We start from the raw sequence: 136,324 nt of genomic DNA, 5'->3' as shown, positions 1-136,324 counted from the left end.
TTTCTTTTAAGTATATTTTCACTTACCTAAAGTCTTTAATAGTTTTTTAATTAATGTAGAAGTGTAAAAAAATATAGAAAAATATATATAAACGCTCATAATGACAAGCTTTACAACTTTCATGAAGAGCTTAATTTCGAAATTCGCCACTATAATCATATAAATCATAAATCAAAATTTAACCGTTGATTGTTGTTTACATTTACGCTTCATTGTTCTCATCAAAATTTTGTTTTTTCAGATTTTTTTTTTTTGAAAACTTGATCTATTAGAGGATGCAGGAAGATGACGGTTTGGATCGTTGATATTATATTCAGAGTTTTACGGTTAGTGAAAATATTGCTTGATGTTTATAAAGTTTCTACAAACTATATGACATCGACTCATATTTTAGTTAACAGTAAATATTGAAACATGATATCAAAGATCTGAACCGTTCATCTTCTTATATCCACCAGATGATCATGTTTTAAAAAAAAAGAAAATTTTAAAAATGAAATTCAATAAGAAGAATAAAGCGTAAATAGCAATCGACGGTTAAATATAAATTTAAGGTTTATGAATTATAGTGTTGGATTTCGAAGCTGACCCTTTCGTGAAAGTTGTAAAGTTTGTCACTATGAGTGATTGTATATTTTTTTTACATTTTTTACACTTCTACGATAATTATTAAGGAAAATTAATGAAAATGGCTTGAAAACTTTGAGTTTTAATTATAAGGACAAAATAAAGGGTAAAATGAATAGTACCAGTTTGAGTTTTTAGTGTCAAAATGTGGTTTTTCGTTAAAGTAAACATTACCGTGGGCTTTTCGTTAAAACTCCCTTATTATTATTAATTTTGCCATCAAATAAAAAACATTATTCATGAAGGTTTGGAGGATTTTAAAAATCTAAACAATAATGTAAGTGTAACCATTTTGTACTCGTGGAGGAATAATGATAAATCACGAGTGTTTATATATTCTTTCACATTTTTCATACTTGTATGTATGTCTTCTTAGTTTTTGCCTATACAAATACTATATTAGTTTATTTTAATTTTGGACAACTACATTAAGTAAAATTGATCCTACTAATGATAATAAGGAACTCTCATAATAAAAATAAATAATGACTAAAACTTTTTTTTAAAACTTATATAGAATAATAATACAAAACTATATATTTAATATAGAATATATTGTATATATTAATATGGCTATTGTATTTTATAATAAATTTTTTAGTAATTAAACTTTAAAATTATCAAAATAATTTTTTCTTAACGGGTCAAAACGGATTACTCACGTGTTACACGTAGATTCTTAACGGGTCACTCGATAATGACCCGATAAGTTATCATGTTGACTCGAAACTCGTTATTTTCGTGTCGTGTCATAAACTGTCAGGTCTACTTTAGACACATCCTAGTATTATATTAGGAGTGGGATATTGATTTGAGAGCTTCATTAGATCTTAAACAATGAGGAAACAAATCATTAGCCTGAAAAGATTTCATTTTATTTTAGGGCCACAAAAGTCTTTTACGTGGGTCTAGTGCAATGCTTGGTGGTGGAAGCTCCCAAATCACCTTGTGGGCAGGTTTTGTCTGCTTCAAATCAGTCCAATTAGCAGCCAAATAAACCCCGATTAGTTTTGGTTTTGGATGGAGGATCCTTACCGGATTCTTTTTTTTGTGGATTTCCGAAATCCTCCAATCACATCTGTTTATCGTATATCGTGTGGTCAGTTTTTGTCAGATACTATTTATATTCAATTTTAAATAAAAAAATTTATAATGATTTTTTACCGCAAGATATACGATGAATAGATGTAATTGGAGAATCCTACAAAAAAGATCCGATGAGGATCCTCCTAACTGGTTTTGGCCTTTGGAGCATAATTATTTCTGTCTTAATTAAGTTTAATCAACTGTTTGACAAAATGTCTGCTGAAATCAGGAAAACCATGAATAAATCTATCAGCCCCCTTCTTAAAAAGATGTTTCCTGTAAAAATCTCTGTTTCTATCAGAAGCCAGAGCTTGTCCACGATTGCTATATTTTGATGGCTTTGTCTGATTCTTTCATAAAAAAAAGTTTAAATAAAATAAAATAAAAAGCAATTGGACATCTTGCAGGGACTTTTACTGAGGGAGTAAAACTCGAGTGCAAGAGACCAGTAAACGACGTTCTGGTCAACGGATCTAAGCTACATATGCGGTATTTTAGTTAGTTATTGTTTTCATCTAAGTCTTTTGTTGTTTGCTTTTTTGTTTATTTGTGATTTCTCATTCCATCTGGCTAATTAGACAGAGTATTGTTTTTGGCAGCACTACTGGCAGTTATGGCTGAATGCTAAAATGCAGACCAAGCTTATCTGTTGCTTTGAGTTTGAAATTATATAAAAAAAAATTGTATCATATAGTTTGTTCTGCAGGAAAAGAAGGTAAAATTGAAGGTAGTTTTGAGTTGGCTTTTTAGCTAAAATGATCTCTCATATTGGTATAATTCATCACTTTGATCTTTGACATTAAAAATCAAAATATAAGCCATCTCTGAATTTGTCTACCGTCAATCATTTGGGTCATTCTGTGAAAAATTCTCGTTAAATTGAGAGTATTTTTGTCCAATCATCATCTCTATTTGCTTTTCCATTTAACGGAGATTTTTCAAAGAATGACCAAAATGATTAACGGCGAACAAACTTATAGACCATTTCTATCATTTTTTAATGTCAATGACTAAAATAAGAAGCTATGAAAATTTTAAAGATTGTTTTAGCTAAAAAGCCTTTGAATTTGACCCATCATTTTTTAAAATATTATTCACAGCTTACCAGACAAGGGCACGTGCGTAGGACCTCCATAGCCTCCTCAACTTCCCTCACATTACCTTCTTTTTATTTATCTTTTATTGTTTTGAATAACATCATTTCCCAAAATCCCCTCCAGAATCTGGTATTTAATCATTTCCCTCCACCCTTTCTTCTCAGCTGCTACACAGAAACCACGTTGAGAAGCCTTCAATTGCAAGACAAATGGCTCATACAAATATGTTGCACTTTCTCTTCCTTTGCTCGTTAAGCATTTTCACTCCTCTTGCACTTTCTTTCTCCTGCAAGGCACCTTTCCATATTACAAAATTCAGTTAAAAAAGGAAGAGGAAATCTGCTTTTTCTAAAAGTTTCAAGTCCTACTTGATCAAATCAGACCGAAACTCCGATTACTTTTTCGATTCATTGCTTCTGACACAGTAAATTACATGTCGTAGAGCGAGCTTTGAACCGAAATTTGCTTTTTAGTTTTCCCTCCTAATGTTGGCAAGGATGATTCCCAGCTTTAATCCAAATGACAGTGAGTATGGTTTGAAGCTTCTGGAGGACCTGACAACAAATGCGTATGAAGTACAGCAGCAGGTGTTGGAAGAGATACTATCGAAAAATGCGCAGACCGAATATCTGAAGGGGTTTCTCAATGGCCACCATGACAAGATAGATTTCAAGAAGAAAGTTCCTGTTGTGAACTACGAAGATGTCAAGCCTTACATCGAGCGAATTGCCAATGGAGAGCCGTCTGAGATCATCTCGGCTCAAAAAATCACTGAGCTCCTCACCAGGTATGAATATTTGGATACAAGGATAATTTTTTAATTTTATTTTTCATGAATATTTTTTGTTCTAATAGTTATGTCTTTCACAGCTCAGGAACTTCAGGAGGACAGCCGAAGATGATGCCTTCGACTGTTGAAGACTTGGACAGGAAGACATTCTTTTATAATCTCCTTGTGCCGGTGATGAACAAGTGAGAAGCTACCTTTTTTACTCCTTTTGTGTTTTATATTAAATTTTTCCATCGTTCTAAATCGATGTAACAGTGAAAAAACAAGGCAATTGAGAAATTCTCATTGTTCCAAATTCAGGTATGTGGATGGCTTGGACCAAGGGAAAGGAATGTACCTCTTGTTTATCAAACCGGAAATTAGTACTCCTTCAGGAATGGTGGCAAGGCCTGTCCTGACCAGCTACTACAAGAGCAGTAACTTTCGCAACCGCCCTTTCAATCGGTTTAACATCTACACAAGCCCGGATGCGACCATCTTGTGCTCAGACAGCAAGCAGAGTATGTACTGCCAGTTACTATGTGGTTTAGTACAAAGGGATGAGGTCCTCAGGGTTGGTGCAGTTTTTGCGTCCGCTTTTCTCCGGGCCATCAAATTCTTAGAGGACCACTGGGAGGAGTTGTGCTCAAACATAGGCTCAGGTCTTGTCAGTGACTGGATCACTGACTCCAGTTGCCGAACTGCTGTGTCTTTAGTCCTTAGCAAACCGAATCCAGAGTTGGCCGATTTGATCAGGCACGAATTTAGTAACAAGTCATTGGAAGGGATAGTTAAGAGGCTTTGGCCAAGAACAAAGTACATCGAGGTTATAGTCACGGGTTCCATGGCTCAGTATATCCCAACTCTTGAATTCTATTCTGGTGGACTGCCTTTGATTTCAACAATGTATGCTTCTTCTGAATGCTATTTCGGAATCAATTTCAACCCGCTAAGCAAGCCGCATGATGTTGCTTACACCCTCCTTCCGAACATGGCCTACTTCGAGTTCCTACCCGTGGAGAAACGCCACGAAGAGGTAGCCTCGCGCGAAGGTGTTTCTGGTCAAGAATGCCCAAAGGCCGATGAGGAGGAAACTTTGGAAACGGTTGATCTAATGGATGTTAAGCTTGGTCACTATTATGAACTTGTTGTCACAACTTTTACAGGTACTCTTACTTCATATTTTTAGATCTGACCCACATGCTTCATGTATTTTATTTTTCATCTCTTAAACATGCACAGGAAATTTATTTACCTCGCAACTATAAAATGCTGCATTCATTTTAGAGCATCTTGCTCACTAATTCGAGAGATTCTTGTACGTCACCAATTGTATACAACTATATGTCTATCTCTCTCATCACATGATTAATCATGAGATGAGAGAGACAAACACATGATTGTACATAACCGGTGATAGAGCATATTTTCTTCTCTAACTCATGACCCAACTGTGAATTTTCGATCTAATTGACCTCATCATAGTAAATTATTTATCATTTATTTTTTGTTTGTACATAGGGCTATACAGGTACAGAGTTGGTGACATTCTAATGGTGACTGGCTTCCACAACAAAGCTCCTCAGTTCAGATTCATGCACAGGCGAAATGTGGTTCTGAGCATCGACACGGACAAAACCAATGAAGAAGACCTTCTAAACGCTGTCACGCAAGCGAAGCTCCTCCTCGAGCCCCTCGGCTTCCTCCTCATTGAGTACACCAGCTACGCCGACACCTCCTCAATCCCAGGCCACTATGTGCTCTTCTGGGAGCTCAAGACCAAAGAAAACAATGACATGATAGAACTGGAGACCAGCATTATGGAGCAATGCTGCTCCACAGTGGAACAGTCCCTGGACTCGGTGTACCGAAGGTGCAGGAGGAAGGACAATTCCATAGGACCACTGGAGATCCGAATTGTGAAGCAAGGGACTTTTGATGCACTCATGGATTTCTCCGTCTCCCAGGGATCCTCTGTGAACCAGTACAAAACTCCCAGGTGCATCCAGTCAGAGGAGGCCATTAGGATTTTGGATTCTAGGGTGGTGGGAAGATTCTTCAGTAAATCAACTCCACTCTGGGAGCCTTTTAGGATGGAGACTAAATAATAGACTGACATAAACAAAAACATGGGGAAAGTTGGCATGTGGGGCCACTTCAGGATTTGATTAATTTCCCTGGAAATGTTTACTGAGAACCCAATTTTATGATTTGATTTGCAAAAGTTATTGTCTTATATTCTGTGCTTTCCCTCCATTGTGTATGTTGGACTTGGATTAAAATTTAGAGTACCTATTAGAAAGGTTGTTCTTCTCTCTTCTTCAAACCACAAATTTGTCCCTCTTGTTTACTATGGTTTATGTTTCTTGATTCAGCTTTAAATTATTCAAATCTAAGGTTAGAAATAATGAGAGGAGCGCAGAAGGAGAAAATAAGAATGAAAATTGCACCCTCCCAAGAATGAAATTCAAAAAATCCAGTGGACTTACCTAAGCCTACTTTACTACCAATTACCAAAAGAATGAGAGGTTTTGGGATGTCTTAGTCGTATACTATTATGTATTTCTCTTATCATGTTGTGTTATGAAAGATTTGATGAAACATTAAGAGGAGTACCAAAGGAGATAAAAAAGAGTGAAATAACTTCCCTTCATCCAACTCAATTTCATGGTGAAAAGGCAAAAAGACATCCATAGAGAAGAACCCAATATACATATATCCCATGGACTTGCACAAGCCTACTTCAAGATACACATTCTACTAGGTGCTAAAAGAATGAGAGATTCTAGGGTATCATCAATCAGATACAATCATTGTATCTCTCTCATTAAGTTATGTGATGAAATACATGATAAGAGAAGGACGTATGATTGTATACAACCGTTGGTAAAATAAGTTTTCTCCACAACAAAAGGGCACCAATGTATACGACAATTCAATGAGACTGACATCCACGTCCTGCTAAGTTAGAAAAATGAAATGGAAGCCCTATTTTCCAGTGGTGAGGGGAGGCAAAATAAGGCCAAGATGTAGCCACGCCTGTGGGAAATTAGGCAAAACGACCATGGAGATAGGTAAGGGGGACAGTGAGAGCAACTCAAGGAGACACAGAAACTGTACAAGCAAAAGGGGGCCGGGCATAAATAATATTAGTCTGTACTGTGTATATATAAGTCTAGCACTTTGGCATTTTGTTCATGCATTTATGGGAACATGTGGTCTTGACCACCACCAGCTCTACCCCATATAGCTGCATAGAGGAGGAGGTGGAAGAGGAGGCTGACCTCGGCTCTATCTCATTTCATCTCACACATACCACCTCTCCTTTTGGTTCTCATGATGAATCAAACTCATACATTTTTATTCAAATCAATCATTCTTCCTTGTTTCCTTTCTCTTTCGAAATTTTTTGCTATGTACTCTAGGATTTTGAAATTATCGGTTTTTGCAAAAATATCAATAGCATAGTTTACGATGAATATTCCAATATAAATATTGATATCGCTCACTATCGACAAAAATATGATGAAAATTACCTTGGAATATAGTATGATGACCTTCTTATTATTCCATGAAATTTCAATTAGAATTTGAGTCACATGATTTTTGAAATGGACGGATGTACATACTTCGTATAATTAAACTTTCCGGCAATCGAGGGTCATTTTCGTCCATGTCAGAGATATGCTAGTGGAAAACTAACAGATACTGTGACATATTTGATGAAGTGACATGTTTTAAAAGATTAGCGAGTTCAAAACCCTAAACCACTTAATGCTACGTAGCCTTTCTTGTTCCTCTTATTATTTTTTATTTTTTTGTTAAATATTGTTCCTCTTATTCTCGAGGACAACGGAGAAGACACATAAATGAATTATAATGCAATCTGTCTGTACTATTTTTTAGGCATAAATGGAAATTTAACTTACTTGGCCAGTACTAATTTTTTTTGTTTTTTCCTTATTGGTCTGGACCATTGCTATTTTCTAAACTGGCATTTTAGGCGTCGGTCTTTATGCATGCATGGAGAACAATGGAGAACAAGCTGACCTGAAGGACAACCTATATATGTGTAAGCCAATATCCTGCCTACTCAAATTTAGCTTAAACTATATGCTAATATGGCGATTTGTTGAATACGCATGTCTCTATTTTTATTTATTTTTTGGTCGACGTTGAATAGACGTGTCTAAAATTATGTTTGAGAGTTTGGAATTAATAGAAACAAGAACAACAATACGTTTGTTTAGTTTGTTTGAGTCGATGTTTGAAATAGAAAGGAATAATGCTTACAGTACGTAATTGCTTTTGCATGCCGCCTCTAAAGGGGATTATTAAACTCATGGTAGAACTTATCTTTGTAATATTGATATGCAAACAAAAGGCTATTACTAGGGTCTTTTAGGTAAAATTTTACAAAATTATTTTTGAAAACCTGTTTTGTAAAACGAAAACGACGAATTGGATTTTGCATTTTTTTTTATTTGAGACTGCGTCTGATATTTTAGTCCAAGAATAATTTTAGAGAATGAAAATATTAAAAAGGCATGTGGTACCAAATGTCAAAAAAATTTATGTTGGTAGTAATTGTGGTGGTGATAGGATTGATGGTGTGGTTGAGACGAGAGTCGTGTTGTAGCAATGGTGGTTGGAGTAGTGGTAGTAGTGGTGAGAATGAAGATGTTAATAGTGGTGGTATTCAGGTGGTGGCAATAGCGGGGTAGAGGGCAATGGTGGAGGGAGTGATGTGGCGGCGGCGACGACTGTGGCAATGGTGGTAGAAGATGATTGTGTTAACAATGGTTATGAGGGATGGTTGTGAAAATGGTGGTTGAGAGGTTGGGATGATAGTGGTAGAGATGGTAGAGGTGGTGGTGTTGTTAATGGTGGCGGTGGAGGTACAGGTGGTGGTGGCCATGGTGAGACAATGAAGGTAATGTCAGTTGTGGCGATGATGAGATGGTGGAGGTGGTGGTGGTCGCTATGGTGGCAAAGGTGATGGCGGTGGAGGATATGGTAGTGGAGACAATGGGTGGTGGGAGGTGGTAATGTCAAAGATGTGGTCGTGGTCATGGTGATGGTGAGACAATGGAAAATGTGGTGGCGGCGGCATTGGTGATGGTAGTGGTGGCATACATGATTTATTTATTTATTTTATTAAAACTCTAACTTTGTTTTATAATTTCTTTTATTTTGAAAAATATTTTTTATTAAAAAAACAAAAAAAAAAAAAGAAGAGAAAACATATCAATTTGATGTCCTATAGAACTTATGCTAAATATTGTTTTGCATTTTTTTCATTTCTTGAGTTATTTTTACAAAACGGTCTGCTAAACGCATTTTTCACCTATTTTCGTATCTAAAAAGAGAAAAACTATTTTGCAAACCGTTAACAAACAAATCCGTACTTACTTTAAATCATAGAAGCAGTCATGAATGTAATCACATGTAATTATTCAGATATGAAATAAACATACTCTTGTTGGGTGATCTAATACAAGGTATCTCATATATGAAATAACTTATTTTTTCAACTCACTTTTTGATTCCCTTATATGTTAGTAAACGCATGATATATTAGCAATCAAAATAATTTTTAATATACTATACATACTCATTCATGATAAGTATACCTGTCATACATATTATAATATTAAACTACCTTGACACTCCTCCTTAGTATCAGGACTGAAGTCACTCTCAGCATTCCCATTTCGCGGAGGGTTAGAAATTTAGAAGTGCTGGTCTAACTCATTTATGAGTTACGTCTCTAATACCACGTTAAACCCATGAGTAGAACTTCTTCTTCTTCCAAAACCCTAAACTTAACCGTAAGTATGTAAAAGTTAACATCTTTCACTCTCAATACTATACACTTTAAAAGGGAGGACCAACAAACAGTAGAATATGATGCATTATTATCGGTTAATGTCTAGAGCTGAATAAGATGGATGTCACATATACGTACACATCTGTGAAATGCGGTTGGCATTTGGCAATATATTAGTAAAGAAAAAGAAAGAGGTAGCTCTCACTCTTGGAATAGGATTCTCTCCCTCTTTTTTCTCCTTCATTTCCCTTCCTTCCTATTTGAACGATCATGATTAAATTATGTCAACATCTTATATTAATTTTAGGGACACTTTGGATGCGGTCCCTAACTATCAATATTCTTTGATTGAAACCTTGTTAGTTTTTAGTTTTTTATTGAGGTCCCTGATATTAATGTAATAATGTAAGTTACTATATTTTTTAAATTAAAAATAAAAAATTGAAATTTGTAATTGTTTATATTAATGAGATTTTAAATAAAACCCATAATTTATGGGATTAAAAATAATAAAATATAAATTATACTCTCTATTATATTGTGTGTGTGTGTGTACATATATGTATGGGTACATTAACCAAAATTAACAAAAAAAAGTTATTGTACCAAAACATGGATACATTCTCAAATCAACGAAAAGGAATGTATCCATATAAGTTTAAACATGGATTAAAAAATTTGAAAGGATTTTATATTAAAAAAAAGGGTACATTTTAAATATAACAAATTGATATATTTGAGAATGGGTACATTTAAGATTAAAAAAATTGAAAAATTATATGAATGGGTACATTTAAGATTAAAAAATTGAGAATCTTTTTATATATATTTAAAAAAAAACTAATAGGTACAAACTTAATTTAATTTAATTTAGTATTATTTTGGAAATGTTTGAATTGAAAATTAATTAGAAGTTTAATAGAGGTGTGAGTATTAAACCCTAAATTAATTACTAATTTTTATATTAAAAAATTATATAATAAACATGTAAATTCATTATCACATTAATGCTAGGGACTTGAATCAAAATTTGAGAACTAATAAGGTCTTAGTCAATGAACAGTAAGAATTAGGGACCGGATACTAATTTTTCCTTAATTTTATATAGAAAAAAAAAACAAAATAAAAAATGTAAAAAGAAGAAAGGAAAAGAGATGAAAAGAGGAGGGGGAGAGAATCCTAATCCCTCACTCTCAACCTCTCACTGTCTCAGCTGTGTATCAAGAACATACAGAAAGGAAGATCAGATAGGCACACGTGTGCTGTGCTGAGGGGGGTCGACATGCATGCATGCATGTTGGAATGGAAATATGGAGAGAGAGAGAAAGAAGACAAGCTTCTGTGGCTGTCTCTTTTGACTCTAATCCCTGGAAGGACGTTGTACGTCCTTTTTATAGCCCCACTTTATAATTTGCAAGCCATGGAAATAGAACTGGGACTGGGACTTTTCCTGGTTCCTCTCTCTCTTTGGGATAAGGTCATGTCGTTCTGCCATGCTCAGAAAACGAAACAACATTCGGCATGGGTCCTTCGTGCTTTCTCCATATATATTGCCTGTGGTTTTTGGATGACTTATATGTGATATATAATAAGGATGGGGTTTCGCCACTTCGATCCATTCCGATGTCGATATTTATAGGCCACATAAATTATAGTGGGAGTAACATATTAAGCACAGTGTTTAGTTTTGACTAGATGGAATGGGGAGACTCATAATTTGTTGTCATTGCTTATGGAGATTGTTAGGTCACAATAATTTTACATCCTGTATTTGGCGTAGAAGTTTCATTGAGGTGAACCCCAAGTATCTGCAGGGTCGTTTATGAGACTTCGGAGGTCTGTGCAGAAATTAAAATTGGTCATTTTGCTCTTGTACCTTATTACATAAGCTCACCAAAATTGTAATAAAACATTAAAAAATTATCATGTATTAGTATCATAATTAAAAGATTATATAACTAAAATTATGTGATCAATCAACAAAATCAGTAATAAACATATTAAAGAAGCCATGAAAGAAAATAAAACGATGAATAATATAGTAAAACACTAAACTCAAAGGCAGATCTTCAGCAACAAATGATATTAAAATGTGAAAATCCACATATTATTTCCTTAATCTCTTTATCTCCCACTCCATTCCCTCAATCCAAACAAGAAACAAAGTAATCAAATCGCAAAGTTGTATATCAGCCAAAAGTTGGCGGCCCTTTAGAGGTTTGTTTTTTGGGAGGGGGGGGGGGTTCACTAGCAGTAGGGGAAAAAGAAGGTGTTATAAGTACTTGGTGCAGTAGTATAAGTATTGGTTATTGTTCGGGCAAACATTTCTTTGAAGAAGGCTCCTTGGACCTCAGCACAGCTTTCCAAGGGATTGGCACTTTGGATGTGTAGTCGGCCTCTTACTTGTTGAAGTGCTACAAGAAGAGAACAAAGTTAGTTTTGAAATGTGCCTTTGTGGGGCCTTAGGTGTAGGCCTTGATGCTTGCAATCAAAACTAAGTGCTAGGCGTGCCATTGCTATCTCATCATAGCAGATGTAGAACAAATGTGTTTTAAGTTGATTACTTGCGCCCTAAGTTACTCAAACTTCTTGTTATCAAAGAATTTTCGTGGATGAGTTAAGTCCACATTAAGTTATTTTTTCTTGCCGTGTAAACAAGGACTTTTAGTTCATAGTCTTATATGTTCAAATGAAGGGAGTCCAATGCCCCTCAAGTTATTTGTTTGATCCTAAAATGATCTTAATGAAAACATATCCATTAAGCTAACCATATCCAGATGCAAATGAGACTCTTACAATAGAAAAACAGGTGGAAATAACTTGAATACATGTTGGATAATGCATTAAGCAATAGATCTACTAATTTAGAAAGCAAACAAAGAGCTTCGGGCAAGATTTCACCTTGTCTGGCAAGGTTGAACTTCTTGCAGTCACTTATCTTTGAATTTACAGGGTTTATATGCTAAAAAGGGATGGGTGGTAAATAAGTTTACACGAGGGAATCGATACTACAACTCTAAGGGAGGTAGCAGAGCTTTTATACTAGACGAGAGATAGCTTTCTCAAAGAATTATTGCTAAAAAATACTGAATATGGGTTGATTTCAGCTTTTGGATGCACATATGGCTTGAGAGTAGAGTTTGTATGTTTGTTTGTTTAATTGGTTGAGTGTTCTTGTCTCTGGGACCTGTCTTTCCTTTTATAGACAATCTGGCCCAACTATTGTAGCTTTTGCTCTTGCCCAAAAGCACTTGGAGGGTAGTGAATCATCAACTTTTTACTAACAATGCCACTGGAAAGTGTTCTTTGGCTGGTAGTAGGTTAGTCTCCCTCACAGATAGGTGGCTTGTATCTTGGCTGACAAAGGCTTCAATTTGCTTATGAGCTCGATGCTGGGCTTTGGGAAAGTCTCCTTTTTTAATTGACATCTTTGAATTTTCCTTCATTAAAGTTTAATATTCAAATATTATCCCAAACAGTTATAAGTAAGCCTCACCTTGATCACGAATTCAATGTCGATTTCACTATCACAATGGACTAAGTATTGGCGCGTTATTTGGGTCCAAAGTAAGCCCGCGGAAACAAGCGGTGGGAGTGAAATTGGCCCAAATAAAATAAAGTCAAAACCGAGAAGGACCGAGTCCTAACTACCACCCAACTAACTCATGGCGCGCTCCCAAAGCCCACTTAACATCCTGGCGACTCAGCCACGGAGGGACTCACCAATCGTAGCCTGCACTCTCAGGCACAGAGGCCGCCTGATCCTCATCCAACGGTCACGATCCCCAGATACATGTCACGACTTCCATTTCCAAAAACTCCTTAAACCTAACCAAAAAGAAAGAAACGAATCGAAGAAGAAAGGAACCGAGACTCGGAAACCGCCGGATTTGTCTCTCACACACTTTCAGAACTGTACAAGCAGAGCAGCTCAGTAAAGATCGGACAATAGTCCAGTCCTGAGCGGGACAACAATCCGGAATAGACAGGTAGGATTAGATAGAGAGAGAGAGAGAGAGTGAAGGAAGCTGAAAAGGCCGGGACACGATGATGCCGCCGGAGCTTCAACCGCGGTTCTTCCGTCCGTACATCACCGCTTCGGCGAGCACTTCCTCCTTCGGCAACGGCTCCACAAACCCTAGCTCCAGCCCCAACGACTCAATCTTCAATAATGGTGGCGGTGCTTCTAGATCTCTCAAGAACTCACGATTCTCCCCCTCCTCCTTCGCCCACAACGCCCGAATCGCCGTCGCACTCGTCCCCTGCGCCGCATTCCTCCTCGACCTCGGCGGCACTCCGGTGATCGCAACCCTAACCTTAGGCCTCATGGTCTCCTACATCGTCGACGCCCTCAACTTGAAGTCCGGTGCCTTCGTCGGCGTCTGGCTCACCCTCGTCTTTTCCCAGATCGCCTTCTTCTTCAGCTCCTCCCTCCTCTCCACCTTCACCTCCTTCCCCCTCGCCGCCCTCGCCGCCTTCCTCTGCGCCGAGACCAATTTCCTCATCGGCGTCTGGGTTTCTCTCCAATTCAAGTGGATTCAAATCGAGAACCCCTCAATCGTTCTCGCGCTCGAGCGCCTCCTCTTCGCCTGTCTCCCGTTCGCCGGCTCCTCCCTCTTCACCTGGGCCACCATCTCCGCCGTAGGTATGACCAACGCTTCGTACTACCTCATGTCCTTCTCCTGCCTCTTCTATTACCTCTACTGCATTCCTCGCATTTCCTCTTTCAAAACCAAGCAGGACTCCAAGTACCACGGCGGGGAGGTCCCCGATGACAACCTCATCCTCACGCCATTGGAGGGATGCATCCACACTCTCTATCTCCTCTTCTTCCCTCTCCTCTTCCACATTGCCTCTCACTACAACGTCATTTTCGCTTCCCCAGCCGCAGTTTCCGATCTATTTCTCCTCTTCTTCATTCCATTTCTCTTCCAGCTCTATGCCTCAACCCGGGGCGCGCTTTGGTGGGTCACGAAGAATCCAAACCAATTGCGCGGCATCCAGGTGATGAATGGCGCTGTTGCATTGGTTGTTGTGGTGATATGTTTGGAGATTAGAGTCGTTTTCCATTCGTTTGGGCGGTACATTCAGGTGCCTCCGCCGTTGAATTACCTTTTGGTGACCACTGCAATGCTCGGAGGTGCATCTGGAGCGAGTGCTTATGCGTTGAGTATGATATCTGATGCCTTCAGCTCCGTGGCTTTCACTGCTTTGGCTGTTGTGGTTAGTGCTGCGGGAGCTATCGTTGTCGGGTTTCCTGTATTGGTATGCAATTCTACTTCCTAACATTTTTTTTATCCATGTCTTTTATCTACACACGGATTTTTTTAGCAAAATCTAAATGGTGTCTACCCTATTGAAAATTAGTCTGCAGCATCTATGGCTAGATAAGACTGTTGCTATTGATTAACACTTCCACTCTACTTTAAAATTTGTCGATCATACTTCTTTCTGCTTTTAGATTTTATGAGCTTACGTTGTGCTTGTGCTTCATGGTTGGTTAGAGCTGAAACCACCAGTAGTGCATCAATATAATCTCTTCTTATTCAATCTTTGAACATTACTGAAAATGAAGTGCTGGCTAGAGTGTTTCATTACTATGTCAAAATGCCGGTTACCTTTTCTGGTGGTATAATCTTACCAATTCAAGGATGGTAATGTGTTGAAGGCAAAATTCTCCAATTTGAACGTGTATTAGGCTTGTAATTGGAATGTTGAATAAATGAGTGTATTGCATTATGATGTGCCTCTGAACTCTAATTTGAATGTTGAACTAGCAATGATCATTGGTTATCCTTTGTGTTGCAGTTCATTCCGCTGCCTTCAGTTGCTGGTTTCTATTTGGCTCGATTTTTCACAAAGAAGAGTGTTTCATCATACTTTGCTTTTGTTGTTCTTGGAAGCTTGATGATGACATGGTTTGTGATACAGAATTTCTGGGATCTAAATATTTGGATGGCAGGAATGTCCCTGAAATCCTTCTGCAAACTCGTAATTGTGAATGTTGTCTTGGCTATGTCTATTCCTGGTCTAGTTCTACTTCCTTCAAAGCTTCACTTTTTGATAGAGATTGGATTAATCGGCCATGCAATTCTCGTTTGCCACATTGAGAATCGATTTTTTAATTACTCTGGCATATACTATTATGGGTTTGAGGAAGATGTAATGTACCCAAGCTACATGGTTATTGTGACAACATTTGTGGGTTTAGCTGTGGTGAAAAGACTGTCTGTTGATCGTCGTATTGGTGGAAAGGCTGTTTGGATTTTGACGTGCTTGTATTCAGCTAAGCTGGCTATGTTGCTTATGTCATCAAAGTCTGTCGTATGGGTGTCAGCTATTCTATTATTGGCTGTAACACCACCATTGCTACTTTACAAGTACTAACTCTATTTTGCTTGATGTTTTGTTTTTCATAAGTCTTTATATGTAAAGCATCTACCTTACTAATTCTTTGCTTGCTGTGATTTCTAGGGATAAGTCAAGAACAGCCTCAAAGATGAAAGCTTGGCAAGGATATGCACATGCAGGTGTGGTTTCCTTATCAGTCTGGTTTTGCCGTGAAACAATCTTTGAAGCCCTCCAGTGGTGGAATGGAAGACCCCCATCTGATGGCTTACTCTTGGGTTTCTGTATTGTTTTGATGGGCTTGGCTTGTGTACCCATTGTGGCTCTCCACTTCTCTCATGTCTTGGTATACCATACTTTATTTCTTGACTTTTCTCCCAGTATCTTTTGCACATAACCTGTTCGCATAGATATGGAAATCAAAGAAAAAGCACATAAATTGATATTCTACCTAAAGTTTTGGGCAGCTATGTAGTTTTCATTCCCCGTTCAGAATTTATGTATAAGCCTTTAATGTGTGATTTATCACATTAATCATTCGTATTGATTCTGCATATCTTCTCATGGTACTACTGACTGTAGAAATCCAGAATTTTAAACTGAACTGAGTAGTACAGTTTTCTTAATCAGTTGCGATGTTAATTAGGTGAACTGATACCATTATCTGAGACTGATACTAAGCTGTTCAAGAACTATAAAGCACTTTATGAAGAGAACTCAATCATTTTTTCAAACTTGCCTAAGTTCATGAATTTTTCTATGTAGCATTATCTAATCAATTGTGTTCGTCATGCTAACTGATCATTTTTTACATTTTTGTGCAGTCTGCCAAGAGATGCCTAGTGCTGGTGGTGGCAACTGGATTGTTGTTTATCCTTATGCAACCACCTATTCCAGTATCATGGACATACCGGTCTGACCTAATTAAAGCTGCTCGGCAGACTGCTGATGACATCACCATATATGGCTTTGTGGCGCAAAAACCTTTGTGGCCATCATGGCTTCTTCTTATGGCAATCCTACTGACTCTAGCAGCTGTTACATCTGTCATACCTATTAAATACATGGTTGAGTTGAGAGTATTTTACTCCATAGCTATGGGTATTGCTCTAGGTGTCTACATATCTACCGAATACTTCCTTCAGACAGCTTTCTTACATATCCTTATTGTTGTAACCATGGTCTCTGCCTCGGTGTTTGTGGTTTTCACCCATTTTCCATCTGCCTCGAGTACGAAGCTGCTTCCTTGGGTATTTGCTTTACTCGTAGCTCTCTTTCCTGTGACATATCTTTTGGAGGGCCAGGTGAGGGTTAAAAACATCCTTGGAGATAGCGAATTTGGAGATTTGGGTGAAGAAGAGAAGAAGCTCACAACTCTATTTGCTGTTGAGGGGGCAAGGACATCTCTTCTCGGTCTTTATGCAGCAATATTTATGCTAATAGCTCTGGAGATAAAGTTTGAAATTGCGTCATTGATGAGGGAAAAGGCTACTGAAAGGCCTGGAATCAGGCATAGTCAATCTGGTCAAAGCACCTCTACTAGCTTTGCTTCGAGAATGAGATTTATGCAACAGCGCCGAGCTGCAAGTGTCTCATCATTCACAATTACGAAAATGGCTGCTGAGGGAGCCTGGATGCCAGCAGTCGGTAACGTTGCCACTGTGATGTGCTTTGCTATATGCCTCATCTTGAATGTCAATCTCACAGGCGGCTCAAATGGTGCGATATTCTTCCTGGCACCAATTTTGCTACTGCTCAACCAGGACTCTGATTTTATTGCCGGATTTGGTGACAAGCAAAGGTATTTCCCTGTCACAGTAGTGATATCGGCCTACCTAGTCCTGACTGGCCTCTACAGCATATGGGAAGATGTCTGGCATGGGAATGCAGGTTGGGGTTTGGAAATTGGCGGTCCAGATTGGTTCTTTGTGGTGAAGAATTTGGCTCTCCTTGTTCTTACATTCCCGAGCCATATCCTTTTCAACAGGTTTATGTGGAGTTTCACAAAACAGGCGGACTCAATGCCATTGATAACTATGCCCCTTAATCTGCCATCGATCATAATAACAGACGTGCTGAAGATTAGGATATTAGGGCTCTTAGGAATCATTTATTCCCTGGCCCAGTACCTATTATCTAGACAACAGTACATCTCAGGGTTGAGGTATATTTAGACGAACACATACTTGTGTACAATATGTTTCAGCAATTTTCAGGTCAGGAGTGAAATTCAGGTTTGTTTCTCATTTCTCTCACTTGTTTGTACTTTTCCTTTGAGCTTTTGCATGCCCTGAAATGCTTGAAATGTCGACCGCCTTTTGAATCATCACGACAAGTCATTACAGCAAAGACCTTTTGAGTATGCAAGATAACCTTCTGAGCAAGTTGATGGCATTTAGAATGATAAAATGACTGGGGGGATATTTGCCCCAAATTGCCTGCTTGAGTAAACTGTGATATTGTGCACTGCTGTCGTCTCCAGTAGTAAGAACTTGTTATATGATACCGTGCAATTTTTTACATTTGAGTAGTTAGAGATCTGTCAATGCTGGTGAACTGTTTCACATTTTTGTAGGCTTAAGATTAATATTATGTTGTAAAATCTATGACCTCTTTTGGCTTTCCGTATGAGACGAGAATGGGTAACCCGCTAAATTCAAGCTTATATGTTTTCTAAGTTTTTCGAACCCAAGGGGCGCCTTGAATGAGAAAATGTTTAGTACCATACAAGTCTTCAAATTTCTATGGAATTTCAGACACAAATCTGTTTTCAGATTGAACCATGATTTTTTCAAAAGGGTTTTAGAATCTCAAACCGAACTGGCCTCTCTACCCTTGATTAGGGATGGGCAACGGTTATGGTTGGCGGATAATTGCGATTATTTACTCATAATCGTTTATGCTCATACTCGCATAACCGTTTACTTGTTAAGTAATTGCTTAAACGGTTATACCCATATCCATAACCGTTTATAAACGTTTAACCATATCTATAACCGCATACCCATTTAACTGTAATCATTTAATCCCCGTTTATCCATTTATCTTTTTTAACTCGTGTATCTTTTTTTCTTTTTTTTACCATTACTCCTTTTTCACCTGTCTACATGTTTTTTAACAACTTGAAAATTAAAAAAAAAATTGTCATAATTTTCTTTTCTTTTTTTTACAATTAAATACTGTTGTAGATACATTCATCATACATTTTCATATTTTAATTTTTTAAGTCATATACCATTCCAATAATTGAAATAATAGTTCACGGACAATATTTTTAACTGTTACCAATGAAGGTAAATATAATATTTGCTAAGTATTATTGGGTTACAAAAATTGTTTAGAAGACATTTTTGTCAAGCATTTCTGTCAATTTCACGGTTACCAGCAAGAAATTTAAATTAATTTGGTCAGTTCCTTGATGATGAGAATCATCATTTCTGTAGCAGTGTTATTGAGAGAATGACCAATGAATTCCTTGCTAATTTATTGGGTGCTAAGTATTATTGGATCGAGAACATGGTTTGTGTTAGTTTTACATATATAAAATAAATGGGTAAACGGTTACCCATAACCAATGGGTATTTGCCCATCCCTACCCTTGATCCCCGATAACCCACTGCCCTGTCTTTGCCGGAACAGAGCTTAGACCTTGCCAACTGAATCCGCCCTCTGTTGCGTCGTTTGGGATGCTTCCCAAGTTGTTACTTGATGCAGGACGCAAGAGATAGAAATGAAATAAAATAATAGATATGATAGACAGGTAGGGTCCATTATCTCCTAGTGCGAGGAAAGGCCTGAAAACCCTATAAACTTTTGTTTTAGTACCAGCATACAACGTAAACACTAGAAAGAACAAAACAACAAACTCTTAAACAAGAGAAAGATGTATAAAAACGAGTTTACAACTCAAATATCAATATGATAATTCAAACAACTTCTTCCCTTCTTCTTTGCAAATACAAGTATTTATAGGCCTACAACTTAAAGTGAAAAATATGAAAAGACAAAAAAAATAAAGGCTTACAATATAACTCCTAAAAAACTAAATGATTTCATAAAATGTCATTAACATAGGAATTTCATAAGCCACAAATTTAAAGCTAGATACATGCATTATAACTCTAAAAAAATACATGTATTATATTATAAAACTTAAATTCCAGCAGCCAGTAATTTTATGTAATAACAACGCCTTTAGTCCTTGGCCTGCATCGTTACTCCATCCACCGTCGAAGACCGAACCAAGGGGTTAGCCCAGGGTATCTCAGAAATTGGTGGAAATGACATGGTTTCTGTTCTTGACATGGCGGATGTGTTGGACTGAGAACCCCTGCCTTCGCTTGCCTCCGCCATTTCGAGCAGAAAGTGAGCAAACTGAATAGAAGTGTGTCTGGTTGTTAAAGAAAAGAGTGCTCGGAAAAAAAAATAGAAAGCAAAATATAGGCAATAAAAATTCCTAAATTTCATTAATCAAAGACTGAGATAACATCAAGAACTCTTAACCTGTTTTACAAGTTACGTGTGCCCTTGAGTCCAAACGCTGTTATTGGCACTGTAAAATGTCGATTTGCACTCTTCTTTAGTGGCGGAAAAAAAATACCAAAGAAAATAGATTTCCTTTCCAAATTTGGTTTATCACTAGACTAATACACATTCAAACCGAGAGTCGAATTTATAATTTGAGTTTTATATTCCATACTCCAATATATATGCATCAATAATATTCCAATTAACAAGTTGGTACACCCGTCCCTTGAGCTACTCTCGAACCTGAAAAAGGAATTTTTTTTTAAAAACACGGCATAGAGTCCAAAGGAAACGAAAAACAAAAAACCTTTTAACTCGAGACACAACCTTTTTGGTCTATTTACCTCCGTAAATAGTATCTAAGTTGGTTAAAAGCATTTCCTTTTTGTATTCTAAGGTTCTGAGTTTTGTTCTCTTCTGACATTGCTTGTTCGGAAAGATATGAGTATAAAACTATTTAAACACATAAAACTAACACACTTTTAAAATAAGTAGGATCAATATAGCCTGCATTAATAATTGAGTTTAATATCATCACACACTGATACACATATAATCAAAGGGCAGCGCTATTAACACACTTCTTTTTATCTCTCATATAATTAAAAGGCAATGCTATAGACACACCTCTTTTTATCTCTCAAACGCCCTTGTTAATTTTTGTCCATCCATTGAACTTTTTTAATTCATTAGATCCGACGGTTAAAAATTTAAAGATGTGTGTGAGATATAAAAATCAGAATATATGAATAGCACCACCTTAATTAAAATCAATCTATGTGTCTCTAGTGTCATCTAAAGTAATATTCCATGTCTTCCAAAAAAAAAAAAGTAATATTCCATTGGGGGTAAATATGATCTAATTTAAGGGGTAATTGCCGAAGAGAGGAGCTGCTGAATTGTTTGACAACTTTGCTTACAAAACTTTTGCAAGTATGTAGTGTCGTTTTCTTCCTTGAAGAGAATCATTTCGAATTATTTGGATTTGAGAACACCTACACATACTAGTCCTTGTTTTTTTGACATGAAACTAAAAGTGTGAAACGATCAATCATGCATTCAAAGAATTTCTACGAAATATGAATGATTACGTATATTTACGAAACTATTATTGATTCTTCAAAATGATCATTTTGTACTTTATTAATATAAAAAAAATCAAAGAAAATTACACACGAAGGTGTACAATACGACTTTTTAGAGTATTGTCGATAACAACTCCTTAGATATACATATAATATTTGACTAATTTCTTTATAATCTCATGATGTTTGATCATGCATGGTAATTCTCTTGAAGATTTTCATTATACAAAAGGGTTTTTGAGGGCTCCTTTGACTTCTAGGACCAAACCAAGAATGTTTTTCTAAGTGGCAAAATCTTTGATTAACTACTCAAAGTGTTCTATCACACAAGGTTTTAGATGAACATTTTAAAGATGTTCTCTAGATGATAATAAAGTGAACAATTCAATTAATAATACTTGTACGTTAAAATAACTTCATATCGTCATGTAAAAAGATTAGATAAAAATAATAAATGATTTAACTTGTAACGTCTGTACAATTAAATAACAACACATAGTTATGTAAAGATGATTGAAAGAATAGCTCCTTACATACAGGGAGCTAAGTATTATCCCATTTTAATCGCTAAGTTTGCACACCCGCACAACCGTTTACTCATAAAAAAAAAAATGTGCGGGAGAGAATTTACGTAATTGCTTATGCACCAGTTGTGAGACTGAAACTTCTCAGGCCCAATGGGCTTTAGAGTGCATGCTCACTTTGGCCATCACTGGTGTAAGTAATAGCCACGTGGCCTCGCCTTACCACCACCAGCACGCGTCCACTTTTTAAGCTCTCACCGCAAAAATCCAGCTACCAACGACAATGGCTTCACTGCCCAAACCCATCACCGCCGTCCCCATCCTCATCCTCCTCGCCGCCTCTCTCTGCCGCGCACTGCCGTCATCAGAGGACCCAGTTCCCGCCCCATGGCCCCACCAATTCCACTCCATCCTGGTAATGAACTACACCGGAACCCTCCAGCTCATCGACCTCTGGTACGACTGGCCCAACGGCCGGAACTTCAACATTATACGGCACCAGCTGGGCTCGGTCGCCTACGACCTGGAGTGGAACAACGGCACCTCCTTCTTCTACACATTGGACTCCGCCCGAGAGTGCAGAACCGTCCAAGTCGAAGTGGGTATTCTCCGACCCGATTGGCTCGACGGAGCCAAGTATCTGGGTCGGCGACACGTGGACGGTGGTTTCTTGTGCAATGTTTGGGAGAAGGCCGACTTCATTACGTATTATGAGGACGTCGATACGAAGCGGCCTGTCCATTGGATTTTCTACACAGGTACTCACTAACTGATTTATTAATTAATTATTTATTTTCTTATTCAACTACTTTTATCATGTTCTGCAATTATTTAATAATTTTATCTCATAATTTTTTTTTTAAATTTATTTAATTTAATGACTACAAAAGAATAATGCAAGAGAAAAGAGTACAAAAATCACTTGGGTTTCAATATTTGGGTATCAATTTGTTTGGCTTTGTGCTCTTAGAAGTGCCTCAGAACAGATTTTGATTGGGAATTGTGATTACAACCATTAAGCCTTATCTATTAAGTGGGATATATGAATCGTAGAATCCTACTACGTTCGGTTTTGCGCCAAGTATTCCGTTATCTTCATTCCGCTAAAATAGTCATCGAACACTTAACCCTTTTATCATTTTCTTCGGTACGATGCATGCTGACTATTTTGAATTCTCGATAACATCTCGAATTTTAATTGTGTGGATTATGAGAAATGAATAATGTGGTGCAGGGAGGGAGGCACATGTGATGACGTTTGAGGTTGGGGCAGCGCTTGAGGATGCAAAATGGCAAGCCCCTGTGTACTGCTTTGATAAGAAGAAAACTGATACTCTAGTCCCAGAAGCAGAAGCAGAAGCAGAAGCTGAGTTTTCCATCACTGGTGCTTCTATAGATTGGAGATCTATGAGAAATTCAAATCTTTTAGGATTCAATTTGTCGTGATGTTCTCTACTTTTTTTCTTTCCCTTTCTTGTACTCAAATTTTATAAAAAAGAATAAATGATCTTTGAGTTATTTAATTAATCCAAGTAAAGAATTAACGTCCCTATAATCTCTTAGGTTTATATCTTTCCGATGTATTCAATAATAGCAGCTACCCAAGTTCGAATCAGGGCGTTAGTGGAGTTTGGTTCGTAGAATAACGGCTGTGGAATAAAGTTTAAACTTAACCATCAACTCGTCGACTCCATGGGTGCTATGTGAGTCTTGATTTAACCGTTGCATGAGTAGTGATGACGCGGTTTGTGTAACCGAATTTCCCTTTTTTCCTCTCTAATACACAATTTTATAAAAAAGAATAAATGATCTTAGAGTTAGTTAATTAATCCAATCCAAGTAAAGAATTAACGTCCCTATAATCTCTTAAGTTTATATCTTTCCGGTGTATTCAATAATAGCAGCTACCCAAGTTCGAATCAGGGAGTTAGTGGAGTTTGGTTCGTAGAATAACGGCTTTGGAATAAAGTTTAAACTTAACCATCAACTCGTCGACTCCATGGGGGCTATGCGAGTCTTGATTTAACCGTTGCACGAGTAGTGATGACGCGGTTTGGGTAACCGAATTTCCCCTCTTTCCTCTCTAATACACAATTGGGTCTGCTCGAGGTTGCGGACTAGGAAGGGAGAATTTAACATCGACAGATAAAAAAGGGTATGCAACAAGAAGCTCTTGATCAACCTCGTAGGAGGTCTTCTTCTCCAACGCCCATATTGCGTTGGTCCCCTCCAGGGATAGGTGGATTCAAACTCAATGTGGATGGTGCTCTTGATATGCGCAGTGGTTGTCGTGGTGTGGGTACGGTGGTGAGGGATGGTTATGGGAATATGGTGTGTTTTTTTGTACGCAATGAATGTGGGCTTGGAGTGTGCAGTGGGTGCTGGTTGGTTGCCGTTAACATTAAAGTCGGGCTCTTCCAATGATGCTCAGATGGTGACGGGGGAGATGTTTGTTTTGCAACGGAAGGAGATTTTGTGAATGTTGTTAGTTGTTTTCTTCGTTCTCACCAGGTGGTTGTTAAGCGCGATGGCGCATCGAGCGGCTTTCTATAGTTTTTGTAAAGATATAGATAAGGAAGATCAATCCAATGGTCAAGAAGATAATGGCCAAGAAGATGCCATCTGTCAAGAGATTAAGTGATATGGTTGTTAGGTTGTTAAGGATTTGTTACTTGCTGTATAAGTAGTGAAAAGTGTATAAATAGGAACCTTTTGTATTCATTCTGTAAGAAAGTAAAAGCAATATAACAAACAATGTATTTCTCTCTAATTCTCTTTGATCTCTCTCTTTCTACATTCTGTGTCTATAATCTTTCCCTCTTTAAACAACATTGATAATCTTCAAACTCAAGATAGTTAATTCAACATGGTATCATCGCCGGTGGTGGCGTCTCTCCGATCCTGATCTTCTTTCTGCTTCCGCATTCATCTCTGAGATTTCCGAATTTGCATTCATTTGTGTGAATTTCTGGTATGCAATTCTTCTTCTGGAGTGCTATAGTATATGTGCCTTCTCCTCTTGATTTCGAAGCTTGATTATTGCACATCAGGTGTTTGATGAAATGTGTCTGTGAAATTTTCTCTGTGATACTCTTCTTTGTATAATTGAAGTTGATTTTCGTCTCAAGATTGTTCAAGAACGGTTTTCAAACTTTCAGTTCTTGCAAGAAATTCTGTTTGCTTATACGATCTGTGAAAATATGGTGACTGCTGCACAGCTACAAATTGTGCAATCTCCAATTACGAATTTAATTCCTACTGTGTCCACCTCTGTGACTGTGAAGTTGGATGATACAAATTACCTAGTCTGGCATTATCAGATGCAATTGCTGCTTGAAAGTCATGGGATTCTTGGCTTTGTGGATGGTTCTCGTCAGTGTCCTACTTGGTTCGTTGATAATCCTAATCTTGAAGGTGTTGAAACTGAAGCATATCAGATATGGAAGATGCATGATTGTGCTTTAATGCTGTTGATCATTGCAACTTTATCTGTTACTGGCATGTCTTGTATAATTGGTTGTACCAATGCACGTGAAATGTGGATGAGTCTTCGTGATAGGTTTTCCACGGTCACCAAATCTAGTATATTTCAATTGAAAACTGAGCTTCAAAATATTAAGAAGGGAACTGGGTTAGTTTCTCAGTATCTACAAAGGGTAAAGGATGCCCGTGATCATTTGGCTGCTGCTGGAGTATCATTTGATGATGACGATATTGTTATCATTGCTTTCAAAGGGTTACCTTCTGAGTACAATACCTTTAGAACTGTGATTCGAGGGAGAGACAATGTTATTTCTCTAAAAGACTTTCGAGCTCAGTTACTTGCTGAGGAATCTGTTCTTGAAAACTCTTCACTGTCTAGCTCTTTTGTTCCTGCGATGCTAGCTCAAGGCCATGACTCTAAAGGGAAAGGATTACTACTTGCCGGTGATTCTTCTCCTTCAAATGGCACTCAGTCGTCATAATATCAAACTTGAAGTTCTTCTTATTCACATAATGGTGGTCCCAACTATAATTCTGGAGGCTATACTAATGGTGGCAATACTTACAATTCTGGAGGATTTCGAGGCTCTAACTTCAGAGGCTGATCTAGGGGTCGAAATCATTTTGGGAATCCACGATTTTCTGGTAGCAATTACAATACTGGTCCTGGGATTCTTGGCCCTGCAAGACCTTATGTTTCTACTTGTCCTGAGCATGGCAATGATGTGCCTACTTGTCAGATTTGTACCAAAAGAGGTCACATCGCCTCTGATTGTTTTCAAAGGCACTCTTCTACACCAGTTTTGTCTTCTCCTATCCAGTGCCAAATTTGCTGGAAATTTGGACACTCTGTACTCCAATGCTACCACAGGGCTAACTTTTCTTATCAAGGGAGGTCACCATCACCAAATCTCACTGCCATGAATGTCATTTATCCACCGTCTGCCCCACAAGAACAGTTTTGGGTGGCTGACACTGGAGCTACATCTCATATGACCTCTGAATTGGCAAACCTTAATCTTGCCACTCCTTTCACAGGGACTGATACTATCACCACAGCTAATGGCTCAGGTTTGGAAATATCTCATACTGGTTCTTCAACTTTAAGAGCTCCTAAATATGCTTTTCAGTTGAAAGAAATTTTACATGTTCCAAAACTGTCACAACATCTATTGTCCGTATATCAGCTCTGTAAAGATAATCACTGTCGGTTTATATGTGATGAGTTTTGTTTCTGGATACAGGACAATATCACAGGGAGAATCCTTCTTTAGAGGCTGTGTAGAGCTGGATTGTACCCGATTCCTTTTCATATACCTCCATTCATACTCAAGCAAGCATATCAAGCATCTCACTTCCCTAAACAACAACACCGTCTCATTGGTCGTCAAGTCAACACATCTCTTTGGCACAATAGATTAGGTCACCCTTCCAATCTTGTTACTGCAAAAATGTTGGACCAATCTCAGGTTCCTTTTGCATTAGACCAATCTAGGCATGTGTGTATCTCTTGTTTAGAGGGCAAAATAACTAAATTGCTTTTCCCTTTTCCTGCAAATAAAACTGTACAACCTTTAGAAGTCATCCATAGTGATGTTTGGGGGTCATCTCCTACATTGTCAATAGAAGGCTTCCGATTTTATGTTACTTTTGTTGATGAATGTACCAGGTTTACCTAGATATTTCCATTAATGAATAAAAGTGTGGTGTTTCAAACGTTTGTGCAGTTTCATGCTTTTCTGTCTACTCAGTTTTCTAGTGCACTTAAAATCTTTCAAAGTGATGGTGGTGGTGAATTTTCCAGTAACAAGTTTAAACAGTTTTTACTTGACAAAGGCATAATACATCAAAAATCCTGCCCATATACACCTGAACAAAATGGCCTTGCTAAGAGAAAGCATAGGCACATTGTTGAAACTGCCCTCACTCTTATGTATACCTCTAAATTACCTTCCCAGTTTTGGTTCCATGCTTGTGCTACGGCAGTTTATTTGATAAACAGAATGCCATGTCATACTTTGTCTATGAAATCTCCCTATTTTTGTCTGTTTGGTACTTCTCCAATCTTAACCCATTTGAAAACTTTTGGCTGTAGTTGTTTTCCTTTACTGCGACCTTACAATACTACTAAACTTCAACCCAATGTGTGTTTCTGGGTTATGCAGGGCAGTACAAGGGCTACATTTGTTTTCAACCAAGTACAGGAAAATTGTATGTGTCTAGGCATGTCTTGTTTGATGAATATACTTTTCCTTACACAACTTTGGCATCTAAATCTCATCCTTTGGAGTGTGTTTCAAACTGTACTTCTTCCTCACTTATTCCACTTCTCACAAAAAATAACACAGTGATTTCTAGTCCACCATCACTATCACACACCAGTCATTCATCATCATCACCTGCATCATCTACATCCTTTCCACCTCGAGCTTCAGAGTCATTCATTGAACCTCCTAGTGCTTCAGAATCTTTGAATGTACCCTCTTCAGCTTCAGAGTTGTTCACTACTATACCTGCACCCACTACCTTATCCTCAAGCTTCCACCTTATTCTCTTCAGCCTCTATCACAGCTACACAGTCCCCAATCCCTGATGATCCTGATTTTCAATCTGAAAATCTTACTGTTGTGCTTCCAGTTCCTTCAGTCAATCTTCATCCCATGCAAACTCGGTCTACAAGTGGGATTGTTAAACGGAAAGCATACTCTGCAACTGTTCCTTCATCCGAGATTTCTATTGTTGAGCCTACCAATTATAAAGCTGCTACTAAAATCCCAGAATGGCAAGCAGCTATGCTAGATGAGATCACAGCTCTACATTTGTAACAAACCTGGGATCTTGTTCCCCTTCCAAGTGGCAAAAATTTTGTTGGCTGCAAGTGGGTTTATCGCCTTAAAAAGCATCCTGATGGGTCCATTTCCAGGTACAAGGCACGATTAGTTGCCAAGGGTTATAGTCAAAAATAGGGGATTGACTATAGTGAGACATTCAGTCCCGTGGTCAAACCAACTACCGTCCGATTAATTCTGGCTCTTACTGCTCAGTTTCATTGGGATTTGGGCCAATTAGATGTCAAAAATGTGTTTTTGCATGGTGACTTACATGAAGAGGTATATATGGCTCAACCTCTTGGGTTTTTCAGTACTGATCATCCATCTCACTATGTTTGCAAGCTCAAGAAATCACTATACGGCCTAAAACATGCTCCTCGCGCTTGGAATGAGAAGTTTACAAGCTTTCTTCCAGGTTTGGGTTTTCAACCTTCTCTTGCAGATCCTTCTCTCTTTGTGAAACGTATTGAGCTTAGCATTGTTGTGTTATTACTATATGTTGATGATATCATTATCACTGGTAGTAGTTCAAGTGATATTTCCACGATGATCTTGGCTCTTACTCAACAATTTGATATAAAGGACTTGGGACAGCTTAATTATTTTCTTGGCTTACAAATACAGTATCAGTCCGATGGTTTATTTGTCTCCCAATCTAAATATATCAAGGATCTCTTGCACAAGGTTGATATACAAAATGCCAAAGCCTGTGATACTCCCTGTCTTCCTTCTCACAGGCTTATTAAGAAAGAAGGGCAGCCTTATCATAATCCTGAACAGTATCGTAGTGTCGTTGGTGCATTGCAATATCTGACATTCACCAGTCCCGACATTGCCTTTGCTGTAAATCAATGTTGTCAGTTTATGCATCGTCCTATGGATTCTCATGTAGTTGCAGTCAAACGGATTCTTAGATATCTCAGTGGTACAATGACCTATGGCATACATTTTAAACCTGGATCATTGTTTTTACAAGCATATAGTGATGCTGATTGGGCTGGGGATCCAAATGACCGTCGTTCGACTTCTGGTTATATTGTCTACCTTGGTACAAGTCTGATTTCTTGGGCATCCAAGAAACAACACACTGTTTCTCGGTCATCTACTGAGGCAGAATATCGAGCTTTAGCCATAACTGCTGCTGAAATGGCTTGGATCCGACAGCTTCTATGTGATTTACAGGTTCCTTTATATGCTCATCCAACATTGTATTGTGATAATATTTCTGCCATAGCACTGTCTTCTAATCCAATTTTTCACTCTCGGGTGAAACATATTGAGATTGATTATCATTTTGTTCGCGAAAGAGTAGTTCGAGGAGACTTGGCTGTTCATCATGTGTCTTCCAAGGAACAATTTGCTGATATCCTTACCAAGGGTCTGTCTATATCTTTGTTTCGTCATCATTGTGCCAATCTCATGCTTGGTTCCTCCACCCATGTGATTGGGGGGGGGGATGTAAAGATATAGATAAGGAAGATCAATCCAATGGCCAAGAAGATGCCATCTGTCAAGAGATTAAGTGATATGGTTGTTAGGTTGTTAAGGATTTGTTACTTGCTGTACAAGTAGTGAAAAGTGTATAAATAGGAACCTTTTGTATTCATTCTGTAAGAAAGTAAAAGCAATATAACAAACAGTGTATTTCTCTATAATTCTCTTTGATCTCTCTTTTTCTACATTATGTGTCTACAATCTTTCCCTCTCTAAACAACATTGATAATCTTCAAACTCAAGATAGTTAATTCAACAGTTTTATCATCGAGATATATCTTTTTGAGACGACGTAGATCCCTTCATAGTTAATGAGTTGTTTGTCAAATGATTATATTAGAACATGATGTGTTTTGTTACTGTCATGGGTGGCTCTCTTTCCTCCCTCAGGTTTTTCCCATGTGGTTTACCCGGGACGAGGTTTTTTCAGAGCCACATTCTTTTCCATGCTCTCTCTATGTCGGTTATTTTTGTCTATTATAAATGAATTTCTTGGTTAAATTATGAGAAATGCTAAGAAGATTTTTTCAAAGTATGACTCTTTATAAACTCTTTCATTATCTCATTATTTTAGTACATTGTTTTGTAATATTGGCACGAGAATTGTATCAAAAAAATGAGATGGCTAAAAGTCCATAAAGAGTCCTACTTTTGAGGAAGTCTCCTTAACAAGCAGATATCCAACTATCAACTGACACGTTATATGGTCTTCAAAATAGGGTCTTAAAACATAATCTCCCGAGCATTTTTTTTTATCCAATTATTGTTTTGTTATTTTTGTGTATAATTAGTTGGCTTTTTCTTACAAGGATATGGTAGTTAAACTAAATTTTGAAATTACGAGGAGGAAGATTTGAATTTCAAACTTGTGTGCAGATATTCATAGTTAGATTATAAAAATATTGAATTGCTATTAGCATTCTAAATAAGTTATCATGCACTTATTTGTTTTGAGAGATTATATTCACACACTCCAAATTACTTCTCTCATACCTTTTTATTTATTTTTAAATATTTTTGACACACCACTAATAACACTTGATAGAAAAATATTTAAAAAATTAAAAGATACATCATAGACTTAAGACTTTATATGGAAGTGTTTATTTTTATTTTTATTTTAAATACATCGATATTTTTACATTAAGGGAATAAAAAGTTCGGCTAAATCACACAATAAATAGCCTAATTTGGCATCAAATTCGTCATTTACAATATTCGAACCTAAGACATGTCACTTTTAAGTGAAGAAGAATACCACCAGACCATAGTACTGAGTGTAACATTCTACATCGCCCAGGGGAGTGATCCTTAAATGTATATTCGCATCCCTACCTAGCACGAGGCCTTTTGGAAGCTCATTGGCTTCAAGTTCCTTAGGAACTTCGAAGTTAAGCGAGAAGGAGGCCAGAGACTCCCATGATGGGTGACCCATTGGGAAGTTGCTCGTGAATTCCCAAAAACAAAAACGTAAGAGAATGGTAAGTCTAAAGCGGACAATATCGTGCTACAGTGGTGGAGCGGGTCCGGGAAGTGATCCGTCCCAGGCCGGGATGTGACAAAATGGTATCGGAGCCAATCCCTGGCCGGAAATGTGCCGACAAGGACGTCGGGCCCCTAAAAAGAGTGGATTGTAACATCCCACATCGCCAGGGGAGTGATCCTTAAATATATATTCTCATCCCTACTTAGCACGAGGCCTTTCGGAAGCTCACTGGCTTCGGGTTCCGTAGGAACTCCGAAGTTAAGCGAGAAGGAGGCTAGGTCACTCCCATGATGGGTGACTCATTGGGAAGTTGATCGTGAATTCCCAAAAACAAAAACATAAGGGAATGGTAAGCCCAAAACGGATAATATCGTGTTACGGTGGTGGAGCATGCTCGAAAAGTGATCCGTCCCGGACCGGGATGTGACACTGAGTGACTATATGAAAATACTTTTAAAATAACTAAAAATATTTTTGATGAAAATATTTTTAAAACTAATTAAAGTCCTATTGTAACCCATAATTAATCTCACTAAAAAGGTCTGCAATCATTTTAAAAATACTTTCACACTTTACGTAACTCGATTTTAGTTCTATTTTATTCCCTAAAATTCAAAATCTCCTCTATAATTGATGTGTGTACAGAATAGAATAATGCTAAAGAGCAAAGAAAGAGCTTCCATACCTCTGTGATCCCTTCAAGCTCTGAGCCCACCACGCTCCTCGAACTTCCCTTCCCAAAACCAGGAAACCCCTCCGTGGACTCGACTCCCCTCAAGTCTCCGTCTTCCTCAACCCCTTCCTTCCTTCCCCCTTATCATCACACGATCGTCATCGCAATTTCAATTCTCATCCACAAACGCAGCGCGAGAGGTATGTCAGAATCTACACTCCAAATTCCACCTCTAAATTTTCAACCCTTACTTGATTTTCCCAATTGGAGAACCCTAGAAATTTATGGGATTTCACTGTAATTCTTCAAATCCTTTGCACAACGTTAGTTATGTAAATATATAAATTCGTTGTTCAGCTGAAAGTGTAAGTCTTGGTCATGGTAATTGTCAAAAATCGATGCTTTTGTCTTTTGTGTTATGTAATTGACATTGGGGTCTCTGCATATGCATATGGGTTCTTCTGGGAGTGTCTAGATTGAGCTCTCAGCAACATAAAGTATCGATTTCTGTCTTCAGGAACTCAAATTTTGACTCTTTGGTATATATTGTTGGAAATGCAGAGATGGGTGCTCTTTGCTGCTGTCCTTGCGGCGAGGAATTCGAAGAGTATGCGCTGCCGAGCAATTCAATTTATAGGCATTGCTCATGCCTGAGATACTTCTTCCACCAGCTATTCACTGGGGTAGGTATAAAAGCCATGATCAGCTCAATACTTTTTGTCAGTCCCTCCATTCGGTAGCTCTCTTAAGTCTAAAGCTAGGAATTTTACGTAGTTTTCTATCACTGGATGCATTTGGTTTTATCAATGTTTTGGATTTATTGTTTGAAAAGAAAGGCCAGTGGACCTTAAATTGGCATGTCAATTGGAAACTGAGGAGCCTGATGCAACTAAACAAATCCGTCTAAATTACTTCTAAAACTTGTAATGTTAATGATGGCTACAAAGTAAACTGTCGAAATCATGTATCACTTTTAATTTTGGGCCAACATACTTGAAAAGAAAGAGATTTTTAAAGTTATTGTTAAATGAAAATGTTCTTTCCAAAATGCTTAGCTTTTATGAAGATAATCCCAATAAGATCCATGGGTTTGATTCACTTTAGTATTTATAATTCTTATTTGTATGCATGTCCCCATGCTCATGCAGTATAATGCGCCATTTCAAAGGCTTGATGGACGAGCACCTTCATTACCTATTCAAGGGGCTACTTTGGCATCATCCGGAGTAGGCACAACACTACAGAATAATCCCTTGAATGATACTCAGCTCTCAGTTTCCAGGCCAACCCCCTTCGATGCTGATCAGAGATACTCGCGTTTGCAGCGTGATGGCTTGGTCTCAAGGCGCGAGAAGTCAATGACTCATTTGCAAGAAGATGCACAACAACTGAGAAGGGGCAGTTCTGGCACCGAATCCCTGGGCTTTGGGAAGAAATGGAATGGAGATGATACAGAAGAAGATTGTACGTTTGGCCAATCTGAGACCTTGGAAAAGGCTTCGGCAACAAAACTCGCATATGGACTAACTTATGTGCAACCATCTTCTGAAGATGAAGATGTCTGCCCTACATGTCTGGATGGTAAGTTAAATGTGCAATTGTCAGTGTAGCTAACAACCAATGGGCATCGCTAGAATATGGATTAAGATATTACTTGTCCGGTGATAATGCATTGGTGTTGCAAACTAGCGTCTTTCTTCTATGGTTCTTTGCTGTGTGCTTAGTTGATATATTTTTTTTTTTTGCAGAATACACTTCAGAAAATCCAAAAATCATAACGAGATGTTCCCATCATTTTCACCTTGGCTGTATTTATGAATGGTTGGAAAGAAGCGAAAGCTGTCCAATTTGTGGCAAGGTAAGCTGGACCATGAAATTTATTTTGTAGATCAAAATTGTATCGCTTACTAGTTTCCCTGGCCTTGGAATTTTGCATGGTGTTGTTTTGCAGCAGTTCTCACATTATCTAAATTAAGAGTAAACTTACCGAGTAGTTCATACTTTAACTGTTAGTTTCTGGAATTTCAGGAGATGGAGTTCTGTGAAAGCCCTTAACTTTTCTGTCTGATTGCAAGGCAATATAACAAATATATATATGGAGCGGCTACGAGTTTCTGTAAGTAAAAGTTAGTCTTGTTTCTAAAGGGTTGCAGAGAGGGAAGCAATTGTTCATTTTGTGTCACTAGTTGTAGTACTTCGTGTTTCTCGATGCTTTGTGTTTGATTACTTAATCTTACTTCTTGTATAGATCTTCACAGATCAGTGTGGAAACATGTTTGTAAAAATAATTGTTATGAAAACGTTCTGAAATGGCGCAACACCATCCTATTCTCTCTTGTTTGTACCGCTTCTGATAGAAAGATCTCATGCCGAAAATAATTTCAAGGCAAGTTTTACATTGCTGAACACAAACTACAACTCTTTTTCGCTTGACGCTTGCTTACAAGTAAATTTGAGTTAGTCCTCTCTTCTACCAAAATGTAAAATCAAAAGGTTGGAATATCATAAGAGAATAGCATTTCATGCTATCCACTGAGGGGTTGTTCCTTTATGTTGGGTAGAGCCTGCTTCTCCATCTGGACGCCCTGCTCCGTCCTGTACTCGTACCGATGAGCACAATACAGAAAAACGCCGAAATTGATCACGCTCAAAACAGTCAGCAGCCAGTAGAAATAATCAAATCTTCCTGTGTTGATATTCTGGGACAGCCAAGACGGCTTCTCTGCGCTTCCGGTGATAGATTTGATGATGCTGTTCAATATACTGGCTGCAAAGCAACCTAAACCGCCGGCAAGAGCAGCGTAAGCAGATCCAATACTCTTCATTGCATCTGGAGCTTCTTCGTACAGAAATTCTAGTAATCCCACCATGCAAAACACCTCAGCTATCCCAATGAGGCAGTACTGGATCAACAACCAGTATGCACTTAGGTTGGGCATTGCACTCAAGAAACTAGTCTCGTATCCCTGCTGTATCGCATAATTCCTTCGGTACCTTTCGAAAATTGCCGCCCACGCCACAGATAGGATTGAAACCGCCAGGCCTATCCCCACTCTCTGAAGCTGAGAAGCACCGTGGGGATGGCCGGTGATGCACCTGGACAGCGGGACAAATGTAGAGTAGTAGAGGGACAGTATGAGAAAGATACTGAGGCCAGGAAACACTGGCATGCAGGTTACAGGGAGTTTCAGTTTACCCATATGGGTGTTTAAAGTGTATGCCTGCTGCACTGAGAGAGTGAGATATTCTGTCAAAAGTACACTGAGCATTATTGTGCACGCCGGGATTGGAATAAGTTTCAACAAGATCTTCACTTCCTCTACTTGTGTCACAGTGCATAGCCTCCAGGGACTGGGGTCTGCGCTGTCTTCCTTTAACTGCAGAGCTGCTTTGTCCAAACATCTGTAACACGAAAGACATCAGATGTTCTACAATCGAAGAGAAAGAACGAAAAACAGGATTAGAACGGAGAAACAAGTAGACGAAAAGATACCTAAAGTCGTCGGTGTGAGCTATCTTTCCACTACCCTTCACAGCAGACTGTTTTCCAGGAACCTCATACAAGCCTATCAACTCACTTCTGGAAAATTCGGCATTCCTCTTCTTGTAAGCAGCAACCAAAACTTGAGCAACACGCGTTAAAGGGCTCCCTCCGGGAAGTCTATGGCGGTATAGAGGGGTACCGAGAAAGAAGACCATATTTGATATGCCCATAGCCAATGCCAGTGACCCGAACGCGAATCCCCAACCAAGTTTCATCTGGACATAGACTACTGCAGTGAAGGCGATGATCGCCCCGATGGTGACAGAGAGATAAAAGAAGTTGAAAAACCTATCCAGGTGAGACTTGTAATCGCTACTTCTTTCGTCGAACTGGTCAGCCCCGAAAGAAGAAACGCACGGCCTTATGCCAGCAGCTCCGAATCCAGTTATGTACAGAACCGTGTAGAGGTAAATCATCTGCCACGGCTTTGCAGGCTCACAATTGCCCACAAGGAGGGCTAACTCGGAGCATTGATCTTGGTTTGGCACCAAAGCGTGCACCGTTGCACATAAGGTTATTCCTGTCAAACCCTCCATGAAAGTAAATAGAGAAAAAAATGTGGAAGTTATCAGCTCATCTATACGCGTATGATTAGTAAACTAATTAGTTTTTGGTTAACATTTCGTATGTTCGTGTATGGATATACCTACCAGAAGATAGATAGTTGTGAAGATCGCTATTGTCCAATATCGACCAAGATACGCATCAGCCAGAAAACCGCCAAGCACAGAGGAAGCTTGCGAAATCCCGAGAAAATTGTTAACTGCATTTGATGAACTGCTGAAGGGTCTATGCATAACGTAAAACATGAAGGCCACCATGTTAACCGAGAGACCGAAATACGCCATTCTCTCCGCCATTTCATTTCCTGGACAAATTACAAGTATACTACTAATCTAAACGCATTTCGTTATATGAAGAGCTGCATAGAAACCAAATGTGAAAATACATTACAAAATACAAAGTTTACCGAATATGAAGAAGGCAGCAAACCAACCGCCGGTTTTCGAAAGATCAGCAATAGGTTTTCCATGGATGTCAACTGGTGTGGTTCCTCCAGCATAACCCTGTCCAAAAGCCGTCCGCCTGTCATCGGATTCGATGAAGTAAAGCCCAAGTTTCTTTCTCTCCATTGAGTCTGGATTTCCATCTAAACTAACAGGTGTCATTGTCCCTCCTTCAGGGGACTTGATTTCTCCAGTTGCCATTGGTTAACTCCCTGCAGAAATCTCCAAAAACTACAAGAGTTTTATTTTTGTATGCTATACATACAGTGAGTAGAAAATTAATATTGAAAAAAATGACAATTTCTTCAAACCTAAATACTAAATTTCTAGTGGAGTGGATCATATCGTCAAATAAGCGGATATTCTTGGGTGTCGCATGTTGTGTACAACTATGTTTGTCTCTCTCGTCACGTAATTCAAAAATGCACACATGATTATATACAACTGGTGATATGACAGATTTTCTACGTATAGAGGCGATGACATGTGAATATGTGACGGTATATCATCTCCAAAAGAACAAATACAACAAACAATTGAAACAAAAGGAACAAACAAACTTGCTGTCCAAAAGAATCACACACAAAGTGCCTCTTAAGTTAATCACACCAATTTGATGCACAACCTATATAGAATTAAAAAAATTTTAAAACAAAGAAAGAACACACTCCTACATACTAATAAGAATCATAAACATAATTAGCTGAGTTTAATCCTCACCGTTAAATTGCCAAGTGGAGAGATGAACAGAATTTATGCAGACATGAAGAACATCTTTAAACCGAGTAGGAAAAAAATTAATCTTTTGAGAGGTTGGTTAGCGACTGATAGGATTTCTAAGACAATTTAAAGGAGATCCAACCAGCACTGGAAGATTCATAGAAGTGGATCCAACGGCAATAAATGGTACAAAGAAAAACTAACCCCCTCATAAAAAAAATACAGAGGCGGTCATTAAATGGCCAACCGTGTTGGAAGTTGGGTGTGCAGAATGACCAATACTTGCTGCTCAATGATCAAACGCCACCGTACAGTTGAATTTTTCGGAATCTGATCAACACACCCCATAACTTTGAGCATGAAAATATGGGTGGGAATTGATGTCCTTCTGAGCTTCGTATGTTAAATGGTCGAATGCCGTATGCTGTGCTTTGTTCCGTACAGAGACACCAAGATGATAGTGTCGGTGTTTAAATCTGCCACACGCTTTTGTGTTTTTTTTTACAACTTCCTATTGCCACTGTAGTTTTATCGTTCTAGGTAAGTTATTCTCGTATGTTTTAGTGGGATCAAGCGGATTTAAGACTGTCTAGGTGTGTTGGGTAAATGTCAACTCATTTTGACTAAGTTTGTCGATAATGACATTACGGAAAAAAAGAACAAATAGCGGAGGATGGAAATTGGACGATGGGTTTGAAAGATTGATGTGCTTCTTGCCCTAACAAGTGTGGTCTATTAACAAAAAGAAGAAAAAATGTGTGAGCGATGATTCATTGATTTTGGAAGCAACCAATAATAATATATAAAATTGACTTGTGATAATTTGATGTGACATCAATTAATTTTTCTTATATGTAATGATAGCGATTAAAAAATTAAATTACGATTAGAGGCATACAAATAACGTTTAATATTTTTTAATTGTAACAATAAAAATGAACATAACTCTATAATAAGGCAACATTTTGTGGTAACTATTAAAAAAAAAAAAAAGATTCGATTATACAGTAGAATCTCTTTAAAAAAACATTTTGTGGTAACTATTAAAATCATGACTACGTAGATATTTTGGGGAGAATGTGTTTTTTGGGTACGTGATATATAGACGAAGCCAAGCTATAAAGCAACGTGGACCAAATACATAGGCTCCAACGGCCATCAAAGGGCAGCTATAAAGCTATAAAGCCAAGCTATATTTGGACGAGGCCAAGCTATAAAGCAACCTGCCACTCAAGCAGGAATTGATCGAGGATTTTTTACGGATTCTTTGCGAAGATTTTGAAGATTCTTTAATCATATTTATTTATTGTATATCGTGTGATTAAAAATTATTATAAATTTTGTTATTTAAAATTAAATTTAAACAGTACTTGACGAAAACTGACCACACGGTATACGATAAACGAATGTGATTAGAGGATCTCCAAAATCCTCACAAAAAAAATCCAACGAGGATCCTTTCTCGTAAATGAAGCCACATCAAAGTATGACAATAACAATAACAATAACAGCATTTTTACTCACCATCATAATTATGATGTATGTTCATCATATATCTAGTTATGTGTTTTTTCAATTAACTCTAGTTTTTTTTAATTATAACTGAGCTGTGATAATTCGATGTGACATCAACTAGTATTTCTTAATTGCAGTGGCAGTGGGATTGCAAAGCCTGCCTCCCCCTCTCCCCCAAGCAATTCACTCCAGCCCAAAGAGTTGGGCTCCAGTCGAGCTCCCCGGAGCAGTGACGCAAGGTTGATGTCATGATGATGTCAGCCGTTAATAAAAAATATAAAATATTAATTAAAAATATAAAATATATAAAATAATTATAATTTAATTTTCTGTAAATATTTAACCATGTTATTCCACCTTACCGTGCTTACACTACATTTTAATATTTTCAACCAATTTTTTTATTGTTATCGGAGATTAAGAATAAAATTATTTTTTATTATAAAAATACTAATATTTTAATACAAATTGTATGGCATATTCAGTTTAGGGGTGCACTGGCAGTTGTTGTTCATTTAAGGGGATTGAGTTGCCTAAGGGCCTAGCAACCTTGGAACTGCTCTAACCATGTTCTTCCACCTTACATAATCATGACACGTGGTGCTACAAGATTTGTTTTAAAAATCTACTAAAAAATCTATCTACAAAAATTGTATTTTCGGATAATAACAGTGATGAGCAATGGCGTAGCCACACCAAAGGCTACGGTGGGTTGTAGCACAGAGAGAGTTTGTGGCATATGTATATATATTTTAGTGCATAGTCTAATATAATAGACAAAAAAACCTGCAAGAAGAATTATTTTTTAATGAAACTAGCCCGGCGAGTATATAGCACAACTAGAAATATAAAACTTATCATGGAAATGGTGATGTCATTTTGTTCAATATTATTTTTCTTTGATTCAGCAGGTTCTATATTAGTTTCAATCAATTTTTTTAAGATTGCCTTTACATCTACTTTCATTGTTTTGATTTGTGCTAGTTGTGTGATTGTAATTGAGATGTCAAGTTTTCTATCTTCTTATTGTGTTTGCATCTAAATATATGTAAATTTGATGAGTCATTGTAATTGTTGCAGTTTGCAAATGCGAAGCTTGTTGAGTTTATGCCAAGTAAATTTTAAGTATACAAATACAAAAGTTAAACTTAAATTTTTGCATACAATATGTATGTAGCAAAAAAAAATTATCATTTGATTTTAGGGTAATTTTTTTAGCTAGCCCACCCATAAAAAAAAAATTATAGCTCCGCCATTGGTGACGAGATTGATTAAAATTCCTATACAAAATTAAAATTAAAAATAAAATTATCTTTATTATTTTATAAATTAAAAAATAATAATATTTTAATACAAATTGTCTGAGCGATTCAATTTATGGATGAAGATGTAGTTGGGCAATTACTGTTCACTAAAAATAGTTACTGCTCACTTGGGGGATTGGGTTGCCTATAGCCTAAGGAAATTTATGGGTGGAGTTGCTCTAAAGTAACCTGGAGCAATTACATAGGCTCCAAAGGCCATCAAAGGGAAGATACACACAACGTGCCACTTAAGTAGTAAATGAAGCCACATCAAAGCATGACAACTAACAATAAGTTAAACAGAAACAACAAGCAAAATTAAACATAATGGTGTAAGAAGAGGTAACTATTGTGTATTTATTATTTTTCAAAACAAAAAAACAAAAAACAAAGATCTCTACAAAAAAATATAGGGTAAATTACACAAAACTAACTCAACTATAGGTCGAACGACACTTTCATACCTCGTCTTTTTAAAATGACAATGGCATACCTCATCTTACTAATTTGTAACAATGTCACACCTCCGTCAGTTTTTCTGTTAATTTCTCTGTTAAATGTTGACATGGTCAGAGACATGACCCACTCACTAATCCAACTGGATTAAAAAATAATAAATATATTTTTAATAATTAAATATTCAAAAATTAAAAAAATTAAAAATTAAAAAACTAAAAAAAGGCCTAAGGGATCCGGCCTTCCCTTATACCCGCAGTACTAACCCTTTTCCTTTTTCTCTCATCTATTTCTCGCCTTTCTCTCTTCTCTCTCTCTGGACATCTGCATCCCCAAAACCCAGAAACCCTTCCCACCCCCAACCTTCCTCCACCACCTTCTCATCTCTCTATCGCCTTTCTCTCTTCTCTCTTTTCTCTCTCTCTAGACACATGCATCCCCAAAACCCAGAAACCTTTCCACCCGTCCCCCCCAACCTTCATGTACCACCCTCTCTCTCTCTCGGAGGATACACGAGGATGACACTGGAGCCGAAATCGGCCCTTGACCTGAGTAGAATTCCGTCATCGATACCAAGCTCGCCGCTGGGAAACTCGATCCGGTGAGTGGTGGGTGACACTAGATTGGTCGAGACGTCACCGATCTTGTTGAATATGAAGGAGGAGGGTGTCAGAGAGAATTGCAGGTTGTAGGGAGAGGGATGGGGGAAAAGCTGCAGGTAGCCCAAAGAGAGAAATATGAGAGAGAGAGAGAGAGAGAGAGAGAGGAAGGAGAAATGGTGGTGGAGGAAGATTGGGGGGAAAGATAGGGAAGAGTGGACAGGTAGGGAAGGTTGGGGGGATAGGTGAGGAAGGTTACGGTTTTCTATTTGAAAATGGGGAATTAGGGTTAGAGTTTGGGTTCGAAAAGGATGGGAAGAAGTGGGGGATTGGGGTGGGGTGGGGTGGGTTGGGTTGGGGGGATGGGGAAGAGTTTGGTGGCTATCGAAGAGAAGAAGAAGGTTGGTGCAGGTGGAGGAAAGGGGAGGCCCGTACCCCTAGGCCATTTTAATTTTTTTTTATTCTTAATTTTTGTTTGAATATTTAATTATTATAAATATATTTAATTAATTTTTAATCCAGTTGGATTAGTGAGTGTGTCCTGTCTCTGGCCACGTCAGCATTTAACAGAGAAATTAACAGAAAAACTGACGGAGGTTTGACATTGTCACAAATTCTTAAGATGAGGTATGATATTGTCATTTAAAAAAAAAAAGAGGTATGAAAGTGTCGTTCAATCCATAGTTGATGTAGTTTTGTGTAATTTACCCAAAAATATATATCCTATGTCAAATGGGCAAACTCCATTCATGTGGGATGGAGTTTACAAAGCAAAATGTTAACATTCCAATAAAACTCCTCATACACTCCTCGAAAGAAAAAAGAGAAGAAGAATTGAGGGCATGTTTAGTATTATTCTTAGATCCAATTATTTGTTTTCGAAACTAATAAGTATTAAGTAATTTACCTATAATCATCATTATTTAAAATATAAAATTGGATTGAAGAATGATACCAAATAAACCTTGAACTTTGAGATAAATTGAACTTGTGAGAAGTACACACGATTTTTGTCGGGGTACCATGTCCTATTAATTTTAAATTAGTAAATGATAAATTGTTTTGGTGGTTAGGAACTTTATCTTCAACCCATTACGTCATGTTCAAACTCATTTTATTTTCTGCATAGATTAGTGCAAAATATCACTGATCAAAATAATAATAATAAAAAAAAATTATTGGATCGGGTTCAGGTTGAGTTGTCAATCCAAACTCAGCCCATTACAACCCACCCAAATTTGTTTGTATTTGTATTTCATCAAAACAGACATGGGGCGTAGGGCGGGTGACAAAGGAAGAAATAAACGCAGACCGCTGCATTAGAGGTTCTCCTGCTTTTCGTTACAATTTGTTACATAGGTACCCTTTAATCCAAAAAATTTCAATTTCCCCAAATCCCATACTTCTAGGTTTAAGCTTCTTCAATCCAAAAATTATAACTTGTCTTGGTGTTCGACGAAGTGTCTGAACTGGGATTCATTTGATTATTATTTATCTCTTTGGTTTTTTTTTGTTTAATTTTTTTTTTTTTTTTACGAAGGCGCTGCGTAAGTTTGTGAACTGAGGTGGGAGATAGATGGAGGCAGGAAGCTCGGGTAAAGTTGGTGAAGGCGAAGGCTACAAACCTCCACCAGAATTTTCCCAAGTTGCTAAAGAACCACTTGTGGATATCAATATGAACGGCTCCACAGAGCTTTGGCTCATTTCTTGGCCGAAAGATCAAGTACGTTGCTTTTCGGTTTCCGGGTTCTTTTCTAGTACTTTTATTCAAGACCCATGTTTTAATTTTCCCGTATAAAAAGCAATGCCGAAGTTGTAAGTACTTTTACCAACTAGTTATCAACCTGTTTGATGGTCCTGAACAACTGAAACCTTTCGTAGCTGTTAGGGATTGACTTCGATGGCCTCGTGGTCCTTACGATGGCAAGATAAATGATAGTTTCATTAGAATCAGTCATGTTGTTGTTTGTTAATGTGATCATTGCGGGTGATCGATTTTTATGGGTTATTTTATGCGGGGTGCAGAATCCAGATTTTTGCCAAGAAGTTTCGCTCAAGCTTGGCACTGATGGAGAGTTGGGCAGTTTTGTCGGCCCATCTGGTAATTATACATAAACTTTAGTGATAGAAGAGGCATGTTAGAGTTATTGAGACGCAGTTCTTTTATCCATCTAATTTCAATAGCCAAGGAACCTCATTTGGGTATGACTCTGCAATGCATATTTATTTTTTAATAACGAGTGCTGATATTATGTTTTTAATGTTGGTAGGCAAAGAATATGATTTGCAAAGTACAGCTCAAAAGCCAGATGCTACAGTTTTTGTATCTTCTGCGTCAGGCACAAAAGTTGGTACGTTTGAGACCCTTCATATTAAGAATCTACATGAGACATAATGGTCTGAGTTTTGGTTCTTATGCTTAACTTCAGTTTCTTAATGTTTAGAAATTGGGACGGATCCTTGGCTTTACAGTTCGATGTTCCGTCAAAATTTAACCAACTTGAATTTGTTGAGCTGGCTACTTTACATACATCATTCATGTCCCATTTGTTCCTAAAATCTTTACAGTTGGCTCGTATGCTAGCTGAATATGTTCGTGATTAGGTTCTGCATATATCTTGTTTTCTTAACCAGTACAGGTGATCAGTACCTTCCCTTTTTATGTAATCACATTAAGTTCTGTTGCTGTATGGTATTTTAGTCATGTTGGGTTGAGATGGCAAACAGTTTTCTTTGGTGACAATATCTTGATAAATTTTTTTGTTATCGTTACAATTGTTGCTGTTGTTCTGCTGTCTTTACTGCAATGGCCTTTGCTCTCCGTTACTATCATATATTGAATTTGTTTATTATTTGGCAGCTGGGAAGATTTCACGGAATGTTTCTCTTGTGTTTTACCCGGAGCCCAGTGAACTTGAAGAAAAACTAAAGTCCAAACAGTTGAAGAAAATTCAGCAGATATCAGCTGGAATGTCCCGTTCTCCCCATAGTTTTGCAACTCCTACACGAAGTTCTATGCCGACAATGTCACGGACAGTATGGGGGCTCCCAACCCCCACTCATAGCAGCAGACAAATAAGCTCCATATCTGGTGTTGGAGAGCCATCACAGCTTCGAAAGAAAAGGCGTGCACCTGAACCTACTAGGTCCATGAACCACTCCGGCCAAAATTCAGGACGGCGTAGTGGAGTCACCGACTGAGGACAAGGTGATATAGCAGTTAATTCCTCAGGACAAGGTCATTGAAGTAAATCAAGAAAATTGAAGATGAGAGAATTGACCTCCCCATCAGTAAGGTTTTATTTCTTCTAAGTAGATTGCGCGAAAAGGGGTCTTGGTGGAGGATGATGTATTCAGTACTCTGTGTTGTTCTCGGGTTTGGGCGGACACTTGAAGCAGTATTACAAAGTTTGCTTCAATTTTTGTGCTGCCCAGGCTTCTTGTTATATATAGTTTGTAGTTCAATCTCTATTTGATTCTTGAAGCCTAATTTCAAATTTCTTTATCAATTGGCACTCATGTAGCTAAGCTAGTGCATCTAAACCTGGTCAGAACTCAGAAGTGTAATCTGCATTTTTCACAAGATTGCAGTTCTGTTGCCGGCGACGTTATGCCTTGCTTGTTCTTGAGGCTGCAACAGAAGCAGGTGGTTTTTTTGGGTGCAATAGTCTTGGGCCTGTACCAGATTCAACAGGTGCCCATTAACCAGTTTAGTAGTGTGGAAATGTTGTGAGGTGGTTGTAATGCCGGGTGCTTCTATCTTAACCACTCTTCAAAAATGCTATTAGCACTTAAAAGAGTCATCATGCATTATTCCTGGTTTATTTTATTGATTGGAAAACGTTCGTTAAAAACTTTTTTGAATTGTCAGTAACAAAGTTGCACAAAATATCGACTACTATCCCAACTTTATATTTTTTTAATCAAATGTGGCAGTACTCGTTGTGTACCCAACAGGTAGACCCACCAGCATTGCCATCACCGCCACTACCACCTTCTTAACCTGTAATGAGGAAGGACATTTTACTATGATCGACTGATGTAATTCACAGTTTAGGGCAATTTCATGATTGAGTTTGTGAGTTGAGGGCCGATACTCAAATGTAGCAATGCAAGGTAAGAATATCCTTCACCCATGGACCATGGAGTATCCGTCCACTTGTTCCTGACAAGCTGATAGAAAACCCTCCGGGCTCGTCTAGCAATGCACACCCCTTGCCGCTTTGGTGTGCTTGCTTTTGTCGTTTTTCTTTTTTACCCAACTGGGTACCAGGCGGGTGATTAATGGAAAGGGATCCTGGATGGGTTCTGTTATTGGGAATCTTAAAGATTTTATGATCGTGATCGTTCATCGAACATTGTGCAGTTAGAAATTATTTTAAAATTTAAAATTAAATATAAATAGTAATTAACAAAAACTAACAGTACGATATACGATAAACGGTTACGATCATTGAATCTCTAGGATCTCAGGAAAAGAATCCGAAGAGGATCTTTTCAGTGATTAATTGATGTAAATCTCCCCCCCCACCAATTAAAATAATACACGTGTACGTCAAACCACCTTTTCATAGACCCACTGTTTTCCAGATCCAACGAGCGCAGCTTTACACTCGTACCGTTTTCGAACATGATGATTAACAAATGAATGAATAGGAGATTCTTACGGATACTTGGAAAATTCAGACCCCAAAAAAAAAAGGATATTTGAAAATAAATTCCAATTTCCAAACATACAAATAGAAAAGAGCTAATTATTTTATGAAAAATGTTACTTTGATACAAAAAAGGAATACTAATTACCTGTGGACATATTGAAAATGGAACATACAATTTCTATTTAAAACATTAAACCCTTTGTAAATAAGAGGGTTTGAATTCAATTTTCACTAAAAACAAATTTTAAATTATTATCGTCAGCTCATTTTCACACATTTTAGTATATATAATATTGTATATATTAAAAAACCATTAGACAATTAACGATTCAAATAACTCGTGTGTATAATTGTGTATGCCTCTTTTAACTATTTACATAATATGTGTGAAAACCGAAATTTAGAAGGCAATCAAATTACATTTGGACTAACTTTTCTTCTCGCCCAATATTGACCTGACATAAGAGCGAGTTGAACTGTTAAAAATTTTAATACTCTAAGTAGTGATGTAAGAAATTAAAACAACTTTCCACTAATTTTAACACAAACGAAAAGATAATTACACTAATTTTATTTGAATTATGAAAAAGAAAATTCAAACTCTAGAGAACAAAATATATTGTTTTGGCTAATTTGAGTGAATTAAAGAAAAATACTTATTTATTAAATAAAATATTTGAATATCCAGAGTTGTATATACACACGACTCAGGGCTTCGCTTACTCACACTGTGTCACTACCCGACTAGAGTTTTGGGTCTCTACTGTCCTTCTCCTCCCATCTTTTCTGCGCTCCAATCTGCAATCAGGTACGAAACCCTAATTCCTTCTTTCTTATCCCCAATCCTTCGCCTTTATCTTCTCTCATGCATTGTCCTTCTGCTTCAACTTTTCGTTAATCTGATGAAATTTTCACCAGATTCTAGTTCCCTTTTCACTCCTTGATTGTTTGATTGCCGAGAAAATCGAAGCTCCGATTCAATTTTCCTGCAGCCGGACGAAGCATTTGTATAAATTCGTTTATTTTGTGCTGAAAGTTAGATCTAATCGAAATCTACTGTTAAAAGTCGTGAAATTTTTGTTGGGTTTTCGTTAGAATTGGCGGTGAGTGGTATTGTTCATTGAAAGCTGCTAATTTTCTGTATTTGTGTGTGGATTTTTCTGCTAGGTCCCTGTAATTGGACCAAATTATGGTGACAATGGATATGGATAACAAGCTTTTCAGTGTGGGGCTGATGATTTTGGCCACTCTGGTGGTGGCCAAGCTGATCTCAGCGCTAATTATGTCTCGATCTGGAAAGCGTCTTCCTCCGGTGGTGCAGACGTGGCCTGTGCTCGGAGGACTGCTCCGATTCTTGAAAGGCCCCATTATCTTGCTTCGTGAAGAGTACCCGAAGCTCGGGAGTGTGTTCACATTGAATCTGCTTAACAAGAAGATCACTTTCTTGATTGGTCCTGAGGTTTCTGCCCACTTCTTCAAGGCCCCGGAGGCTGATCTTAGCCAGCAGGAGGTATACCAGTTCAATGTGCCCACTTTCGGCCCTGGAGTTGTGTTCGATGTGGATTACACGGTGAGGCAGGAGCAGTTCCGATTCTTCACGGAGGCTCTCAGGGTAAATAAACTTAAGGGATATGTGGATCAGATGGTTACTGAAGCAGAGGTAAGTGTTTCGGTTGAATATCATTATTTGATTTGGAATTTTGCTGGTTTTGTTGTTTATCTGATTGCTTCAGCCTTCAACTTGTTTAGTAATTTGTTTACATTTGCTTTAGAGAAGATCCTCTAGATTCATGAAAAAGTAGCAATATGAGATGTAATCTAAGGCTCACTTCTCTACCACTTGCCCCAGTTGTATCCCAGGACTTGCAAGTTTTGCAAGGAACATTAATTGGAATGAGGGTCCTTTAAACCAGACGTGTTTCGCCTTCCTGAACTATAAATTTTATTCTTGATACAAAAGTAGCAGTTTCGCAAGGAACATTGATTGGAATGAGGGTTCTTTAAATTCTTATACAAAATATGTATTGCAAAGGGCGTGGTTATATTTCTCTGAATCAGAACGAGAATAAATCACCCCAAAACCTCAATTAGATGCAAGGCACGACTGAAGATTTCATCATTTCATTTATTCTAGAAAACTAATACATAGGGTCTTCCATGATGTTAATTCTTGTCTTCCAATTTTACTGTGCAGGATTACTTTTCCAAGTGGGGAGACAGTGGCGAGGTGGACTTAAAGTATGAGCTTGAGCATCTGATTATCTTGACAGCCAGCAGATGCCTCTTGGGTCGTGAAGTTCGTGATAAGCTCTTTGATGATGTTTCAGCATTGTTCCATGACCTTGACAATGGAATGCTTCCAATCAGTGTCATCTTTCCATACCTGCCCATCCCAGCTCACCGTCGCCGTGACCAGGCACGCAAGAAGCTTTCAGATATTTTTGCAAGGATCATAAACTCCCGTAAGCGTGCTGCACAGTCTGAGAATGACATGTTGCAATGTTTCATTGACTCAAAGTACAAAAATGGCCGGCCAACAACTGAATCTGAGGTCACTGGCTTGCTCATTGCTGCTCTCTTTGCTGGGCAGCACACCAGTTCCATCACTTCCACTTGGACTGGGGCCTATCTCCTCCGTCACAAGGACTTCTTGTCTGCTGTGTCAGAGGAGCAGAAAAACCTAATGAAAAAGCACGGAAAGAAGGTTGATCATGATATATTGGCAGAGATGGATGTCCTGTATCGTTGCATCAAGGAAGCTCTCAGATTGCACCCTCCACTGATCATGCTGCTGCGAAGCTCGCATAGTGATTTCAGTGTACAAACCCGCGAGGGCAAAGAGTATGATGTCCCGAAAGGGCACATAGTTGCCACATCACCATATTTTGCCAACCGGCTTCCTCATATTTATAAGGAGCCAGACACGTACGATCCTGATAGATTTGCTGTGGGTAGAGAAGAAGACAAATCTGCAGGGGCATTCTCGTATATCTCGTTTGGAGGTGGCAGGCATGGATGCCTTGGTGAGCCATTTGCATACCTACAGATAAAGGCTATATGGAGCCACCTGCTGAGAAATTTTGAACTGGAGCTGGTATCACCGTTTCCCGAGATTGATTGGAATGCCATGGTTGTGGGTGTGAAAGGAAAGGTGATGGTGCGGTACAAGCGAAGGGAGCTTTCTGTTGAATAAAGGCAAGGACTTTTTGAATGTTCAGCAGGTTTGAATTATTTGCTCTTAAGATGTTTTCGGTCCTTGTATGTGTTGATTTTCTTCTCGTTTTGCAGTTAACTGTTGATGATTTGCACTTCTATCAGATTATGGATCTTGTTTAGTGTCATTAATTTATGCTGACGATCATAGCTTTTAATAATAGAAACTTTAACGAAAAGCTCCCGGTACTAGTCACTTTAACGAAAAATCATATTTTTACACTAAAAAGTCAATCCTGGTACTAATCACTTTACCTTTTATTTTGTCCTTATCGTTAAAACTCAAAGTTTTCAAGCCTTTTTCATTAGTTTTTCTTTTAATATAACTTTTATTTCAATTATCGGGCTACCTGCAGTCGTTCATTGTTCTCTTCTCAGAAAAAAAAAGAAAAAAAAAAAAAAAAGGTTCAGGTACAGAAGTAATTAGTGCACAAGGATTTGATGGTGTTTGTTGTTATAAATTTGCTACCTCATCTAATCGATATTCTGGCATCCGGAATAAGATTCTCTACGACAAGTAAGCCGCATTCTTTCGCCAGCCAACCGATTTCCTATTGAGCTCATCAGTTCGGTATGATCTTGATGAGCTCAATATCGAACAGAAGAGTCTTGTCTATCAACCCTTGGTTCCGCAGCACGAAATCCAATGCTCGTTGTCCCTGTAACACGTTACACATCGACATTGCACCTTGTAAGGAGAAGCAGAAATGGATTACATGAATCGCCAGAACGACAAAAGATTTACCGAAAATGTTGTCGGCCTTGGGGCACTCTTGTTGTAGTCATTCTCAGGATATCCCAATTCTGGGGGCACTACGATCCTGTGGTGTACCCATCCCAATCAACCTGAAATCCATCCAACGATCATAACCTGCAACAATGACTCAACAAAACACGTAGGGGGATACGACAGACAAATTTATCTAGCAAAATTGGCTCAATCCCAAACAACCCTATCAACATGTGAAAGCTTGAAAGCGTGCACTCGGAGAATGAGTGGCTTACCACAACGGTCTCTCCTACCTTCGGTTTGGGGCCATCTCCTACTCGCAAGTCCTGCATTTCTTCTTAGATAAATCATTCGATGAAATAACTAAATCAAACTTTGGAGAGCTTGAAACTTCATAAAAACAAGGAGGCTAAAATTTTGTGTGTTCCAATGGTTAACCTTGTACTGAAGACCTGATTCAGTTTCTGTATAGTCCGGATAACTCATTTTCGACTTGCCATAGTCCTTCCCCCGAAGTGCTGGCACTAAAAGTAGTTCCAAAACAATCACAATGCAACAAAAGAATGTGAGGGAAAAACGCGGTGCATCTCTTGTGCCCATCTCTCACATCGAGTGACACACTTGTCTGTCTCTCACATCACATGATATGTCACATGAGGAGAGTATGAACAACAAAATAAAATATACAAACGGTAAAATCTAGTACACAAATGTACATGACTACGACTAATGAGCAGGGTTATTGAAGGATGGCGATTTTGGGACTTCCTATTTTTAACCATCTGCACTCCAAACTTGAATAATCTACGATGTTTCGGCACTCACAGAGGATTGCAGGAGGCTAAAACAGGAGATCGGACGGCGGTCGTGGTGGAGATCGGACGGCTGAGATTGAAGACATGGTAGATGTGGTGCTACTTGACAAGGGAGAGAAAAGGGTGGACTACTGGAGTCTGAGCCGTGAAGTGGTGATTGGGGAACCACTGAACCAGGGAATGTGTTTGGCGGGAAGATGACGGCCTCAACTTGTCTGGCCCAACCCCTCTATTTTACCATTCCTTTCCTTATTCTTTTCTTATTAACATGAGCTCGATATCAAATTATTATGACTCGCTTATTGTATGAGCTAACCTCAATTCTCTAGTACTATTTAATTTTATTTCGAATGTGTAACGAATAAAACAAACATTTACCAAGTTATAATACCAGATGGTCAGATCAATGTGCTTGTACTAAGTTCGAATTTTCTTTCCGTCAATTGAATAATATTGTCAGTAAAATTAACAGTCTAGAACAACACGAGGGCATTTTCTTTCCATGAAAAAACATGAAAATCCATAAACTTTCCATCAGTAGTATGAAGGTAACTTAAAATTCGGCCGTCGGATTCAAGAATTTTGAGCTTCATGATTCAATTTGCGAGCTGAAATGGAAAATCTTGCAGAGAATAACATTGAGCATCATCTACTTGACGGCCCATAATTCTCAAATCCAAATGAAACGTACATTTCTGAAGGTAACTGGCTACTAGCTTCACCTTCATAGAGTGGGGGAAGGAAAGAAAACAATGCCAAACATAAGTGCAACAGCAAATTGTAATATCCCACTCAACCTGTTGCTGGAAAGAACTCGTCAAACGTAATCAACGTCTTACAAAGCACCAGGCTAAATTTACAGGACGACAACCCCCACCAGCTTTATTCAACTCACACAAATAGTTCCGACATCTTACATCTTACAGACTAACCAATTTAAGAGAGTTGGCCTTCTCTTGCAGGGTGTCTAGCAGGCTGTCGAAACTCTTCTTGAAAGAATCCACTCCCTCAAGTTCGAGTTGATTCCCAACGTAGCTCCAGTCGATTCCTAACTTCTCCAGTGCACTGTAAATGCCTTCAGCTTCGGATACATTGGAATCAATTGTCCTTGAAACTGTGCCATGGTCGACAAATGCTTGAAGAGCTTGGTCTGGCATGGTTGAAACCTGCAAAAGGAAAGTCGGCATTAAACATTAAGCAATATGAATCAACAAATCAACATTGACAGAGTAAATATTCCAATTATGAAGTCTATTTAAGCAAGTAATGTATCATCACAGATGTAAAATCATAGTAATAATAACCATCAAGCATCAGAGATCAGGTTGGACAATGGGATGGCTCACCGTGTCGGGGCCTATGAGAGGAGCAACATATAAAGTATCGGGGTAGGCAGGATTCTTGACGCTGGTTGAGGCCCAAAGCAGCCTCTGCTTCTTAGCACCTTTTTTCACCAAAGCCTCCCATCTAGGGCCAGAGAATTTCTTTTGGTAGAGTTGGTATGCCAAAGCAGCTTGAGCTACTGCAGCCTGACATAGTTAACTCATCACGTTAGCAAATCTCACATTCAAGGTTTATGTTCGTGATTAAAAAAAAGAGAGTTGAACATCTGATTTTGATTAAAAAAAAGAGAGTTGAACATCTGATTTTGATATACCTTTCCTCGAAGGTCAAGGGCCTCTGGATTTCCAATCTTTTCAAGCAACTTGTCAATGAGGGTGTCCACCCTACTGACAAAGAAGGAAGCAACACTTGTGACTCTGGAGAGGTCGCTTAGTCCAGAAGCCTCAAGGCCGTCCAAGTAAGCATCAATCACCTCCTCATATCTACTGAGCGAGAATATAAGCTGTGCACAGACATTAAGAGAAAGTATGAGTTAACACTTCTACAATTAGGGAATTGCAATTCTATTATATACTAAATAGTTCGGTCGAATGAGAGATGATGCCACAGCCCCAAAAACTTCTTCTCATTAAAAAGGCCTAACAAGAACAATGATCACTCTGAACTCAAGAACTTATGACAACTATAGCACATAGTGTAGATTTCATCTACGCTGTCAAAATAATCACCTATGAAAAGCCCAACCATACCACCACACAAACTTAAAATTCCATTCAGATGCACTTTCGTACGACTTTGTTGGCCATCTATTCTTGGTGAAGCAAAGATTCAAAATTTCACCCCATAAAGAGGAAAAAAATAATTAGTATAGTAGAATTGAACTTACAGTCACATTGACACTTATGCCATTTGCTATAACTTCCTTAATTGAAGGAACGCATGGAGCAGTGGCAGGAATTTTTATGTAGACATTAGGACGGGCAACTACTTTATGAAGCCATTTTGCAGCATCCACAGTCCCTTGGGTGTCATCAGCAAGTCGGGGAGAAACTTCAACAGAAACGTAGCCATCACCAGCATCTGTTTGATCATAGATAGCCTCAAAAAGTTTGCAAGCATCTTGAATGTCCTTCACCACAAGTTCCCAATATGCACTTTCAATGTCTTTTCCTGACTGTACAAGTTCCCTGCAAATTCCATTAGAATATGTTATTGACATATGAACACTGTGTAGCAAGGGGTATGCCGGTTAAAAAATTTAAACTCAGAAAGAGGGACAACAAATCCAACTTTCCCATCCCAGATGCCAAGAGCTTACAACCAGAAACTCAACAGAGTTCCACACGCAATCATTCCAGATATACATGCGATTCAAATAAAAAATACCGCAACCACAGCCCCTTCTGACCAACCAAGATAATCATTGAAAATACCTGAATTGGTCATTGTAAGCATTTGAAGTTGAGATTGCTTTCTGGAAAATCTGCAATCCCGCATTATATAGAGCTAGTTAGATCGGATTGCACATAAAACACGAAAACTGAAAAAGGCATGGTAAAATAAACGATATTCAACGAACATATTGACAGTTTCACTTCCAACCCATTTCTCATTTGATCTTAAACCAATAAGCAAAGTTCAAAAAACATAAGATAAATGAGTAATTACCGCTGGGTTACTGGTTACACCTCGAACCCCGCTTGCGATAAGCGGAAGCAGATCCGTCACAGGCCGGCAGAGGTTATCATACCACGGACTCTGTCCCTCCTTCTCATACAGATCATGGAGATAAGTTCTCTTCACCGGATTTCCATTCCCATCACTCTGAGAACACCTCACCCTGCAAAAGAAGCAAACTTCCGTCAACCCAAATGAGCAAACCTTTTCCATTTGCAATCAAATCAGCAACCCAGAATACTAAATTACACAACTTTCAAGTTTCATCAGAAAAAAAAACGAAATCAAGCAAAAGAAACAAAGCTCGAATCCAGCTTCTGATCCAAAAAAAAAAAAATCAAACAAAGATAATATGCAATCGGAAAAAGGGGAAGACTTACACCAGAGAGCCCCGGAGAGAGGGCTTGGTTCGTACGGAGAGCTTGGAGGAGAGTTTGGAGTTGAAGGTGGCGGCGGGGGTGGCGAGGAGGCGGACCAAACACTTGGGCTGCGGCGTTCTGGGGCTGAAGGTGGAGGACAAGGAGGAAGCGGGGGTGGGATTGGAGAGCTTGGAAATGGAAGCCATTGCTGGATCACAGAGAAGGTGGGGGAGAGGGGGGGGGGGGGGGGTTGGTGAAGACGCGAAGACTGATTGATTACTGAAGGAAGGGGCTTTTACATTTATTTACGATACCAACGATGAAATTTTTTTTCTTTTTCTTTTTTTGGGGTTAAATATTTTTGGATGATTTTCGGCAGACTCGAAACGGTAGGTTGAAGACAAGCACTCAATCGCGCCGATGGAACAGTTGGTAGGGACTTGCCGCTCACTTTGCAGGTGCCAACGCTTACTCAATCATGACGTCATTTTTCTATTTTCAAATATTTTTAAAGAAAATTTATCTCTAGACAAAAATGATTAAAACTCGAAATTGTTAGGTCGTGAATAAAATTGAAGAATGAATACAGAACCATTGTTTGAAAAAAAATAAAAAAGCATTCAAAAGGATTGTACGAAATTATTGTAACAGTTGTAGTGAATTATTATTAATACTTTTTATTTTCCAACAATTATTATTAGTACTCTAAAAAAATTCATCGTGTTCATTATACTTTTATAAAATTATAACGGAAGAAATACATAATATTTTAACCACGAGCTAGTGGCCCAATAGTAAAAGAGGAATTGCAAGGCTTTCTCCAAATTAAAAACTGGAGGTCTTGAGTTCGAAATTCGCTACAAGTGTGGAAGCTAGACTTATAGCCAAGAGAGGCTGAAATGGAATGTTTCCTTAATTTGAAGAGTGATGCATGGTTTACATATGATGCACGGTTTACATGAATAACGTATGTTACATGGTTTGCAATTTGCATTTGGATACTATATTGATGTTGTTGAAGAATGTGGTCCAATCTTATAAGAGAAAATAGGTCACGAAGTTTGGCACACATTTAATTTTGGATCATATAAATATTAACTTTTATGATCTAAATTCAATTTACTAAAAATACCACTTGAAATGCGAGAAGTTTAATTATAAGAGTAATGATATTCATACAATCTTTTTATACAATACCATATTAGGTGGCATTTGATGTGGATAACCACATCATTTGAAAAATTTGCAAAACCCAATGAAAGAAAGGAGAAAGACTTCTTGTATACCACAATCATCATTTAATTAACTAGTTTTTTTAATTATTAGTTTATTAAATAATGAACTAAATTTAAAAATCTGATTACTTCAAATGATGTGGCTGTTCACATCAAATGTCACATAAGATGTTATGAAAATGTGGTACAAAAACATGGTGTGAATAGTATTATTGCACAATTTTTTAATATTCAAACCTTGAAAAGTGAATTGGATTTGGTCAAAACTCACAAGGAAAGATTTGAGCATAAAATGTCGAGTATAAAAGCAAATAATTGCAACCAATTCAATTAAAAGTTTTTTTTTTATTATTATTTTTTATTTTTTTATAGATACATGGAAGTAGGATTCTCTTCCTTCCCTCTCACTTTCCTCTTTGTTTTTTCTCTTTTTTTTCTATAAAAAGTCAATACAAGATATTGACGTGATTTAATCGTGACCGATCAAATATGAGATAACTGAAGGAGAGAATAATTTAAAAGAAAAAGAATCAAACTCTAAATACGTGATCAACCATGTACATGTTGCGTGCAAGTATATAACTGTACAAGTAGAAGAAGAAGAAGCAGCCAATTTTGCATCATATTCTGCAACCTTTAATATATATCAGCACTTGTGAATCCATATGTCATTATTCAACTGTTAGCTTGTGATTGTGAGCTGAAAAATTCAAATGAGGGCTCTCCAGAATTTAGAACCCCACTAATATTTGACAAGCAGTTAAAACTGAAGCTGGACTTTCAGGTATATATGACCATCCAATCCATAATAATTGTATACAAGCTAACTTAGGTACATTAATTGCTAATAGACGTAACATATATCCAAGCTAGAGGTCAATTTTGCAGCAATTCAATCAAAAACCGGTCCGCGCAAGTGGCTATATATCACAGTGATGGAAAACAGTGTTGTTGTTGCATCACGGTATGAGTTCGAACCTCGTCAACTTTGTAATCTAACCTTTAATCTAATAAATTTATTATTTGACAAAGAAATAAAAAACCAGTTGGCCCTCGCATGTTTATTGAAATTTTTTTCTAACACACGACTTCTAGAATTTAAATATTTCGATTTTTTTAATAAGTAATATCTTTTGTAATAATTAAAAAATAAAAAATATACCAAAATGATTTTTTTTTTCTTCTGCTTTGCTACTACAATATTTACTTTTCTCAGATTTTAGTACATTATTATTCTAATGGCAACTTGGGGAGAGAGATTACGTTTATAAACAGATACATACCTGGTTTAAAATATTGTCACACGCACAATAGAAGCCATGTGGTAGGTAAAATAGAACTTTGAAGGTTGGACATAATTATATTTTAATTACAATTAGTCGTAGGGCCAAAATAAATGAGGAAATGGCTTTAAATTGCTTTAAATTGACTTCTCGAATTATATTAATTTATCAAATATTTTACTTTAATTAGTTGCTTGACCCCATCAAATCCCCGACTTTTAGGATAGCTCAAGGGCTGAACTTCTTTGTTATGGTTTGCAAGTTCAACACCTAGCACTGCAATATTTATTTGAAATACTGTCATTTTAGTTTTTATATATTTAATTTTTTAAACAAACGAGATTGTTTACCATAAAAGGAAAGGGTGAACTTAGTCTTATAATAAACTAGCAATAATGTGGTTCAAATTCGCTTTTGTCAATAATCAAATATAAGACCTCTCAGTTCCAGTAACGAAGAATACAACTGAACTGTAGTACTAAATTATTTGTCTCAGCATCTTTATGCGTAAGTAAGTCTTGATCTCTGATGACACTTGAATAAGAGGATTATTAAAAATAAGTTTTTGTGTCATGAATCAAAAGAAGGACCGATTTGTCAAATAAAATTGTAGATTTTGAGAGACTTTCCATTGAGATTTTTGAGGGTAGAACCCTATTTGACAATGTTTTGAGTCTCACTACTATATTTTCACTTATTTTTTTAGTTTTTGACTTAAATACTCTACTAAATATACATTTACTGCTCAATAAACAGTAAAACTGCTTCCAAATTCCTTAAAAAGTTCAACTTAACGCATAGGAAAAATATTTTGCGAGCGGGCTCAACGCACACAAAACAAGGCGGACTTAGCTAACGCAAAACGAGACGAACCATGACATGCAAAACAAGGTAGGCTCGTCTCACAGAAAATTGGGCAGGCTTCTGGCATGCAAAACGAGGTGAGCTCCGAAAAACGAGATCGGATACGACGCCCAAATCAAGGTGTGTAGGGAAAACAAGATTGGCTCCGTGCAAGCCAAAACGATGCAGGTCGGGCTCTATGCACGAAAAAATATATTTTGAAGAACATGAATACGATAGTTTGTTGTAATGGTAAGAGAAATAAAAGAAAAATTAACAAAAAGGTACAAAAATGATTGAAATTCCTTGACTTTCTGGCACCCCGGAATTTGAATTTTTTTTGTTAATTTTTCTTTTATTTGTCTTACCACTACAACAAATTACCATATTCATGTTCTTCAAAATATACTTTTTCGTGCAAAATCTATTATAATTCATAGTTAAACACTTGTAATCAACGATTTAAAACATAAATTTAAAGATATTTGAACCTTTTTTCTTGTTGTTAATTTTTGTTTCATCTACATCTGAAATACATATTAATAGAATTATCTTTGTCAACCCAAATTGGAGGAAAGACTATTTAACAAAACAAAATTTTGCTATTTTTTTTTTGTTTAGGCCTCACCTACATGTGATTTTCACATTTATAACTTGAAAAAAAAATTAAAAATATACACTAAATATACATTTTAACATCTCTATATTTTTCACTTATTTGATTACTTTTGACCTTAAATATTCTACTAAATATACATTTGTTGCTCAATAAATCATAAATCATAAATCCGCTTCCAAATACATTTTATAAAGATTTTTTTAATGCTCACGGAAAATATTTCGAGAAAATAAAAAATTTGCATTTTTTACAAAAAAACGTGGATTAACACTCACAGTTTTCAGTCGGTTTTGCAAACTTGTACATAATCACCATTTAATCTTTTTATTTTCACCTTCGTCTCATTGTAAAGTTTTGAAAATTAAGGTGAGACTTTCTGTTGAGATTCTTGAGTGTAGAACCTCATTTGACAATATTCCAGGCCTCACTACTATATTTTTCACTTATTTTTTTAGTTTTCGGCTTAAATATTCTACTAAGTATACATTTGTTGCTCAATAAACCGTAAAACTGCTTCCAATTTCCTTAAAAATTTTAAGTTAATGCTCAAGAAAAATATTTTGCGAAAATAACAAATTTGCATTTTTGTCAAGAAACACATGTGTTAGGTGGGCTTGGTGCATGCAAAACAGGACGGACTCAGCTCATGTAGAACGATGTGAACCATGGCACGCAAAACAAGGCGAGCTCAGCTTACAAAAGGGGCGAGCTTCTGCAACGCAAAACGAGGCGAGCTCCGCGCACCGAAAATGAGATGGGATACGGTGCACAAATTGAGGTGGGCATTGAAAATGAGGCTGGCTTTGTGCACGTCAAAACGATACAGGCTCCGTGGACGCAAAAAGAGCAGGCATCTGGCACGAAAAATGATGCGAACACCTCACATGCATAACGAAACGGGCTCTGCGCAAGCAGAAGGAGGTGAACTCTCGGGTGCTTAGAAAACGAGTTGGGCTCCATGCATGGAAAAATATATTTTGAAGAACATGAATACGATAGTTTGTTGTCGTGGTAAGAGAAATAAAGGAAAAATTAACAAAAAGGTACAAAAATTATTCAAATTTCGCGTGACTTTCTGGTACCTCGGAATTTGAATCATTTTTGTTAATTTTTCTTTTATTTGTCTTATCACTACAACTAACTATTATATTCATGTTCTTCAAAATATATTTTCCCGTGTAAAATCTATTATAATTTATATTTAAACACATGTAATCATAGATTTAAAACCTAAATTTAAAGATATTTAAACCTTTTTTCTTTTTGGTAATTTTTCTTTTATCTACATCTGAACTACATATTAATAGATCCGTCTTTGTCCACCCAAATAGGGGGAAAGACTATTTAACAAACAAAATTTTGCTATTTTTTTGTTTAAGCCTCACCTACAGGTGATTTTAACTTTTAATTTAATATATATATGTGTGTGTGTGTGTGTGTGTGTGTGCGTGTGTGTGTGTGTATACACACATTTTAACATCTCTATATTTTTCACTTATTTTATTACTTTTGGCCTTAAATATTCTACTAAATATACATTTGTTGCTCAATAAATTGTAAATCCGCTTCCAAATACATTATAAATATTTCTTTAATGCTCATGAAAAATATTTCGAGAAAATTAAAAATTTGCATTTTTTACAAAAAAAAAAAAAAAAAACATGTATTAACACTCACGATTTTCAATCGGTTTTGCAAACTTGTACATAATCACCGTTCAATCCTTTTATTTTCACCTTCGCCTCACTATCAAGTTTTGAAAATTAAGGTGAAACTTCCCGTTGAGATTCTTTGAGTGTAGAACCCCGTTTGACAATGTTATGGGTCTCACTACTATATTTTTCACTTATTTTTTTAGTTTTCAGCTTAAATATTCTACTAAATATACATTTGTTGCTCAATAAACCGTAAAACTGTTTCCAAATTTCTTAAAAAAGTTTAAGTTAATGCTCATGAAAAATATTTTACGAAAATAACAAATTTGTATTTTTGTCCACAAACATAGGTGTTTAGCGAGCTCGGCGCACGCAAAACAGGCCAGACTCAACTCACTCAAAACGAGGAGAACCATGGCACGTAAAACAAGACGAGCTTGGCTTACAAAAAAGGTGTCAGTTTTTGCAACGTAAAACGAGGCATGCTTTGTGCACCGAAAACGAGGCGGGATATAATGCACAAATCGAGGTTGGCACGGAAAACGAGGCTGACTCTGTACACATCAAAACGACGCAGGCTCTCGTAGTAGACGCAAAAAAGATGGACTTCTGGCATGCAAAACGATGCGAACACATGACATGTAGAATGAGGCAAACTCTTGGGTGCTTAGAAAACGAGTTTGGGCTCTTTGCACGGAAAAATATATTTTGAAGAACATGAATAAGATAGTTTGTGGTAGTGGTAAGAGAAATAAAAGAAAAATTAACAAAAATATACACTAAGTATGCCTTTTAACATCTCTATATTTTCACTTATTTATTACTTATGGGCTTAAATATTCTACTAAATATACACTTGTTGCTCAGTAAACTGTAAATTCGCATCCAAATACATTATAAAGATTTCCTTAACACTCACGGAAAATATTTCGAGAAAATAAAAAATTTGCATTTTTTTACAAAAAAAACGTGGATTAAACTAGATTGTTTATCATAAGAGGGAGGGAGTGGACTTAGACTCACAATAGATTAGCAATAATGTGATTCAAATTCACCTTTGGCAAGAATCAAATCTAATACATCTCACTTACAGTGAAGAGGAATATCACTGGACTATAATACTAAGTGGCTCGTTTCAGCATTTTTACGCGTAAGTAACCTCTTGATCTCTGCTGACACTCGAATAAGAAGATTATTAAAAATAAGTTTTCGTGTGATGAATCAACAGAAGGACCGATTTGTCAACTAAAGTTGTAGATTTTGAGTAGAGCAGCACAAAAGCATATCCATAGAGAATCTGCTTAATGCCAGCAGCACAGCACCTATACAAAATTCATTTAACAAGAAACTAGTTTACATTTTTTAGCAGCACATTCTCAATCTGTTACAGTGGAACTGGACAAAACACAGGACAAAAGGCACAAAGCAATCCGATGCATCAGCAACTCAACTATATTCGCGTTGCGAAAGGATCTGCTCAATGCCAATACCAGTACAAAATTCAACTGCATTCCGGAAGGGAGAAGAAGAATGGTAGCACTTCCATTACCAAGGTTTCAGGTCTCCCACTGGACCTGCTGTCCAGTTCAAAACCTTTTCATCAGCCTTCATGTAAACACTTTGATCATGGGGCAGTTTGCGTGCCAGCCCGTTTAGTATCTGATGGAATGCATCCCCTGGTTGCTCAGGTTGTGGGAACATCATTGCCCATTTCATCGAAGGATTCGCGAGCAATCTTTGTTTCCTTAGGACTACTTCCGGTGGAATAGAAGTGAGGATTGTGTCCAGGTCAGGGACATCTTCCTCAGCTACAAAAACGCCGATTTCTTCCCATGGGATAGCATCAGCAAAGGGTAGAACAATGTCGTCGGCTATAATAACAGGGATGCAGCCAAATACCACTGCTTCAACTAGCCTTGGACTCCAAGGGGCCCAACCAAGAGGACATAAACAGAATATAGATCGTTGCATGTCTTCGTAATATGTAGTTGGATGGTCCGTGGAGATGTCAAAGAGTGGATTGTTCTTGAAATTTTCCCAAACAGCTGCCCTTGCACCTCTGTTAATCAATTAAAAGGGTTAATAAGACGGACGTAAGTCTCAAGTCTAACTTGACATGAAAACATGTTTCATAATTTCAAATGGATAAAACACTTTCCAGACATACCTTGCATAGTAACCACCTTCAGGGTCATTATTAATGTCATAAAATAGACCGCGGAAGTAGACAAAGATGGACCGGGGAGTTTGTTTGGGAATCAGGTGTGCCTGCATCTTCTGTGGTGGAGCATATGGAGGAATTGTGATTGAACCGTCCTTCAAGCATACGTGGTTCCGTTGTCCAAACGTCTGAACCAAGGTGGCACGCTGGAGTAATGGAAGAATCCCCCGTTCAATGGCTTTCTCTTCCTATAGAATGCCAACATATTTAGACCACATATTAGTGACGGCTCGTACAAGTAGCATTCTGTTACTTCTGCAAATAATGATCTGAATGCAATGGATGAATCTTTTATTGAGGTTCTGTTGACCGAACTACAAATTCATACAAACTTAAACTTATCATGTTCCAACACAAATTACTTTCTTCAATGGTTTACCCGCAAGAAATCATGGTTAGATACGAATTTGAAGGGTCTTACCTGGTAATGAAAGCAGGCTCCAAAGTCATGGGGAACTACAAAGAAGTGATTAGCTCCTTCTGTTCGATTCCAATAAGGCCAGTTTGTAGAAATGAGCTGTATTGCACTTCTCATCATCCGCGGTGACTTGAAGGGCAATGGCAAGCCAGTGGGGGTAAGGTCACAAGTAGGGTAGATAGGAGTATAAAACCAATCTGCTTCCTCCGGATTAAGGGTTCTAACCGGGCTGGATAAGAGGAACCGATGCATGTAGATCTCAGCAGCGAACATATGGTTGAGACATCTCGGGTCTTTCTGAAGGATTTTCTTGTTGTATTTGCTAGGCAGCTCATACACATAAACCTTCAACCTTCCAACTGGATTATCCTCCAAGACATCACCAGCGCTTCCTGCATCATTCTTCCATTAAGTCAATCGGAAACAATAACAGAAAAAGGTATCAAACAGAAACAGAATAAAATATACTTATGGAACATAAATTTAAAGCCATTCTCAAGAATCCTTTTTCTTACAGCTCATCTTTCCAAGAACCTAACTGGGTTCTGCTCTTTTCCAATTTCCATGCATAAATTGTTAATCTTTGATGTAATAACAATCACATTATTAGTCTTTATACAAGTTACAGTATGAAACCTGTATAAAATTCAATTGCAACTCCTAATCAACTTGGGCCTACCCACATTTCCTAGCACATTTTTATCCCCTATGCACCGTCTTTGAATTTCCCATCCCGCAGTTTAGATTAATTTAAAGTACAATTTAGTCGAATAAGTAAATCCATTAAGAGAAATGGCAAAATTACTGAACGGACTTGGCCTATCAGACAAAGCAAAACTGCAGAATCACTCAGTTTCTACACTTATTATGAACTGTGACTAAGGTCGGTCGTACCCAGTGCACAAGGCTCCCGCTTTACGCAGGGTCTGGGAGAGGTGAATGTCGGCTAGCCTTACCCCCATTTTATGGAGAGGCTGCTCCCAAGTCTCGAACCCGAGACCTACCGCTCATGGGCGAAGGCACTTGCCATCGCACCAAGTAGAAAAAAACGAAAAGGCATTTCGTCAAGCCATGAGAGCCTAGAACAACCAATGACACCTTCTACGTGCAAATGTAGCAAAAAGAGAGCAGCTTTGCAGCTAATTCGAAGTAAACAACGAGAAAAACATACCCGAAATCCGCTCCGTTCGTACATTCTGATCAGCTCCGATTCCACAAGCCAAACCACAAACAACAAGAACGGCAAAAACCCACATTTGAGTTCTCCTTTTTTTACCCAACTGAAAGCTCAAAGTCAAGACTGAACCTTTAACCCCCAATTCGACCGGAAATCGAAATGGGTTTTCGTGTCGAAGATGCTGCAATGCAGTGTATATGAAGAGCACATGATGGGTGGGAAGTCGTGTGGTAGTAGTTGGGGAGCTTTCTTAGAGTCTAGGTTAATTGAATAAGAAATGGCGGGTAAGCATTGATAGGGAAATGCAGGGAGGAATTGCTTGAAGAAACAGTGAAGATATTGACATACATTTTCTGAATTTGCAGCAAACAAGATGTTCAAATCCATGTGGTTAGTGAAAGCTGTATTTTTTTTGCCGATTTGATGGCAAGTCCATTTCACAAGCAATAACGCGCCAAAGCTCTGCTATTTTATATTGTCTAATACTATCTATTTATTTAACCAAAAAAAAAAAACATGTATTTATTAAGAGAAGATTCTTTGTCAACCAAAAACGCAGAAAAATACGATTATAACCCACTATAGATTGCAAGTCTCCGTGCTCTCCCTTTACACGAATTTTACTTAGCTGATTGCTCGAGGCGTGACAATAATATTATGAAGGAAATCAAACCGTAACTTTAAGATTATAAAACTAAACTTTATAATGTAAAATATATCGTTATAAAAAAAAAAAAAAAAGGGACTTCATCCAAATGATAATTGAATAGCATGAAAGAAATAACACTAACTCCACATAAAAGATATTTTATACCCACAAAATTTGTCTTAAAAAATTCTACTTGGAAATAAGAGCTCAAATCTACAATATTTGAACTTTGTTGTTGATTTTACGTTCTTAAGTTCTATTTCTATATGTTCTGCATCAACAGTGGATTCTGGCTTTTATTAATAATTCCACGTTAGTAATTATTTAAAATGAATTTTTTTTAATGTCTAATAGGTTTTGGGAAGCATGATGCGTTTAAGAAATACTACAGATGAATTCTCAGTTCAAAAAAGTAGAATATGAGAATTACGAGAAGGAGATGACAAAATCATGGCTGTTTTAAGTTAACTTTTGATAATTTGAAATCACCATCCTTGAAACAATATATGTTTTGCATATTGCTCAATATTCTTTAAAGATTTTGAGATTGAAAAGGATAGCTCGATCCAACTCTGGATGGCTGAAGGATTGCTCCAATTTTCAAATACTTTAGAATTGGAGGATATGGGTAATGAATGTTCTATTTGGAAACTCTTTTTTTTTTTTTTTTTTTTAAGATGTTACAAAGGATATGGATATAGCATTATTACCAAATGCAAGATATGCACGATCTTATGTGCAGAACTAGTGTCACAATCCGATATAGGAGATAACCTTTCCTTTCAACACAAGGCACAAACACCTACAATCCACATGGAATTTCATCAGAAAGAAATGTTGGGAAAGTACGCTCGCTATTTACAAACGGTGAAGGGCTTACCTTCTTGTATCGAGCTTTAAGGCTTTACGGGTGTTGAATTTGTACAAGGCTAGGAATTACCAAGCTCAAATGGCGAGTTGAAACACTCGAGTAAATAAAATTCTATTAATTTAAAACGAAGAAATACTACAAAATTGTCAAAAAGGTTACAAAATTTGAAGAAAATACAACTTGACTAATTAACCTGTTATTCTATGAGTTGCAAAACATCCTATTATAAAGAAAACTAAAGCAAACTTAATCTCTAAAGGGTAAGAAATCATAAACTTAACTGACAAAAAATCTTAATCTTTGACCCACAAGAAAACCCAATAAAAAAAACAATAATATTAAAACTAATTTTCCAACAGAGGTATCTACTATCTAGACGTTTCAGAAACAAAGATCAAAGCACTCCCCAGGTCTGTTGGCAAACCTACAGACTTGAAGAATGTGTGATACACGCAACCTTAATTAAAACGTTTCGAAAACGAATTATATAATTTGATCAGCTTGAGTCATGTTTATTTTGATGAGTATATGGAAGTTCCATTTGGGATGAGACGATTGACTCATGTGTGGGAAAATTACCTTCCTTTAATCTGGATAGGCGGAGGAGTCATAGAATTCACGAGCTGTGTGGCTTAAACCAATTGAAATGTCAACTAATTATTAGGTCGTTGGAATATGTGATAGACAAAGAAATCAAATATGTACGTATGTATGTATGTATGTATATCTGGCTATAATGGTGCTAAATTAGCATTATGGGAACCTGAGGAAGTTCCAGTGCTTGGCCATTTACGATCATCTCAGACATGTTGTGTTTCAGGATATATATGCCTAAGCTTAATTGTGTGGGAGCTGAGTTTTATGGCTATAACCATGTTAACAATGAGGGCGGCTTTGGCTTCGACCGTTCCAGCATTGAAAAAACTTAAAGATTATTGATTGCCGAGCTCTAAGTAGTTGCGGAGTTTCCATGCATGCCTCGAAGAGTTGAACTGAGAAATGCTCCCACTCATGATTTTCCATCTCTGAGCCAGAAGTTGATGTTATGTTCTATCAATGACTGAAGGGCCTCACTTGTCTGCCAGTAGGGCTACTGGAAAGAAAGAAAGGAAAAAAAAAAAAAAAAAAAAAAACAAACCCTAATCTTCGGTAACTGATCATTAGTTGTTGTGAAATGCTGAGAGATCTAGGGTTACCAGATGGGCTAGGGCTAGAAGCAGTTGCGTTTTCACGTTTGTTTGTTTGGCAATATCAAAGACATTCTAGTGTCATGGACCAGCAACTTTAGCTGCTTAATTAATTTGAGTGTTTTAACGAAACACTCTTGGTACTGTTTACTTTTAACGAAAATGATATTTGTACTCTAAAAAGTCACTCGTGATACTATTCACTTACAACATTTTTTTGTCATTTTGATTAAAACTCAAAGTTTTCAAACATTTTTCATTAGTTTTCTTTAATTTAAACACGTTGTTTTCACAATGTTTTCGGAATAACACTACGTAAGACAGATATTTTCATCTTTCACTCCTTAAATCTCACATTAATAGTTTGATTAGTAGTACAACTAATGCAACCGAAGGTCATTCTGTAAATGTTATCATTTTCCTTGCAATGGAAAACCAAGGCAAACATTAATTACAAATTATTTACGCATTTTGTGTCATGTTAACATATGGTAAATTCTTTGACCAACTTAGCAAAGGGATGTGTAATCCTCTGTCAAATTTCTTACCAACAAGACTATACCAGACTTATAATCTGAACCGTCCAACAAAATTTAATGGCTTTAAACTTTGCACGTCAGATTAATTTCATTGACTCAAATTAAAAGTCTTGTATGGTATTGTTGAGAGAAAATCATGTTCCAATCTATAAGGGATAGTTTTTTCAAAGTGCAGTATTCAAGCCAATACTCTATGTGCTATACAATAAATAAAAGAACACAATAAGTAAAAGAACACGAAACAATATATCTTATTTTTTGCACTTGTATAACATATATAAAACAACACTCGCCAATTGAAAAAGTCTCTCACAAGAATGGAAATAGTATGAGTTGCTTTAAAAAGAAATTGGCACAGAAACAGCTTTTCCTGAAAGGTAGTGTTGAAAAGGCCAAAATTTTCAATTAAAGTTTGTTAACCAAATGAAATGAACGGACCAACCAGGCCCTTATCATGACAATGAGAAGTCATACAGTTATGTTAGTTGGCCTAACTCGGAAATAAAGCCCAATCATAATAATATTCTTCTGGTTTTCTAATATTAAAGATAAAATAACGGGCAAACCGTAACGGATGTTGGTCAACAGACACAAAACAAGAAACAATGGAGAGTTGCAAAACATTTTAAAAGTTGAAAGGTGTTAGCCACTTAGTACTACGATTTAGTGGTATTCCTCTTCATTTGTAAGTGAGAGGTCTTAGGTTCAAATTTTGCTAAAGGGGAATTTGAACTATATTATTACTAGTCCATTGTGAGGCTAAGCCCACCCCTCCCCTAGTGTGGATAATATCAATTGTTCAAAATAAAAAGTGTTTATATCACAAATGGTCCATGAGATTGATCAAATTCATCATTTTGGTCATTCACTTTCAATATCAATCAATGTCGTCTCTAACATTCACTACCCCACGTTAATTTGGTACTTCTGTTAAGATTCCGTCAACTATTCAGTTAGTTTGTATGTGAGACCCACAAATCCAATGAAATGGTGACATGTGGATTACACAAAATAAGGGTATTTATTGCAAATGGTCCCTGATATTGATCCAATTCTTCGTTTTGATCATTGAGTTTCAAAAATCAATAAATTTGGTCCCTGATTTTCACTACCGTACATCAATGTAGTCCTTCCATTAAAATTTCATCACTATTTTTCGTTCGTGTGTTTATGTGGTCCCACCAATTCAATCATATGACTTCACGTGGATTAACTAGAAGAAACTATTTTCTTTTAAGAGTGAACCAACAGACTAGTATTTTGCGTTGACATTTTTCTAACATCCCACAACCCCAATTGGAAAAAATTCAATCTAAATTCGATAAAATCGAATCCAAATTCAATTCAAATTTGATAGGACTATAACCGACTAGAGAGAATGATGAGTGAGTTTAGGAGGCCAAGTACTTTTTTTTATAGTTAATCCATGTGGCGCTATATGATTGGATTAGTGGGACAAAAAATATTGATGAAACTTTAACGGAATGATTAAATTGATGTGCGGTATTAAAAGTCAGGGACTAAATTTATCAATTTTTGAAACTCAAGGACCAAAATGAGGAGTTAGATCAATTCAGGAATCATTTGCGATAAAAACTCTTATTTTGTGCAATCCACGTGTCACAATTCCATTGGATTTGTGGGTCCCACATACAAACTAATAGAATAGTTGATGGAAAGACCAAATTGATATGGTGTAGTGACTGTCAGAGACAACATTGGTTAATGAAAGTAAGAGACCAAAATGATGAGTTTGATCAATCTTGGGAACCATTTAAGATAAAAACTCAAAAAAAAAAAAAAAATTGTTGAAAGGTGTTGTAACACTAGCAAGTGACCATTTACTACCATGGCAGAAAGGTGTTCAAACTCCGTTCATAACTAATCCAACATTTTCGCTCGACTCCAAAAAAATAAAAAATAAAAAATTGAATTCGACGGAAGCTCACGAGTCGGTCAAATTTGAAAGTCGGCATGCAGACAAGCTGCTCGGCCATCTATTGACATTTCTCAACTGCCTGGATGCAAGTCCTCTTCCATCTCTCTCCCTCTCACACACTTTCTCTCGCTTACTCTCTCTCACTCTCTCTCTCTCTCTCTCTCTCTCTCTAGATATTTATTTAGAATTTGGAAAGCTGCGTTTGTGGTAGGGCGTGGGAAGAACAAGAGAGGAGGTGATTGGACTTAACTGGATAGATAATTTAGCTGAAAGGAGGGAGAGAGAGAGAGAGAGAGAGAGAGAGAGAATGGAATCATCGAGCGGGAATGGGAAAGGCATGGCAGAGGCATATGAGGAAGTGGAAGGAGAAGCAAACTTTGAGAGCGATGAGATAGAGAGAAACAAAGTGGGAATCATGAGAGCACTTGTGGAAAGAGAAGATCCCTCCTCCAAGGTTGGGATTTGGATTTGGAATTGGATCGCTCCTTCCACTCTCTCTTCCTTGCCTTTTTTTGCTTTTTTCTCCTTTCTTTTTTGTTTATAATTCTTTTAGTGAAACTTTTTTTTCATGATTTTTATTTTTAATTTTTTATGAGATATTTTAATATACTCTAATTACGAGGACGAAGATTAAAATTTGGCTGTAAGAGTAGGCATATTAGTCTGACTAACTGACCGAACTCATGTCAAGCTATTTGTAATGATTCTAAATTTGGTCATTCACTAATTCTAACAAGTACCTCTAGTGTTGGTTACTCAATGAAAGTTCAACTTTTTACTTTATGCGAGTCCCTTCTCAAATTAGTGTTTAATTTGAAGCTTTTGGTTTCTGTGTATTTAGATCGCCCACATTGTTCATATTCTTCTCACATTTGCATAATGCTTGTGTGCTGGCATGCAGGATGTGGATGATTTCATGATCCGGAGATTTCTTCGGGCGCGTGATCTGGATATTGAGAAGGCTACTAACATGTTCCTCAAGTATCTGAGTTGGAAGAAGTCATTTGTGCCGAATGGCTCCATCTCGGAGTCAGAGATTCCAAGCCAACTTGCTCAGAACAAGCTGTTCATGCAAGGCGTGGACAAGACTGGACGCCCCATTATCGTTGTGTATGGTGGGCGGCATAAGCAGACCACACCTGAAGAGCTCAAACGTACGTACTACTTTTTTGGGGACTCTGATAAGTTATGAGACCTGCATATGTTTTGGATTTGATATGAGATTCTGAGGTATGGATTCAGTTCAAGTTTTCGACATTTCCTTTTGCAGGTTTTGTAGTATACACTCTTGATAAAATATGTTCCAGGTAACTCACACTATGTTATGACAAGGGATTTTTGGTGGTTCAATCATTTTAGTATGATGGTTTTGATGGATTATCGATATCTTTGAATGAGCGCAGAACGATTGTATTGTGAAGTTAACGTCGTAAGAGTTGAGATGTGAACTGCAAATCTGCAATGTCATAGACTCATACGTAATATGTTATATTTATCTTTTCAGAATGCCAGCAGGAAAGGAAAAGTTTGTATCCATTGCAGATCTTGAAGGATGGGGCTATACCAATAGCGATGTTCGTGGATACATAGCAGCGCTGACGATCTTACAGGTTCAAATTCCTCGATCCGTTGCATCAAACGAGATTTTAAATAGTTTTTGTTTATCAATTAGGTGAACGAATGCAATCAGAGCATGCGTGTCCGTTCTGTTCAGTTGTGTGATTTAGCCTTTGCGTCTGCACTTTGTTGTCTTGGGCAGGACTGCTACCCGGAGAGGCTTGGCAAGTTATTTCTTGTCCATGTGCCCTATGTATTCATGACTGCTTGGAAGATGGTTTACCCATTTATTGACAACAAAACCAAAAAGAAGGTAAACTACTTTGCAGCCCCTGCCATCATCTTTCTTTAACTTGCGGTCAATGGGGGAGTCGGGATACGAAATGAAGACCTCTTCCAACGTTGGGAAGAGAAGTACCACTAGACTAAGATGATGCTAACATTGTTAATGTAGTTAAAACATGGTAAACATTGCAGATCCTTTTTGTTTGTTCAACATTAGTTTATAACCAAATCATGGTAAACATTGCAGATCCTTTTTGTTGAAAACAAAAAACTGAACTCAACCCTGCTGAAAGATATCGACGAGAGCCAGCTCCCAGATGCATATGGAGGCAGACTGCCATTAGTTCCCATCCAGAACTGCTAGCTTCCTTTCTTTAACTAGAGGACCGGCTGAGTGATATTTTGATTACTCAAAAGCAGCTCTTCGAAACATATGGACGTAAACTCGTATTAGTTCCTATCTGAACCGAAGCGAAGACTCTGCAAAATTGTTCATGAGAAGTTGCCGTTGCCCTTTTATTTTATACTACTTGTAAGCCAAAATTAGAGATTACAATAACTATCAAAGTCGGCATTCATTCCCATTTATTTATCGGCCAATTGCGTTGTGAGTTTGATGAGTTACTTTTGCATGTGTCTGACTAACTTACAACGATGGTAAGTATGGATCTGTCTACGATACAATTTCATTGTGCAATCCTAGTCAACCATCAGAAAGCAAGCGTGCTCAAGCTTCAATTATTCGATTGAATCAACCCAAGTACCATGAAAACTACACATGGTGAACAAAATTTAACTGTATTATTCAGACATCGGAACTCCATCAAGAACCGGCAGTGATACAAAATCCAAATGTGTAAATCATGACTAAAAGAACGTATTAAGTTTTCAAACATCAATTTCCCTGATGTAGAGGAAGCTATGAATTATGAAACCTCATGCAAAATGATGCACCAGAAAGGAATAAAAAAAAAAAGACTGCCAGGGCAATTCTCATCCGATGAGTAGCTTGTTCTCGGCCAAAAAACTGTAAGTGGGTACCTCTAGATTGAATGGTGCTGGCCCCTTGCGGATCCTGCCAGAAATGTCGTAGTGCGAACCATGGCATGGGCAGAACCAACCACCAAAATCACCAGCATTCGGCAAGGGGATGCACCCTAAGTGAGTGCAGACTCCGACAACAATAAGCCATTCTGGATTTGTAACCCTCTCTGCATCCTGTTGGGGATCACGAAGGGACTGAACATCTACACTGTTAGCCAACTTGATGTCATCTTCAGTTCTACGCCTAATGAAAACAGGCTTCCCTCTCCACTTCACAGTAACAGTAGTACCAGGCTCAATGCTGGACAGGTCAACCTCAAGGGAAGCAAGGGCAAGAACATCTTTACTGGCAGACATGCTCAGTACAAACTTGAGGATGAGAAGCCGGATCAAGGAGGCATACACGAATCTGCCTCCTGTCAAGATGAAATAAGCAAATGCACGCTTGCTGGGGTCACCGGGTGGATACCTTTCATGGTTGTACTCATCGTACACAATTTTTGAAGAAGGATTCTTCACAGCTGCCACAGTAGCTGGGACGTCTGAGAAAATACCAATATCATTTCCGGGAGCGAGGGCTTCAGAGGAAAATCCTGAAATGAAGAACCAACCATTCAGCAAACAAGTTCCATACACTATTGAATCTCATTCAGAAACATCACATTTCCCAATCTACACCTAAGGATAAATGCGCATCAGCATACAGCAAGGCACTTTCCAATCAAATTACTGACTAAAGGCATTTAGCAAAAAACTACTATAGCTAGATTATAACAAAACAAAACGACCTTCCAGCCCCAGCCAGAGAGAGTGAGTACAAAGAATACGTAATATCTGTATAGTACAGAGATTGAATGCAAGTTAATGACTCTGAAAAGAAGACACATGGTTCATCATTCAACCCCTGGTTACAGCAGCAATCCCAAATATCGACCTACCTATCCACATATCCAGACACTAACAATTCAATGCAGTCTAGACAAAGCTCAAGTCTCGACATAATGGTATCAACTGAACTTGTGCACACCATAATCCGTAAAGAAATGGCATTCACTAAAACTAAAAGTTTCCAACAGGTTATTTTCCAGAACCATAACTGGGTATCAGACAACGCATATAAGCAAGCAAAGGGAACGCAGACTCCTTTCAATCTCTCAATAAAGAAAGCGCAGCATTACAAAGAAGAGATTCAAACAACAATTAATGCATATTCTGTTAAATGAAACACACCAATGTATTCAGCAATACAATCCCCAATCAAGTTTTGAAATGCACCAAAATCAAATTGCAAAACATCAATTCAGAGCGAGCACAAATGCTATGGGCTAACCAATGGATAAAAATCCCACGTACCCAATTAGAAATGTTACCCAATTCGATTTAATCAAAGATCGTACTTTGAAAACAAATGGATCGAAAACCAAAATTAGAACAGATTATTAGATTGAAAATGAAATGAATTAATATATCAAATAATTAGAAAAATGAAAATAACCTAACATTTATGAACCAATTTCGATTTCCAAATCTACAAAATTAGAGCCGTGATTGTACAGAACAAACATTAACACAACCGATTGAACAGAATCAAACCCTAAATGCATCTGAAGAGGAAGAAGGCGGGGCTCCGACCTCTGACGAGAGATGGAATTTTGGAATTGAGGAAAAAGGGAGCGGGGGATCTGGAAGCGAAATCGGAGGAAGAGTCGTCGTCACTGTTGTTGGTAATGAAAAGCAGATGAGATCCTCGGGAGACGAAGGCGGGGGCGGTCTGCGACGACGACCGCCACGCCGCAGCAGAAGATGACAGCCTTCTTCCCGCGACTCTCAGCATTTTCCTCTTCTTCTGTAATCGCTAGGTAGCAATGGCTTCAGCTTCTCCAGTCTCGAAGCCACCAACAAATCAAATGCTCTTTTCCTTCTTTTTGGGTTTTGCCAAGAAAAGGCCTTATTTGACCCTAAACCAAAGTCCAAGTCGAGCATTATGTGGGCCAAAACGTCGTCGTCCCTTAAACGACGGCGTAATAAAACATTATTATTATATAAAGAGCTTGTTTGGATGTGTTTTAAAATGACCAAAAGCATTTTTGATGAAAATATTTTTAGAACTAATCTTTAGTAAATATGCAAGTAAATCCTGAAAATGCACTTTAAATGCTTTTTGCAAGAAGCATCAGTTATGTGCTTCTTAAAAAAAAACACTTTTAAGTGGCTTTGAAACCCAAAAATATTTTCAATCATTTTAAAAACACATCCAAACGAACCCAAAGACAATTTGTTTAGAAAGTGATTTTTCCCGTGCACTTTTATTTTCCTTTCCTTGGGAATTTTACACTTTAATTTTTTTTATAATTAGAAAAATATATATATAAAAAATGTAAAATAAAATTTTTGAAATGCTAATAATAATTTTATTTTTGTTTATGTTTCTTTCGTACTGAGGAAAATAAAAAAAAATCAAAAAACAAAAATACCAGTCAATATTTTTATAAAATTACAAGAACACGCGTGCAAAAATTATTTCTCATTGCTTAGGTTTTTGGCGTTTTCACGAAATTATTCACTGATGGCTCTCGATTCTTCAATCCGACACGAGTTGCCCTAATGTAGATCTAAGTTGTAAGATCTATCAGTTGATCGGGAAAATACAGAAATGTAAAACTTGTAGCATGTCAAATTCAGGTTTCATGAAACAGAAACAGAAAGCTGCCACACACTTTAAGAAGCATCTCTTGGTTGTGCTTCAACAACCTCGTCGGCTTTGTATAGTAATAACATTTCCAACTCCACAAATCCTACTGTATGTTTAGATCCTCGTAGCGTTAAATCCACCCGAAACCTACTCATCTGCAGATGCAGAAGAATGATGGGGGAATGTCTCCCACACATCAGCCCAACTCCTCACTCCCTCGGCTACATCTTTCACGACAGATGCCGCCTCTTTCACATCAACACGGATTTGATCCTTGCTGTCCCTCTCTCTGAGCGTCACCGATGATGTTGAATCCACCGTGATTGCAAAAGGTACACCCAGCTCATCAGTTCGAGCATATCTTTTTCCAATCGAGGTACCTTATCAAATAAAAATTCAAAACAGTTAAAAACTCGAAACTGATTGCTAATCTACTTTTAACAATAACAGGTTAGGCTTCAACTACAACGAGGAATGAAGATACAAATCTTGGGTGCTCCTCTTGCCTTTCTCCCATACGATAATGCAACTCTGGCATATAGGGCGTACGAGTTTTCAAAAAATACGCATATATGAACATGTCTGTGCAGAATAAGTGACTTGCTACTTAACCCTACTACCAGTCTACCATAAACCGACTATCTAACTATTATGTCCGGGAACATCCCATTGAGAAAGTATGGATGGATAAACATGTGCTACAACTTATATTCAATATTTTACTTAGCAATTCAATACAGCAACCCTAAAAAAGATCGTACCCAGTGCACAAGGCTCCCGCTTTACACAAGGTCTGGGAGAGGTGAATGTCGGCTAACCTTACCCCCATTTATGGAGAGGCTGCTCCCAAGTCTCGAACCCGAGACCTACCACTCATGGGCGAAGGCACTTGCCATCGCACCAAGTGCGACCTCTAATGTATTGACAGCAACCCTACATGCCAAAAAAAAAATACAAACAGAGATGATTGTCGTAGTTCCATACCTGTAATGTCAATTTTATGCGAGATTCCAGCAGCGGTCAATGACTTGGAAATTTCTTTAGCAACATCCTCATACTGATGGTTCTGAACCAGAGGAAAAACTGTGCACTTAATGGGTGCCACAAGTGGGGGGAAACCAAAAACATTCAACTGTTGATCAGCAGCTTTACTAGGCCTCGTGTAGTATGTGTGCTCAAAGAGGCAATATATAATTCGGCCAATACCAAAAGATGGTTCAATTACAGAAGGCGTGAATACTCTCTGGTGTTCTTTCTTTTTCTCCTTTGAAATTTTTACCATACTCTTCTTAATGGTTACATTCTTCCCCAGCGTGCAGACGTAAAACTCCACCTCCTCTTTAGACTCTAAATCAGCCTTCAATGCCATAGCTTCTTGTTCTTTCATGGCCTGAAATGAGTAACTTAATACATTAACACAAAATCTATATTTAACAGAATTACGAGATGAAGAATCAGAAGAGAGTATTCTGTATTCACCTCCAAAGCTTCAATTACATTCTTTTGGTTCCCTTTGAATGCAAGGCCGATCTCTTTCTTTACTGGAGCTATAACCAATACCTGAAATTACATAACAAGTAAAAAATGATACTGTTTTTCTTACAGGTGAAATCAGGAAATCAAGTCTACCAATAACAACAATGGTGTACATGATCTGCATAAAACATTACCTCTACTTCTCTTGGTTCTGGATATTTTTCATGAGCCACAAGAGCTTCACCACTTTTCTCCTGTCATAAAAGAAAAAGAAAAGGAAAAACAATACTCCATGAACACATAGCTTTCCATATCTAAGTAGTGTAAAGCCTTAGCATCACATTATGTTGTAAGGCTTCTCTCATGTCGGCATAACAGTTTCATAGATAAAACCCAAAGTTTTAAAATTCAGAACTAAATAAAACTGGAGCAAAACACTACAAATGAAATCAAAACTCAGTCAACATATTTTTACAATCATACTATCTCAGCATATTGATTAATGAAAAGTAGTCTGCAGTTAAGAGTTTCTTAAAAGAGATCTAATAAATCCTTACCGTATGAGCACGCAAGTCATATGCAGATCTATCAGCTATACCAACACACTCAATCCAGCCATAGGAACACTCAATCTCAGCATCCCAGCAATCAGCAGCATAGTGAGCCATTTCATTTGCAAGGTGCTGACGGAACCTTAACCGTTTATTGTCAATACCTAAACCGGTAAGGAAAAGATATACTCTTCCAATGAAGTAGCCCAACGTTTCATTGTTGACAATTCCCTAAATCAAGTGGAATTGCAGCAACGTTAAACTACGATATAAAAAAATAAATAAAAGGTAAAAATATCTGATGGAACCCAACCTTAGCAACTGCTTCACCCAAACGGATTGTCTTTGCAGATTCCCCTGACATTTGTAATTCCCTAGGGAACATCAAAAACTCTAACTCTGCAACCTCTGCGAACTTTGGGTGAGATTTGTCTTCGGGATCTACAAAATGCTCAATCTCAGCCAGTGTGAATTCCCGAACTCTCAGAAGGCCTTGGCGAGGAGATATCTGAACATACATTAACTTGTTTAGGAATTGACTTTTAACATAGCAAAAATAAAGAGTGAAAAGTGTTGCACAAAATTCTCAGTACCAAAACCATTTATAGACGTAATCATTTATCCGAAGGCCTGGCAAAATCAGGCATGATCTCAGTCTAAAATCATGAGGCAAGGAATTATAACCTCGTTTCTAAAAGCCTGCCCAATTTGAGCTGCAGCAAATGGTAGCTTGTTGCCATTGTAATAATACAGATCCTTAAAATTCACAAATATGCCTTGTGCAGTTTCTGGACGCAAATACCTGCAGTACAACAAAGTAACACATGAAACAAGAAGAATTAAAGGGAAAAATCTCTCACAATCCATATCTACTGATTCTAACATTATTGAAACATAAAAAATGTCGTTTCTGTGTCTATATGCTCACCCAGGAATCAAGCCAGATGGACCAATTGAAGTTTGAAACATCAGGTTGAAAGGATAAGGATCAGATAGAGGATTCTTCGTATCAGGGGCAGTAATACCAAACTCCTTAATCTTTGCACCTAGATCTTCAGGCGAGAGGTCATCTAGCACCGCAAGTATATGCTTAAGCTCCTTGGCCTTCTCTGCAGTAATGTTGAGATCCTTCTGAAGCTTATCGTTACAAAAATCTTTCAGCAAGTGATCCGCTCGGTAGCAAGTCCCAGTTTTCTCGTCCTTCACCATAAGATCAGTGAATTTGTCAACATGCCCAGATGCCTTGAGAACCACCTCAGGTGTGACACAGGGACAGTCAACTTCCAGCATGTTCTCCTCAAGAACAAAATGCTGCAAATCAAATTATTAAAAAAAAAAAAAAAAAGAATGATTACCCATTCCTTCCCCTCATTCGTAATGTTCTTCAGAACCCAAAAACTCGTTACCAATCTTAATACGTAATTTGCGAAAGTAAATTGCCCATAGATTAAAAATCCATCAGAATCCCATGAACAGATTATGAAATTAACAATAATCATTCATACTTAAAATTATATACTGATAATTTAAGTTCATGCACGTCAAGGAATTTAACAAATACAGCAGGAAATAATTTAAGTAGAGAAATGAAGTTAGTCGAACCTGCCGCCAAAAAGCAAGTACGTTGGACTTGACGGCGCAGCCGGGCGGGCCGTAGTCATACAGCCCCGCAACGCCACCGTAGATGTTAAAAGACTTGATGTAGAAGAGACGCCGTTCAAGCGTATTCGACACCGCCTGACGAAACGCCTCCCTGTTACCGGACCCTTCGCTGCTGCTCAATGTTGCCTGGAGGTCCTTCTCGATCGAAGCCTTCTCCAGCTTGAGCGCGTTCAGTGCCTCAATGGCGGCGTCGATTTCCGACTTGTTGGCTTTGCCGGCTTTAAGAGCCCGCACTTGGTTCCCCTGATTCTCGACCTCCGACAGCTTGTCGGCGAGGGCCTTGCGGAGCGAGTCTTCCGGGGCGGCCATCGGCGGCGTGAAGTGGCGGATGAAGGAGGGAGGCGGGGGCGAGTGGAGGAGAGGAGTGAAGCGATTGGAGCAGAAATAGTGACCAGAAGAAGCTGATGAGGTGATGAAAGCGGAGAATTTACGCATGCGAATTTTGGCCACTTCTGGTAGTGGAAACTAAACCACTTGTTCTGGTTAGGGTTTTAAGGGACGGTCAAGAAACGATGTCGTTTCGTGAAAAGTCCTATTTACACCGTCTACACTTCAAATTCGGAAATTGACAACAAAATCTAGTATTTTAGTGACAATAATGCCCATATGTAACATTACTAAACTATTAACTTGGTAACCCTGACAAAATATGGTCAAATGGTCTATTGCATTTTCTCACACATATAAATGGAATGTTTTATGACTGGTTTGTTATTGCTAGAGCTTTTTATAGAAACTGCTCCTGTTGTAGTTTGACAATAGATAGTGTTTGATAAATTATAATATATTTCGGATATAATCCTCATAATTTTACTTGCAAATCACCTCATTTTCTATTACTTTCTAACTTCTCAATTCGATTCTTTAAGTTCCTCCACATGCATAGTGTCGCGTCCCGGATTTGTCACAAACTAAACCTGAGCAGGTGAGCGTCAGTTCCTTGTCCACGATCTTAGCGTCACCAGAAGCTAAAGCGTGTTATTGCGCCTTGGAGCTGAACTTTCTTGCCCAGCTCTTTGTCCTCAACCACATTGCCATATGATCGTCAAAAGCTACGAACTTCAAGTAATTTCGGCTTACATTTGGACTTCTGAACTTTGTGGTTTAAACTAATAGAATAGTGTATTAGACGTAAGTAATATTTCGGTAACTGGGAACTCCACATTGAAAACCAACAAAATTCCAAACAACTTCAAAAGCAATCATCCAAATAACTTGCGTTTGAAAGTAGTTACTTTTTACTCTTAAAAGTAACGTGAAGTGTCATATGCTCGATTTAGTTTGGGCCAAATACGGGACGTGCCGCCAACAGAATTCCAAATAACTTCAAAAGCAATCATCCAAATAACTTGCTTTTGGAAGTAGTTACTTTTTGCTCTTAAAAGTAACGTGATGTGTCATATGCTCGATTTAGTTTTGGACAAATCCGGAGCGTGACAATGGGGCACATTTCTTTCAAGTTTGAGGTAATATATAGATAATGATGAGGAAAGCATATGATAATGTTTAAGTGCATCCCGTTAACGACCAAGATATACTTGCCAAATAAGTGTGGAGGAAGAGGAAAATAGATAAGGCATTTGGTCCACAATAGTTTTCAAAACCGCATTCCAATGGAAACCGAATCCTGCACACAGATTTGGTCACGGTTTATTTTCGAAACCGGGAGTCTTCCACTTCACCTATTTAAAAACCCCAAGACTTAAGTTTTTGTTCACAATTCTAAACAAGACATGTTTTGCCTTAGTATTCGGTTTTCATTGAGAAAAACATGTTGATAATTTTAGAGCCCTTTGAAGGCCAAGAGGAAGCGGAAGATGTTTCTAGCTTTCCCTTGTCGGAGGTGCACTTTGCGCTGCACATTTGTTTTGGTTCTCCTTAACGAAGTGAATGCATAAAATCCTAACGCTACCTGTTTCACGAGGAGCAGGTTAACCGAGAACTAAAGTGTGTCATGGATAATCTCAAGGAGAAGGCTTCTCAGACAAACAATAACGAACTGCAAGCAGCTGCAGTAGAAAGAAACCTAAACCCAACTCGTAAGAGAAAGAAGTTCCTTTCTATAGACTAGACTAAACTAAACTGCCACTGTGGCTCGTATTTCTCTAATCGACATCCTGACTTAACTTTTGTTGCTCAAGCTTCTGAATCAAGGCCATCTTCTCGTCTTCAGGTAGAGAATTGAATGTAAAGACGGACTTGTCGCCAATGTCATCCTTGAAGGTGAAAAACAGTTTGTTACCAAATGCAATGAGCATAAGCTCGAACGATAACTGAAATCAGGGGAATTTTTCATTTTTATACAATTAAGTCAACTGGAAAATTACCTTGATCGGTTGAGTGAACTTCCTTCCGGCAAAAATTACAAACAGGGCCATCCACAAACCGAGCAAAGAAAGTTTTGCTCCATCGTCCATCAGTCCACTCTGTGTTTAACATGAACTCCATTAGTTCCTAGACAACACAGGTTACAAAAGCTGCGAATAGTTCACTAACGGAAGTTTAAGAACGTCTAGCACACAGTTTTAGTCCTACAGTTTTCACAAAGTTCCACTTTCGTTCCTCTGTAGTTTGCACATTGTTCCAATCAACAAAGATCCGTCAACTTCTGTTTATTTCTTGCATGAAATCCGTCAAATTCAGACTGGAGCAGTTTGCAAAGTACAGGGGAGGAGACAATGCAAGGGATCAATTTGAAAAGGGTAAAGGGATCGGTTTGAACAAGATATACCAAGTGCCCGAGAAGAACGGTAGGTATGATGAATGTGAGAATTCCAGCTTCCAACTTTCCATAGCAGAGACCTGTAACAAGTACTTAGTTTTAATATTACTTTGCCAAGACTCGAATACAAGCGAGCAAGAAGGCAATACAAAGCATATCACTTCTCTAGACATGACGTTTGTTATTTATCAAGGGACGGATTACAGTGCCAATTAGTCGTTAACAAAATGTTATACATTATCGACACAAAATCGCTCCTTTAACAAAAGACGAGTGTCCTGCGCAAATAATTTATCGTATCTTACCTTCCTTGAAGACTAGTCCTGTGAGAGAAGCAAAGAGAGGACCAACAAACCAGATAGCAACCGGGTTATCCACAACATATTGCACCAAACCCTCTCCAGCTGGTCTAGCCAAGCATGCATATGTTGCGAAAGACCCGGCAACACCAAGCCCCCAAAATGCTTGCAGAGTGCGCTTAATTTCAGTCACATAGATGTGAATCAGAAAAAGGGACAACCCCAATCCACCAGCTCCGATCGCGTAGACAAAATCGAGATTGTGTTTGACAATGTCAGTTAAGAAGAAACTATCAGGCAAAAATGCAGCAGAAGCTGCAACTACAAATGATGAAGCTGCAGTCACTAGTCCCGACCTGTACAAAATAACCTGCCACACCAATAAATGTTGAAGAATGTGAAAATCCTACAGTCCGAAACTTTGACCGAATCAAATACAACTTATATTGAATGGTTACAATACTACTTGTATTGTATTGACGCATCAAGATTATGCTAGAAATAATCTAGATGTTGATTAGTATTGGGCCACTAGACCGACCGTGTTGAGAGTTGTCCCAACATCACAAGATTTACTATGTGCTTATATGACCTTAAGCTAGTTCCCGTATTGCCAATTGATTTTACGGTGGAACGTCAATTTCATCGTGGAACTACCATGATAAACACCCAAAACAAAAAAACGGGTTGAAATAAAATTCTGGGTTTGACCGAAATGGGAACTAATTGCAGGCACTGCTTTAAACAAAAGCACTCACAAGCTGGAGTGTTTTTTACAGAAGCACTTAAAAATGGGCTCCAACTCCAAGTGGCTGATTACCTCTCTGACGTCGGTAGAGTCGACGGACCAAGGACCGTAAACTCCCTGATATACGGTTTCAGCCAACGAGGTCTGCGGCTGAGAGCTTTCTCCGACAGCTCTGCACCTGAAAGATTGAAGCCGAGCCGAAGCTTTATCTGCAGAAGAGGAACGAAAAATCTTGGACATATTATTTGATGTGGTAAGCTTTACAGCAGGAGCAGGCGCAGGAGGAGGGACTATGGCTGCAGACAGACACAGCATTCTGGAACCCATTTTTGGGCAAATTAATGGAACGGGTTTGCAAATTTCAGTTATTTGATTACTTGATGCATAAAAATCCCATTTGCTCTGTTCACAATCTTCAGATGTGTGGCTCTCACAGATGCAGATGATGAAGGCTTTACTGGTTAGAGCCAATTAATTGTTAAAACAAGACCAACCTACCAACATGTTGATATGGCCGAGTTGGTCTAAGGCGCCAGATTAAGGTTCTGGTCCGAAAGGGCGTGGGTTCAAATCCCACTGTCAACATTTCAGTTTTTTTTTTTCACCATTTTTTGGCTTTTGACTTTTGGACTTTAACAGGCCCACAGTATTTTGCTGTATTGTGTGGCCCAAATAACGCTTAACATGGGCACACACGGGCCGGATCGGCTACAAGTTAATGAAACTTTGAGAATTGGATTGGCTCAAGTGACAGGTCATTCGTTCCTTAATGCTAATTTCTTGTGTATTCTTATAATCTCATTCATTCAACTCCACAATAGATGTGAACTTGCACATAGAAAAATATAGCGGTACTCAGTCTCCACTTTGTGCTCGATGGACCTAATTTCACTTCATTTGATCAATATACTAGTACAATGCTAAACCATAATATGCACAATGCATTACTTAAATGGGTCATTTAATAAACATTTCGTTTTCAGTTTTCTCTTTTTTGAAAACTTAAATTTTGTTTGATAATCATTTTTGGTTTTCAAAAAAAATGAAAACTCAAAACAAAAAACTGAAAATTCCAGGCCAAATTTTGAAAACTCAAGAAAATAATTTTCAGTTTTTATTTTTATTTTTTTTTAAACTAAGAGTAGTTACCAAATAAGATTTCAGTTTTGGCATTTCAAATTGAAGAGAAATAATTATCAACTGGCCCTAAACAAATATTAGAGTGCCCGACTAATGCTCGTGATGATAATGTTTTGCAGTTGTCATTTGGTGCAATGAACTTGATCAATAAACAAGCTTAGCACGAGTGGAAGATTTTGTACCAAGACATGACAAAAACTCATGCGTGATAAAAGATATTAAAGTATAATTTCACTAACCACTTTTCTCTATAAAGCTATTATTAATATTACAAAAGATCATCATCCTTGGTGAAAGAATCTTCGTGTTTATGATGACTTTTTTTTACCAATAAAAGCTTTCATAATGCAACATCATCGTCCTACTTAAAATTTAGAAAGAAAGAAAAAATCTTCATACCATAATTTTTTTTACGAAGCCAACAACTATACTCTTTTGATCATCGTAATACGAGAAGAGACGTAAACAAATCAAGTGTACATGCATGATATTGGAAAGAATGTTGCACGTGACAGTTTAACAAATACGAATCTTTAAATTTAACTTAGTTTAACAAATACGAATCTTTAAATTTAACTTAAATCAGAGCCGAACTGAAATATTATATGTTAAAATTTGTAACTTTTAAATTATGCGTACTCTTTTGAGACAAATAATTTCTGTTAGACGATTAATTTAAAAATTGAGTTGTAGCTGGAGAGGGAGGATAGAAATGTGGATGCGGCTCGCAGAGTTTCACCTTGGAAGCATGGCGTGATATAAGAACCAGACAAAAGGAGGGAAAACCCGACAGTCGCCGCAAAATTTGACATTGGAGGTAAGAAGAGACCGAAAGCAAAGAAATCCACAGCCTTTGTGTGTGCCACTTGTCCAAATCAGACGTGGGACCCACCATCCTCACATCTATCCTTCCCTGATTGGATTTTGCCCAAATCCCATGCCTTGCCTTGATAACCGAGCACACGTCACCAATGTTCATGCGCCTCTGACAAGCGTGAAAAATAAGTAAAAAAACGGGATAAGGATCCTCTCCTGAGCAGATGGAGAGGATCCTCTAACCAGGCCCATCGGACCGTTTATTTTTTATCCAACGGTTATAATTATTATAATTTTTAAAGGGGTTCTTAGGTTTCTCTCCATCTGCTCAGGAGAGGATCCTTATCCAAAAAAGGGAAGAAAAAAGAAGGGGTGTGATATATACAAATTATTTTTTACTTCTTACATATTTTTTTAATTTTCAATCATTAGATCGGATAAAATGAGGAAGATCAATGAATATAAATTAAAGAAATATATGTAAGAAATAAAAATAATTGTATAGATAGCTAGCATATCTCAAAAAGAAAAGGAGGAAGCTTCTTCTCATCTCCTTTGTTTGCTTTTAATTTTTGTCGTTTTGTGGTTCCTTTGTTAAGCAGATCGACCTTTTATGGGCTTTGGAGGATTTGAGGCTGGTCCACTGGAGCTTTTGGCGTATGTGGGGGCAAGTGGGTTGGAGGCCCACTGGAGGCGCTTTGGCATGCGCATGGTTTCAGCCGTTGAGGGATCTGTACTTTGTGCTTTGTACTAGTCGTTACGACAAAAAAGGTAAAGACCTTGTTAGCTTAATTAGGTTTGATAATAACTTATTGTTAACAATGTTATCCCAAAGCTCAAAACAAGTGGGAGAATAAAGGCTTAACTTGTATCCTATAACACGTCCAAAGTAGTGTATTAAAAATTCAGACGGTATAATATCAACGAATGACATTGTTTATAGTTTATGAACAGACGGATCAGTGTTGATAAATTAATATACGTGTTTATAATGTGAGTGCTTTATTATGGTTGGTTCGTCGTGTATGTTGGTTCAAATTATTCACTTGTTAGTGTAAAAATAATGTGAGTTTTTTATTTTGATAACAAGTAGCAGTGTGATGGTTATATAGAAAAATCTGCAAACCTGCTTCATAAAATCTAAAAAACCAAAAATGAAATTATTGTTGACAACTCTTATTGTGCAGTTTTAAGTTAGACCAACTTGCCAGCTATCTTGCACCAAAGTTCGAATGCCCTTCTTCATAAACTAAACTGGTTTAATTAGAACCACGTCTCTTTAGTCAGAATATTCTTACATCAAAGAAAAAGAAAGGTAGTGGAGCCCTGCTGATCAAAAGCTTCTCAGCACGTTTATATCTTTCTTCAAAGCTTGTGTTACAAATCGCATTAATATGGTGTGCCGGTGGGGGTTACTAATCAAGGTTTTGGGATTGTTAACGTGTGGAGATCTATTTGCTACCGGATAACTGATGATGGCTCTTGCCGAGAAGCCGGGCCTGGTTCGTGCATCTAAAAAAGTTAGCATGCATTAAAAAAGTGCTCCAAAAAGCTATACTATAAATTATTAGGATATTTCACTTTCCATTTTCCAATTTTCCGTTAAATTATTTGTCAACATGTTTTGTTAATTAAGTTTATATGTGAGTATAGTATTGTAATAAGTGTTTCTTTTGCTTCAACAGACCAAGTCATGTTGGTTTTTGGTACATTGGTTTAATTTATCTTCGTAGCAAGTTGAAACCAAATTAATTATATTTCAGGTGATTGAATTCCCATCAGGCGATTGGAAATAATATTCCACCTTTAATTCTCGAAGTGACGGCACTTCTTTGCATATGTATGTAGACTGTATATTGATTTTGCATTAAGTTGAGACAAATATTCGGATGTGATTTTTTTGTTTTGATAACAATATCTGAATATGACATTCAATCAAGTTGGATGGAAACAGTTCATTTTTTAAATAATTAAAAGTGTTTATTATATATCGGATGCCTATAATTTGATTTAAACTCATGATGGTTGAATAAAAAGAAGATAATGTTCTTTCTCTCGTTTTGCAAGAGAAAAAAAAAATTGCCACTTTACATCTACACCATTTGCTTAGTAAAATTTTAAGCTCTTGGAAATCTGAATTATCACTCTTTTATACAAAAATATTTTGATTGTGACCAGTACAACATCACATATACATATAGAACTTGGTCATGTGTTACAATAAAAATAGACCTTGAATTTACAATAAGATATAAATACTAATAGGGTAATGCTTGTGTTCTTCTATGGGAGAGCCTATTTGTCTCTCTATTTATGATTTACGTATCTTTATCATAGAACTTTATAATTGGAACTGTTAATTTTCTTTATCATTAATCTAAATATCATATCTGCAAAAAATCTTTCAATTTGGAGAACTTTTAGTCATTCATATACATCAAACAAATAAACGGTTCATCATGAAGATGATACTTATGACTAAAACCGTTAATTCATTTGACACACATGGATGACTGGGAGACATCCGAATTAATGATGTGTTTTTTAGCAAATATGATCTTTAGATGATGATAAATAATGAACTCAAGTTTCCCTATAGAGGGAACACAAGCACCATCCATACTAATATATAAATCAGGAATTACAGTACAAGTCGTTGCAACACCACAATATATAACACTGCCATCCTGAAAATTCCTCCACATCACGTCTACATTCTACTTGATACTTGAAAGTAAATTATGCATGCTTGATATATAGTACTAGTACACTGAACTGATCATGAAAAGTCTTAAAATGAACCAGTGATGCATGATGTATTAGGGTTGTGATTCGATCAGGGTATGGCTGCAAAAATACGTTAAAAAACCCAGGTAATACATATATATCCATAAAAAGGAAAAATAAAATAAAAACCTGAAATGATAATCCTAGCTAACTATTACTAATTGAACAAACAAATGCTCTCAAAATATTAAACTTCCTCGATATAATACGTAAAATTGAACCGCATCAAAATTAAATAACGCATACAATAGTGCTACTCCCTTGGATTACTCGAATTCCAGTCCTTATTCCCCGCATCCTCCTCATGATCTTGTCGTCTTGGTTGCGATGGTTGTGAATCTTGTGATGCAGTGGAAGATGACAAATTCGTCGATGATGGAGAAAATTGTGAAGTAAATCTTGGATCTTGATTAAATGGATAAAAAGAATAATTGCAGAAATCAGCATCATTGCTGGAAAGAAGCTGCGCGTACTGATAAAGATCAGGGAAAGTTTCCGGCTGCTGCGACGTGATTAATGGAGCAGGAGCTGTCTGGCCAGCTGGTCTCATGAGATTTTGTGTTCGTTGAGTAGAGGCAGCACCACTGCTACTGTTTGTTGTAGTACCAGAACTGCCCATTAGGATGCCAAAATCGGTCTTGCCTTGAACTCGTTCGGGGAAGTTGAGCTTGGCTTTTGTGCCTTTGAACCTGAGAGCTGCGTTATCGTAGGCAATGGCAGCATCTTCGGCGGTCTCAAAAGTCCCAAGCCAAACTCTGGCTGCTTTCTTTGGGTCACGTATTTCAGCTGCCCATTTGCCCCAAGGTCTTTGTCTCACTCCTCTATAGTGTCGCCTCCTTACGGTCTCTTTATTCACAAACATGCACGTAATGGAATAACAATATATACAAAGTTTAATGTATTATGAGACAAAGAGATAAGAAAGTACACTTCTATGTATCCAATCCATATAGTTTGGTACAACAATGTATTATGAGACAGACATTATAAATTACACTTTTATGTATCAATATAGTATGTTACATAATGATATCGTTTTAAACATATATCATTACAAGAAACATCACAAAAAATTCTAGAATTAATCTTGAAAATAATAGTTTTGGTGATATATAAGACTAACTTCTATGCATATATGTATATATATTTATGTTACTATAAACCATGCTACTATATCCTAGCTAGTTGATTCAATGACACGTCTTGAGTCGCCATGCACTATCAATGTGGAAGGAATCTAACTAGAAGAGGAGTGTAATCAGCGCAAGTGTGCCCCCTATTGTGCTAAAGTATTACATGTTTATATTCAAAAGAGCTTTAATTCCTTCTTAAAAGTAAAGGTCTTACATACGAAAGCAGGACAAAGATAGAGACTGGAATTCAAAGCATTCCCCTCCTTTTCAGTAAACTATTTTGAAGTTAGCAAATCTTCCAGTAAACTTCAACTTAAGTGGAAATTGCACCAACCAAACAAAGAAAGTGAATAGCTATAAAATTTAAGACGTCCTTATCAAAGATCGGATAATGCTGAGGCAAGATAGACTAGAACTCCCTCGAAAATCAGAAAAAAGATAAAACCAAACGTCTCTAAATTGTATTTTAAGTTTAGATGACTTTTCAATTAGTAATAGTCTGTTTGTGAAAATAGAGAAAAACATGACAAGAATGTCTCAGATGGAACAAGAATTATTTTTAGCTTGTTGACAATTGGAGAGATGGAAAGAGGGTTCTTCACGGAAGGTAGGTAGGATTAGGATACAAAAATATTGAAATTGTCTATGACCCTACATTGGAACTGGATACCTAAAAAGTCTTTGGTCAAATGTGATTTAGGCAAGAAACACACAGCTGGGATATTCATAGTGGAGAATAACAAAAATAGGGTTAGGAGAAGGAAGAGCAATCTATTATCTAGCTAACCTCGCTAGCTACTCAATTAATTCGATTAGTATCTTGTCCAATTTATACGGATTTAGAGATGGACATGTATGGATGACGACAACTTTGGAGAATGCAAGTGCTGTGGAAACAAACAAAAGATAGATCAAAATCACAACAATACTGTGAAAGCATATGCATACACATAGCCAACCCCAATACCGCTAGCTTAGCACATGTCAATATCATTAGCTAAAACGATTATTCAGATCTGGGCTTTGCCAAGTTAGTTAAAACAGTGCGTTTTTTGTTCTACATTTAAGTTCGAATTTCAATCCTCATAGCCTAGATGAATTCCTTAGATAAATTTAGTTTAAAATATTTCTGGTATATTAAAAAAAAACAACTTAAAACAATCCCAAGAAAAAAAAGGTCGGGGGACCAAAAATGAAAATAAAAAAAAAAGAAGCAAAAATAGAAATCATATATATACCTTGATCTTGAACCGGTTCAGAGCGGTCGGGTTCTTGTTTGACTAGGAGTGATGAGTCTGAGATGGATGTAGGGTTTGGTTGCACGGCAGCATGCCCTTCGGTGGTTCCAATAACTTGAGTGAGAGCAGAAACCATGGCTGACATGTCAGCTTCCGTCCAGGAAGATTCGTAGTTAGAAGAGAAATCATGGTGGTGGTGGGGAGGATCCTCCCTCTCTTTCTCCTCTGATGCTTCTGAAGGAAGCGGGCGTTTTCCATGCCTCCGATCCACCTTTAATCCTGAGCTCCAACTTGTTGTGATATCTTAGCTTGTAGCCAGCTAGAGGCCTCTGTAAATTTCTTCGTTTGTCTTAAGATTAGGACATCAAGATTCAAGACATAGATCGATCAGATGCGAGAGAGAGAGAGAGAGAGAGAGAGAAAGGAGCCTGTGTTGTGCGGTAGTGAAGATATGCACTAGAAAGAAAAATAGGGTTAGAAAAGAAGGTTTTATTGGTCAGGATAACGAGTTTATCGTCTTGTGTGTTCGACAATACTTGGGTCTCACTAACGAGTACTCACTCTTTAATTTTGTTTAATTATAAACTAATACATGTTTTGTTGTTTTAAAAAATAAAGAACGTGTCATCAATTTTTTTTTGGTCTTTAAAAAACAAGAAAGACGTGACATTTTTTAAATGGACCAAATCAAAAGGCGAGTGCATATACTCACTAGTGAGTACCTAAGTCTCTTTTGATTGTTATTTGTGGGGGTATTTTGATGCTATTACTAGTTTATAGTGAAAATTAGTTGTATCTGTCTGATACGTTTATATTCTTATGTATTTTTTAAGTATGAAATAATTTTAAAATTAGAAACTAGTAACAACTCTAAATAGTTTTCAATTTTGTGTTTTCTTCATCTTGCTAATCTCTCTCCTCCTCTCTCCTCCTTTAATTTTTGTTATGGAGACATTAGGTTGTCATCATTCATTTTGCTAATCTTATTCATTTTCAATTTTTTATCAAGGTCCTTGGGTATTAATAACATCATTAATTATTTCAATAATAAAATATTTTTATTTCTAAATATATTCATTTAATGTTAAAAATGTTACAATTAGTATATTTATATTTATGACTAAATTTTTTATCATATATTTTTAGTTTTAGTTTGTACCCATTTTTAATTTGCAACCCATTTTTAATTTGTACTAATTTTCTTTTCAGTTTTAATTTGTACTCATATATTAATTTCTTTTTGTGCCCATATTTTTTAAAGTTTTATTTGTATTTGTACCCATTTTTAATTTTACCAAATGTGCCCATGCTAATTATATGTACCCATTCATGTAATTTTTTTCAAAATTTTAATCTTAAAATGTACTCATTTTAAAATATACCAATTTGTTATATGTAAAATGTACCCTTTTTTTATATAAAATCTATTCAATTTTTTTTTCTAATCCATTTTTAAACTTATATGGGTACATTCTTTTTTATTTGATTTTAAAATGTATCCATGTCAAGTTTAATTGAAGAAATTTACTAATGTTATTAAGCTTAATATCTTCTTCTTTTTTTTTGGTGATTTTGAAGAATGTACCCATGTTTTGATACAATAATTTTTTGGTTAATTTTGATGAATGTACCCATGTTTATACACACACACACAGTAGTATATTTATATTTTAATATTTTTAATCCCACAAATTATGGTTTTTTATTTAAAATCTCATTTATATAACCAACTAAAAATTTTAATTTTTAATTTAAAAAATATAGTAACGTACATAGAAATAAATTATCACATTAATTCAGGGACTTCAATCAAAAATTGAAAACCAACAAGGTTTCAATCAAAGAATATTCATAGTTAAAGACCGCATCCAAAGTCTCCCTTTTGTTATTTTATCGTTAACATAAATCGAAGTACTTTTGAGCTATTGTTGGATGGTAGTAGAAATGTTCATTGTCCTAAGCATATAATCTTTAAGCTATTGTAAGAGGAGGATGTGAACAATTGTTTTTAATTGGTTAAGTTTTTGCTTTCTTCCAATTAGTTATCTTCATGGTTTGAAGAGGTATATACATAACTGTCATTAACACGTTAATTATTTTCATCACTTTGACTCTTACACGTTAATAATATATAATATGTAATAGTGATAGTGACGAGCTAGTTTAAATAATTAGGTGATCAATAAAAGGTTGGGGGAGGGAGAGGAATGACTTACATAGAACATGTTTATCGTCATGAAGTGTTTTTTACTTAATAATGCATTGCTATGTACAAGTTTTTCTTTACATAATAATGTATTATTGAATCAAAACGTCACGAGACGATGGATCGGTCCCATAAAGAGGAAAGGATGTCATGGCAACCACAACGTACTAGATTTGCAGTTAACTAACCCTCATCTCCCAGAATAAAGGTCAAAAATCAATTACAAGTGATACCAAATTGAGATGGATGGACAATTGATCAACCTATGGAATCATTTTGGTGTAATTAATTAAAAAATTAATTATATGAAGCTGAAGAGGTGGAGTAGATCGTACGACTCCCATCTCAATTTTGTCATTTTCTTTATATTGAGAGCGAGTTTTTCTCCATATAATCATCTCAATTTTTGTTTGGCCTTTTTTATGGGAGCATTTTTGTTCACCATCATAAACTATGATGTATGCTCACTATACACCTACTCAATTGACACGTGTCATTTCACTTAATCTTGGTTAATTTTTTTCAAAATTCAAAAACTAACATTTAATGTGAAAGTTAACTAGAGTTAAGTGAAATGACACGTATCAATTGATTAGGTGTATGGTGAGCATACACCATAGTTTATGGTGGTGAGCAAAAATGCTCCCATTTTTTATCTAGTAGAGATTTTCAACTTAATTCACATGGGGGTGTGTCACTGTCATATACTGTCATATATGGTTGTGTCTTTCACGTTTACTTTGATCTCGTTGAATATATAGGAAGGAATATTTTGATGATTTCCCCGGCCAGCTATTTAAGGAGAATTTTGGTTGTCTTAGCAAGACCAACAAGACATGTGTTTTGAGTCTTACTTTAAATCAACTTCATATTTTTCATACTATTTTTTACATACATCTTAAAAAGTTTCTCATTCATCGTATTCTCCACATAAAAATAAAAAAAAATTCTCTTACTCTCATAAATCTAGTATGATGTGCCTCGACTTCTTAATTACTTTGTGAAGATGGTTGGTAGATTGGATTGATTTTTTTTTAACTTTACTAGTTTATTAAAAAAAAGCCATTACGTTTTCACGTTAGGCCTCAATATTTTGCATTTGGACATCTTTGTGTATATTGCATTTGGACATCTTTGTATATATCTCATTGTATGTTAATCATGTAGTGAGTATTATAAATGTTCAACAACATAATTAAGAAAAACCGTATTTTAGAGATTTGATTTAATTAGGAATTTGATTTGGTTTATTTCCTATCATTGCTCTGTTTTATTATTATAAATACTTTCTTATGAAGAAGAATATAAAATATCAAAATTGTGTGTTTGAGTTTGTGAGATTATTAGACATTTCTGAATTTTTCCTAGACCCTTTATTTTCAACTTAGTATTAGAGCAAGTTAGATTCTTGGTTGAACTTTGTTGTGCACGATTCAATGTGGGTGTACAAAGCTAATTTTCTTCATGCACCCACATGTTATGAACCTGAAGATGAAGATTATTGATAATTTTTTTTTTAAAAAAAAAAGAAAAAAGAAGAAGAAGCTTGGTTTTCATTGCTGTAGAAAAAGATCAAGGAAAAAAGTTGGAAGAAAAAAAAAAGGAGAAAAGAGATAAAAGAGGGTTTTTATTTATTTTTATGTCACGGTAGGCATCTGTTTTCGATCATGAAGGTTTCTATTTTGATTTATTTTCTATTATTGTATTCCTATATATACCTCGGTATGAAAAAAGAATAATTACAATTATATTTGAGTTTATGAGATTATTAGACAACTTTAAATTTACCCTAAATCTTTTATTTTCATCCATAGGAGAACGAGATGTATATCTGGACATGAAAGATCTTCCCAGCCGTATATATGCTCTCACATGGGTAGTGTCTACTTGTCAATTAATTGCACATGTGTTGACCTTTGATGTGATCATGCATGACATACATATGTACATAATTATTTTTAAAAAATAGTTTTTTTTAACAAACAATATTATCTACACTAAGGGAATGAGAGTGAGCTAAACTTCACAATGGGCTAGCTATGTAGTTCAAATTCATCTTTAGAGAATCAAACTTAAGATTTTTCACTTATCAGTAAAGATGAATACTACTAAACTGTAATATTAAGTGACAAAAATAATTTTTTTCACCGTCGAGATACTTTGGGATTTGATTTGGTTTCTTCTGTAGGTTAAGATTTAAGGACAATCAATTTTTTCCCATGACAGAGCTTTCAGGTGAATATCAAATTAAACTGCTGGTGGATGCTATATATATAACTAATAACAAGATTTGATTTGTGATTACAAATTAATTATTTAGATAGAAAGGTGCACCGTGCACCTTTCATAGGCAGATGGGGACAACCGGACAACCACACCCACATGTTCATGTAAATACAAACTTTGTAGGTCCATGCATTGCATGGTCCCTCAAGAATATTATTGATATTATTCCATTTTAATTACTTATTACTAGTTGTTAAGATTTATTAGGGTTGGGTTTGGTTGGCAAACCGTGCCAAATTTCTTGAACCATCTGCCAGCCATATATACATAATTACCAAAAATCAATTACCGCTTGCCAATCGTCTTCTTGCGGTTGCCAAAAATTGGTTCAGCCAAAATTATTGGCTGGTTCGATTGGTAAATGGCACAAACTGGTGGTTTGCAAATAAGTAAAGTGTGGATAATAACTGAAGGTTTGCAAGAGTATGATCAGCATTTGGGTGATGTGAATACAATTACATTTGTGGACAATAACCGTAGGTTTGTTACTTCCAGCGATGACAAGTCGCTTCGCGTATGGGAGTTTGGGATCCTTGTGGTTATTTAGTATATTAGTGAGTCTCACATGCATTCCATGCCATCAATTTCGCTGCACCCCAATTCCAATTGGCTTGTGGCATAGAGTATGGACAATCAGATTTTGATTTATAGCAGTAGGGAGAAGTCAAGCACGTATTTTTTAAACCCTAAAACTAAGGAGTTATTTATTTTCTAAACCCTAAAACTGAGGAGTCAAGCATGAAAAAAATACCTAAAATATCTAAATAGAAAAAATATATATATATATATATATATATATTGGTAGGTATGGCATACCGCCGGCATACAAAATCAATTACCAAAGCCATGCCATTAATTGTCGGTTCGGTAAAATGCCAACCAATTATGAAAAAATGCCAAAACTATACCATACCATTATGAGCCGACCGGTATGGTTCGGTTGGCAAAATTTCCCACCCCTAAGTTTTATCACAAAATGTCTTTATAATATGAAAGGTGTAAACTCTCATGTATTAATTGTATATTATTTTGTCATACGACCAATGTGAAATATTATTCTCCAACACGCCTCCTAACGAGTGGCCCCATCGAGATGCGTGTAGAGAAAACTAATTTCTATATCGAAAACTAGTCAAGCCATTATACCAAAGTTGATACAATTTTTGATCCCTTAGTGTATCCAAAACTAGAGCCATCACTAAGTGACTAGAGCCAATGCAATTTTTTCAAGGTCCAATCATCAATATCCTTAATCTGGAGCTAGAGCAACTTTTTGAAAGTCCAACTTAAGAAGACAAATTCGAGACCATTAAATTGGGCCCACGATACGTCAAAAGAATATAGCATGCTATGATACTATGATAAAATTTATAGGTCCATGCACAGTTCGCCACCATCACTAACATCTTTCTAACTTAGCTACCTATTACTAGGTGTTAGTTTTTATCACAAGGCTTTTGTGATATTAAAGGTAGTTTTTATCACAAGGCTTTTGTGATATCAAAGGTAACGAGTCTCATACATTAATTATACATATCTTATCATTTGGTCGATGTGAAATCCTATTCTCCAACTATGTGTAGAGACATATAATACCACTTTTATTTTAAATTTTATGAAGCTCGAGAGCAGATGGGAAAGATAACTGCACATGTAGGTTCAAATACGGACAATTTCCGCGTGTATTCTCATCTCTCACGCTTACAAAGATAGCCCTTCGTTCCCTCCAGTTCAGCAGTTTTATCTTCAACTTCTTCAAGTTATATATATACAGAGGAAGTCCTTAAGAAAATGGATCTCTATTTTTTTTTATAAAAATGAAGATTAGTTGTAGGATTTACATCATATCGAACTTTAATGATCTGAACCGTCTATTTTTTAAGTTGTACCTCATAGATCATCCTTGAAAAATATTAGCCAAATCGAAAATGTTTATGACGTCTAATTGGGTTCAAATAAATGAACGAACACTTTGTTATATAAAAAACAATAAAATTTGATCTTAATAAGTAAATAGGCAAATGGTTTCAGACTGAATTGAATTTTTGCAAGAATAATCTATGAATCAAGACTTACAAAATAGACAGTTCAGATCGTTGAAATTCGATGTGGAATGAACCATACACCTAATCCTCATTTTTTTCAAAAAATGAAAATTCCTTTGCATAAATAGCCTATATATATATATATATTTATACGTATATAAAGGGGTGTGCTATCCACACACCTCTTTTTACTTCTCACACACCCCTTGTTAATTTCTGTCCATTGATCTTCTTCAATTCATCCGATCCGACGGCCGAAAATAAAAAAGTGTGAGAGAAGTAAAAACGGATGTGTGGATATCACATCCCTATATAAAAGGCCCTAATATTCATGTACATGCATGCATGAAAATTCAATAATTCAACCGTCCACATCACTGTCATTTTCCAGCTGAGGGTAAGACCCTCCTCCTCAACCAATGCTTCCACCAATATGAAAGGGACTAAAGATTATAGCTCTACTACCTGTTCTTGCTAGTAACCATGTCAAGAGACATGCATGCATGTATTCATATTATGTGATGTCTGTGTATATATATATATAACTCACTGATTTGATATCGTGATCAGATCCTTGTCACCTCTCCACGCTCGCACATGCTAGTTTCTCTCCCTAACCTAACACAGTACACAGATATATGTATTCTCTCTCCAAAGTCCCTAACCTAACACAGTACCACCAAATAACTTAAAAATAAAAAAGAATAAAGAGAACACCCCCCACCCAAATACAATAAGCCATAAAAAAACAATGAGCATGCATGCCTGATGCCAACATGTTCTAGACTTTGAGGTCGATTGGTACCAAAGTCTTGTCGATGTCATTCTTGCCACGAGTCGATTAGGAACCCTGTTCTTAAACTTACTGTGTCCACTTGATAATGATCTCATTTTAGGTTTTGCTATTCTCAGCCTTAGTGATTGTGATGATTTCTGACCGTTGAACAAATTGTGAATTATATATCATATACAAATTAAGGGGCCTTTTAATTTAGATTCAGCGATCGTGATGATTTTTGACCGTTGAACAAATTGTGAATTAAATATGTATAGATAAAGGGGTCTTTTGATTTTGATCCAGTCGAGTTATGGAAAAAACTCACATTTTTTATTTTGTCCATTAACTTTGTTATCTTAGACCGTAATCATTTATTTCAAAATTTTATTCCCATTTTGCCATTAAATTAAATGAAGAAAATAAATTTGAAATCCCCAATTAGTATTTATATGCATCCTTAACTTCTTATTTTGATATATGCAATTTGGATATTGTGTTGCTAAATGCCATGATGCACCTACATTCGAACCAAGCTTGAAATTGTGACACTGGACCTCCCTATGATTTTACAGAAAATTGAACCTCCTAATGAAATGGTAGAAAACCTCCAACAGATGTAGTCATGAAATACCAAATTGAAGAGGTTGATCTCACTCAATCTACAACCATAACATTTTTTTTTTCTTACCCAAAAAAAAAAAAAAAAAAAAAAAAACCAATAACAACAACAACAATAGCAACTACTACTATTTATAATCTACCAATGCTAACATATATAAACTATTACTTACCCATGAAGAAGATTGACACCGCTACTATTTACCTGTAACGGAAACATAATTATGAAGAAGAATTAAGTACCTACCACATAGGTTGCACTAGATAAAAATATAAGACGAATGCTTGACATATATATTGTTAGAAGATAAGCCTCATTAACTCGAACCAAGATACAAATTTTTTTTTTTTTGTAAATACACATAAACCCATGTCACATTTACAAGAAAAAAAACATGAAGAATAAGAGAAGCAGAACCACGAAGAAAAAGGAAAAAGGAGTGGAAGGGGAGAAGCAGAACGAAGAAGAAGAAAAAGGATAGGGGGAGAGAGAGGGTTGAAGAAAAGGAGGAATAGATTAAAAACATGGAACTATAAATATCGTCTTACTTAAACATATTCACTATCCTGAGCCTATTCTGAACTTTCTTCACTTTGTAGTTTATGTTTGTGTGCTCTTGGTGAAGACTGTACATTTTTCGACTTTCGTGCTTTTGCTCCTATTTATCTTTATTATGTTTTCTTCTAATTAACAAAAAAAATGTGTTTTACAGTAGTATTGTTATGAAACGAAAACCTTATATCAACCAGCCTTCCTTACTTATTCACCATTTTGCATGACATAATGTTGTTTACATTGAAACCATGCTATATGGAATAGAGGAAGAATTTATCTTGAAAGAAAATTTTCATAACTGCAGTTTAGAGCCATAATTATTAATTTTTTGTTTAACTTCAATGTAGGAACTTATAAAGAAGTTTGATGCTTATGATATAACTATCTCCACGTTAATTTTTTTTTTTGGTGACTCCACTCCATTACCGTCTTTTGATTAAAAAATTTCATTCAAATACAAAAAAATAAAACCTTCAAATTTTCTCCTATTAGTTATATATATATATATATATATTTTTTTTTTTTGGTCAAAATTTTTGCATATGGCTTATAGGCTTTTCCGAGCCTCGATTTATGGCTTTGCCACTGATCATTATGGTAAGTTTGCTGACATAGAAAGCTGATCAAATGCTTTAATTGAAAATATATAACTTTTGGGTTTTCACTAAAATACACCAACATAATTGGGCAAAATTTCAAAATTTTCTGATGAATTAATCATCAAACTTACTCACGTGTGTCCAACTGACTGTAGCACAACTTATTATTTTATCGTGTGCATGTTTCTTTGCTTGTGTATGTAATACTATTGTAGATGAGGCCGCAGGCACATGTACGAGTGCGCCTCAGCCTGCCATGCTATCACTTGTCAAGGCTTAAACGTGACAGCCCTTACACTATATAATTTAGTCAAACAAATTGATTTAGGCCGAAAGTTTTGTTACAATTTGTACATAAATATCACAACATCTGTATTAATTTGTAGAGCAAAGTTGGTAAGCGTGTGACCTTTGAAACCGGCCTCCCGCTGGGACTTATTGGTCCATGTAATCCATCCATTAATATAATACAATATAAAATGGTTTAAGCCGTGAGATGCCTTAAGAGGAAGCTGTAAAATAGCAACAGCTTACTAGGTTTAGGCATGCAAATTTCAACCACCAAGAAAATGAGTGGAAAGAGATGGAGAAATACCAACAAAAAAAAAAGGGTAAGTTCGGTAAGCTTGCCACTGCCAGTTGAAGCGTTTAACTATCAACTGGGTCGGTCACGGGCGACTGCAAAAATTCAAAAAAGTGTTTTGGCCGGCGGGACCAGCCTAAACCTAAACCTAAACCAGCATAGCACTATAGCAGGCAACGACGGTTTGGGTGGATCATCATGATTCATGACGCCAGAGGCGAGATTTTGTGGGCCAAACTGCATGCGCAATCTAGTAAAATTTAGGTGGTGGTGGTGGGGGGTGGGGTGGTTTTCCCTTTTGAGTAATACATCATAGTATCCTACATGTCACAATCATTTTTAGTGAAACGAGTGTCTTACTTGCATATGACTTTAAGGACGTGAAGGGTTGTTCCACATAAAAAACTTAAGCAATAATACATAATTTTATAAGAAGTTAATCTACTTTGCAGTTACTAATGGATTGATTTTGGGGTTAGAACTTAGAATTTCAATTTTCTTCGTGGTAGAACTCGACTTCCTACAAAGACCTGATATTGATGCTACACACCATCCGTTATAAGCGAATCCACTATGTTTGTCGAAGAGAGAAACCCATTTGACGGTTTGCTACTTACACATCATTTTTTACATCTCACACAACCCTATTAATTTCTGGCTCTTGATCTTCTTCAATTCATTAGATTCAACCGCCGAAAGTTGAGAATATCGTGTGGGGGGTAAAGAGGTGGGTTTCTGGACATGACACTAACTGTTCCTTTACACTCGATTCTCAAATTAACAAAGACAGAGGTGAATAGTTCTACACAAGTTATGAAGCTGAAGGCCCGTCTCAGAACCGGTTCACATCTTTCACAAAGTTTGCCACAATGCAACAGTCTGTATTCTGCATAGAAACTAGAAATCGAGGCCATAAGCTAACAAAGGCCGACTGATAAAATTTACTTGGTTGCTTTGCGCGCTAGATTATGCCTCAGATTTCTAAAAATGATCTACACTTTGAGAAGGATGACACTATTGAAAACGGAACAGACAGTTTACCAGTGAGACTCGGAGATGATTGAATAAAGTTTCGACCAGTATTTGACAACGAAGCAACACAGTACCAGCATGTCTTGAATGAATCTACACATCCAAGTTTCGTTCATCTGTAACTGGGAGCTCTAGCGTACCAATAATGTGTAGAGATTGGAACATCTGCCTCAGCTGAGTAAGAGGTACCATGCAATGGTCTTTGAAGAGGATCAGCATACATCAAGCTCTGATCCTGATGGGTTGTTACTGGATAGTACCGTTGGTACGTTAATGTTCGTTCATAAGATGGTGCTAAAGAATGTGGCTGCAGCATAACATGTGAGGCTGCAGCGGTGGGCAACTCTCGACTATAAGATTCGGCCACATAATTGGAACGCAGAGCAATATCACTTTCTCTCTCCTTCGACAACTGGGGCATGTCATGCTCGCTTCCATACAAAACAACTTGATCCCTGGGAACCATCTCCTCTGCAAGTGTCACCCTATGCCTGTGAAAATGCATGAGAATGTTATCTACCATATGAGAATTATGCCCTAATCAATAAAAGCTAAATGTGAAAAACGCCACATAATAACAGCTGAAATAATTGGACAAAGAATGCAACAAATGAATGTTCCTTCTATATCCGTCATGATGGTAAAGGTTTTCAGGCAAGTACGGCTCATGTGCTGCTGCTAAATAATATGAATCGGCATGATGTGGAAGAGAAGCATGCTGAACATGTTGAGGCTCCAAGTGACGCCGCGAACGTTCCACATGTGTTTTGACCTCATATTGATCATACAGTGGATACGGGATTGCCTGCCTGGATTGCTTATCAAGCGGCAATGCATGATGATAGGATCAGACATGATAAAAGGGAAACTGCAAGAAAGTAAATGCAGAAATGGAAAGGAAATCAAAGGAAATTCATATCTTCATTCATGCCCAATTTAGATGAACATAGTAGTTTAAATACACAAAAGGATAGCTAGGGTTTAGTGGTCTTAGTGGGCTTAACATTAGCAATGGACCTAATAAATACTAGTAACCTATGGTGGCCCAAAGGGTCCTAACACATGAGAACTTGCACATCATATGAATAAGAGCCCTCTTGATGGGACAGCCTAGCTGTTGGATGAAACCTTCTTCTTTAATAGGAGATGGAAATGAGCCTGGTCTTGCCACATCTCGGAGAGGGGGAGCAGTAGTAGGCACTGACTCGGTGATAGGGCAGAACAATGAGATTAAAGCATGCACCTTCATCAAACCAAAATGCGTAAGAATTTTTCCTTCAAAAATAATTTCAAGTGACAGGCAACTAGTTTCAAATAAATTTTTAAAAAAGGCGCTAAAAGATGCAAATGATGTTACTTACCTGTTAGCTATTGACCTCTTGTTTAAACTTAGAACCTCCCTGGTAGTTGTCTCTGGTAGCTGCTTTAAAAGCATTACAGGAAGATGATAGGATACTGTTGGTGATGTTTGTATATTGTTAGTGATAATTGTCCAGGGTTGGGATATGATGATATTGTTAGTTGACAAGTGTCTTAGAATCATTGGTTGAATGTTGTGGTTGTTAGTTGGTGATTAGTTGGGAAAAATATCGTGTAACTGCCTTAGCTTGCAATCTGGTATAATATTGGATATTTGTGCAAATGTAAGGTTATGATTTGTAAAAGAACTTGTTGAAGTAATACAAGAGAAATAATAGCATACAGGTGCAAGGTTAGAACAAGGGTTCTATTATTGGTATCAGCCAGTAACAGATCTCCACGTTTCCCTTCTTGTATGACGCGAGCTTCTACGTGTGCTAACACCATGGATGCATGGGTAACGGTTCTTGAAGGCTCCGTCTTGGAAATCTAATCGTCCGTCGCGACAATCAGTTCAACGATGCAAAATCTGTCCACCGCGATTGCTTCTATAGAGTCCCGATTCGCATCTATGGAGACTCACTTCAATGGTGTTGATCGCACTCGGCGTGAGCAATTCGACCGTGGCGATTCTTCCAATCCAATTGGGGGATCTGAAGATACCTTGTCCGATCAAAGGATTCATATGGGTCAGCGTTTTCATCGCCAAGAATCATTTTTGCAACCCAGACCACCATCGGTGAAGCTTGAATTCCCGAGGTTCTCGGATGGCGATGATGCTTTAGCATGGGTCTATCGTGCAGAGCACTATTTCGACTATTTCGCCATTGATGATTCGCATAAGGTGAGAATGGCTTTGTTCCACATGGATAATGAAGCTTTGCAGTGGTTTCAATGGAGAAATTGTATTAAGAATTACCCAAAATGGGAGAAGTTTGTTCAGATTTTCTGTAAGGAATTTGGACCATCAGGGTTTGAGGATTTCACTGAAACCTTAGTTCAATTGAAGCAACTGGGTTCTCTCAAGGATTATGTTTTGGAGTTCTGACGATTGGCGAATCGCACTAAGGAGATCAATCCGGTTATGCTAAAAAGCTATTTCATTGGGGGCTTGAAGTCCGAAGTGCGCCACGACGTCAAATTATTTCGTCCATCCGATGTTCATGAAGCAATTGCATTGGCTTTTCAAGTGGATGCCAAATTGGCCGACTCTAACGTTCGAAATTTTTCCAAGAACTCAAATTCTTTTTCCAGCAATTTTCCCAATCATAAATCTTCACCTCTATTAGTTAGTCATAGAACTTCTTCTAGTACAAATTCTAAGGCTAGTAATGTGAGGAAAATGTATTTTGAAGAACTTCAATATCGTCGTAAGAAGGGTATGTGCTATTCTTGTCCAAAAAAATGGGTTAGGGGTCATGTTTGTGCAAATCAACAATTGCTGTTATTAGATGTATTGGTTGACCGATCTGTCGATATGGAAGTCATCGATATGGAAGTCACTGATTGTGAGGATCAAGAAGATCAACATGTGGAAATCACAGCTTGTGCAGTCTATGGTATTTCGGCCCCTCAACATATCCAAACCATGAAAGTTATTGGTTTAATTAAAATTGTCCTGTGATTGTCTTGCTTGATTCTGGAAGTTCCCACAATTTTATTAGTCTATCTGTTGCAAAGAAATTAGGCTGTAGTGTTGATGCCAATAAATCCTTTGAGGTCATGATAGCAAATGGCGGTACTGTTTATAGTAAAGGTTGTTGTTCACATGTCAAATTACAGATTCAACAATATGAGTATACTGCTGATTCTTATGTGTTACAATTAGGTGGCTACGATGTTGTTCTTGGAGCACAATGGCTTCGAACTCTAGTTCATATTCTTTGGGACTTTGACAAATTGAAAATGGAGTTCAGTTTGGGGCAGAAGCATTATTGTATTTCCAGTTATCCTCCTCATTTGCTTATGACAGTTTCAGCATGTCAAGTGGAAAGATTGCTTTCTCGGGGACTTTTTGGTATGATTCTGTTTTTTGTAGAACCTAAGACACAAGTGGCGGTTGTGGGGAATCTTTCTGACCTTCAACAAGTTGAATAGATGCCTTACTGTCTCAATTTGCTGCTGTATTCCAACACCTACCACTCTACCTCCTTCACAATCTCATGACCACCAAATTCCATTGTTAGAGGGCAGCAAGCCTACATGTGCAAGGCCTTATAGATATGGTTCCTTTCAAAAAATTGGAGATTGAAAAATATGTACAAGACTTGCTCGATTCTGGTTTTATTTGAGCTAGCAACAGTCCTTTTTCTTCACCTGTTTTGCTAGTCAAGAAGAAGGACAATAGTTGGCGGATGTGCATAGATTACAGGGCCCTCAATTTGTTGACAATCAAAGATAAGTACCCTATCCCATTGATTGATGAGTTGTTAGATGAATTATTTGGCGCTCAATTTTTTTCCAAATTGGATTTAAGAGCCGGGTACCATCAGATTAAAGTCCACCCAAATGACATTGAAAAGACAGCTTTCCGTACCCATGATGGTCATTACGAAAAGCCTACAAGTGCAAGGCCTTATAGATATGGTCCCTTTCAAAAATTGGAGATTGAAAAATGTGTACAAGACTTGCTCGATTCTGGTTTTATTCGAGCTAGCAACAGTCATTTTTCTTCACCTGTTTTGCTAGTCAAGAAGAAGGACAATAGTTGGCGGATGTGCATGGATTACAGGGCCCTCAATTCGTTGACAATCAAAGATAAGTACCCTATCCCATTGATTGATGATTTGTTAGATGAATTATTTGGCGCTCAATTTTTTTCGAAATTGGATTTAAGAGCCGGGTACCATTAGATTAAAGTCCACCCAAATGACATTGAAAAGACAGCTTTCCGTACCCATGATGGTTATCACGAATTTCTCGTCATGCCATTTGGACTTACAAATGCTCCGGCTACTTTCCAGAGTTTGATGAGATTTTTAGGCCTTACTTGAGGAAATTCGTATTAGTTTTCTTCGATGATATTTTAGTCTATAGTCCTTCTTGGGCAGCTCATCTACACCATTTATCCTTGGTTTTAAGGATTCTTCAGTCCCACCAACTATTTGTGAAGAAGACCAAATGTGATTTTGGTAAATCCCAAATTGAATACTTAGGCCATGTGGTTTCCAGGGAAGGTGTCGCTGCAAATCCAGCTAAACTTCAGTTCATACAAGAGTGGCCCATTCCTAAATCGGTGAAGGCTTTAAGAGGATTTCTCGGCCTTACCGGATATTATAGGAAGTTTATTCCTAATTATGGGAAAATTTGTGGACCTCTAACTGTGCTTACAAAGAATGATGCCTTCAAGTGGACTAATGAGGCCGATGTTGCTTTCCAAGCTCTCAAGGATGTTATGGTTTCTCCTCAGGTGCTTGCCTTGCCAGATTTTTCCAAGGTTTTTACCATTGAAACAGATGCTTCCAACACTGGTATTGGTGCTGTTTTACATTAAAATGGTAAACCTATAGCCTTTACAAGCAAGGCTTTAGGTCCTCGAGCTCAAGCCATGTCTACATACGAAAGGGAAATGCTAGCTATAGTACATGCAATCAAGAAATGACAGTCTTATATTCAGGGCAAACACTTTATTATCAAAACTGATCATCACAGTTTGAAGTTCTTTTTACAGAATAGAGCGCACACCCATTTTCAGCAGAAGTGGATCTCTAAACTTCTTGGTTTCGATTACGAAATACAATATAAACAAGGTTGTGACAATGTGGTTGCTGGTGCTCTTTCTCGGATGCATTTGGAGGTAGAATTAAATGCCATTTCCTATCCTTATATGGGCTGGTTAGATGATATGCGAAGATATGTGGAACAAGATCCTTGGATTGTCTCCAAGATTAAGGAATTATCTTCACGTGGTGCTTCAACTTCCATAGCTAAGTACCAATTTGATAATGGCTTTCTCAGATACAAGGGACGAATTATTTTGGGCTTGTCTAGTTGTTGGAGGGATAAGGTCTTCTATGAACATCATTGCACTCCGGTGGCCGGACATTCTGGTTTTCTTGAGACTTACAAACGAATTTCCAGATCGTTTTATTGGCAGGGAATGAAATCCGACATTATGCAATGGGTGGCAGCATGTCAAGTATGTCAACAAAATAAGAATGAGACCATTGCTTCTCCGAGCCTACTCAATCTTCTCCCTATTCCTTCTACTGTCTAGACAAATATCGCTATTGATTTTATCGTGGGTCTTCCTCCTTGTAAGGGTAAATCTATTATCTTTGTGGTGGTCGATATACTTTCGAAGTATGCTCATTTCTTGCTGATGTCTCATCCTTACACTGCTCATTCAGTAGCTCAGTTATTTGTTGACCACATTTTCAAACTTCATGGAATGCCCTCAACAATTGTAAGTGATAGAGATCCTATTTTTCTGAGCTCTTTTTGGAAGGAATTCTTTACACTACAAGGATCTCAATTGTGTATGAGCTCAGGCTACCATCCTCAAACAGATGATCAAACTGAGGTTACTAATAGAGGGTTGGAAACATATTTGAGATGTTTTTGCAGTCATCAACCAAAAAAATGGGTTCCATCCCTTCCTTGGGCAGAATGGCACTACAATACTACTTTCCATACCTATTCGAAGCTTACACCTTATGAGGTTTTTTATGGTCAACCTCCTCCTACTATGCCTACTTATGAATCAGGAGCAACAAAAATTGATTTGGTTGATCAGAGTTTACAAGAAAGAAACAGGATCTTATCCCAACTCAAAACCAATCTTGTTGTTGCCCAAGTACGCATGAAGCAGCAAGCTGACAAGCATCGCAGTGAGAGATCTTTTGAAGTGGGTGATATGGTGTTTCTCCGATTGGTACCTTATCATCATCAATCTCTTGCTAAACATCCTTTTCACAAACTACAACCGAGGTTTTATGGTCCATGTATTACAAAAGGTGGGCTCAGTTGCTTACAAGATCGATTTGCTTGCAACTTCAAAACTTCATCCAGTTTTTCATGTTTCTTGCTTAAAAAAGCAATTGGGCACTGGTATTGTACTTGCAACTCCATTACCGGTGGTGACAGAGGATGGCATAGTGGAAGACTATCCTATGGAAATTTTACAACATCGAGTGATAAGCAATGGCAATCCATCTTCAACTCAGGTTTTGGTGCAGTGGAAGCATCATTCCAAGGAGGATGCCACTTGGGAAGACTTTGTGGCTTTCAAACAGAGATTTCCTACATTCCAACCTTGAGGACAAGGTTCGTTTGAAGAGTGGGGTAATGATAGGATACTGTTGGTGATGTTTGTATATTGTTGGTGATAATTGTCCAGGGTTGGGATATGATGATATTGTTAGTCGACAAGTGTCTTAGAATCATTGGTTGAATGTTGTGGTTGTTAGTTGGTGATTAGTTGGGAAAAATATCGTGTAACTGCCTTAGCTTGCAATCTGGTATAATATTGGATATTTGTGCAAATGCAAGGTTATGATTTGTAAAAGAAGTTGTTGAAGTAATACAAGAGAGACACTAGCATACTGGTACAAGGTTAGAACAAGGGTTCTATTAGAAGAGGTAAACAATCCTTGAAAATCTTAAATCTGATCTGAATACAATAACATATTGCCAAAAAATGAAAGAAAAAAAATACATAAATTAAGCAAACTGCAGAAGGCTACAAGTTCCGAACATCTGAAGATTCTAGTAAGAACAAACAAGAAGTTCCGAACAGTAAAACAAGGAAAGGACAATATATTGTCAAGTTCCAAACTTTGTGCTATCAATTTGGATCCACCTCTTAAAACTTCTCAGTGGAAGGCACCTTCTACCACACTACCACTTTTTACACCACAACTTCTGTTGTCATGCCATAACTGCCATTAGCCCTTGCTCCCAGTGACACTTACATACAGCTACAACCCCAGAAACCTTAAAAAAGAAACTACAACCTGAGAAACCTCCTATGTCCCATTATTAATAATAGTGCACCATCATTGTAGCCACCACTACCACAAAGACACAATTGTCAAAACCCACCACTACCATCGTTAATAATGTGCTTTCACTTTTTAAGCTGTAACCAGCTGCATCTCCGCTTGAACAATAATCATGTTCAATATACCATTCTAACCTCCACCATCCACTTGTCACAACGTCTTCTCCATAACTACAACTTTAATTATAATTTTAGGGCTCATCTGGTTTGTTTCCAGAAAGTTTTTATAGTAATGATCGACACCTGTTTGGAAAATATGTATACTCATATATAAACACACCCAAAATACTGATCAAATAAGTAACTAAGTTAGGTAGCTAGTTTAACAATAGCAATAAGCCCTTAAATCAGACATGGACAAAGTCAGGGGTTTACATTTTCTGGTCTTATTTTCTAGGAAATCATATAGAGCATTGTTACCTGTGCAGGGAATTTCCCCTTAAACGCAATTGGTTCCAAATCCAATCCTCCATTTGAAGTTGCCTTGTACGTGCCGTAAAGGAGCTTCAAGTCAAAATCGTGTAGAAATAGCTTTGCACCCGGTCTAATTTTCTTCGCAACATCTACCTTTGCTAAGCGATAACACTCGGGTTTCGTTTTCCCACTACACATAAATATAAAACCAGAATGAGAGTGCCCACTATCCTTCTCATTCTTTGTTGGCCGAACCTTTTTTCTACCAGTAGGATTTACGTGGCTAGACGAAGTTGCATGAGCAACCTCTCAAGTAGAAGGGCCGCTCTGTTAGGCACAGGAGCCGGCGTAGGTACTGAAGATGCACTTATCTTCTTAGATTTCTTCATTTTCTTTGTAAATTTCTTCTCTATCCTCTTCTTCCTGTTCATTGTGATTCACAGCTACATCTTTTCCCTTTAAGGACGCCTTCCCTCTTTTCTTTGCCATGGATACGCTGTTAAAGCTAAAAGTTGCGTAATTCTTGCATTGTAATTAATTGTTATGGAAAGATTACATAACAATGCGATTCCTAAACACTGATCATCACATTCATCTTAAACACATCACCGTAATCCCCTACTTGCTAAGATGATTGTTTATACACGGGCAAAATGTTTTCGAATTCGATAAATTTCCTTAATATTCCTACAGAGTTCAGACATTTCAAATTTCAATAACTACAACTCAAGAGACCCAATTTTTACAGGAAAGAATCCAACTTGTCCAATATCTCCCATGGCATCAACTCCTTAATTACTCTTAACTTGACTGGTGCTTGTTGCAGTGGGAGGGGAGCTTGGAGACTTGGAGTTGGCGGTACAATACGTTTGGCAGGAAAATGTGATAACGCTTGCTATCCAAGTGGGCTGCAGTCCTCAGGTGGCGTTTTTAGGCCCATTAAGAACTTGCCTTAATTATGTTTGGGCTTTGGGTTTTGGGCTTTGATCTTTGGGCTTCAGCTACTTTGTTACGCCCAAACGTGATAATATTTGCTTTTCTTTTTCTTATTTCATCTTGTTTTCTTAATCAGGATTTGCTTTTCTACTAAACGGCACCATTGGTTCTTTGTGTTTTTCTGTAACTGTTATTTTACAAACTATGATCATTGATACTACAATTTAGTGCTATTTATTTTACTCACAAGGTTATTAATACTATAATTTAATGGTGTTGATGCACAAAATCAATGAGGACTTTAGTACAACAGAAAGTGTTAAGTTTGTGACATTCGCTAGATTGCTCTGGTCACTAGTGTGAATAAATATGTAAATGGATAGGGACAGGGAAGCAAATACAAAATGTACGTGGTTCACCCAGATTGGCTACGTCCACAGAGTAGAGGAGTTCTCATTAATTGTGAAGGATTTACACAAGTACATAGGTTCAAGCTCTCCTTTAGTGAGTACTAGTGAATGATTTAGTACAAATAACATTAGGAAATATTGTGAGAGAATGATCTCTATTTATAGAAGAGATTTTCTAGTTTCATTCTGACATTGACACGTGTCGTGCTGTGATTGGCCTCTGATGTCGACACGTGTCGTGTATGATTGGCTTCTGATGTTGACATGTGTCGTGTTGTGATTGGCCTCCTAGTTGGAGGGAGACTCTTGTGGTTGGTCAAGTATGGTACAAACAGTGCTCCCCTAAGTTCCCGAGTGAGGGAAGCTCATCGATTGGGGACTTGCAAGATCCAAGCCATTGAGTAATCACGAAACTTCTAAGTACCGAAGTATGATATCATTTTCACTTGTCTTATCTACCTCATATGTAGATGTGGCATCTTCTCTGAAAGTACTTTTCCTTCATCCAGGGGTGGTATCTTTAACCGATGAAGATGCACAAGGTAATGTATCAATTTCACTTGAAGCTTACTTGTAGTTTCGAGCTTGGTCAAGTGCGATACAAACCCTATAGTAAGAGTCCCCCAAGTCGCCGAGCTAGGAGATTTGCTAAATGAGGTAACAGACAAGGTAAACAATCAGACTTCTAAGCAAGCAACCTGGATCGGAGGTCGACTTCGGCTTCCGGTTGATTGTTCTCTTTCTCCTTGTGTCGTAAACAGCAACAAGGATAAAGAGAAGCAAATGGAGAAGAGTTGATATGAGATACTTTTGCTTTTGAAGAAGTAACTTTCCACAGACTTATTCTTGAACTGGGTTGAAGGGTTTTCTGGTTTCCTCCAGAGTATAAGGCCGACTCAAGAATTTGAGAGTCAAAACAAGTCCATCAAATCTAGAGTACGTTCGACCCTAATGATATGTGATACTTTTGTTGTTGACAAAGTAGTGGATGCATCGGCACATGTTCTGTTACGATTGTCTCCACATGCTTCATTGTATCCTTCTCACTTGCCTCATCTGTTCCTCAGGCAGATGTGGTATCTGCTCTAGAAGCATAAGACGTTGAAGATGAGTACTTGAGAGCAATGCCAAGTAAGTAATTAGGCAAGGGGTTCCAGGCAGTCAGTTCCTGACTGGAAGCTCGATTCCAAGTGTTGACTGATAGCTCTCTTTCTCATTGTCTTGCAGGTAAGAACAAGGCCAAATGAAAAGACAAGGAAAAAGCATGATATGAGATACTCTTGTTCTTAACCCTGATGATACGAGATACTCTTGCTCTGGTGTGGCTTGTTTGCAGAGGTATTATCCGGGGGAAAAGAAGCTGAGTATTTCGAAAGACTCTGCTGAGAGTGCCATCTCGGATGTGAAGAAAAGTTGAGCATTTTTTTTATTTGCAGGGCTGCCTGGTTGTGGAGGATGAAGGTCGACATATATAAGAATTATCCCAACAACGAGTGGTAACGCTGTTCCTTTACCCTTCTCGGTCATAGCAATGTAGTGGGAGCTGCAAGATTCACGTGTTTTAACTTTGTCAGAGCACTTTGAAAAAGTTGTCTGTGGTATCTGGAAAGCTGATGTGGTTTACGAAGATTGCAGACAAGCTTTATCTAAGGAAATCTAGCTCTCAAAGTTCGGAGAGCGGTGCCTCTTCGATTTTCGAACAAGCAATCCTATCGGGGATCTGGCTCTCGAGATTCAGAGAACGGTGCCTCTTCGATTTTTGAGAAAGCAATCATGTTGGGAGTCTGGCTCTCGAGATTCAGAGGGCGGTGCCTCTTCGATTTTTGAGCAAGTAATCCTGTTGGGAGTTTGGCTCTCGAGATTCGGAGAGCAGTGCATCTTCAATTTTTGACCAAGCAATCTTGTTGGGAGTGTTTTCTCGAATGTGAGTAAAGGTTGGGCATTTTTGCCAGTTTGCCTTACCACGGAGCACGGAGGTTGACACACATATGGACTTTCTAGTTATCAAGCAGTGGTACTGTTCCTTTACCCTTGTGGGTAATAGTAGGGTAGCTGGACTTTCAAAATTTATGTGTCTAAACTTTGTCAAAGATCTTTGGCAAAGTTATCAGTGGTACCCGATGAGCTGATGTTGCTTGTGGAAAGTGGTGCCTCTTCGATTTTTGAACCAATGACCATGTTGCCCTTTCTTTTATAAAGGCACTAATTGTGTGCAAGAAGTACATTTAGAGAGTTATTGCTTATAGGAATTTTCCCCTTACTTCAGAGATTTATTGCACCTCATTTCTCATTCATCATTTCTGAGAATGTCTGGCTCATCCAATCGTCGTTTTGACTTGAACTTTGGTGAAGAGGCAGCCATGCCTTCTCAAGACAACATATGACGCCCATCCTTCTTATCCCCTACTGGTCCTTTTACCGTTGGGGACTTTATGATGAAGAATGATATGACCGTTGCGGTGATGGCCAATAACCTTCTCACTTCCAAAGATAACAGACTACTTTCCAAACGGTCTGATGAGTTGGCTGTTAAGGATTCTCTGGCTTTTAGTGTTTAGTGTGCAGGTTATGTGTCTAATATGGCCTAACGCCTATTTGCTCGAACCTGCCAAGTTGAATCATTGGCGGCTGAAGTGATAAGTCTCAAACAGGAGATCAGAGGGCTCAAGCCTGAGAATAAACAGTTGCACAGGCTCACACATGACTATGCTATAAACATGAAGAGGAAGCTCGACCAGCTACAGGAATCTGATGGTCAGATTTTACTTGATCATCAGAGGTTTGTAGGTTTGTTCCAAAGACATTTATTGCCTTTGTCTTCTAGGGTTGTACCGCGTCATGAAGCTCCAAATGATCAACCTTCGGTGCCTCCTCCTTCTGGGGTTCTGCCTAGTACTGAGGCTCTGAATAATCACCCTCTGGTGCCTCCTCTTTCTGGGGCTTTGCCGACTGCTGAGACTTCTCCTGAGCAACCTTTGTAAAGGCTCCCTTTTGTTTGTTTATTTTGATTCATGTATATGTACATATTTGTAACTTATCAGAGATATCAATAAACAAGTTTTGCTTCATTTCAACGTATTGTGTTAAATACACCAAGGCCTTCTTCACTAAGTTCTTTGAATTTTTCCTTTTGTTGAAACTTGTATGTTGAAGCTTTGTGAGTGAAGCATGTAGGTTGAGGTAGTGCTCCCTTAATTTCCTGAGTGAGGAAAACTTCTCGGTTAGAGACTTGAAAAAATCCAAGTCACTGAGTGGTCGTGAGACTTCCGAGTATCAAGGTGCAATAGCATATGGTAGGAGTTCCCCAAGTCTCCGGTCAAATGAGTTGACGAATGATGTGTCTTGCTAGTAGCCAAATTTCCAAAGTAACAAAACTTCACCATTTTCCTTTCTAAGTAGTAGCCCAAAACTCCTCCTTCATATATATTTGTTATGAAAGTTGTTAGGCCCAAAAAAGATGAGGTCTAGCAATTTTTTTGAATTTTTGATTTTTTTTTCGAATTTTCGAATTTTCGAATTTCAGAAAAAAAATATATATATATTTTAAGTTTTATAGGTGAAGCTTTGTAGGGGAAGCTTTGAGGTTGAAGTTTTGTTGGGTATCATGAATTGATTTTGCTTCACACTATCTTGATTAAGATAGTGTGAAGCTTTTGTAGGTGAAGCTTTTGTGTTGAAGCTTTGTAGGTGAAGCTTTTGTGGTGGGGGAAGCTTTTGTGGGTGAAGCTTTTGTTGGTGAAGCTTTTATGGGTGAAGCTTTTGTTGGTGAAGCTTTTGTAGGTGAAGTTATTGTGGGTGAAGCTTTTTTAGGTGAAGTTTTGGAGTTGAAGCTTTTGTGGGTGAAGCTTTTGTTGATGAAGCTTTTGTTGGTGAAGCTTTTATGGGTGAAGCTTTTGTTGGTGAAGCTTTTATGGGTGAAGCTTTTGTAAGTGAAGCTATTGTGGGTGAAGTTTTTGTAGGTGAAGCTTTGAAGTTGAAGCTTTTGTTGGGTACCGTGAATTGATTTTGCTTCACACTATCTTGATCAAGATAGTGTAAAGCTTTTGAGAATTTGTAGTTGTCTTCCATTGATAAAGCTTTTGTTGGTGAAATTTTTGTGGTGAAGCTTTGTTGGGTACCACGACTTAATTTTGCTTCACACTATCTTGATCAAGATAGTGTGAAGCTTTTGAGAATTTGTAGTTGTCCTCCATTTATGAAGCTTTGTTGAATTTCCTTTTTTTTTTTTTGGGAAACTAGAAATTTGAAAATGTGGGAGAGACAACATATACAAATTTTGCTTCCACACTATTGAGCAAGAGATTGTGATGCAAGCCACACTTTGTAGTAGTCGAATGTTTGGATGAACCATATAAAGTGAATTTGCTTCGAACAATCTTGAATTTGCTTCGAAGGTTTGAGAATTGTAGTTGCCTTCCATTAATGAAGCTTTTGTTGGCACCATAAATTGGTTTTGTTTCACACTGTCTTGATCAAGAGTGTGTGAAGTTTTTGAGAATTGTGGTTGCCCTCCATTGATGAAGCTCTTATTGGTACCATAAATTGGTTTTGCTTCACATTGTCTTGATCAAGAGTGTGTGAAGCTTTTGAGAATTATGGTTGAACTCCTTTGATGAAGCTTTTGTTGGCACCATAAATTGGTTTTGCTTCACACTGTCTTGATCAAGAGTGTGTGAAGCTTTTGAGAATTGTGGTTGCCTTCCATTGATGAAGCTCTTGTTGGCACCATAAATTGGTTTTGCTTCACACTGTCTTGATCAAGAGTGTGTGAAGCTTTTGAGAATTGTGGTTGCCCTCCATTGATGAAGCTCTTGTTGGCACCATAAATTGGTTTTGCTTCACACTGTCTTGATCAAGAGTGTGTGAAGCTTTTGAGAATTGTGGTTGAACTCCTTTGATGAAGCTTTTGTTGGCACCATAAATTAGTTTTGCTTCACACTGTCTTGATCAAGAGTGTGTGAAGCTTTTGAGAATTGTGGTTGAACTCCTTTGATGAAACTTTTGTTGGCACCATAAATTGGTTTTGCTTCACACTGTCTTGATCAAGAGTGTGTGAAGCTTTTGAGAATTGTGGTTGAACTCCTTTGATGAAGCTTTTGTTGGCACCATAAATTGGTTTTGCTTCACACTGTCTTGATCAAGAGTGTGTGAAGCTTTTGAGAATTGTGGTTGAACTCCTTTGATGAAACTTTTGTTGGCACCATAAATTGGTTTTGCTTCACACTGTCTTGATTAAAAGTGTGTGAAGCTTTTGAGAATTGTGGTTGCCCTCCACTGATGAAGCTCTTGTTGGTACCATAACTTGGTTTTGCTTCACATTGTCTTGATCAAGAGTGTGTGAAGCTTTTGAGAAAATTGGTTGAACTCCTTTGATGAAGCTCTTATTGACACCATAAATTGGTTTTGCTTCACACTATCTTGATCAATAGTGTGTGAAGCTTTTGAGAATTGTGGTTGACCTCTATTGATGAAGCTCTTGTTAGCACCATAAATTGGTTTTGCTTCACACTGTCTTGATCAAGAGTGTGTGAAGCTTTTGAGAATTGTGGTTATACTCCTTTGATGAAGCTCTTGTTAGGCAGAAGTGCTTCCCTAGTTGAGTTGTCAAGCTTGAGGGTTTTTTATTATTTGTGAATCCTAGGAGTTCACATGTACAAGTTGTACCATTCGTCTTTTGGTAGGTGGAATGAATGGTGAGTTGCTTTCATCACTTGGTTGGTGGTACGAATGTGACTTCTTTCATCACCTTTCATCAAATTTCATCACCTGGTTGGTGGCACGAAGATGAGTTCCTTTTTCACCTGGTTGGTGGCATGAATGGCAAGTTGCCAAATGATATTAGAGTACGGGTTGTACATTTCATCACCTGGTTGGTGGCATAAAGATGAGTTCCTTCCTCACCTGGTTGGTGGCATGAGTGGCAATTTGCCAAATGATATTAGAGTATGGGTTGTACATTTTATCACCTGATTGGTGGCATGAAGGAGAGTACAGGTTGTACATTTCATCACCTGGTTGGTGACATGAATGGCAAGTTGGCAAATGATACTAGAGTACGGGTTGTACATTTCATCACCTGGTTGGTGGCATGACGATGAGTTTCTTCTTCACATTTCATCACCTGGTTAGTGAAAATAAGGGCAAAGTGTCTAGGCACATTGTAGCAAGTGTCGAATGACATAAAATATGTTTCTTTCAAAGCACAGTTGGCTTATGTATGAATGTGTTGGAATGTATGATTGAACGAATATACTGTGAAGCTGTTCGTTTATTTGTATAGTCTTGTTGACATATACTTAGACTTTGTTTCATGTTGGAAGCATTCATGTTAAAGCTTTGAACCCGAGTGTTTCATTGCTAGGAATGTAAGAGGATTATGATCGAGTTGTCTAAATCACCTCTTTATTGAATTCATGTCAAATATTCTTTGTTACATAGGATGCCGAACGGCTGAAGCTTAACATTTGTACAATGTGAGTTTACTTGTAATAGTACTTCAAGTGATCAGCGTTCCATGGATGGCCAAGGGTCTTGCCATCAGAGCTTCTAAGCTTGTAGGAGCCAGGGCGACTTATGCCAACAACTTTAAACGGTCCATCTCAGTTTGGACTAAGTGATCTTTCACTCGGGACTCTGTCGCAGAGTAATCTTTTCTTCAATACCCAGTCCCCCACTTTGAAAGAACGAGGTTTGACCCTTGAGTCATAGTAGTTGGAGATGCGCTGCTTGTAGACGACATTCCTAAAGTGAGCCTGGTTTCTGTGTTCCTCGACTAGATCTAAGTTGAGGGTAAGTTGTTTGTCATTTTTGCTTTGCACGTAGTTCTGGACTCGGAACGTTGCTTGCTCAAGCTCAACTGGGACAACTACCTCTGTACCAATGGCAAGTGAGAATGGAGTTTCTCCTGTTAATGTCTGATACGAAGTGTTGTATAACCAAAGAACTTGGGGTACAAATTCTAGCCAACAACCTTTAGCCTTGTCTAAGCTAGTTTTCAAAGTTCGCTTGATTATTTTGTTGATGGCTTCAACTTGTCCATTAGACTGGGGATGAGCTGAGGAGTCAACATAAGTTGATGTTGAACATAGAGCAGAACATCCCGAACTTATTGTTGTCGAACTGTCACCCGTTATCAGTGACTATTGCATTGGGAATGCCGAATCTGCAAAGGATGTTCTTCCATACAAAGTCTTCTATTTTTCCCTCAGTAATAGTTGCCAAGGGTTCTACTTCGGCCCACTTTGTGAAGTAATCAATTGCAACGATTGCATAGCGGACCTTTCCCTTCCCTGCAGGCATTGGGCCGATCAAATCAAGTCCCCATTGGGCGAATGGTCAAGGGCTGATCATAGGAGTTAGCAGCTCAGAAGGAGAGTCACGAATAGTTGTGTAGCGTTGACACTTATCACATGAGTGGGATATTTTGATGGCATCTTGGTGGAGTGTTGGCCAGTAATATCCTTGACGAAAAGCCTTGTGTGATAAGGATCGAGATCTAGCATGATCTCCACAGACTCCTTCATGTATTTCCCAAAGGACCGTTTCCGCCTCTGCGGGCGTAAGACATCTTAAGTATGGTAGGTTAAAACCTCGTTTGTAGAGTTGGTCATTAATGATCAAGTAACGGGTAGCCTTGTATCGAATCTGCTTAGCTTGGACTTTGTCCTTTGGAAGGGTGCCATGAGCAAGAAATCTATAAATCGGGGTAATCCAACTATCCCCCTATTTTAAGTTCCACACTTCCGCAGCCATGGTGCTTGGAACTGCCAACAATTCGACCTGAATTTTTCTCCTAATCTTGTCTTCCACTGCTGAGGCGAGGCGAGCCAAAGCATCTGCAAGACTGTTTGCCATTCAAGGAATTTAGGTGATCTGGTAGTGGAAGTGTTGGAGCAATAATTGTGTTTGTGCCAGATATGCTGCCATGGAGCTATCCTTAGCGTCAAAGTTGTTGGTGACCTGGTTAACCACCAATTGGGAGTCATTAAAGATATCAATTCGTTTAACCCCAAGGTGTTTGGCCAAACGTAAGCCTGCTAGGAAGGCTTCATATTCGGCCTCATTGTTCGACGCCTTGAATTTGAAACGAAGAGCATACTCCATCGCCACTTTGTCATGGGTCGTAAGGACTAGTCCTGCTCCACAACCCTATTGGTTGGACGAGCCATCAACATATAGACTCCATGTTAGGGCTGTTGGTTCTATTTTTTGAGCTTCCAAGGGTAATGAAACCACTTCTTCAGGCGTAGAAACAATGTCAATAAGATATGTGAAGTCGGCGATGAAGTCTGCCACTGCTTGGCCCTTCTCAGCTGGCTTTGGTTGGTAGGAGATGTCAAACTCACCCAATGCTATCACCCATTTGATCATTAGCCCGGAAGTGTCAGGACTTTGGAGTATATGTTGAAGATGATGATTGGTAAGCACGGTAATGAAGTGTGCTAGGAAGTAAGGGCGAAGTTTTCGAGCAGACATGACCAATGCTAGAGCCAATTTCTAAATGTTGAAGTATCGTGTCTCTGCATCTTATAAGGCCTTGCTAGTGTAGTAGATAGGCCGTTCGACATTACCATCATTTCGAATGAGAACGGAACTTACTGCTGAAGCTGATACCGATAGATAGATAATGAGAGTGTCACCAACCTCAGGTTTGGAGAGCAGAAGGGTTTTACTCATGTAGTCTTTAAGGTTCTTGAGTGCCTCAGCACATTCATCAGTCCATGTAATGTACTTCTTACTTCCCTTAAATGCTTTGAAGAAATGAGCACATCTGTCTGTGGCCTTAGATATGAACCTAGTTAAGGCTGCCACCTTACCAGTAAGGCTCTGGATGTCTTTTGAAGTTACCGGTTCCTTCATGTCGAGGATAGATTTGATCTTCTTGGGATTAGCCTCAATGCCTCGTTAGCTTATCATGAAGCCTAAGAATTTGCCAGAGCTTACGCGGAAGGCACATTTGTTAGGGTTCAACCTCATTCGATACCTTTTCAGAATGATGACAGTTTCAAATAGGTTAGTGATGTGTTGGTCATCATGTTTGCTCTTGACTAACATATCATCAACGTAAACTTCCATGCTCTTCCTAATCTGTTCGGCGAACATTGAATTGACCAGTCTCTGATAAGTTGCTCTTGCATTCTTTAGGCCAAAAGGCATGACTTTATAGCAATATAGTCCCGTGTCAGTAGTGAAGGCTGTGTGTTCTTGGTCCAGAGGGTTCATGAAGATTTGATTGTATCATGAGTTAGCATCCATGAAGCTCAAAAGTTCACACCCTGCCGTAGAGTCTATAAGTCTGTCTATGAAAAGAAGAGGAAAGCTATCATTCAAGCATCCTTTGTTTAGGTCGGTGTAATTGACACACATTCTCCACAAGACCTTTTGGAGCATGAAACTTTCCTTGGTCGGATTCTTCTTAACAAGGACAACATTTGCTACCCACGTTGGATAATTGACTTCACGGACGAAGCCTATGCCTTTGAGTTTTTCAACTTCTGCCTTCACTGCCTCGTACCGTTCAGCGTCATAAGATCTTCGCTTATGTCTCACTAGCTTGGTCTTATACTTAAGCGATGACAAATGATATCGGGAGAGATGCCTGACATGTCCTCGTATGACCAGGCGAATACCTCAGTGTTCTCTTGCAAAAAGGAGATCAATGCCAACCGAATGGGTGGTGACAAGAAGGTGTCAATCTTCACCATGCGATCTGGATAATCTTTTGAGACATAGACCTTCTCAAACTCTTCAGTGGGTTGTGCATGCTAGGTGAAAGAGTCATCTCGATGATCGTCGGGTTGACTGTTGGCATCGTGAAGATCCAAGTTGGCTTCGTTTGGGCTGGTCTTTATGACTCGGTCATGTATAGAAAGGGTTTCCTTGGGCACAGACAGGTGTTGTTGCTTGACCGATGTGTTGTAACATGATCGTGCACTAAGTTAATCTCCTCTGATGTAACCATTGCCATAAGAGGTTGCAAATTTCATCAACAACATATGTGTGGATACCATGGCCTTGAGATCATTGATACCTGTGCGTCCGAAGATGACATTATATGCCGTTGGGCAATCAACCACTAAGAAGTTAGTGGTAATGGTAGCTGTGTAAGGACCTGTACCAATGGTGAAAAGTAAGTGTATGCTCCCCAAAGGTTGCACGATATCACCAGAGAAGCTTATTAGAGGGGAAATCGAGCGATCGAGCAAGTGTTCAGCTACATTAAGTGCCCTAAAAGCTTCAGCAAACATGATATTGACCGAAGCCTCCGTGTCTACTAGGATTCGTCGTACTTCAAAGTTGGCTATGTGAGCTTCCACAATCAGTGGGTCGTCGTGAGGGTAGATGATACCTCTTTCTTCCTCAGGGTAGAAGCATATTGGATCCCAATTAGGCTTTTGATACTTACCTCCCCTGATGTCTTCCACGTGAAACACTTGGTGGCCAGACCTTAAAACTCGTTCACTATTTTTCATGGCCATGTTGGAAGATTTAAATATGGGTGTGCCACCACTTATGGAATATATCACATTCACCTGGCGTTGGTTACGGTTACCCCTTGGAGGGTGAAGGAGGAATTGATCAATTTTTCCTTCACGTGCCAAAACTTCAATATGATCACGAAGGGTGATACACTTCTCGTCGTCATGGCCATTATGCTCGTGGTAGCAGCAAAACGTGCCTGTGTTCTTCATGGGCTTGTAATCCGGGTGCCTCGATTTTGGCTTCGGTATCAGGTATGCTATGCTGGGGTAAATGGCCACGCATATGGCATTCAAAGGTGTGTATGCCTCATACCTCGAGGTAGGGGCTGTCTTGACACGTGTTTGACCCATTGTGTTGACTCCCTGAGGTCGAGGATTATCATGGCGATACTCTTGGTTATCGCGGTAGTGTCTTTTACTCATTTTACTAAAATGAGACTGGTGAGGATGAAAATCTTTCCTTTTGCCCTGAGATTGATATGTCTGTACCGCATCCCTTACTCCTTTTACTAAAATGAGACTGGTGAGGATGAAAATCTTTCCTTTTGCCCTGAGATTGATATGTCTGTTGACTTGGCAAAGTATTAAGTAAGGCAGGGAGAGGCACCGCTACCGTTTGGAAGGTCGAGGTTTTCTCATTTGGTTGGATCTGGCTTTCACTCCTTACTTGCTGATAAGGGGTGGCTGTGGGGGGTTTCCTTTAATATGTCATTGCCTCGGCGGAGGCATGGTTATAAGCATGTGCCATCATCTCAGAGTAAATCTTCCAAGTGTTGGCATTGATCGTGTGCTTGAAGAAACAATCACATAGGCCTGCCGTGAAGGCCTTGAGGGCGGTCTTGTCATCTGCCTCAGCACAGTGAGAATACTCATGGCTGAAATGACCGGCATACTCTCGTAGTGACTCGTCCGACTTCTGGTGAATAGTGTACAAGTCATCTGCAGAATGCAAGCGATCGGTCTATAAGATGTGTTGAGAGACAAACAGTTTCCTTAGTTCCTTAAATGAGTCTACTGTCTCAGGTGGAAGACGGCAATACCAATTTAGAGTTCCGTCAGAGAGGGTGGAGGGGAAGAGAAGACATCGCTCTTCGTCGGCGTGCATCCGATATGCCATGGTGGACTCAAAGAGATTAAGGTGTTCAATTGGGTCTTCCCTTCCAGTATAGAGTTGTAAACCAAGCTTTTGTTTTGTCTTTGCTTGAATGAGGGTGTCAAGAATCCTCATTGTGAGAGGGCCAAGCCTAGGTTGGTTCCAGTTAGGTATCTCGACCTGACGTTCGGCCTTCAACTTATTTACTTCCTCAAGGAGCCGTAGGACAATGGGGTCCTGAGTGAAGTCATGTACCATTGGGATTTTTTTTCATAAGTCTCCATCGCCTCTTGGAAGTAGGAAAGTTTGAGTAAGGGCGTGTGATTTTTCCTTGGACTCGCCATACTAACTTCTAGGGCGAGTCTGTCGGAATACCTCAGAGTCCCATGTACCTTCATGTTCTTCTGGGACCTGTCATTCCTTCCCTAGATTGGCAACTGGCCTGGGTCGTGGGAGGGGACCAAGTATTTCAGAAACCCTTGGGTCATTGATCTTTGAGCATATGTGAAGGGGATTCTCTCGACGTTGCTTTAAGAAGTCTCGGCAGTCACGATAAACGGCTTTCGATCCTTCCAACCCTTATGCAAAGAGGTGTCTTCCTCCACTGCTCCTGCTTTGGGTCGAAGCAACTGGGTTGAGAGAAGTCTCATGTTGATCAATGTTTTGATGATTAGCTCGCTCATCATCAGGGATACCCATGTTGAAGGAAGGTGTCCCTCCGTGTTGAGGGCACCCAGATGATGGTTAATGTCCACAGGGACAACGAGCTCGTGTGTTTGAGTACGCCTAGTTTCGTGGAGCGTCTCAAAGAGCTTCTCATGCTGCTCCTGGAGGACCTCATTCTTCATTGCTATCTTATTGTTCTGAGCTTCTAGCTCATCGACTTTAGCTTGAAGAGCAACCCTCTTTCCTTCCTTTTTTCATTGCTTCGCACTAGGTGCAAGAGGGGTGTCATTCTGTGTGTTGTGGCTTCCTTCGCTCCCTATGTTGGAGAAAGATACCTGGTTAAAAGAGAGTGTACGAATGGTGGAAACCAGCTTGACAAAGCTGAAGATAGTGGGAATAAGTGTCGTTCCCACAGACGGCGCCAAATGTTGATGCACAAAATCAGTGAGGACTTTGGTACAACATAAAGTGTTAAGTTTGTGACCTTCGCTAGATTGCTCCCGTCACTAGTGTGGATAAATATGTAAATGGATAGGGACAGGGAAGCAAACACAAGATGTACTTGGTTCACCCAGATTGGCTACGTCCACGGAGTAAAAGAGTTCTCATTAATTGTGAAGGGTTTACACAAGTACATAGGTTCAAGCTCTCCTTTAGTGAGTACTAGTGATTGATTTAGTACAAATGACATTAGGAAATATTGTGAGAGAATGATCTCTATTTATAGAAGAGAGTTTCTAGTTTCATTCTGACATTGACACGTGTCGTGCTGTGATTGGCCTCTAATGTCGACACGTGTCGCGTTATGATTAACCTCTAATGTTGACATGTGTCGCGTTGTGATTGGTCTCCTGGTTGGAGGGAGACTCTTGTGGGTCTTTGGCGATATAATGTTGACCGGTGCTTAGTAGTTTCGGGTATCTTTTTTATTTATAAGTATAAAAATTTAGATTCGACAACACACTTAATATAACATTTTGACACCCAAATGGATGGCTCATCGAGAGTATTTTTAAAATATATGTAGGGACTGATGCGTAAAATAACTAAACACACAAATTAAACCCTCTTTTTATCAATTGTAGTAAAGTATGTAAGTAGGGATCGTTCTAGGCCGGGGATTAGGAGGGATTGCTAAATCACTTGGAAACTGACTTGAAAACGTAAAAACAAAGTTTAAAACACTAACTAGACTCAAAGAATGCAAAACTATACTTTAAAACACTAAAACAAACCAAAAGACTCAAAACAGCCCCTAAACACTCAAAACTACCTTAAAAACACAATCTGGGCAATTTTGGGACTCTCACACAAACTTGGACAAATTTTGGTTTTCTAATGAACTAAAACACTTAAAAACATAATCTAAGACAAGTTCTAATTAATATGACTCAAAGAAATAAGATGGGGTTGATTTTCGACGAAAATAATTAAATTAAGACAAGAACAAAGTAAACAAATTCTTAGACAAATTTGGGTGAATCAAAACACTCTAACACACAACCAAAACAGAAATTAAACACTTTGAAACAATAAAGTAAAAGGGGGATTTTGTTTTTAATGAATTTGAAAACAAAACAACTTTGTAAAACAAAACAGATTGTAAGTGAATTTGAATGAAACTTATGGATGGAAGATTAGCTAGGAGGTTCTTCTCCACATATGTCACACTTGCATACAAAACGATTTCCAGTTGCTTTTCGATAAGCTATGAATACTCAACGCCCCAAATTAACCGTGAATTGCACTAATTAACCCTCAGTTTTTTCCACAAGTTATTAGGTTGGATGATTGCATACGACAACCCAAAACATTCCCTACAAGTTCCCTACATGAATTGCATAATAGAGATACAAGCAAGAATCATTAAGTTCTATGAAAAACATAAGCATTGACGAGGCACTCGTTACTATGATTTGCATGAAACTTATGCCAAGAGTTTACTTAACGTGATTGTGACTAGCAACCTTCACTACTTGTGAATATAAGTTTATAACGATTAGGTGAAACTCCCTTATATTCTAGCGTCAAATTCATGCATGAAAATTAAGCGTGCACTCTTAACCAACATACACAAATTAGTTTTTATATGAACGGATAAGTAAATTGAATTCACAACTTATGAATCACAACTGGATGTAATCAAATCATATTGCAAGTATGAACATAGTTTCGAATCACCCCCTAACTAAGAGGGGTTTAGTTCCTCATACTCACAAAGCAAAGATACATAAAATTAGACATTAAAATCAAAGGAAAGAAAACACCTAAAATGCTCCAACTTGGTAGCAAGTGCATCCAAGATTCCTCCTTTCCCTTGCTTGCGGCAGATTAGGTTATGGACAGATTTTGGGTAGTTTTATGATGTAGAATGGATGGGGAATGGTATGGAAGGGTTTAGGGTGAGTGTGGAGGAGTGTTTGATGGTTGGAGGGTGGTGGAGAACTAGGCAAAGAGGGTGGAAGAAGGTGGAGTGGCTGTTATGTTTTCTAGGCACTAGAATGGTGTTTTTGGGGTGTTTTGCTTCCTAGGGTGTGTATGGACGAATTTTTGTGATAAAATGATGAATATGGGGGATTGTCCTTTGGCCAAGGGGTGTAAACATGTATTTATAGGCCCCAAAAACCTTAGAAAATCAGGTTAGGTTAAGGATGAAATGCATGGCAATTTGTGTGTGTGGTGTGCAATGGTCCAAGGGTGAAAATGAAGTAATTATGCAAAGTGTGAAGGGTAAAATGGAGTGGTGTTGTAGCTAGGGAGCATGAATGATTGTGTACATTGCATAGAGATGGAAAAGGAGGTGAAATGTGTCAACAAATGGGTCAAAGGTGCAACAACATGTGTTGCACATGGCATTGGATTCCAAATGTGAATGATGGAGCATCAATTGGTGCATGTAATGGATGTAAATGTTGTCTAAAATCTAATGAGTGAAGGGAACAAGAGGTATCAAGCAATTAAGTGTAATAATTAAATGAATTGAAGCATGAAATTAGAAATTATGTAGGGGACAAGAGTGATCAAGCATGGCATGGAATCCAAAGGGAATTCTATGTGGTTTGCATGGCAAGGAATGCAAGTTGGGGTGACAGATTTTTGGGCTGTTTTCTTCATCTTTTGGACCATAATTCTTCATATTCTTGGCCTCTTTAGTTCTCAAATTCGTCCATCCACTTTGGCCCATGCATTTGCTATCCATTCCAAGCCCCATTTTGCTCCAAAATGCTCCAAAATGCATCTTCTTGCCTACTTTGTCCATAAAATCTGAAAACACACGAAAATGACTTTAAACATTAAAATAACTAAGGAAACACGACATAAATGCACAAGAACAAGCCAACTAAGTCGCATAAATATGCTCCTATCAGGGACGTGTATTAATTAACTATGTTGTTGTACTTAATAAACGCTAGAAAAACAGAAAAAATGAGGTTCGAAAGTCACTTTTACAAAAATTATGCACTTGCACATTGGGGTGGGCATAAAAACCGCCAAACCACATCGAACCGTATGAAAAAAAATCGAAAAGAACCGAAAAAGTCAACTTTGAGTCAACAACCAAACCGGACGGTTCAAACCGGTTTCAATTCCTATTTCAAATGACCAAGAACCGGCCGTAACCGAACTGAACTGTTTTATTAATAATAAATAAAATAATTATACACACACACACACACACACACATGACATGGTATAATAGGTTGAAAAATTAGTTTCACCAAGTTAGTTATGCTGGAGTTCCCCTTGAACAACAAACTTCAGGGAATAACCTATTAAATGAGGAGTTTGGAAGTTCTCTGCCATTCCAAATAAATGGGCAGGTATTTAATAGCTTATGTGGTTTTTTTAATGGGTAATTTTATTTAAACCCATGCAATCTCTTTTTACACCCAACTTAAAATTTTGAATGTTAATTGTCTATTTTACCTTATTGCATAATTACTATTAAGTACAAAATGAAATTAATAATAAAACTTAAATTTATCTATAAACCCAAACATTATAATTAAACCCTACTGGCTAAAACCCTAGAAAACCGAAGAAGGTGAAGCCAGTGTTTCTTCTCTTCCCCAGTGCTTGCACGTTTTGTGCCAGAGAAAAGACTTTTTTTCGCTATTGCTTTGGCTAACAGACTTCAAAATGTTGAACTTGCAGAGTCGGCAGGTGGCATTGATCTGTAACCATTTGTCTATTGATGAACCAATATTTATACTATATATTTTCCCCTTTTTATATTTCTTTTCTTGTCTAGTTTAGTTGGAAGTTTTGAGTATTTATGAGTTTTGCCATTTTGTGTTTCTAGGAGCAGCAAGATTGAGTTTGGTGGAAAAGTATGCAAACTTTGGAATTTTTTAGTGATTCCAATTGGAGATGATTCACAAGAGATCGAAGATGATCATATCAAATTTTCAGCTCAAAATTCCCAGCCAATTGTTCCCAGCTTAAGAATGAAGACAGGTCAGCGTGCTGACAAGGCAGTTTAGACCTCTAAAGGTTGCACAAGAGATAAGTACATAATTAAAGCATAAATTGAGGAAACTTCCTTCTTAGCTTTTTAAGCTGACCTTTCAAGCTTTCTAAGGACATCTCATTCATTGAAATCTAAGGACTTTTGGTCTACTAAACGTTATGGCCAAATTTGCCCACTCCATTTGGCTAATAAAAATAAAAAAGTAAAGGCACTCGTTTTGTGCTTTACTTTGTCATCATCACTCGGCAGACAATGGGGTTTTCAATCCCACTCATTTGGCCTTTGTAGCATTAGAAAAATAGAAGCTTTTGGAGGAGGAAAGTGGAACACACGGCTGTTTATTCCTTTGTCTAATAAAATAAGGTAAAGAAGGGGGACAACAATGATGGCCTTCCACTTGTGGCCTAGGTGCTTTGAAAAATCATTGCCTTTTGTTTAAGGAAACACACGGCAAAGAGTAAAAGGAGGGAGGCCAGAGAAGAAGAGGAGAACGGATAGAGTTGCAGTGAGCAACATAGCAGAAAGTAGAAGGGATGTCGCAGCTCCAAGAGAATCGGAGAGCTCAGGAGATAGCTTCCTTGTAAAAAAAAGGATTGTCTCTTTCTTTGATTCTTCATGGATAATTTCTTATGTATTCAAATAATTATGTATAACTAATTTCCTTTTGCTAGAGTGAGGCCATGAGCCGCAACATGATTACGTAGATTTCTCTTTCAATTGCTTAAGTGTTGTTACATGCTTGCTTTGATATTTTCAATCTCTAAATTAAACTATATATGTGTCTTGATGATTGATCACCATTAGGATGCTTAGAAAAGTCATTGGATGCAATTTTGAACGAATGTCACATTAAAATTGGTTATGCTTCTTGTGATTGAGGATTGTAATTTCTCCTAAGGTAAATATCATACTCTTAAGGATTACCTGGTTTAACAAAAGGATTTTCATCAAGATTAATGAATCATTTCATCAAGATTAATGAATCATTCATGTTTATATTTAATCCAAATGTCATGGATAAATTGCATGTAGTGGTATGCGTTTTAACTTGAATGTCACAAGTAAAACATACACAAGGAAAACCCAACCTTCGAAGCATATGTGTTTTCGATTACTTAAGCAATTGGAAGAGCTTCGTAGGAGTGTTGTTGATAAAGGTTGAACTCTAGCATATTGTCAATCTATTTTTCTTCAATCATTTATTTTATCTTGAATTTCCTCATTTACCTGTTTTATTTAGTTGAATCATTATTTCTATAAGCCATTTCCCTTTTTAGATGTTTGTTTAAGTCACATACAGTAGTATTTAGTTTCGTTGAATTAATGTAGTTCTTAGAGTTAACTAAGTTAAATATACAAAAGCTCATAAATTGTTTATACCAGTCCCTGAGGAGATCGACCTTGCTTGAGCCATTCTATACTACAACACTTGTTCTCTTGCAAAAAAATTCTATGGTTTAACCCTTTGTTTTACAAGTGGTAAAAATCACCATCAAGAAATTGGCGCCGTTGCCGAGGACTGTGCCAACAGTTCCCGAGCTTTTGTGTTTATTTTTCTTATGCTTATGTTTATGTCTTATTTTTATTAATCATTAAAAAAAAACCAGCAATTAATTTAGTTGAGTTTCGATCTTTGATTAAGTGCAGTGGATGTGTGGTGTGAGCTTTTTGTCTTTGTTTAACCAACTAGTGGTTGCCAATTTGCATAAACTATGTTTTTGATTCATCTAGGTTTACTTACTTTCTTTTCCTTTTTGTTGTTTAGTTAGTTTCTGTTAAGTTTTATTTTATTTTACTTTTATTTTTATTGTGGCTTAATATTTCTGTTGTTTGTTCATGTGTAGTATATGGTGGTTGGAACAAGGTCCAAGAATCAAGTGCTTACTCCTTACGACCCTGAACCAAAGAGAAGTGCAAGGAAGTTAGCTAGAGAAAAATATTTAGCACAAGATTCCAACCTTGGTGATACTTTTCTTAAGGATTTGTTCCGTGATCTTGAGAGCAGCACATCTATTTTCTAACCTTTGGCACCAGTTGCACACATGGCCCTAACCTTACCTGCAGCAGGTCAACCTTTAAGGAATTCATTGGCAGCAAGATTCAATGCAGTGCCAAGGTGCATTATATATCCAGATGTGGAAGATGGGACAACCTTTGAAATCAAACCTCACATCTTCAACATATTGCCATCCTTTCATGGGTTGCCAAACAGTGATCCTAACATGCATTTGGCTGATTTTATTGAGGCATGTGACAACACCATAATTAGAGGTTTCTCTTCTGAAGCTATCAAGTTAAGCTTGTTCCCGTTCTCTTTGAAGGATAAAGCCAAGGGGTGGCTGCATTCTCTGCCTGCCAATAGCATTACAACATGGACAGAATTGCAAGAAAAATTTCTTAATAAGTTTTTTCCTTCTTCCAAGACTCTTGCACTCAAGAAAGAGATATGGGCTTTTGCTCAAAAGCCAAACGAGTCTTTCCATGAAGCTTGGGAATGGTATAATGAGATGTACACAAAATGTCCTCATGCTGAGTTTGATTCTAACCTTCAAATGAACATATTTTATGATGGTCTTAATGCCACCGCCAAGAGTCAAGTGAATGCATCTGCTGGAGGGTCACTAATGTCAAAATCAGCAAGGGAAGCATTTGAGTTATTTGATATGATGGCTTCTGAATCCCAACAATGGACAGAAGAACAAACACAAAAGAGGGGAGTTTTTGAGATTTCTCAGAGTTCTCCTAATGTTTCTGCTCAAATTGCTAAAATGGAGAAGAATTTTAATGCCAAGTTTGCTGCCTTAATGCAGGTCTCTTCCATGCCCAATGCCCAAAAAGTTTGCATCATTTGTAGTGAGACAACTCATGACATCACTCAATGCCCCAACAAGGATAGCTACCCTGAGCTTGTACAAGAGCATGTGAATATGGTGAATAATTTCATTAGACCTAGAAGTGACCCTTATTCCAATACATATAATCCTGAGTGGAAGAACCATCCCAATCTTAGTTGGGGTGGCAACCAACAGCCACGTCAATACCAACAGTCTTACCAATCAACTTGTGAGACTAAGAAACCATCTCTTGAAGACCAAATGTCACAGCTAGCTCAACATATGTTTGCTATCTCTAATAGCACCAACAATTTTGTCCAATCCACGCAAACTAGCATTCAGAATCTCACGACATCAGTGGGGAATTTGGAGACTCAAGTTGGACAGCTTGCTACCATGTTCAATGAAAGAGAGAAAGGAAAGTTCCCGAGCCAATCTGAGCAAAATCCAAGAGGGATGGAGCATTGTAAAGTAATACGGACATTGAGAAGTGGCAAAAGCTATGACAACAGAGAAGTGGTGCACCATGAAGCCGAAGTGGAAGAAGAAGAGCTTACTGAAAGTGCACCATTAGCTGCAAAGTCTCGGTCAAAGGCTATTTGTGCAGCAGGTATTCCAGATCCTAGTGCAAGTGACAAAGTGCAATCTCGACCCAACTTTGATGCAAACAAGGAAAAAGGCCTCGGTAGTTTATTTGCACCTTCTGACAAGCCACTATACAAGCCACCTTTGCCATTTCCACAACGACAGCAACAACGTTCCAAGGATGAACAATGCATTGAATTCATGAAGACGTTGGCTAAGGTTCAAATTAATTTGCCTCTATTATATGCTATTAAATAGATCCCATCATATGCCAAATTTCTGAAGAAGCTATGTTCTAAAAAGAAAAAGTTCTTGGAATACGAGAAGGTGATTTTAACTGAGCAATGCATTGTTGTCCTCTTACATAAGCTGCCACCCAAGAAGAAAGATCCGGGGAGTTTCACTATCTCTTGTACTATCGGTAGTCTTGATTTTGGGTAAATTACATAGTAACCCCTCATGTTTGAGGTCTATTACAACTCCATACAACATCTTTAAAACATTTCACTTTCATACCTCAAGTACTATTTTATTTCAAAATAATACAACCGTTACATTTTCCATCCATTGATCCGTTAAACGCTGACGTGACTGCCACATTTATGCCACGTGGCTGCCAAATGTGTGCCACGTGGCAAAAAAAATAATTTTTTATTATTTTTTTAAAACCTAAATCTTCTATTAAAAAAAAACCAAAACAAATGCAGAAACCTTCAACCCAGCAAACTCACTTCCTTTCCCTACCCCCACGCCCCCGCCCCCGCCCCCGCACCCGCATCCCAACACCTCCCTTCCCCACCTTCCCAGACCGTCCCCCCGAGCTCTTCCCAACACCTCCCCCCACCCAGAAACCTTGTCCCCCCTCTCGCGGCATACCCATACCCTCCCCGCACGACCTGCCCGCAGAGCCACCTCCGACAAGCTCCCGCAGAGCCGTCAATTTTCTTCCCATTAAAACGGCCAATTTAACCAGCGCCACTAAAACTTCTCCTTTGTTTCATTCATACCCCTGAAACAATTCAAATTCCTCACCGAGGCAATCACTTCACTTTTACGGATTTTGGATTTAGGGTTTTGATTTGATTGGTTTCTGCTATCTAGTTAGGCTTTTTTGGGTTTTAGGAACTCAATCAAATTAGAGTTATTTTTCTTCTAATTCTTGTTCAAAGAATCAATCATAGAAGAGGAGGCAATGGCGACAAAGTCATCGAAGGGAGAAGAGGATGCGAAGTTGACGGGAGGGAACCAGCTGCTGGTAGTCGACGACGATCTCAGAGAAATGGGCAAGAAGGCTGCTTGGAGCGTCAACTCCTGCAAGGCCGGCAATGGCGTCCCGTCTTTCCGTGACGACAATCTCGACACCTACTGGCAGTCTCTACTCCAATTCCCCTTTCCCTGCTTTAATCCCTCAAAATATTGAAATCTTTGAATTTTAATTTTGTTTGTTTGTTCTTGGTTTGCAGATCCGATGATGCGCAGCCTCATTTGGTGAACATTCAATTCCAGAGGAAAGGTTTCAAGGTATGGTGGTTACAGGTAGGGGAGTCGGGGGATGAAGATGAAGATGGGGGAGAAGAGACGGGAGGAGGAAGGGGAAGACGAACTGAGTTGGGGGGTGGTCGTATGGGGTATGGGTTTCGCGGGGGTATGGGATCTGGGTTGTTCTCTGGTTTTTTTTTTTTTCCTTCAAAGGTGCAGGTATGGGGTGGGGGAAGATGGGAGCGAGGAAGAAGAAGGCTGAGGGGGGTTCACGGGGGTGGGGTTTTGTTCAGCTTTTGGGTTTTTATTTTTTATTTTTTATTTTTTTTTAAATTTAGAAGATTTAGGTTTTTTTTAAAAAATAAAAAATTATTATTTTTGCCATGTGGCACACATTTGGCAGCCACATCAGCACAAATGTGGCAGCCACGTCAGCATTTAACAGATTAATGGACGGAAAATCTAACGGATGTAATATTTTGAAATAAAATGGTACATGATGTATGAAAGTGAAATGTTTTAAAGACGTTGTATGAGATTGTAATAGACCTCAAACCTAAGGGGCTACTATGTAATTTACCCCTTGATTTTCATAAAGTATTGATTGATTTAGGAGCAAGTGTTAACCTTATGCCTTATTCTGTTTTTCAAAAATTAGGTGAAGGAGAACTCAAGCCCACATCTATGAGTCTTCAATTGGCAGATAGGTCCATGATCTATCCTTTGGGTATTCTGGAAGATGTGATTATTAAAGTGGATAAATTCTATCTCCCAGCTGATTTCATTGTACGTGACATGGAGGAGACAAGGAAGTGCCTCTCATTTTAGGCCGACTGTTCATGGCTACCGCCCAGACACTTATTGATGTGGAAGTAGGTACTTTAACCTTAAGAGTGCAAGGAGAGTTAGTTGTATTCAAACTCTTTGAAGCTATCAAGCATCCTCTCAAACTTGAAGAGTGTTTTCGTGTTGATGTTTTGGATGGGATTGTGCATGCAAACTTTGCCTCACGATCATCTAATGATGAGCTGTTAACTTGCCTCACCAACCATGATGCTACTTTATCTATGGAAGAAAATATGGTGGACGTCATTGCTGCTTTGGATAGTGCACCAATTCATAATCCAAAGTGGCGACATGTTTATGAAAGCCTTGGAGTGCCTAAGCAGCCCCTTCTTCCTTCAAGTGATCAAGCTCCAAAGTTAGAGCTTAAGCTACTGCCGAGCCACCTCAAGTATGCTCATCTAGGGGTGAATGAGACCTTACCTGTTATTATTGCTGTTGATCTTAATGACACAGAGGAAGACAAATTACTAAGAGTTCTTCGCAAGTATCAAGATGCTCTGGGGTGGACACTTGCTGACATAAAGGGCATTAGTCCAGCTTTGTGCATGCATAGAATTTTTATGGAAGCTGGGACTAAACCAATTGTTGAAGCTCAAAGACGGCTAAATCCGATCACGAATGAAGTTGTAAGAGTTGAGGTGATGATGTTGCTAGATGCAGGTATCATTTATCCAATCTCGGATAGCAAATGGGTGAGCCTGACTCAAGTGGTTCCAAAGAAAACTGGTATTACTGTGGTGAAGAATGATAACAACGAGCTTGTGCCTACAAGGATGACCACCGGATGGGAATTGTGTGTTGACTATAGAAAGCCCAATAACAGCACTAGAAATGATCATTTTCTGTTGCCATTCATTGATCAGATGCTCGAAAGACTAGCCGGTCATCCTTTCTATTGTTTCTTAGATGGTTATTCAGGGTACAACCAAATTCCCATTGCCCCTGAGGATCAAGATAAGACAACATTTACATGCCCCTTTAGTACATTTGCATACAGGCGAATGCCATTTGGATTGTGCAATGCCCTTGCCACTTTCCAACGATGCATGATGAGTATTTTTTCTAGAATGGTTGAAAATATTGTTGAGGTTTTTACGGATGATTTTTCTGTCTTAGGTGATTCTTTTGATATATGTTTGGATAACTTGTCTTTGGTTTTGGAAAGGTGCAGGGAGACTAATCTTGTGTTAAATTAGGAGAAATGTCATTTTATGGTTCAACATGGCATTGTGCTAGGACATCTAATTTCAAGCAAAGGAATAGAAGTTGACAAGGCCAAGATTGATGTGATAGCCAATCCAATCTGCCACCACCCACTTCTGTGAAGAGTGTGAGATCTTTCTTGGGACATGCAGGTTTCTATCGAAGATTCATCAAGGATTTTTCCAAAATTAGTCATCCTCTTTGTAATTTACTTGCTAAAGATGCTACTTTTGATTTTGATGCAGATTGTCATGATGCTTTCAACAAATTGAAGGATCTTCTCACATCAGCACCAATTATAACAGCTCCAGATTGGACCCTTCCTTTTGAGCTCATGTGCGATGCTTCCGATTACGTTGTGGGTGTTGTCATTGGTTAGCGACGTGACAAGCTCCCCCACGTTATATATTATGCCAGCCGCACTTTGAATGATGCTCAGCTGAATTATGCCACTACAGAAAAAGAATTACTTGCAGTGGTATTTGCTCTTGAAAAGTTTCGATTGTACTTAATTGGTGCTAAAGTCATTGTGTATTCTGATCATTCTGCTCTCAAGTACTTATTGTCTAAAAAAGAGGCCAAACCACGATTGATTCGATGAGTCATTCTCTTGCAAGAGTTTGATTTGGAGATCCTAGATAAAAATGGACGTGAGAATGTTGTGGCGAATCATCTCTCAAGATTAGTAAATGCAAGCACTGATGAGGTAGATTCATTGCCCCTGCAAGAGAGCTTTCTAGACGAGCAACTTCTAGCGGTTACTCATCAAGTACCATGGTATGCTAACATCACAAATTATTTGGCATCTGGAGAAATACCATCAGAGTTCAGTTACCAACAAAGGAAGAAGTTCCTCTCCACTGTAAAACACTACTTTTGGGATGAGCCATACCTTTTCAAGCATTGCCAAGATCAAATCATTCGTCGGTGTGTCCCCTTAGAAGAACAAGAAAGCATTTTGAAGTTTGCTCACCACTATGCATGTGGTGGTCATTTTGGACCAAGAAGGACAACGACCAAGATCTTACATAGTGGTTTCTTTTGGCCATCTTTATTCAAAGATGCATACATATGATGTCAGGCTTGTGATAAGTGTCAAAGAGTTGGAAATCTTTCTCATAGAAAAGAGATGCCCCAACAAAGTATTTTGGTGATTGAACTATTTGATGTTTGGGGTATAGACTTCATGGGACCTTTCCCTTCTTCACATGGCAATCTTTACATCTTGGTAGCAGTTGATTATGTCTCTAAGTGGGTGGAGACAATAGCTTCTCCAACATGCAAAAGTTTCGTGGTGTTAGGTTTCTTGCAAAATACTATTTTTCCCCGATTTGGAGTACCTCATGCTATCATCAGTGACGAAGGTACGCATTTCTTAAACCGCACCATGGCTGCCCTTTGTGCCAAGTATCATATTCACCATCGCATAGCCACCCCATACCATCCACAGACATCTGGACAAGTTGAAGTATCTAATCGTGAGCTCAAGAGGATTCTTGAGAAAACTGTCAGTTCATCTCGAAAGGATTGGAGTTTAAAGCTTACTGCTGCTTTGTGGGCTTATAGGACAACTTATAAGACACCAATTGGGATGTCTCATTTTCGTTTGGTGTATGGGAAAGCTTGCCATCTACCTATGGAACTTGAGCACAAGGCATATTGGGCTATTAAGCACCTCAATTTTGACTACCAAGCAGCGGGAAAGAAACGGAAGCTGCAGTTGAATGAATTGGAAGAAATAAGGAATGATGCTTATGGGAATGCAAAGAATTACAAGGATAAGACCAAGAAATTTCATGATGCTCACATCATTCGTAAAGAGTTTCAACCGGGTCAGAAGGTTTTGCTTTTTAATTCGAGACTGAAACTATTCCTAGGAAAGCTCAAATCACGTTGGAATGGTCCATATCGTGTTGTACAGGTTTATCTTCATGGGGCTGTGGATATCCAAAACATGCAAACTGGTTTTGTCTTCAAAGTTAATGGGCATCGCTTGAAGTTATACAAGGAGTCTCCATATGATCTTGCTAAGGATTCCATCACTTTGAAGGAACCTATTATTTGGATCAAATTGCCAACAGAATGTCTAGCTTTAGACAGTAACTAAAGCGCTTCTTGGGAGGCAACCCAAGCTTTCTATCTTTCATCTTTATTTTGAATAATTTTAAATGTTCTTGTTCTGTTTTTTCCCTTGATTTCTGGTTTTGTGTGTTCAAGCCCTACTTTTGATCTCCTTATGCAGGTAATGCTTTTGCAGTCTCTACCACAACTTCTTGCAAAGTTTCTTAATCCCACGGGTTACTCACACATTTGTTATGCATAATGGGACGTGTTGAAACAAGTTTGGGGATGATTTGGAATTCTACCATGAAAAAAAAAATGCATTTTTACTGCTGCTCTCCTCGCATACACAAATTGGTGTGTTCTTTCCTTTTCTTTATGTGTCTTTATTTCATTTTGTATTTCTTTCCTTCCATTTTTATGTCTTATTGTTCAAAATTCCTTTCATTATCATTGGGGACAATGCTATAATTAAGTTTGGGGGTGGAAATATATTTCGTTAGTTTACTTCTTGTTTAAAAAAATAAAAATAAAATAAAAGTTTTTGCATTTTTGTTCTTGTTTGTAGCTACTTTTCAATTCAATGATGAGATTTGATCTTAATTTCCTTCTTACTTTCAAGAAGTCTAAGTTCTTTTCATTGTCTTTGTGTTAACTATACTTTCCAGCAAGCATCCTTGAAAAATAAATATGCCTAGTCTTGTCAATGTGAAACTTGAGCATGATTTAACGTTTCATATGTGAATCATGTGAGATTTGTAAACCTTGTGAGCTTTTGAGCCTTTACATGATTGAACAATTATGCATCAATCTCATTCCTTCTTATGCGTATGATCTCACTGTACATGTATCTCTAGAACTTGCTTTATACTTCTCGATTCATTAATCAATTCATGTAATAACTTGGAAGTGATATAGGCCATCTTTGGATCGTTTGAGCCTTTCGTGCCTACCTTATATACTATGTTTATCCGTAGTAGCCCGTTGAGCCTTTAACTAAGCTATTTCTTTGTTAGACACATCTCTTTACCTTGCTCCGATATTGGAGTTGAGCCTATACACAGAAAGCGATTCCTTATTGTTTTGAGAAAGTATTACATGGGTTGTGCTCTTGGGGGTTTCATTTATGTAGAAAGATGGATGGAGCAAGTTTTGTTAAATTAAACTAAAAAATTAAAATTAAAAAAAATTAAAAAAAAATTTGGAGAGTGTTGATTTGTTGAAAATGTGTATGCAGAGTATAAATTTCCTTTTGAAGTTGAATTTGAGGAGTAACAGGTGCTCGAGGTTTTATTATTTTGCTTTCAATTTGAGGTGGTGTGATATTGAGGTGTTGGAAAACTACCAAAGTGTACTTTCTCAAAATTTTTGATTTCCATATCCTTTCTTTCATTAGCCTATCACCTTTAGCCCCATTACAACCGTAATAAAGTCCTATTGATCTAAGGTATTACTTAAATATTGATAGCGAGTTAGGTGGATAAGCAAGCATATGGCGGCATGTACAATGAGATCACTTGAGTGAAACACATTAACTGAAACATATGAGTGAATGAGCTTATGTCTTGTGAGAAGCTTACATGTTTGCATATGATGATTTAAGGGAGCTCAGAATTGCATTGACTAGACTAGCTCACACATGACATTTCAAGTTTTGATTGAAGGAAATCTAGTTAACTATTGGATGATGTATTGAGCACTTGTTATTTACTTCTTGGCAGTGTATTGCATGGTTGGAACTTATATATAAAATCGAATTGAGAAGTTAGCTGCTAAGTTGTTGAGTCAAGTCTTAGTTGAGTAGTTTTGTTTTGTTTTGTGTTTTGTTTTGCTGGAAGACTAGCAAAAATGTAAGTTTGGGGGTATTTTGATGAACCAATATTTATACTATATATTTTCCCCTTTTTATATTTCTTTTCTTGTCTAGTTTAGTTGGAAGTTTTGAGTATTTATGAGTTTTGCCATTTTATGTTTCTAGGAGCAGCAAGATTGAGTTTGGTGGAAAAGTATGCAAACGTTGGATTTTTTTAGTGATTCTAGTTGGAGCTGATTCACAAGAGATCAAAGATGATCATATCAAATTTTCAGCTCAAAATTCCCAGCCAATTGTTCCCAGCTTAAGAATGAAGACAGGTCAGCGTGCTGACAAGGCAGTTTGGACCTCTGAAGGTTGGACAAGAGATAAGTACATAATT

At 37.8% G+C, this 136,324-nt stretch overlaps 17 protein-coding genes, 2 long non-coding RNA genes and 2 other non-coding genes across 27 annotated transcripts; 10 read left to right on the top strand and 11 right to left on the bottom strand.

Annotated features, from left to right (window-relative positions):
* Positions 1-2,973: 2,973 nt before the first annotated feature.
* On the top strand, positions 2,974-5,881 carry LOC103452502 (indole-3-acetic acid-amido synthetase GH3.17-like). The gene is made up of 4 exons (XM_008392002.4): positions 2,974-3,597; positions 3,681-3,782; positions 3,901-4,745; positions 5,101-5,881. Exons 1-4 carry the CDS (start codon positions 3,296-3,298, stop codon positions 5,685-5,687), a joined length of 1,836 nt encoding a protein of 611 aa, XP_008390224.2. The 5' UTR covers positions 2,974-3,295; the 3' UTR covers positions 5,688-5,881.
* A 7,351-nt stretch (positions 5,882-13,232) lies between these two features.
* Positions 13,233-18,434, top strand: LOC103414501 (uncharacterized). Its single transcript, XM_029090908.2, has 4 exons — positions 13,233-14,674; positions 15,218-15,789; positions 15,884-16,103; positions 16,582-18,434. Exons 1-4 carry the CDS (start codon positions 13,457-13,459, stop codon positions 17,929-17,931), a joined length of 3,360 nt encoding a protein of 1,119 aa, XP_028946741.1. The 5' UTR covers positions 13,233-13,456; the 3' UTR covers positions 17,932-18,434.
* Positions 18,435-19,643: 1,209 nt separating this feature from the next.
* On the bottom strand, positions 19,644-20,401 carry LOC103414502 (uncharacterized). The gene is made up of 2 exons (XR_003768052.2): positions 20,261-20,401; positions 19,644-20,131 (listed from the first exon to the last, which is right to left on the bottom strand). It is a non-coding gene; the product is annotated as an uncharacterized lncRNA (long non-coding RNA).
* A 1,643-nt stretch (positions 20,402-22,044) lies between these two features.
* On the top strand, positions 22,045-23,420 carry LOC103414503 (uncharacterized protein At4g14100-like). The gene is made up of 2 exons (XM_008352878.4): positions 22,045-22,651; positions 23,128-23,420. Exons 1-2 carry the CDS (start codon positions 22,177-22,179, stop codon positions 23,337-23,339), a joined length of 687 nt encoding a protein of 228 aa, XP_008351100.1. The 5' UTR covers positions 22,045-22,176; the 3' UTR covers positions 23,340-23,420.
* An 8,392-nt stretch (positions 23,421-31,812) lies between these two features.
* Positions 31,813-34,191, top strand: LOC103452500 (E3 ubiquitin-protein ligase At3g02290-like). The gene is made up of 5 exons (XM_008391997.4): positions 31,813-32,060; positions 32,422-32,543; positions 33,009-33,441; positions 33,609-33,718; positions 33,889-34,191. Exons 2-5 carry the CDS (start codon positions 32,424-32,426, stop codon positions 33,913-33,915), a joined length of 690 nt encoding a protein of 229 aa, XP_008390219.2. The 5' UTR covers positions 31,813-32,060; positions 32,422-32,423; the 3' UTR covers positions 33,916-34,191.
* LOC103452501 (protein NRT1/ PTR FAMILY 6.1) lies at positions 34,171-37,591 on the bottom strand. Of its 5 annotated transcripts, none has more exons than XM_008391999.4 (5): positions 37,132-37,591; positions 36,375-36,623; positions 36,055-36,272; positions 35,354-35,934; positions 34,171-35,262 (listed from the first exon to the last, which is right to left on the bottom strand). In XM_008391999.4, exons 2-5 carry the CDS (start codon positions 36,610-36,612, stop codon positions 34,386-34,388), a joined length of 1,914 nt encoding a protein of 637 aa, XP_008390221.2. In that variant the 5' UTR covers positions 36,613-36,623; positions 37,132-37,591; the 3' UTR covers positions 34,171-34,385. The 5 variants fall into 5 exon arrangements, with proteins under 5 accessions (XP_008390221.2, XP_008390220.2, XP_070667059.1 ...); XM_008391998.4 differs by having other exon boundaries at positions 36,375-36,642; positions 37,132-37,579; XM_070810958.1 differs by having other exon boundaries at positions 36,375-36,642; positions 37,336-37,571.
* Positions 37,592-42,209: 4,618 nt separating this feature from the next.
* Positions 42,210-44,514, top strand: LOC103452499 (mediator-associated protein 2-like). Of its 2 annotated transcripts, none has more exons than XM_008391996.4 (5): positions 42,210-42,330; positions 42,546-42,728; positions 43,031-43,106; positions 43,276-43,356; positions 43,866-44,514. In XM_008391996.4, the coding sequence occupies exons 2-5, from the start codon at positions 42,582-42,584 to the stop codon at positions 44,204-44,206; spliced, it is 645 nt and encodes a 214-aa protein (XP_008390218.1). In that variant the 5' UTR covers positions 42,210-42,330; positions 42,546-42,581; the 3' UTR covers positions 44,207-44,514. The 2 variants fall into 2 exon arrangements, with proteins under 2 accessions (XP_008390218.1, XP_008390217.1); XM_008391995.4 differs by having other exon boundaries at positions 42,239-42,364.
* A 1,818-nt stretch (positions 44,515-46,332) lies between these two features.
* On the top strand, positions 46,333-49,004 carry LOC103452498 (sterol 14-demethylase-like). The gene is made up of 3 exons (XM_008391994.4): positions 46,333-46,471; positions 46,831-47,323; positions 47,858-49,004. The coding sequence occupies exons 2-3, from the start codon at positions 46,853-46,855 to the stop codon at positions 48,854-48,856; spliced, it is 1,470 nt and encodes a 489-aa protein (XP_008390216.1). The 5' UTR covers positions 46,333-46,471; positions 46,831-46,852; the 3' UTR covers positions 48,857-49,004.
* A 630-nt stretch (positions 49,005-49,634) lies between these two features.
* Positions 49,635-50,318, bottom strand: LOC114820462 (peptidyl-prolyl cis-trans isomerase FKBP19, chloroplastic-like). Its single transcript, XM_070810957.1, has 3 exons — positions 50,045-50,318; positions 49,882-49,932; positions 49,635-49,722 (listed from the first exon to the last, which is right to left on the bottom strand). Exons 1-3 carry the CDS (start codon positions 50,204-50,206, stop codon positions 49,690-49,692), a joined length of 246 nt encoding a protein of 81 aa, XP_070667058.1. The 5' UTR covers positions 50,207-50,318; the 3' UTR covers positions 49,635-49,689.
* A 675-nt stretch (positions 50,319-50,993) lies between these two features.
* On the bottom strand, positions 50,994-54,221 carry LOC103452497 (uncharacterized). Its single transcript, XM_008391992.3, has 7 exons — positions 53,823-54,221; positions 53,434-53,605; positions 53,199-53,248; positions 52,652-52,952; positions 52,079-52,267; positions 51,768-51,950; positions 50,994-51,587 (listed from the first exon to the last, which is right to left on the bottom strand). The coding sequence occupies exons 1-7, from the start codon at positions 54,005-54,007 to the stop codon at positions 51,342-51,344; spliced, it is 1,326 nt and encodes a 441-aa protein (XP_008390214.2). The 5' UTR covers positions 54,008-54,221; the 3' UTR covers positions 50,994-51,341.
* Positions 54,222-60,673: 6,452 nt separating this feature from the next.
* On the bottom strand, positions 60,674-63,545 carry LOC103452496 (probable beta-1,4-xylosyltransferase IRX10). The gene is made up of 4 exons (XM_029091855.2): positions 63,247-63,545; positions 62,079-62,467; positions 61,604-61,845; positions 60,674-61,495 (listed from the first exon to the last, which is right to left on the bottom strand). The coding sequence occupies exons 1-4, from the start codon at positions 63,329-63,331 to the stop codon at positions 60,982-60,984; spliced, it is 1,230 nt and encodes a 409-aa protein (XP_028947688.2). The 5' UTR covers positions 63,332-63,545; the 3' UTR covers positions 60,674-60,981.
* A 5,035-nt stretch (positions 63,546-68,580) lies between these two features.
* Positions 68,581-70,867, top strand: LOC103452495 (sec14 cytosolic factor-like). Its single transcript, XM_029091384.2, has 6 exons — positions 68,581-68,891; positions 69,339-69,591; positions 69,708-69,744; positions 69,942-70,047; positions 70,197-70,307; positions 70,527-70,867. The coding sequence occupies exons 1-6, from the start codon at positions 68,745-68,747 to the stop codon at positions 70,641-70,643; spliced, it is 771 nt and encodes a 256-aa protein (XP_028947217.1). The 5' UTR covers positions 68,581-68,744; the 3' UTR covers positions 70,644-70,867.
* Positions 70,868-71,061: 194 nt separating this feature from the next.
* LOC103452493 (cytochrome b-c1 complex subunit Rieske-4, mitochondrial-like) lies at positions 71,062-73,272 on the bottom strand. The gene is made up of 2 exons (XM_070810956.1): positions 72,956-73,272; positions 71,062-71,916 (listed from the first exon to the last, which is right to left on the bottom strand). Exons 1-2 carry the CDS (start codon positions 73,155-73,157, stop codon positions 71,273-71,275), a joined length of 846 nt encoding a protein of 281 aa, XP_070667057.1. The 5' UTR covers positions 73,158-73,272; the 3' UTR covers positions 71,062-71,272.
* Positions 73,273-73,832: 560 nt separating this feature from the next.
* Positions 73,833-78,203, bottom strand: LOC103414514 (glycine--tRNA ligase, mitochondrial 1-like). The gene is made up of 9 exons (XM_029091433.2): positions 77,645-78,203; positions 76,971-77,353; positions 76,727-76,844; positions 76,356-76,550; positions 76,049-76,273; positions 75,686-75,745; positions 75,495-75,575; positions 75,000-75,405; positions 73,833-74,395 (listed from the first exon to the last, which is right to left on the bottom strand). The coding sequence occupies exons 1-9, from the start codon at positions 78,137-78,139 to the stop codon at positions 74,163-74,165; spliced, it is 2,196 nt and encodes a 731-aa protein (XP_028947266.2). The 5' UTR covers positions 78,140-78,203; the 3' UTR covers positions 73,833-74,162.
* A 1,432-nt stretch (positions 78,204-79,635) lies between these two features.
* On the bottom strand, positions 79,636-82,000 carry LOC103452492 (uncharacterized). 2 transcript variants are annotated; one of them, XM_008391988.4, is made up of 5 exons: positions 81,546-82,000; positions 80,732-81,095; positions 80,436-80,506; positions 80,032-80,130; positions 79,636-79,920 (listed from the first exon to the last, which is right to left on the bottom strand). In XM_008391988.4, exons 1-5 carry the CDS (start codon positions 81,798-81,800, stop codon positions 79,810-79,812), a joined length of 900 nt encoding a protein of 299 aa, XP_008390210.1. In that variant the 5' UTR covers positions 81,801-82,000; the 3' UTR covers positions 79,636-79,809. The 2 variants fall into 2 exon arrangements, 1 of the variants encoding a protein (XP_008390210.1); XR_011574896.1 differs by having other exon boundaries at positions 79,805-79,920; positions 80,240-80,506; positions 81,546-81,919.
* On the top strand, positions 81,978-82,058 carry TRNAL-AAG (transfer RNA leucine (anticodon AAG)). The gene has a single exon. It is a non-coding gene; the product is annotated as a tRNA-Leu (tRNA).
* Positions 82,059-86,273: 4,215 nt separating this feature from the next.
* LOC103452491 (ethylene-responsive transcription factor ERF113-like) lies at positions 86,274-88,963 on the bottom strand. The gene is made up of 2 exons (NM_001319260.1): positions 88,588-88,963; positions 86,274-87,062 (listed from the first exon to the last, which is right to left on the bottom strand). The coding sequence occupies exons 1-2, from the start codon at positions 88,730-88,732 to the stop codon at positions 86,470-86,472; spliced, it is 738 nt and encodes a 245-aa protein (NP_001306189.1). The 5' UTR covers positions 88,733-88,963; the 3' UTR covers positions 86,274-86,469.
* Positions 88,964-100,192: 11,229 nt separating this feature from the next.
* On the bottom strand, positions 100,193-100,813 carry LOC139190324 (uncharacterized). Its single transcript, XR_011574472.1, has 2 exons — positions 100,652-100,813; positions 100,193-100,533 (listed from the first exon to the last, which is right to left on the bottom strand). It is a non-coding gene; the product is annotated as an uncharacterized lncRNA (long non-coding RNA).
* A 26,350-nt stretch (positions 100,814-127,163) lies between these two features.
* Positions 127,164-128,798, top strand: LOC114820359 (uncharacterized). Its single transcript, XM_029090958.1, has one exon. The coding sequence runs from the start codon at positions 127,164-127,166 to the stop codon at positions 128,796-128,798; it is 1,635 nt and encodes a 544-aa protein (XP_028946791.1).
* On the bottom strand, positions 127,551-127,657 carry LOC114820801 (small nucleolar RNA R71). Its single transcript, XR_003768279.1, has one exon. It is a non-coding gene; the product is annotated as a small nucleolar RNA R71 (small nucleolar RNA).
* Positions 128,799-130,858: 2,060 nt separating the features above from the next.
* On the top strand, positions 130,859-134,175 carry LOC139190780 (uncharacterized). The gene is made up of 3 exons (XM_070811254.1): positions 130,859-131,981; positions 132,314-132,442; positions 133,250-134,175. Exons 1-3 carry the CDS (start codon positions 130,859-130,861, stop codon positions 134,173-134,175), a joined length of 2,178 nt encoding a protein of 725 aa, XP_070667355.1.
* The last annotated feature ends 2,149 nt before the right edge of the window (positions 134,176-136,324 follow it).

The sequence above is a fragment of the Malus domestica genome, chromosome 13 (genome assembly GCF_042453785.1).
Source record: "Malus domestica chromosome 13, GDT2T_hap1".
Classification (NCBI taxonomy): Eukaryota; Viridiplantae; Streptophyta; class Magnoliopsida; order Rosales; family Rosaceae; genus Malus; species Malus domestica.
The sequence above is the reverse complement of the archived record's forward strand: the minus strand, read 5'-3'. Positions and strand labels throughout refer to the sequence as shown.

Coding starts and splice junctions, on each gene's coding strand:
- LOC103452492 (XM_008391988.4), bottom strand. CDS start 81,800: ATGGGTTCCAGAATGCTGTGTCTGTCTGCAGCCATAGTCCCTCCTCCT. Junction 80,131..80,435: donor CCGTTCTTCTCGGGCACTTG/GTATATCTTGTT, acceptor TGTTAAACACAG/AGTGGACTGATGGACGATGG. Junction 79,921..80,031: donor AGTTCACTCAACCGATCAAG/GTAATTTTCCAG, acceptor TTCACCTTCAAG/GATGACATTGGCGACAAGTC.
- LOC139190780 (XM_070811254.1), top strand. CDS start 130,859: ATGGCTACCGCCCAGACACTTATTGATGTGGAAGTAGGTACTTTAACC. Junction 131,982..132,313: donor GGATGATTTTTCTGTCTTAG/GTGATTCTTTTG, acceptor ATTTTGATGCAG/ATTGTCATGATGCTTTCAAC. Junction 132,443..133,249: donor CGTTGTGGGTGTTGTCATTG/GTTAGCGACGTG, acceptor TTTGGGGTATAG/ACTTCATGGGACCTTTCCCT.
- LOC103452502 (XM_008392002.4), top strand. CDS start 3,296: ATGTTGGCAAGGATGATTCCCAGCTTTAATCCAAATGACAGTGAGTAT. Junction 3,598..3,680: donor ATCACTGAGCTCCTCACCAG/GTATGAATATTT, acceptor TGTCTTTCACAG/CTCAGGAACTTCAGGAGGAC. Junction 4,746..5,100: donor TGTTGTCACAACTTTTACAG/GTACTCTTACTT, acceptor GTTTGTACATAG/GGCTATACAGGTACAGAGTT.
- LOC103452501 (XM_008391999.4), bottom strand. CDS start 36,612: ATGGCAACTGGAGAAATCAAGTCCCCTGAAGGAGGGACAATGACACCT. Junction 36,273..36,374: donor TGCTGCCTTCTTCATATTCG/GTAAACTTTGTA, acceptor TAATTTGTCCAG/GAAATGAAATGGCGGAGAGA. Junction 35,935..36,054: donor TCACAACTATCTATCTTCTG/GTAGGTATATCC, acceptor ACTTTCATGGAG/GGTTTGACAGGAATAACCTT.
- LOC103452500 (XM_008391997.4), top strand. CDS start 32,424: ATGGGTGCTCTTTGCTGCTGTCCTTGCGGCGAGGAATTCGAAGAGTAT. Junction 32,544..33,008: donor TCCACCAGCTATTCACTGGG/GTAGGTATAAAA, acceptor ATGCTCATGCAG/TATAATGCGCCATTTCAAAG. Junction 33,719..33,888: donor GCTGTCCAATTTGTGGCAAG/GTAAGCTGGACC, acceptor CTGGAATTTCAG/GAGATGGAGTTCTGTGAAAG.
- LOC103452498 (XM_008391994.4), top strand. CDS start 46,853: ATGGTGACAATGGATATGGATAACAAGCTTTTCAGTGTGGGGCTGATG. Junction 47,324..47,857: donor AGATGGTTACTGAAGCAGAG/GTAAGTGTTTCG, acceptor TTTACTGTGCAG/GATTACTTTTCCAAGTGGGG.
- LOC103452499 (XM_008391996.4), top strand. CDS start 42,582: ATGGAGGCAGGAAGCTCGGGTAAAGTTGGTGAAGGCGAAGGCTACAAA. Junction 42,729..43,030: donor TTTCTTGGCCGAAAGATCAA/GTACGTTGCTTT, acceptor TGCGGGGTGCAG/AATCCAGATTTTTGCCAAGA. Junction 43,357..43,865: donor TGCGTCAGGCACAAAAGTTG/GTACGTTTGAGA, acceptor ATTATTTGGCAG/CTGGGAAGATTTCACGGAAT.
- LOC103414514 (XM_029091433.2), bottom strand. CDS start 78,139: ATGCGTAAATTCTCCGCTTTCATCACCTCATCAGCTTCTTCTGGTCAC. Junction 76,551..76,726: donor GGCAGGCTTTTAGAAACGAG/GTTATAATTCCT, acceptor ATGTATGTTCAG/ATATCTCCTCGCCAAGGCCT. Junction 75,576..75,685: donor CAGAACCAAGAGAAGTAGAG/GTAATGTTTTAT, acceptor ATGTAATTTCAG/GTATTGGTTATAGCTCCAGT.
- LOC103414503 (XM_008352878.4), top strand. CDS start 22,177: ATGGCTTCACTGCCCAAACCCATCACCGCCGTCCCCATCCTCATCCTC. Junction 22,652..23,127: donor CCATTGGATTTTCTACACAG/GTACTCACTAAC, acceptor AATGTGGTGCAG/GGAGGGAGGCACATGTGATG.
- LOC103452496 (XM_029091855.2), bottom strand. CDS start 63,331: ATGTGGGTTTTTGCCGTTCTTGTTGTTTGTGGTTTGGCTTGTGGAATC. Junction 62,468..63,246: donor ACGAACGGAGCGGATTTCGG/GTATGTTTTTCT, acceptor AGAATGATGCAG/GAAGCGCTGGTGATGTCTTG. Junction 61,496..61,603: donor GAAGGTGGTTACTATGCAAG/GTATGTCTGGAA, acceptor ATTGATTAACAG/AGGTGCAAGGGCAGCTGTTT.
- LOC103452497 (XM_008391992.3), bottom strand. CDS start 54,007: ATGGCTTCCATTTCCAAGCTCTCCAATCCCACCCCCGCTTCCTCCTTG. Junction 51,951..52,078: donor CCCTTGACCTTCGAGGAAAG/GTATATCAAAAT, acceptor TAACTATGTCAG/GCTGCAGTAGCTCAAGCTGC. Junction 51,588..51,767: donor CTCTCATAGGCCCCGACACG/GTGAGCCATCCC, acceptor TTCCTTTTGCAG/GTTTCAACCATGCCAGACCA.
- LOC103452495 (XM_029091384.2), top strand. CDS start 68,745: ATGGAATCATCGAGCGGGAATGGGAAAGGCATGGCAGAGGCATATGAG. Junction 68,892..69,338: donor GAGAAGATCCCTCCTCCAAG/GTTGGGATTTGG, acceptor GCTGGCATGCAG/GATGTGGATGATTTCATGAT. Junction 69,745..69,941: donor CTTGATAAAATATGTTCCAG/GTAACTCACACT, acceptor TTATCTTTTCAG/AATGCCAGCAGGAAAGGAAA.
- LOC103452491 (NM_001319260.1), bottom strand. CDS start 88,732: ATGTCAGCCATGGTTTCTGCTCTCACTCAAGTTATTGGAACCACCGAA. Junction 87,063..88,587: donor TGAACCGGTTCAAGATCAAG/GTATATATATGA, acceptor TTGTGAATAAAG/AGACCGTAAGGAGGCGACAC.
- LOC103452493 (XM_070810956.1), bottom strand. CDS start 73,157: ATGCTGAGAGTCGCGGGAAGAAGGCTGTCATCTTCTGCTGCGGCGTGG. Junction 71,917..72,955: donor AATTCCATCTCTCGTCAGAG/GTCGGAGCCCCG, acceptor TCTTCATTTCAG/GATTTTCCTCTGAAGCCCTC.
- LOC114820359 (XM_029090958.1), top strand. CDS start 127,164: ATGGCCCTAACCTTACCTGCAGCAGGTCAACCTTTAAGGAATTCATTG.
- LOC103414501 (XM_029090908.2), top strand. CDS start 13,457: ATGATGCCGCCGGAGCTTCAACCGCGGTTCTTCCGTCCGTACATCACC. Junction 15,790..15,883: donor CCACCATTGCTACTTTACAA/GTACTAACTCTA, acceptor TGTGATTTCTAG/GGATAAGTCAAGAACAGCCT. Junction 16,104..16,581: donor TCCACTTCTCTCATGTCTTG/GTATACCATACT, acceptor ATTTTTGTGCAG/TCTGCCAAGAGATGCCTAGT.
- LOC114820462 (XM_070810957.1), bottom strand. CDS start 50,206: ATGGGCACAAGAGATGCACCGCGTTTTTCCCTCACATTCTTTTGTTGC. Junction 49,933..50,044: donor AATCAGGTCTTCAGTACAAG/GTTAACCATTGG, acceptor GAAGAAATGCAG/GACTTGCGAGTAGGAGATGG. Junction 49,723..49,881: donor AGGTAGGAGAGACCGTTGTG/GTAAGCCACTCA, acceptor GATGGATTTCAG/GTTGATTGGGATGGGTACAC.